Below are 144179 nucleotides of genomic sequence, written 5' to 3'. Positions count from 1 at the left end.
AAAGATGAGTTAAAGACTCAGTGACCCCACATTTGTGAACACACATTAAACATTCACTCATTTACTGCAGTCCATTCTCAAATGCACAAAATAATTGAAGCATCTAAACTTCCTTCTTCCTTATCACAGCAATATTACCCAGATGTCACATGTTTATTTTCTGGTAGATTTGCAGATGATATTTGTAAGACAGCCGTCCAGCTGCAGTTCCTCTGGTGGCCACTTGAGGCCGGCTTCAGCCATGAGTCAGTGCCTCCCATGCTAAAAGCCTGTGGACAGCTCGCTGTATTAGCATGAGCCGATAACGGAGGTCATCTAAACGGTCAAACCAGCTCTACAGACAAGTGTTGAGGCTTTAAAATGCAAATTTCAAACCATCAAAAGACGACGATTGCTCAAACACACACACAGAAATGATCACTGCACCGTTTCTATCAATGCGACATCCTGAAGACCTTCAGTGCACCAGCTGGATGTATACACACTGCTGTTTGCTGATGTTAAGTCACATGACCGGTTCCTTTATCACCCTCAAAGACCTTTAAAACTGTGATCTGACTGAACACCAAACATACGATGGAGCTTCATCACGGACATTAAGCACACAGCTAACCTAATAGCTGCCTTCAGGTGAACCAAGGAAACTAAGTTTGGACCAACATGCTTATATTTGCTGTGTGTCAAACCATTTTTACACGTTCTCTGAGTGAAGTGACCTGAGCCTGCAGCATGACCCTTGACCCTGAACCGAGTCTGCACAGCTCACAGTACCACCTGCTGCTCTGACACCATGACTGCTGATGTGCTTCACATATGTTTTCTTCTTTATTCTGTGCAACCCACTATTCATTTTCACACATTCATTCACAACTTTTAAAACTTTAATTTTCTGAAATTTTCTTGCAAACAGCTTTGCTCACACTGCTCTGCTGCTCAAACTAAAAATGCAGAAAACAGCAGGACTATTTGGAGTTTTAATTTGAGACTCAGAAGACTAATGAAACTGCTCAGCAGAGCTTTGACTGTCGGACAATCAGAAAAATCAATTTTCACTGAAAGTGAAGAGGAGAGATCTAAATGTGACATTTCTTGTAAACCTTTAGGAACTAATCTAACGAGGACAGATTTCTGAAACAAAGTTTTTTTTTTTATAAATGAATAAAGTTCTTTTTACCTGTTTGTGTTTCAGACCCTCGGCAGCGTCTTCATCCTCCGTCCTGCTGCCTCCTCTCTCTCGTCTCTAATGAAGCTCTCTGCTCCGGCTGCTCTCGCGCTCTCCCTCCCCCTCTGTGTTAGTCTATGTGGATCGCCCTCTTTCTTCGCACTGGCTCATCTGTTGGAGGAGAACAGAGAGAGGGAGGGGCCCGGTCAGCACACAGACTTTCCTTTTGTACGACTCCCCCACCCCACCCCTCCCCTTCCTCCCCTTCCATGACGTCTCCGCTTGAGTTTTTTTTCTTCCTGAAAACCAGACCCCGCTCCGTCCTCTGTTTATTTTGGTTTTCAGGAATGCTGACCAATTTTCTCCACGTTTTCTCTCTGTTTTCTCTGTGACATTTTTTTGTAACCGAGCAGCAGGCTGAGGTCATCACAGAGGAGCAATTTTAAGACCCTCAGCGTAATCCCAGAGATCTGGCCGCACATTCCCACAGCGGGACAACAAACCGAAGGGATGCCAGTGACAATTACAGTCCTTACTGATTAATATGACCATCACCTTCCCCCTCAGCTCCAACGATACTCAGACCCACAGACGCAGCACATAGAAAAATCATTACACAAGTCATGTTTGATTGGAGAGCTGCTGAGATCTTTGTGTTAACTCACAGCAAAAGTAGATCAAAGCCTGTTGTACAAAAACCAACCAGAGAATCAAAGTGTGATGTTTATATTTCCAAACATGTGAAAAAGACTGTTTTCCACAGGAGAGTATGCCTCTGCCCACTCAACAGACTCATCACGTGAGCATGATCCCCAAACTGCCCAGAGATGCATCGCTTCAGTCTGCATGACAAAAACACTGTGTGAATGAAACGAGCCAACAGTTTGGGATCTAACAGCCGGCCTGTGTGCAGTGAGGCAGCAACGAGCTACTAACATCTGTGAGCAGAGGAAAGCTTTTTCTGTTTGAGATTATTATTAATTATTATTCCAAGATTCGTTTTTCCTGTCGTGTTTGCTCTGATTTCCACTGCAGCTGCACTCGTCAGCAGTGTCTAAAACCCCCCAGAAAAGACGAAATCATTAATCGTCTTCTGCAGTGCGATAAAGAGTTCCCTGGACTTATTTCCTGAGTGAGCACGGGAAGGGTCAAAGGTCATGGTGGACTTGATTTTCAGTGTGTACAGACAGCTAGCTCGGGCAGGACGACACCCATCCTGTCCCACAGGTCAGGAGGAAGGACGGGGGACGAGAGAGGAGAGAAGATGACAACACAACGCATTGCTGGCTCCCAAACGCATCGCTGACCTTTGACCTTTATCCACTGAACCGAGACGGAAAGTGGTGAAGAGAAACCTCGACAGCTGACAGATGAAGAGGGGCGAGAGAAGTTTAATTAGAGAGAGAAGAAAGGATTTAAGGAACCTCCCACCAGGTGTCAGTGTCCTGGAGCTTCATGAGCAAACACTCCGTCCGTCAGTGCTCCCTGGGTTGAGTCTGAGGAGGTCAAGACCCGATCAGATCAGAAAAATCGGATCAATCCGGCCTTCAACCGCCAATTCTTAAAGGTACTACATCTCACAGCACATGAATCTTCAAAGGACTAATGTTTGTGCTCATCATGGCTTCTGTCCTTTAAAATGTTTGTTTTAATCTGAAACAATTCATTAAGGGAAACTTTAGCTAATCCATCCACACACTGAGGTCTGAGCATCTTTGCTAACCTTAAACCCAATGGCACGCTATGAGGAAACAAGAAGATGATAAGGTCACTGTTTAGGATCTAAGTTATGCACATTTCATTTAAAAATCACAATAATTTCATGTTTATGTGAAGCTAAAGTGAGCCTTCAGCCATCCAGGTGGGTTAAAGCATAAAACACCCTCCAACGCAGAGGAGGAGCGACTATAAAGTCTTCTCAGAGACATCCAGCATCCCAGACTCCGAAAGATCTTTCATGGCTCATTTTAAGGCATATAAAAAAGGACTGAAGATGTTTTCTGGTTGAGGACACTGACAGAGTTTAGGACACGGAATATTTCAGAGGAATGACTTCATGACACCCACGTATGATGATGGTGGGCCTTCACCCATCACTCCCTCCTCCCACCTCCCCCTCCAGCTGGTGCTGTTTTGTGTCTTGCTCTTCAGACGAGAAGCTCTGAAAGGAGAAAAGTCTGCCGGAGACTTTTGTCTGCTTGTCCCATCGGCCATCTGCCGGCTCACAGGACGCCCCGCCACGGGCAACCTCTCACATTCTTCCAAAACAAAGATCCCTCTGACACCCCACCCCCCACACACACCCTCACCCCTCCTCAGGCAGGCGCACGGCTGCCATATTGGAGGAATTCATCAGATGTGCATTGAAAAGAATCTGATTAAAGTGCAGATTGAATCTCCTCTGAGTCCGTTTGGAGGAATGCCACCTGTTCACCAAACGCAGGTCCAACAGTTTCTTTATCTGGTACTTGTGACGAGACACGCAGACCCCACCCCCATGTTTACAGCTGAGCTTTTCGACTTTTGTTTTTACGTTTTACAAATGTAATTTTACTTTATGTTCAGCGTTCACTGTGATGGAAGCCAAAATGCACTGTACACACTTTCCAACGGCCACAAAGACACAAAGAAATTCAGGGAAAATGTCTCCTGACTTCGTTGGAGTAGAAAGAGAGTGAGACCTGTGCGGGTTTGTAGGTAGTAAAAAAAAGTTCTGCTTCACCATCAGCTGAGGATAAGCTGCAACCAAAAACTGTACATGGCTGCTATGAAGCCTCCTGTTGGTTCATGAAGTTCGCTTGTGAAGCTTCATGCTGGGTGTTTTAGCCACTGTGGATCTGACACTGCATACGGTTACAACCTGTCAGTCTCAAGGCCTAAATCCTCCCTTGGTGTTTGAGTCTAATGTGACTTTCACTTCCAAAATTAACTTCACTGAATCCACAGCTGGCAGGAAGAAGGCTTGAACTCACTGACCAGCTGTCTGTTTCTCTGTTTGCCTCGCTGATGATTGTAAATTGGCTGCAGGTGTGAATGTGATGGACAGAGTCTACTTTGTCTCTCCCACTGTGACATTTGCAATAGGCTCCGCCCCATCACCACCCTGAAATTATTGATTGACCAAAGTGTTTTTGAGCTCAAAGATCAGATAAGCAGGAGGCTCATCTTCTCATAGACTTGTGAGAGGAGTCCCCTGCTGAACTTTACACAGAATGCAGCATCGATTGGCTACGCCCATCTTTACGTAAAGTTGATGCTGCTTTGCTGCACGTGCAGAAACCCCCCCCCTACCCCCAAAAAAACTTATGTCTGCATTACAATCTACGATCAGAAACAGGACAGACCATGACCGACCTCAGCTTCGGAGCTCCCCCACTGCCAGCTGCTGGTTTCCAGTTCTTCATATGTTCAGATCACTTTGGGTTTCTGGTGATTTTAACACGAGTCAGACATAAGTGAGTGAAACAAACAAAATGTCCTGCCAGTGCAAAAAGAGATCCTATGAAGGAGAATGACTCAGAGCGAGCGTTCCTGCGTTTAACATCACATGTTAGGCGTTTTCTTTTCCCCTCCTCAGTGCAGAGAAGCTTTTGTGTTGAGGCTAAGGGGACGCAGGAAACAGGAAGTCCAGATCAGCCGTAAATAGCAGGAAACTGAGACGGCTCCTGCAGCAGTGGATACACAAACACGCTGCAAACACTCAGCTTTTGTACTTGATATGCTGATCTTTGCTTTTATTAATCTTTAATGAAGTATAGTATGGACTTGATGAGAGCCGATAGATGAGCCTTTGTGTGGGAAAGATTAAAGAAAGGAAATGATTAATCAACTGATTATCTGTAGCAGTCAGTTTTTCTTCTTTCAGACACTCGGCGAGGCCATCGTGTTTATGAACCGACGGATGGGAAAACGAGCACCATCCATCAGGCCGCTGTTACAGCGCGCATCCCGTGAAGTGAAAACTCAATGGTGTAATTCAAACTTGAATGAAAAACTGCGCTCATATTTTAGTGTCATTTTACACACGTTTATTTTCCATGTACTTTTCAGTCCAGTGGTCTCAGCAAAGGCCTTAAAAATGTGCCGCAACTGGCAAAACACACTTTTTCTTGCCAGGAAAATGACGAGGCTCCGCTCTGTGACTGCTCCAATATGAATCTAAAGTTTCAGTTTAACACAAGAAGAGGTGGAAATGCAACAAAGTGAAAATACTTTCAAGATAAAAAAAACTGCTCTTCTCTCTGACAGGTTGTTTGAGGTCCCTCGGTGCTGCAGTGCCTCTGAGCAGGCACAACATCCAAGAAGACGTTGTGCGTTCTGCCGCTGTTGCCTGCCAGCTTGCTTCTCCACGTCCAGACTCCTTGCTGATGGGCCCAGACTATGTACTGGGAGAAAAATGCTGTTAATGGTGGTGTAAAGCCGCCCTGATGGCGTGTCCACAGCATTGGACCGAAGCCGCATAAGACCCTGAGGTCAGTGGGTGCACGCAACCAAACATGGAGCATTGATTAAATGAAGCCGGAGACTTTTTAAATATTAAAACTGAAAATTTAAAAATTTGTTTGCATTTCAAGAAGAACCTAAATATAAATGAGTGTGGTGCTACAGAGGAAACGTCCTGACATCATTCACATCTAAAGAATTCATCCTCAGGAGATGAAGTTAGATCAGACTTGTTTTAACACGTTACTGATGGTCCTGGAACCAGAAATGGCAAACATGACTCCAGCAAACGGGCTTCCAGGCAGATTATCTGTTCTTGATTTATTACTCAACCCTCAAAGACCCAACAGTGTCTGAACAGCACCAGAGAAAGAGCTGAGTTCACAGAAAACTACAGATTTGTGGCAGCTGCTGAATTGTCACTGCTGATTGTTTCAGTAAAACAGGAGGTGAAGCTTTTAACAGACTCAGTTCCACACTGCTCACCATACAACCAAACTTCATTCCCAGTTATGTTTTCAGAGAAACACATTTACTGTGACGTGGACAGGAGGATGACGGAGACACTGAAACTACTCATCTGGATCAGGACCAGTTTAGTTTAATACACCAAAGGTAACCACGCTTGGGTGGGTTTGTGACAGTGTTGTGGTCAAACAAAGGCTACAGGCGGTTAGCGGGACATCGTCTGCATGCTGTAGCTGTGCACTGTCACCAGGGAGCAGTGCCGGAAACAAGCGATCTGTGTGCTACTCTTACTTTCAGAAGAGCAAAGTGTTAAAAACAATGAGAAGAGTCACGGCAGTCACCGCCTGTGCTTCTCCTGTTCACGCGAGCTGTGCCGTTGGTTCTCCAGTTCACAGACTTTTGTGTTGGTTGCAGGCAAACATCTACACAACTGGACACAAACGTAGCACCACAGACCGGCCTTGCGACTGGGATGTAACTTAGGCTCAGCTGAGTGATTTATTGATTGATAAGATATAATAATATTAATAATAATTCATTTTTGTAACGCGTTACAGGAGAAATACCTCAAAGATAACAAAGAGGATGCAGTTTGGATATGCGGGAACATCAGTGCCTCCACATCGGCCTCGGGATTTACTCCACAATGGAAGTTAAACTGCTTTCCCTGAGCTGCAGACTCACAATTCTTCTTTTTCTTGCACTTTTTTGGGATTAATTGTTCAGCACAAATGGGGGGTTGGGGGGTGTTTGTGGAGGAAGTTGCCAAGGAGCAAAATGAGTGCTCCCCCCTCCCCATGGGAAAGCACAGAGTGAGAGTTCGATAAGGAGGAGGAGGGGGTTGGGCTGCAGCCACTTTCTGTGCATCAGGGGAAGTGTGCCTGGAAGGGAGGGGTGGGTTTTTGGGAGGGCGGTCTGTTTCCTGCCCTGGCTGACTGGGGTCCTTGTGTTGGCTCTGTGGGCAGACGGGCGGTGGCCCTGGACTCAGGTGGGGTTGAGTGTTGGGTTTGGTGTGGTCGCTGCAGCTGCTTCCTCCTCTGGAGATCCTCAAACCTCCAGCAGAGCTCTGCAGATGCAGGTCTGATGGATCCCACATGCCTGTCACAGCCTGAAGTCTGCTCCATGATTCAGCTTCATGCTCTGAAACCAGTGAGGAGCTGGTGGTACGATCGCATCGACGAAGAGCTGCAGTCACAGCACACCGACAGACCCCATCACTTCATTCATCAACAAACAAACAGCCAACGCAGTATGATCGGTGCAATCAACAAACAACAACACACACACACGCTCTGTCCACCCCCACTTCCCACCACCCACATTACCATCATGCCTGCAGCTGCTGTGATGGATTGATCGTCTGGCTAATGGTCGGTTAACTGGATGAAGCATTTGTTGGTGTCGGGGCAGCTCACAATACTCGGGCCATGCTGTAGAGCTAAACAGACAGTAATCAGGTTTGAGTCCAGATCAAATGCGGTTTCAGTTCAGCCGGCAGGAGGTTATCCGCAGGTCCTGAGTAAACGGCCAATAAATCAGAGTTAGCATGTCAGGCCTCACACCCCCATAGTCTTTCCTCCTCACAGAATTCAGCCAGTGTTTATCGAATACTTCTCCTTAAAAACATGAAGCTTAGTAGCACACTGCATGCTAACAATGAATGAGTTACAGAACAATATCTGTAACTCATTCATCAGACTGTAATCACTCTTTGTTCAGTATGTGGCTGCTCGAGCATCCAAGACTGACAGATTATCTGGACAGTGATCATTTTATTTTCTATCAGTAAGCTGTTTCTGCTTTGGACTGTCAACATAATTTTATTGATACCTGAACAGCAGGAAGAAGAAAAAAATTCCCACATGTGGGACTAACAAAGGTTTATCTTATCTTAAATCCCACAGTGATAAAATAAAACTTTGCTTTTTGGGACCAACATTTTATCCTCTCATTTTTTTCTTAAAAAAAAAAAGTGCTGATCAAACATAAAAAGATGAAAGTCGAGAGTCTGACTTGCAAACTTCCTCAAACAAATGACATCTACAATAAAACAGGAAATAATAAACACAGAGGGAGAAAAGATGTATACGTTCATCTGGTTGGATGAGTTAAGGAAGCGTGCCGAGGGGCAGATGTGATTTCTTATTAGTAATTCATGGTATAAGATTATGTCTCTTCCTCCGGTTCAGTAATTAATTGTAACTGAGTCGTGGACATGTCATAAAAAAGCCAAACACAGGAACAGGAAGTGGACTTTTCATTGCTCAGGACCGTCGTCGTCTTGGCTCAAACACGATGATGCGCTAGGTTGGTCTCAGGCTGACCGGCTGAAGCTCTGGGTTTCTGGAAGATTGATACTTCTGACTGTAACTAATGACATAAATTTTCTTCTTTCATATTTCAACATTACTGCTGCTGAATTCAACAATGTTTTGGCAACTCAGGGCTTTCAAATCATATATCAGGGTGACTCCCGTGGCCCCCTGGGGACTTGCAGAGGCCCCCGGTTCACTTAAATGATCGAAATAATCCAAACATCAGTTGACTGGAAGCTGACAGCTGACGGCCTCTCCATGACCGTGTACTCAAGTGTGTGATGGGTGAACAGAAGATGTGTGTGCGGGCCTTTTAAACCTTTCTTCCTCCTACTTTGTCTTTCAGCGGGTGAACTCAGAGGCAAAGGGGGGATGGAACGGAGACGAGTGTCCACAGCTCGTCCTTTCAGCCGCCAGATGCTGCTGCTGCTGTGAAGGCCTTTTTCCACAAAACATCCATCAAAACACAGAAAAACAGAGATGAGAGTACAGAGCGACTACGTTAAACCTTATAGGACTTATCAGCGATTAGCGTAGCTGCACACAGTGTCCAGGAGGCTCATTCTAATCATTCAGCTTCAGACAAATTGAAGTAAAGAGTAAAAACACAGAGTTCAGCTCAGTGCTGTGGTGCTCAGCAAGTCAGAAAAGCTGCTGCTGGATTTTCTATTTTAAAAAGTTGAGTTGATGCTCAGCTTTCTTATCCTTCAATTCTATTTTCCTGCAGATTAAATGTGTCAGATTACTCTACGTGCAGCAGCAGCCACTGCCTGGATGGATCGTACCTGAAAGATGATACAAAAAACATCCTCATGCAGCACAACCTACAAAACCTCTGCGTGGTTAAATAAACCAATCAGCCGCAGGATGAAATCAGATGGTCTGATAATGTGCACACCCACGATAGGCAGCTAAAACCATCTCCAAACAGTCAGGTGTGCTTATGGGAGAAGGATCCTTGTGGTCCCGTAGGCTGTGGGGTGGCCTCCATGGATCCAGCTTAGAAGTACTCAATGAGACACTCATGCCGTAGTGTGTTTCGCACATTCAGACTGAAGCGATATTTTTAGATGCCATTTTCTGAGAGTTACTCAGAGAGCACGAGGACTTTAATAGAGTTTTATCACATCTGTTCATGTACATGGACATTTGATCGAGCCAATTTAAATGATTTGTCCTCCATTTTAAATTGCAGTGTATGCAACTTCTTTTGTTGTTCTGCAGCTAAATGAGTCCAGAGCAGAAAGGAGTTTACTTCCCTCCGGGGACTCTGAATGTAAAACCATCAGAAGCGTTACACACAGTCACGGTCCCGTTCGGGCGATTTGGACAAAAAGCCTTCATTTAAACAACACGTGCTGTTTCCCTCGGAGATAAAACTGCAATTAACTCCGACTGAAAGGAAGCAGTAGACTCAAAGGAGACGAAATGACACTGAATGATTACGTTGGTCACAAAACCCTCGCTGGGTAAAAGGAGCCATATGTTGGCAGCGGCACTCTGAGCCAAGAGTTTGCCAAGAGGCGGAGATGTGATGGAAACAGACCGTCGCCTAAGAGCAACAAATCAGAGTTCTGCTGATGGTCCCGTTTATCGGCTGCATCGTTCACCTTTAATTGGTCTGAGTCAGACTGCAGATTCTTCAGGTTCACATCAACCTGCAGACAGGTTTGTGCAACGGCAGGACACCTGGCCAGGAGCAAAATTACACCCCCACACACATCGACAAACAGAAATTAACAGGATTCAGCGGTTAGACCAAAGTTCGTGTCAACAGAGCCCGACCACAGAGTAAACAGAGGCTGAAGGAGCAAAACAGACGGCATCTGTTAAGCTTCAAATCTACATCTCGATCTGCATCTAAATATACAACCATGAGGGGCAGGTGCCAGTTTTTATTCCATTTAAGTAAAGGCACGTCATTAGGAAAAGTGAAAACATTCCAAAAACATTCCAAAAATCCAAACGCAGGAAAATTCCTGGATTCACATCAGAAACTAATCACTTCTTCTCTGGCTCAGAGGATGTTTTCCAGCAAATCTCACTGAAATCTGACCACGACAGAAACCTGATCCTCCCTGGTGGAAGCGATTTAGGCTGTTTAATCCAGACCTGCTGAAGGCTGATGGTTCATGTGGTGATGCTCTGCAGGCTCTGTGGTAAACAAGACCTCTTTATATCCACCGGGAAAAACCCGGCATACGGCTGCTGTTTCAGGGGGCATAGGACATGTACTAGTTTCTTTGGGGAATAACTTCAGAATCCATTTGTCATCCACTGGGATCTTATCTTGGCTGTTGATCCAAATTTACCCACAGGCTCATCAATTACCCTCCAATAGCTGCCTTCTCAGTAATTCGTGTATATGTTAAATGAATATCTCTCTGTGTGTAACACAGGAATGATTAGTTTCACATAAACATAGCAGTTCACACAATCAGGACATCTTCAGCTTCATTCATCTGTTATAAATAAGGATTTTACTCCTAATTATTCATTCTGTATATAGTTGTAACAAAATTGCAGATACAAATTTTGGTGTCTGTTAAGTTACGTAAAGAGATGCTGAACGCAAAACAAACAAAAACAGAGAATTTTACATTGCATTCACAGGGAGATGATGAAATGTTCATAATATATATGAAAAGAATTAGGACTTTATAAATCTTTTTACAAACATATAGATGTTAATAATCGCTGCACGTGTGACGATGTTCATGCAAACTTTATTCTGATGGCCGTCCTGTGAATGAGGGACTTCTGTGCACACTGAGATGTTTAACCTGAGCTCAATCATTTGAGTATGAATGTGAGTGCTCCTTCTGTGAGCTCTCCTCAGGGTTTTGCTTATAAAGACAGTTTTCCTCATTTTTCAGCTTTAATTTTTCTTAATTATTTTCGTTTAGCTTCTGATTTCATCTGCTTAGGCGGCACTGATGAAGGTGGACTTGCATTTATCATCTGTTTCTCTCTAAATGCGGTCCACACCCAAACCGACCATGACATTGTTTCATTGGTGCGATTACGTCAAACATCATATCTGATAGGAACAACTGCCAGAACACAATTAAGACTACAAAGGAAAAAAAATTTATTTTTCAAATCTCTGGCTGACACCTCCACCCTCAGCCTGCTCTCCACAATGTTTGTGACATTTAGATGTTTGGTGGAGGCCGTAGAAGGACAATGTTCTCCTTGTTGTCTGTGATTGAAGAGCTTGTGTACAGTTGTAAACAAGCACAGCGTCCTTTAAGTGCATCTAAGAGGAAAACCAGAGAAAGGAGTGTTTGTGTAAGAGCAGGTAAGGCTGTGATTTACGGCTCTCTGTGGTTTGTTTCAGCCGGGTTTGGTTCTTGGAGGTCGGAGCCTCTGAGCCTCAGAGGAATGTGAAAGCTTGTACAGTAAACTCACTGAGGTGAGCAAAGACAAACGCTGCAGCTGCGACTGCTGTGCGTTGTGTTTTCGGGCCTGTTTTGTGGGCAGAGTCATGGAAATGATCCTGATGTGACTGAGCAGCCAGACCGAAGCTGAGAAAACACCTCTGACACCGATGCAGACCAAAGACGAGCCGACACAAAGAGGACCGAGGGAATCTGCTGAGCTGACAGTTTGTAACGACGCTCTGAGGTCTGACCCAAAACCATCAAAGCATCACGGAAGGGGTTCATCACGAAGCGTGGACCATCCAGCTGATGTTTCTTGAAACACTTATGACGTTCATGGTGTAGCCCTCCAAGTCAGTCTGTGCGGAAGCCTCAATTCAATTCAGTTTTTTGTGCTGACTCGCTGATTTTTATACAGTGCCAAATTATAACAAAAGTCACCTCAAGATGCTTTACATTGTAAGGTAGAGCCTTCAATAATACATACAGAGAAAAACCCAACAATCATTTGACCCTCCTATGAGCAAGCACTTTGGCGACAGTGGGAAGGAAAAACTCCCTTTTAACAGGAAGAAACCTCCAGCAGAACCAGACTCAGGGAGGGGCGGGGCCATCTGCTGTGACCGGTTGGGGAGAGAGAAGGAAGACAGGATAAAAGAAATGCTGTAGAACAGAGACAGAGATTAATAACAAGTATGATTCAGTGCAGAGAGGTCTCTTAACACACAGTGAGTGAAGAAGAAACACCCAGTGCATCATGGGATTCCCCCAGCAGCCTACACCTATTGCAGCATAACTAAGGGAGGATTCTCTCTCAGTTTTATCTGAATTTAGAAGCAGAACATTAGAGGTCAAGAACTTAGCGACACTAGATCCAGACTTCAGGCTGACAGCTCTCCACATGGTTGACTTTGTGAAACATTAGCACTGCGTCGCTTTCTGTGGCTCATCACTGCAACAACTACCAATGGGAACAAAGAATACTGTCAGAATGTCATCTACGTCATCTACACAATTAGTTTGCACCATCCAGAAGCCAATCCTGTTACGAGTAGGGATGGGTATCGTTTAGGTTTTATCCGATACCGGTGCCAAACCGGTACTTTTGAAACGGTGCCAGTGCTTAAACGGTGCTCGAACCGGTGCTCAAACCGGTGCTTAAAGAATGGAGAACACAAAATTGGTCCAAAAACCTCTCATGTTCAGCTGTTTTTTTGTATAAAGATAACAATGTTAGCCTTTTCTGCAGCTATGGGGCATATATGGTATCACTCTTGGCTGGAAGCAGTGCTTAAACAATGGAAAAAACACAAACTTTGTCCAAAGACCTCTCATGTTTAGCTGTTTTCCACTTTTTCTTTGGTCATTTTAGCCTTTTTGGCCAGGGTGAAGGGAGTATCTGCCATCAAACAAGAAGACAACCGCATGTAGCTTTGATGATGTTTGCTAGTTCACCTTACATGCATTAATTTGATAACGTGGTTAGCCTACTCAACGTAAATTACACACAAACAACATTAAGCTACTCACGCTAGAAGAACGGCTGCTGCTACCATCATCATCTGTCATCATTTCTACTACACTGGCAGGGCTAGGGGCCAGGACTCTCCTCTTCGTGTTTTTGGGGGATGTTGCTAACTCCGGGTCCGATAACAGGCACCACACCTGCAGTTAGGGATGGGTATCGTTTAGGTTTTATCCAATACCGGTGCCAAACCGGTACTTCTGAAACGGTGCCGGTGCTCAAACCGGTGCTTAAAGAATGGAGAACACAAAATTGGTCCAAAAACCTCTCATGTTCAGCTGTTTTTTTGTAAAAAGATAACAATGTTAGCCTTTTCTGCAGCTATATGGGATTTATGGCATCACTCTTGGCTGGAAGCAGTGCTTAAACAATTGAAAAAACACAAACTTTGTCCAAAGACCTCTCATGTTTAACTGTTTTCCACTTTTTCTTTGGTCATTTTAGCCTTTTTGTCCAGGGTGAAGGGAGAATCTGCCATCAAACAAGAAGACAGATGCATGTAGCTATGATGATGTTTGCTAGTTCACCTTAGATGCATTAATTTAATAAGTGGCTAGCCTACTCAACGTAAATTACACACGAACAACATTACGCTACTCACGCAGAGAAGAACGGCTGCTGCTGCCATCATCATCCGTCATCATTTCTGCTACACTGGCAGGGCTAGGGGCCAGGACTCTCCTCTTCGTGTTTTTGGGGGATGTTGCTAACTCCGGGTCCGATAACAGGCAACCCACCCGCAGTAGATGTGCTCGGCGTGAGGTCTGGCAGCAAGCTATCAAATACGGCGCATTTCTCGGCTTTTAAAAAAAACGCTATGCGTCGCCAGGTGTTTCATCGGACTTGAGGTGTTACCTCCTTTGACAGTATCACAGTATCACCTTAAAGCACTTGTTGCAGGCTGCTGAGTTTGCATATTTTGCTGTGAAGTACAGCCAGACTTTTGACCGCTTCGCCTTGGGCTTTTTTAATCTGTAGCTCTGCTCTAAAAGAACGTACATACCTGGCCCCGCCTACTATCCTCGGAAACGTAAAATGATTGGCTAGAATCCAAAGTGTATCACAGCTCAGGAAAAAAAAGCACCGAAATAAAGCACCAAAATGTGCGCTGCTTTTCGGTCTGGTTACTACCGTTTATGTCAGAACCGGTACCCATCCCTAGTTACGAGTTCAAATGACATAAAACAACAACACAGCAAACTAGTGGAAATGGTTGACTAATGAAATGTAAGCTATTTCTCTGCAGGCAGCAGCATGAATGCATTTTAAATGGTTTCATTTCTTAAAGGCTAAAGAAATTTGTGCACTTGCTTTAACTAATTGTCCAGAAACAGTCATATGGCAGCCCAGAGGAAAATAAAAGGACCAGATATTCAAATAAATTCAAGGGCAGAGTCTAATTTGACTGACAAAACTTTAATTTGGGTACAGTCCTCGCAGTCAGACGGTAACTTCAAGGAGGACCTGCTCAGCTGTCTTATCAGAGGCTGACACTTTCTCACCTGTCTGAACCAAACTGGCACACAGAAACAGATTCAATCAGGCGGAACCACCTGTTCAGTTTTTTGAATTATCTGTTTTTTATTTGCACACACAGGTCTTGTGTCTCTGTCGTAGAAACGCTACCTGCACAGCTACAGCTTCGGGGACGTGAAGCAGCAGAAAGACAATAACAGCACAGCGATGAGGGAAGGTGGCGAAGGACAACAGTTTCCCGACACATACATCAACAGATCGGGTCACCTACACTCAGTCACAACAACATCACACAAACCCTTTTAAAACCTTCAGAAACACCACACAGGAACCAGAAACCTGTTACTATCATGTAATCTTCAGTAACTGAATCACTGCACTGTGAACACTAACGCTGAGGAGTTCAAGACAGTCGAACTCGTTAGACAACATTTCACAGCCAAGCCTGAGAAACAGGACAGTAGCTTTTCAATCCGGATGAGTGGATGTTCAGGTCGGCTCAGGATTGCCAGCTTCCTGCTAAACAGACCTGAAGACAAACTGCAGCAACATCTGGCTGCAGCTGCAGGAATTTCCTACCCTGCCTGTAAACATTGTGACATCAGAAATGCACTCAGACACGCACAACACAGGACATGCTGATTTCCTCTGAGCTGCACTTGATTCGAGCACCTCTGAAGGGTCAAACATCCCATCACATGCTTCCTGTCCTGATGTCACCATACGGACATGGCAACCTTGGTGAAAGAGAAAAATACACTGCTGGAACAAAGACTCGCCTGGACCATTATATTTGTGAAGTCACAGTCTCCGTTCCTGCTGATAATTTTCCAAGGATTATTCCTAAATGCTGATCAGTTTTAAGCCTGGTTTCCAAAATGGCTTGCAGATATGCAGCAACCACAGGCACTCAAAAGCAGCTCTATTATTGCAGCCTGTAGAAGATCTGCCAACAGGACACACAGGGCCAGATTTACTAAAGCAGCACAAACTGGACTTTGGCATAAAATCAAAAAAGGAACCGTCAGTATTTTCAAAGAGAACAATGTGATAAGTGGTGGGAATGAGAGCTGATTTACAAACCTTTATGACACACAGTTTAACACTAATCACTCAGATATTTAACACAGAAAAAGGTCTTTTACTGTGCTTGATATTGAAATGGACTGACTGTTTTAAATCACCTGTAAAACTAACTACGCCTACAAGCACTATTCACAAGTTTAGTTCATCTGGCTCATGAAAGAGAGTCAGCCAATCACGTGGGCTTGCACTGAGCTCAGCTGAGCATGACTCTGGGGTCTGTTCAGTCTCTGTCTGTCATCCTAAAGTCATTTTTTATCAAACATCATCAAATCTTTGAATCTTTTTCTCTTTTTGGATACATGGTGTACATGTTTTCAGCCAGGAGCCTCCAGGCTGAATGCTGGGAGAACATAAACGTCCCTCAGCTGGTAGACATGGTTGGCTTAAAGTTGGGAGCCACCCTGTCCAAACACTGTTGGAGGAACAAAAAGGTGTGACTCTGAGACTTTGTGTTATTTACTTAAATGGTGTCCAAAAGGTGATTCTGTTCATCTGGAAGTAGCGCCCACTGAAGGAACAATGGGCTCCCAGCCCATGTGGGCTGATTTCAGTCATTATGCAAATGCACTGTTTATAAGATTTGGGGAAACCTGCAGTCAGCTGAGACTGAAGAAGTCACTTGGATGAGTGACGAAACGTTTCTCCCACAAAACGCTACGTCCAGATGAACAGAATCAACTTTTGGAGATTTATTTTCCTGGATGATTGAGAATGCATCAAGACATACTTATATGATGGTTGTTGTACTCTTTGCTTACTGGAACTTATTTAACAGCCACCATAATTAAAAACACACCAAACATGTTAAATCCTGAGCAGAACCTGTTGTCTTACATAAGAGCTGCCCCGAGCCAGAGAATACCAAAAGGGCGAGAGTCACCAGAAACCACAGGCAGCCGAGTGCCGACTCGCTTTGCTTGTTACACAACAGTTGGAGGAGCCGGAGCTGGAAAACAATGAAACATGGAGAGAAACTGGAGGAGGAGAAAAGATGGAATAAACCGAGCAACAGTGAAAATATAACGGGAATATTACATAAATGAAATCACAGGCTTTAAAAATTTACACGGTTTCATGGTTCAGTGGTCGATAAAGCCTCCAGCCCTAATGATGTGAAACCTTCCCATGAATCCACCCTGCATTAAAGCTTTTATTTTGAAGGAAATCACTTATTATTTAGCTAACCTATTTAACTTATTATTTATTTATGGCTGCAGGCTGAAAAAGTGGCGTCTCACCACAAAGTAACTACCAGGAAAATCTGCTTCAGTGGTTTGATTTCTGTTTCCACACCAGGCCCAGTGAAAGTGTTTGACAAAAAAAACCTTCCTGTTCCTTCACAGTAAACTTCCTCAAGCTGCTTCGCAGTGCATGAACTTCTGCATCAGAGTGAAAGATCAGCCTTGTGTCTGAACTGGATTCACTGAAAATAGAAAATAAACTTTTACAGCTCTCATTAAAACAAACAGGAGCTTCTATCCTTACATATTTTAATATTTAGTCCAACTTTGGAGGCTGAAGAATGAAGCTACTAACTGTGGAGCTTTGCTGTGTGCAGCTTCTTTTCAGCAGCTTTTTTTTTCACAGCTGGGTGGTGATCAAGACCCGGATACATCTGGGAGCTTCACCAGTCAGTCAGTATACCGTCACTAACCAAAGTGAATTCAGAACCTGCTGAGCAACAACGGAAAACAGCCTGAACAGAGCCAGCAAGACAACGACACAATGCTCGAAAGCAGTGGAAACAAAAGCCACAACACATCAGGACTCGTTTTCCTGAAGAACCGAAGCTGGAAGGACGGATGGAAAGATGTGTCCAGGATATAGGAAAGAGGATAACTGGATATATGCTTTTCCAATCCGTACAAATCCTATATGAAGACAGAGGAGTTTAAAGAAGGGCCGGGGCTCTGCATGAGTCTTTTTATAAAAATGTAAGAGAGGAAAAAAAGGGACCTGGGACCTTGTGCACCTGGTGACCTGGTGCACAAAGAAATGAAAAACTAGAGTTCACCTGATGGGTCTTCCCAACAACAGTCACACTTCCTTAGAAAGTAACGAGGTACAAAAGAAAACAAAAAAAAGTTCATCATAAAACAACTGAAAACAAAAACAAAATACTCTGGAGTAAAACTTCATGGGTGCCATCACCATGTAATTTAGGGTAAAGCCACAAGTATCTGAACACTGAGTTTCTGTCCTGTCACAGCTAAATGTGACTGCGAGCGTTTTTACTTTCACACAGACGTTACTGACTTCACGCCAAGTCCACTTGTATGACTGTGGACGGGGAGGGCCAGCAAGGGCAGTTTATCATGATGTGGGAAAACACACACAGAGGAAGGGAGAGAGAGAGTATTATGTGAGTAATTGGAAGCAGCTGTGGAGGGAAACGCTGTTTGGTTGGAAGCTGTTCTGAGAACAGCAGCAGCAGGGTGATGTAACACAGTGACAGCCACACAATGCTAACACAAAGAGGTTATGGGGCTTTTATACAGGAGCTTTTTAAAATCTGATACCAAGCAAGCACTTTGGCGACAGTGGGAAGGAAAAACCCCCTTTTAACAGGAAGAAACCTCCAGCATAGTGGTATCCAAACCCAGGCCTTGAGGGCCAGTATCCTGCAGGTTTTCGATGAGTCCTTGATCCATTACAGCTGATTTAATTGGCTAAATGACCTCCTCAACATGTCTTGAAGTTCTTCAGAGGCCTGCTAAAAAAGTAATCATGTGATTCAGGTGTGTAGACCCAGGGTGAGATCTAAAACCTGCAGGACACCGGCCCTCGAGGCCTGGAGATTAATAACAAGTATGATTTAGTGCAGAGAGGTCACGGCAGATGGCCACCCCTTCCTGAGCCTGGTTCTGCTGGAGGTTTCTTCCTCTTAAAAGGGAGTTTTTCCTTCCTGCTCATAGGGCAGGGGTGGGCAACTCCAGGCCTCGAGGTCCAGTGTCCTGCAAGTTTTAGATATCACCCTGGGTCAACACACCTGAATCAAATGATTAGTTCATTACCAGGCTTCTGGAGAACTACAAGGCATGTTGAGGAGGTCATTTAGCCATTTGAATCAGCTGTGTTGGATCAAGGACACATCTAAAACCTGCAGGACACCGGCCCTTGAGGCCTGGAGTTGCCCACCCCTGTCATAGGGGGTCATATAATGGTACGTTTTTTCTCGGTGTGTATTATTGCAGGATCTTCCTTACAGTATAAAGCACCTTGAGGTGACTGTTGTTGTGATTTGGAGCTGTATGAAAATAACACTGAATTGAAAAATCCAATAACTGTGAAGTTTACCTGTTTAGAAATGGAGGATGAGTTCTCAGATAAATTGTAGTTGGCCTGGACGCAGAAACAAAGCTAACACCTCTTATATGTTTATATTATTATTATTGTTATATACATTATTAGAAGAAGCTGAAGCCTTTTGACTTTCATGGGTATCTTTGCAGCCATATTTGGAATTTCATTCATATTAGAGGATTCTGCTCCTCGTCATCAAGCCCACCACAGCGGTTCCCATTTCACGGTCATGTTGAGATTTTCCACTGCCGTCTTCACCCTCAGCAGGCCAACCAAAGCCTTTCAGACAGACGACTCCTGAAATTACAGCTGCAGGCACCCAACAAACCTCATTATCACGAGCTGTACTATTACAGTTTCCTCCATCCTCCAAGTAATCAAAGCATGATGAGTGTGTGTGTGTGTCTGTGTGCGTGTGTTCAGCGGCCCCTGATGTTTGTGTTTATTGTGTTTGGAGAGTGATGCTCTGTGATTCAGATGCTTGTTTGATTCTCAATTCAAAAATTTTCTCCAAACTGCGTCTCCTTTGTCTTTTGTTCAGAGACACTTTAAATCGTCTCTTTGCTCCGGTAAACTGGAGTCTGAGCTGTTTGCAGTCCACTCTGAATGGGTCTTTTCGTGAGCACTGCCCCACACTCAGCTGAGTCCACAGCACCGCAACCAAAGCCACAAAGTGGGAAAAAAAGAAGCAGCAGCGGTTTCTGCCAAGAACAGCCCCGGCCTTGTTAAATTCAGGTTGAGGTATGCTGGCTGACAGCTCCGTCCACTTTCTGTGTTGACGCTGAAGGCCACTGAGCTCGAACAGATTTAATTCAACAGCACGTGAGCCTTTATGACGTTCCTACTTCTTTGCTCTCCTCAGACTTGGAGCCAGCAGGAGGTGCTCGAGTTGGTAAGACTGTTCTAAAACTTTAGAAAATGAAGACAAACATAACTGAAAATGAAAGAAAGATTCAGATATACAGTGGGGCAAAAAAGTATTTAGTCAGCCAGCGATTGTGCAAGTTCCCCCACCTAAAATGATGACAGAGGTCAGTAATTTGCACCAGAGGTACACTTCAACTGTGAGAGACAGAATGTGAAAAAAAAAATCCATGAATCCACATGGTAGGATTTGTAAAGAATTTATTCGTAAATCAGGGTGGAAAATAAGTATTTGGTCAATAACAAAAATACAACTCAATACTTTGTAACATAACCTTTGTTGGCAATAACAGAGGTCAAACGTTTACTATAGGTCTTTACCAGGTTTGCACACACAGTAGCTGGTATTTTGGCCCATTCCTCCATGCAGATCTTCTCGAGAGCAGTGATGTTTTGGGGCTGTCGCCGAGCAACACGGACTTTCAACTCCCGCCACAGATTTTCTATGGGGTTGAGGTCTGGAGACTGGCTAGGCCACTCCAGGACTTTCAAATGCTTCTTACGGAGCCACTCCTTTGTTGCCCGGGCGGTGTGTTTTGGATCATTGTCATGTTGGAAGACCCAGCCTCGTTTCATCTACAAAGTTCTCACTGATGGAAGGAGGTTTTGACTCAAAATCTCACGATACATGGCCCCATTCATTCTGTCCTTAACACGGATCAGTCGTCCTGTCCCCTTGGCAGAAAAACAGCCCCATAGCATGATGTTTCCACCCCCATGCTTCACAGTAGGTATGGTGTTCTTGGGATGCAACTCAGTATTCTTCTTCCTCCAAACACGACGAGTTGAGTTTATACCAAAAAGTTCTACTTTGGTTTCATCTGACCACATGACATTCTCCCAATCCTCTGCTGTATCATCCATGTGCTCTCTGGCAAACTTCAGACGGGCCTGGACATGCACTGGCTTCAGCAGCGGAACACGTCTGGCACTGCGGGATTTGATTCCCTGCCGTTGTAGTGTGTTACTGATGGTGACCTTTGTTACTTTGGTCCCAGCTCTCTGCAGGTCATTCACCAGGTCCCCCCGTGTGGTTCTGGGATCTTTGCTCACCGTTCTCATGATCATTTTGACCCCACGGGATGAGATCTTGCGTGGAGCCCCAGATCGAGGGAGATTATCAGTGGTCTTGTATGTCTTCCATTTTCTGATGATTGCTCCCACAGTTGATTTTTTCACACCAAGCTGCTTGCCTATTGTAGATTCACTCTTCCCAGTCTGGTGCAGGTCTACAATACTTTTCCTGGTGTCCTTCGAAAGCTCTTTGGTCTTGACCATGGCGGAGTTTGGAGTCTGACTGTTTGAGGCTGTGGACAGCTGTCTTTTATACAGATGATGAGTTCAAACAGGTGCCATTCATACAGGTAACGAGTGGGGGACAGAAAAGCTTCTTACAGAAGACGTTACAGGTCTGTGAGAGCCAGAGATTTTCCTTGTTTGAGGTGACCAAATACTTATTTTCCACCCTGATTTACGAATAAATTCTTTACAAATCCTACCATGTGGATTCATGGATTTTTTTTTCACATTCTGTCTCTCACAGTTGAAGTGTACCTCTGGTGCAAATTACTGACCTCTGTCATCATTTTAAGTGGGGGAACTTGCACAATCGGTGGCTGACTAAATACTTTTTTGCCCCACTGTATATGTTTCATTAAAAAAAGAAGCATCTCGACTGCAGCCGCTGTGTCTCTGCACTCCAACGTCAGTGAGAAAACGGGCAGACATAAACCCACAGATAAATTTGGATGGGCCCTGCTCTAACTGGAAAGTGATCAACATCATGTTAGGATTCTTAACCATTGCCTCATAGAGTCATTTAACACCACAGCTTCACAAACAAAGCAACTGAAGCAACAATAAAGCAATAATGTTCTTAAAAAATGATAAACTATCAGGATCTACTCATTTAAGATGTTTTTGGGTAGTTGGAGCTGCACTTTGGTCTTTTGGCCTTTCAGTATTTTATTCTGGATTTTCTAAGCTCTCAGCTCTGACCTTCTTAAAAGGCTACTCATTTTTATATTTTTATCCAGTGTTGATTGCAGTCTTGTGCTCTCGGTGTAAAGAATCTCAAACATCCAGCTGAACCTCCTGCCCGTACCAGGACGACAATCATGGTGAATATGTGATCCAATTAGATTTATTATCCTGGAGCGGCTTCACTCTGTGGTCTAACGGAGTTCTGCTTGGCTGAGGCGGATCTTATCAGCTTGGTCTTGTGCCTCGTGTATGAACAAAACCTCTCAGTTGCTGGACACTGAAAACTAAACAGCTTAAAGAAAGAACAACAGAGCGGCTGAGCCTATCGCCTGTTTCCATCGAGCAGAAAGTGGTGGTCTTGCACGACAACGTGGAGGTTAATTAGGTGGAAAATCCACTGCACATTCCAGCTGAACACAGACACCTTTTTTCTTTGAATCATGCTTGGTGCAGCAGCAGTGATCACAGCAGCTCGTGACCTGAGCCACAGCCTGCTTAAAAACTGCAGAGAGAAGCAGCTTTAAAGTTCTACCAGGTGTTTTCAACTTTAACAAAAGCAGGAGTTATTGTGTGTTGCTCTGATGTTGCACATATATGACTAAAATCATGACTTAAGTGATAAATGTGGATTATTTTTGTCTGCTCTGGTTCCCACTTCAGTTTTTGAGATATAGAAAAACATGGAGATACACACTTCGGATGTATATTGAGGAAAAGAGCAGGAAATCCCTGCAACATCCTCCATCTGTCCCCCAAAATTAAATTCCATCGATCGTTGTTTACATGGAACGTCTGTTTTAAGTCAGACTGGAAGAAAAACAAATGAACTGCCTATAAACTGAGCAGCTATATTTACTGGAGGATTTCCCCATGGACCATTGTAGTGGAGGCTGCAGGTCATCTCAGTTTGATGGCCGGGTGTATCTACTGGACGTGGAGTTCACAGATGAGAAGTTTGTGGAGTTTGAGGCAGAAAGACAGCAGGACATCCTGCTACTGTGCTGCTCAGAATTGGACCTGCTGATGGAAGAGTCCTCACAGATCGGGGCCCTGTTTCAGGAAGCCGGTTTAGTGGAAAAACTGAGTAAGTATACCCTGAGTTAACGAAAACTCTGGGTTTTCGGTTTCACAAAGCGAGTTCAGCTGAAGCCTCAGTGAGTCACTATGACGACACACGCCGTGAAGCTAACCTGCCCCCTAGCAGGTTTACTACAACTAACCCTGACTGACCCCGCCTCTTTGTCGGAAACCTGACAGCAGGAAGTGTCAGACATGGCGTGTCCCTTCCTTGAAGAGCCAGTAGATCTTGAAGCCCAAATTCTCCGCAGAGCACTCCGCCGGGAGAGAGTGATCAGAGCGCGTATGGACATCTTATCATTACCTGATGATTTCCTGTGCGAACGTTACCGTTTCTCAGCACAATCAATAAGTTATTTGGATAACATCCTCAGGCCATATATTGCGCATGTGACACATCGCGGACATGCGCTCAGTCCATTACATATTCTTTGTACCGCACTCCGTTTCTTTGCAAACGGGAGCTTTCTGTACAATATCGGTGACGCTGAGCACGTTTCCAAGGCTACCGTCTGTCGGGCAGTCAGGAATGTTACAGTAGCACTGAAACGTCTCCTGTACTCGTTTGTGGTGTTCCCCGGTCACAGACCCACAAGATTTATCAAAGAGGGATTCCACAAAATTGCAGGTATCAGGATGAACAAAACTCAATGCATGATGTGGTGATACGTGAACTACCACTCAAATGGTACATAAATTTCCAGGGTTCCCAGGCGTGATTGGCTGTATAGATGGCACCCACATCCCAATCATTGCACCCTCAGCAAATGAAGGAGACTATGTGAACAGGAAGTCCGTCCACAGCATCAATGTACAGGTACATAATTCCCTGTAGCATTTCACACCAACAAGTGATGGCATCATGGTAATGGATGCTAATATGTGTTCTCTGCACTGGGCAGATCATATGTGATGCTGCCAACATCATCACAAATGTGGAAGCCAAGTGGCCAGGCTCTGTACATGACTCACAAATATTCTGTGAATGTACACTGAGCACCAAATTTGGACATGGTGGGTCGAAGTAACTGTGAAATATACAGAGACCAATTGCCACAGGGACGTTTGCACTGACATGTATTCTTCTGTCCTAGGAGAGTTCACTGGCCACCTGCTTGGTGATAGGGGGTACCCATGTCTACCCTATTTGCTCACCCCTTACCCTGACCCTGAACCGGGCCCACAGCAGCGTTATAATCTGGCCCATTGCAGGACACGGGCCAGAGTTGAAATGACCATCGGAATGCTCAAGGCCCAGTTCCAGTGCCTTCGTGGACTCAGGGTCACCCCAGAAAGGGCATGTGACATCATTGTGGCATGTGTGATCCTACACAACATTGCCACGATTAGAGGTGAACAGTGTCCAGCTGAACCAGACAACAGCAGTGATCCACACGATGAACATCCTGACCCACCCACGAACGTACAGGATGGAAGAGCAGTCAGAGACACCATATGCCACAACCATTTCCTGTGACCCGTCAACCCAACATGTTACAAGACAAATACACAGATACTGTGGTCAACTGCCTTTATTGGTCACCCTGTATGTCCTGTACACAAAGAATAAATGCGCATATTAGTATGTTGTACAAACACTGACATGATTCGTCCATCTATGATCACTCCACCCACCCTTAACTGTTGTTCCAGCAGTACAATCTCCAGCTTCGACTTTTGGATCTGCAGCTGGAGGTGCACCATTTCCATGTCGCACTTCTGTATCTTCCTGGCCAGATATGTCTTATACAGCTGCTTCACAGGGAGCTATTGCAACAAGGGACATAGCATTGGCATCCATAGTACATGCCTACTTAGGTTGGTTGTAAATCAGTGCTGAACAACCCACTGTGGAAAGGTTCGTTGTAGGAGTGGCTGGACCCTCTTCCTCTTCATTTCCAGCATCACTCTGCCGGGGACATAGTAAGTCCATGGTGTCATCATAGTACCACATTGTCGTCAGTTGTTATATTTTCCACTGTACACTGTATACCTCATAGTGTGGCTCTGTTGCGGCCTCCTCTGTAGCAGCTGTCACTGTTTCGTCATCATGTGCCTGTGGTGGAGACATTTAACAACACTGCTGTTCTACTGTTGACACATGTAGTCTGTGGAGTATTACGAGTACTCACAACTGCATGTCGGTCTGGCTCAACAGGGGGCTGCACCAGATGCAGTACACCATCACCGTCAACTGGAAGAATATGGGGTTCATACAGGTCACTCATGACTTATGTGGGCGCAAATGGCAATTACCAGACATACCAATCACCATACACCTCATTGTCAGTATGCTCTCAGAGACAACCGACACTGAGGGAAGGCAAAATCAGTAGGTGTCAGGGTGGAAACGCTTTTATGAGCTTTATGTTGCATTGAGGTATATGTTCATATGTTACACTTATTGGGAAAGGTACGGAATGTACTACTCGCTCTGTCTCTGGGAAGTGTCTCAGTGTTGTTTATTCACCTAACTGTTTGATGACTGTCATTCTCTGTCAGTAGGACAGTAACTTCACTACGACATAGTTCATTTTGGTCAAGGTGACTGTGCAGAATGGATGTATGCACGCCATGTATTGTTTTGGATTTACCCCTTATGTAGGCACTTGTGTCTTGTGGGGTTGTTGCCACAGAGGATGTCCCCGCAGAGATGCCTTCAGCCACAGGGCGCCTACTGTTTTGGCTGAGGGCCAACTGCTCAGCCTCTGTGGGTGGTGGTGGTGGAGGACCCCCACCTGTTTTTCGGGCCTCCGCTTTTTTTCTGTTGGCTGTGACGGCACACATTTGGGCATACAGAGTAGGCAAATGTGTACTTGTGATGTGCTCAGATAATTTCAATATGTGCTTACAGGTGGTATATTACTGTAGCCTCTAACTGCAATTGATTTACATAGGACACACAGACCAAGCACTATGGCTCATAATACAATTACACCTTACCTGTTTGGACTATATTTTTAGATTTCATTTTTACTTGCTGCCAGGAACGTTTGGGGCCTGTTGGGTTGCACCTGCGCTCACATCACATCACAAAATAAAATGTATAACATAATAAATAGAATGACATATGATAAAATAACGTGTTATATGGGTGGAAATCCCTAGATCAATGTTTAAATTAACACTCACGCATTGACTCTGTCGGCTATGTTTTGCCATGCATCCTCCCTTTCCTTTGCAGCTGCGGCTGTGTTACTTTTTTTCTGCATGATGTGCATGCTGTCGGCATATGCTGCCATCAGAATTTCCGCCTCGAGCGCTGTGAAATACGTCGACCGCGCCTTCTTTCCCTCCGTCTCCATGGTGACTCGCTTAATCTGTGCTCCACTGATCGGGGCTTTATGTATCCTCGTGCGCGCGCTTAACTTGGGGTTGTAGCAACTCCGCGTTGACTGAACTAATTGTTATCAGCCTTTCTGAAACCGAATATTCCGAGTTGGACAGTTCGGGGTTACTCAACCCTGCGTATCGTTTTTCACTCTGAGTTTTCTAAACCGGCTTCCTGAAACAGGGCCCTGGAACTAAAACTGCAGCTCTGATTAACATGTCTGTCACTGTAATGGTGATGTACGTCCCCATAGTCAGCCAGGAAAGGCCCATCAGTGAAAGCCAGAAAAAAAAGTTTGCTCTTGTCCGGGATGTGTAGTCTGATACGACCTCTGCAGTTAACATGTCGATCTTTGAATATTACACAAACACTGAGTGGAGGTGTTTGTGTGGAGCACCCACCCAAAAACCTGATGTGTTTGTTCAGTCTCCAACATCTGAAATGATTCATGCACTCTGATACATGCTGTTTTGTGCAACTCATCTCCCAACAGACACAAATTAGCCTGACAAAAAGCAACGCAGAGACATATTAATGGACAATGAAGCAGCTGAAACTGAATCATCAAAACAAACAAACAAAAAAAAAAACAGGCATAAAAACACAAAGAAATCTTGAATCTCTCAGGTTTTTACAGTTTTCTCCAGGTTTCGAGGAGCAGGCGTCCGTATCTGTGTTTAGAATGCAAACAGGAACAAATACGTATAAAAACAAACTCCAAAGGTGCATCTGTGAAGTGTGATGTGAAGTTTTTTCTTTCATGACTGAAGTTGACAAAGACATAATTCTGATCCACATAATTCTGGGACACTGACTCTCTCCATCAACGGACCTAAATCATTATCACACCGAGAATCTTGCCATCTTTCACTGACTATACACTGACTCTCATTAGCACACAGCAGAGCCTAATGATGCTACTCTGTATTCATTAACATGCTGTTTAGATGTCATGTGACATACTGACAGCCAAGACCAAACACTCGACTGACAGAGCATCGAGCTCAGTAAAATCAGGTTCTATTGTTGGTCAGAGACCTAGGCTGATCTCTGGCCTCCCACATGTCACGCTGATCACTGAGGTGTTTCAGTTATTGATCTCTGAGGCCTCCATAGGGGATCAGTGTGGCTTTTATTCTTACTCATGCTGAACAAAACATCCTCCTTCTAGCTTTGGACTGACCTCCTTCTTTCCTCACTCACAGAAGCTGTTTTTATTTTACTGGTAGAATCTGTTTGCAAAGAAATCCTGAAATCTGTCTACTATTCAAGTCATCCATCGGTTTGTAGAGACTTTTAGAAATGTTATTTGCAGGGTAGGGAGGGAACGTTCCTGGCGTGATGGCACCACATTCGTAGCAATAAAAACGTGAGCTTTGGTTTCCTCCAAATATATTTTGGTTCTGGCCCAAAACGCTGTGAAAATATTGGTGTGTGTATACAGCATGTTCATTTTGGCATGACTTTGGGCCTGCAGCTTCCACAGTGGTTTTCTGGACAGAGCGCTGCAGTGTTAGACCCGCTGGGGCGTTTCCCCGCCACCGCGCTGCCACCTGAGCCGCTCGTCTTACAACACAAACAACCACAAACCAGGTCAGCGACAGCGCAGGAAACTCACCAGCAGCCATTCCGTCAGGAGGGCAGAGAAGCACGCAGCGCCAGGGTTTGTTTACAGCTTCATCTGCTTCACACTCCTACAAGAAGTGTGTAAACTCACTGATGTGTGAAACTAATCACGTCTGGCTTGACCGACTGCAGACGTGCGGGGTGCATCATGCCAAAAACTTCTCAACACTCCATTTTAAAGTTTGGGCTCATCTTAATGCTAGAACTTGTGATAATATACATGTCTGCATACCTGTGGCCACTGGATGTCATCACTAAACCCAAGTGTGTGTGTGTGTAACTGTGACTGAGGATGAATCTGAGCTAACACCATGTCTGAGTCGAAGTTTAACTGAGTCGAAGCTTTGGTGCTGCTGATGGGGAAGACCCATCATTTATGATCACAGCTGTGACATTCATGTTATACACCAACATGTGTTCAGAAACTTTACAACACTACACCAACAAACCAAAGCCTTCATGCGTACCTGCTTCAGAATAAAAATACCAATTTAGTTTCCTGACAAGAACACCTGCTGAGCTTTGAACTCCTCACAAACACACAGGTGCTCACCTGTGCAGGACCACATGCAAGACTCTACTGTGAATACCTGAGCTTGCTGAAATGTGTGCACCTGAGGTCTTATGTTGATGCTGCTGCTTTTAAAAAAACAAAAGACATCACAATTTCATTGTTTAACAATGACTATATTGAAGATCAGTGAATAACAGCACAGGTAAATGTGCCTTTTAGTTTAAGAAGATGCAGTTCAGCCAAAGTATGTTGTAAATAAAGTTTTCTACAGAGATTTTATTCAAATGTTTTTGAGAGATGCTCTGTTTAATATGCTGCTGATAGTCTGCTGCTGTTTCAGAAAGAGAGATCACAATGGAGACCCAGCATGTCCGTCTGCAGCCGTAAACGCATGATGTGCGAGCGATCCAAGCAGCTTTTGGATTCAGAGTTTAGGTTTACAAGCAGGATGGGCCCCAGAAATCCATTATACTGATGAGGGGCCTCAAAAAGACAAAAGCATGAATATGCGTGTGTGTGTGTGTGTGTGTGTGTGTGTGTGTGCGTGTGTGCGTGTGTGTGTGTGTGTGCGCGCGCGGTGGGTTTTCAGGTCCTGAACTCTCCTCTCTGGAGGTTTTGGGGGCACTACAGGTCGCTACTTACCCTTTAATGAGCCTGCTCTTTAGTTTGTGCCTCACACACACACACGCATCTGGTTTGCTATCCTCGTGGGGACATCCCATTGTCATAATGCTTTCCCTAGCCCTTAACCCTTACCCTAAACCTAACCATAACCTAATTGTAAGCCTGACACTAAAACCACATTTTGAGTGTGAAAATTGCTTTCAACCCCGAGGGGACCTGGATTGTGGTCCCCACTGAAAGTCCCCACCAGTATAGTAAATGTCAGATTTTGGTCCCCACCAGGATAGTACGCACGCACGCACGCACGCACGCACACACACACACACACACACACACACACACACACACACACACACACACACACACACACACACACACACACACACACACACACACACACACACACACACACAAAGCCACCACAGGGGCCTGCTGGGGTTTATTTAACAGGGTTTCCCCTAATAGATAGATAGACAGCTGTTGGATTTCACGCTCCCTGCTGTGAAATTCGGGGAAACAACAAGTGAAGAAAGGCTGTGGATCATCAGGAATTTAATGAAGAAGAGTTTGTGCAATATGTTTTAGGCCACATGAAGAAGATGGTAATTTTATGACATATAAAATAAGTGTAATAAGTCTTTCTTAATGCGCCACAGCGGCTTTGATGTTAATTACGGCCCCGACATGGACACAAAGGACATTTGACTCAGACCGCAGTGATACATCAGTCCAACGATGTGAAGAATGCAAATATGTGGCATTCTGTGCTTCTGTATCTGAAAAGTAAAGACCATCTGCCTGCATTGTTTTTAATGGCCTACAGGGGGCAACTTCCCTGGTTATAAAAACTATTCAGACTATACTGAGTTTTTGCACATGAAGCGATCACTAACCACATGTTATGTTGTTTGATATTTTTGACATGTGGCAATCTAGGATCAAGTGAAAAAGGCTCCAGTCATATGAGCCTAAAGACTGATCTGCAACCAGCTGCCAACAACCCAGTCACCAGGGAAAAATTAGTATTTCCTATAAAATATATCCATCCATCCATCCATCCATCTTCTTACGTCTATCTGGAGCCAAGTCGCGGGGGCAGCAGCCTAAGGAGAGAAGCCCAGACCTCCCTCTCCCCTGCCACCTCATTCAGCTTGTCGGGGGAACACCAAGGCATTCCCAGGCCAGCCGAGAGATATAATCCCTCCAGCGTGACCTCCTTCCAGTGAGGCATGCCTAAAACACCTCACCCAGGAGGCATCTTTGTCAGATGCCACAACACCTCAACTGGCTCCTTTCGATATGGAGGAGCAGCGGCTCTGCTCTGATGGCTGAACTCCTCACCCTATCTCCAAGGGAGAAGCCAGACACCCTTTGGAGGAAGCTCATTTCCACTGCTTGTATCTGCGATCTCGTTCTTTCTGTCACTATCCACAGCTCGTGAGCATAGGTGAGGGTAGGGATGTAGATCGACCGGTAAATTATTATAATAATATTATATTATTAGTAGGGATGGGTATCGTTTAGGTTTTATCCGATACCAGTACCAAACCGGTACTTTTGAAATGGTGCCGGTGCTCAAACGGTGCTCGAACCGGTGCTCGAACCGGTGCTTAAAGAATGGAGAACACAAAATTGGTCCAAAAACCTCTCATGTTCAGCTGTTTTTTTTGTAAAAAGATATCAATGGTAGACTTTTCTGCAGCTATAGGGCATATATGGCATCACTCTTGGCTGGAAGCAGTGCTTAAACAATGGAAAAAACACAAACTTTGTCCTAAACCTCTCATGTTTAGCTGTTTCCCACTTTTTCTTTGGTCATTTTAGCCTTTTTTGCCAGGGTGAAAGGAGTATCTGCCATCAAACAAGAAGACAGATGCATGTAACTACGACGGTGTTTGCTAGTTCACCTTACATGCATTAATTTAATAACGTGGTTAGCCTCCTCAACGTAAATTACACACAAACAACATTAAGCTACTCAAGCAGAGAAGAACGGCTGCTGCTGCCATCATCATCCGTCATCATCTCTGCTACACTGGCAGGGCTAGGGGCCAGGACTCTACTCTTCGGGTTCTTGGGGGATGTTGCTAACTCAGGGTCCGATAACAGGCACCACACCCGCAGTAGATGTGCTCGGTGTGAGGTCTTGCAGCAAGCTATCAAATGCGGTGCATTTCTCGGCTTTTAAAAAACCGTTATGCATCGCCAGGTGTTTCATCAGATTCGAGGTGTTACCTCCTTTGCACAGTATCACAGTATCAGCTTAAAGCACTTGTTGCTGCTGAGTTTGCATATTTTGCTGTGAAGTACAGCCAGACTTTTGACCGCTTCGCCTTGGGCATTTTTAATCTGTAGCTCTGTTCTAAAAGAACGTATGTACCTGGGCCCGCCTACTATCCTTGGAAACGTAAAACGATTGGCTAGAATCTAAAGTGTATCACAGCTCAGGAAAAAAAAGCACCGAAATAAAGCACCGAAATGTGCACTGCTTTACGGTCTGGTTACTACCGTTTATGTCAGAACCAATACCGGTACCCATCCATAATTATTAGTATATGAAACTAAGTAGTTCCTGGAGGTTGATAACTGATGATGGTTGATGGGATAACAAAGGTTAGTCACACAGGCCAACACCTTGGTCAGTGACTCTCTGGCACCACCGGTAGCTAAAAACCACCACAACCTCATGTGACTGCTAACAAATGAACTTCAAATACCAACCAGCTGCTCTTCAATCTGTAGATAAACTGAAAACAACGCAAACCATAGTTTCTTTAAAGTAGAAGTTGCACCTTTTGAAACTGAGGCACGTCTTTTACTTTGAAGGCGAAGTTTCTTTATGTCCAGTCTGTGTTATAGTTTTATAAGTTTCACTGCTGTTCAGCTGGTAGTTAGTATTTGCAAACACTTTCCTGATTAGTCGCTAGTTTCAAACTTCAAACAGTACAAGATGATGTTGATTTTTTTCATTGTTGATTGCACCATGACACATTCCTTGTTTGTGTAAATATGATTGTGATACACATGGTATCTGTGAACTGCCACCAGGGGGCATTGTCCACCGGAGGCCCTGTCTGAGTGGCTAATGCTGCTTTTTGATTTGTAGTTTAGTTTTGTGCATTTTCCTCATTGTGAGGATCTCTGCTGTCACTCATCACCCAGTTAAAGCCAAATTTTCAACCAATCAGAAATCTACATACAGTGTCACAGCTGCTTTAGTCAGATCTCCATCTTTTATATACAGACTGTAGTAATAGTGAGCATGCTGTGGAGGACAGAGGAGGTTAGCAGAGGCCCCAAACACATTTTACTCCACAGGCTCACTGGAGAATAATGATCACTAATTATAAGTTATTTAATATTTCAAAGATCCCAAACCACAAGCAGAGAAGAATGCTCTGATGATGCATTTTCCTGCCATCAGTATACCTCAGAGCTGATGGTCACATGTCTGTAAAGTTTCAGTCCAAAGAGGAAACATCTGCTTACAGCTGCTGCTGGAGGAGGACATGCCATGTCTACTCACGTTATGTAACCAGTTTCAGTCTGCAGACACACACACCAACCTCCAGGACCTGCTGCGCACTGTTAGCACTCTGCTCACATTACACAAGCACAAGTCATCTTCTTTAAGGACTGTCCGAGAGAACAGCACACAAAACCTGCAGCTTCTGCTCAAAAGCACCACAAAACACTCACTCCTACAGACTCACTGCTGTGGGAGAACACTCCCACACAAACATCAGTAGAGAAAAGACAAAAACTCACCCAAAGTAAAGTCCTGGAATAAAAAGAATTATGTCCGAGGAACGATCCTGGACTTTTCCTCCGCTCTGCTCACATGTTGTGTTTCCGTCCTGACAGCAGGAGGGCGGGGTCCTGCAGCTGGACCACGACCAGCCACACGAAGAGGAGGAAGATGATGTGCTGTAACCAGGCCACCCCTCTCAGACTCAAGTAGATTTCTTAAAGTCAGTTCCACGGTGAGCTCTGTGTCCTCTCACCGTCCACACAGCGGGGTGAAGGCTGTTCCCCGAATGTTGTCTTTAAGACAGAAGAAATTAAACTGCAACAAGTCTGACGAGCCTTTGGGACACTCGGAGCTTCATAACTCACACGATCACAAATATGAATGCAACACGTGAGAGTCATTTAAAACATTCTAAAGCTGCAAAAACAAAGCTGAGAGAGAGGAACATGGATTTCTTACTGATGACGTATTTATTTATTTACAGCTGATTGAACTTTTTTATAAACTCGATCAATGCGATCAGAACCAGTTCATTATTAAATGTAATCAGCTCGAAACACGAGATGAAGTGAATACACATTAGGTGTAGTATACTGCCCCCTGCCTGCTGTACCTGTGTATTACTACAAGCAGAAAGCAGCAGGAGCTAGTGGCTCATGCTGACCTGAGACTCCAGACAAAAACAAAATGTGTGGTAAAATAAAAAAGCCGAAGCACAGAACATAAATTCACATTTATTTTTATTATGAAGTTTTTCTTTTTGAACCATTAATATTATGACCATTTGTTAAGTATTTATTTTTATTGGAAATGCTTATGGTATGTTCTAGATTCTAGTTGATGCCACTAAAAACTCCTTTATTATTACTTCTGATTTTCAGCTGTGCACTTCAGGAAATTTTAAAGGGAGGAACAGAGTATTGGGACTTTCTGCTGCTCAACACTTTTGTTGGAGCTTTTTTTTTTCCTCATGAATGAAAACAGGAAGTGATTCACAACTTTAAAGTAAAACTTTATTGGTCCAAGTATATTTGAGGTATTTGTGAGATGAAGAAGTAAACATTTATACATTAAAAACACAAAGCAAAGGACAGAAAGACAAACAGTGAAATACAGGCACTGTGCATCAGACTGAGCTCAGCAGGTTAAAGCCGTTTCATTGGTCCAGATGAAAACTGTTTTTTTCCCTTTTCTGTGCTCAGACTGTTTCCTCTGGTAGGAGGAGCTTGCTGCTGTCATGTCGTCACAGCATCAAGCATGAGTTAAAGTGAGCCACCGTCAGCAGGTACTTCCTCATGTTCTCCCTGTGTGCATTTATCAGACACATGCAGCAACACGCCGGCACCCCTGGAGGTCAGCTGGTGTTCATGGGCTCTCCAGGTCAGTGAGTGACCCTGAAAACAGCAAACACAGAATAACTTCAGAAATGAGACCAGAGACAAGCTGCCAGGTGACACACCCCCCCGTCCCAAATGAGCCAATCAACAGGATTGCAGAGTCATTTTCACTGCAGCTTCAAAGTAACTGGCTGATAGCTGTGTGACGTCTTCATTTTGAGGGACACTGAAGTGAAGATGTTAGTATCTCCATAACAAACACACCAGGAAAAGAAGGCAGGATTCACAGCGACCTCACGTGCTCGCGGTTGGCACTGATGCCAAATAAAGATGGCACGATACCACTTTTTTATGTCCGATACCGATACCGATATCATAAATTTGGATATCTGCCGATACTGATATGAATCCGATATAGTGTTTTTTAATCAACAAAACTGTTTTTTAAAATATCTTGCTGCATTTTGTATAAGTTCATACTCAAGTTTAAAACAACAACTACACTAAAGCTATTCTGTTATACCTGTATGCAAAAAAAAAAAAATTTCATAGTTCAGCAATACTGATCAATCTAATAAACTTAAACCTACACCATCCTCCCTATTCTGGTATTTTAAAGAGTACTTAGCATAAATATTAAGCAACCTAACTAATAGGGTTCCAACTCCCAGCAACAACAAAAATAAATAAATAAAAAATAGGGAACCACCCCTCACGCTCCACCTCATGATGCTTAATCGACGTAATCAACCTTAATTTGATGCAGTGTGGAAAAAAAAATGCACAGAAATCAATTCTTTTTCAAGAAATATTAAATAGATTCAACATCTTTCTTCAACAAAATTGCAGACTGCACAGATGGTACCTTCCCAAAGGAAAAAGTACTATAGCTTACTAGGGTATATATATTAGACTTAATAGTTAATATATAAAGTAATTGACTTCTATTCATTTTACATCAAATTAAAACTTTGGGTGTCAGATAATTATTTATTAAAAGCTAGACATTTTAAATGAGAATAAGAAAGAAAAGTATGTCTTTGTGCCCCCTTCTCCCTGTTAGTGCCCTATCAGCCCCCCTGGCTAAACTTTGCTAGATCCGCCCCTGCACAGTTACCAGCGTCAGCTACGTAGAAAAAGATCCTGGAGTAGAAAGTAATATTAAATAAATTCTAACAATAGCTGATCAAGCTTAAACGTGCTGCTGTTGTTCAGCCGCTGGTTTCCTCTTTCTGGTGCAAAGTGGGCCAAAAACAAACAAGAGAGACGGACTCACAACAGAAAAGCCGATCAGCTGATCGTTAAGCAGTTTCATGATTGAAGTAGCAGCAGGAGAGGCAGTCGCTTGTTAAGCTTAACGCAGGAATGCTTTACAAACATTCAGAGATGGACTTACACACTTGCTTTACTTCTCTCGGGATAACTTTGTCGGAGATGAAATGCCAGGTTGCTAGCGAAGCTCCAAATGCTATCCAGACCACCGACAGGTCCAGCATGCCACAGCCGCTCTATCACGTGATGCATACTGCTCCGACGTGCTAACGTTCTGAGGTGAGTTACGGCGTGTTGCAAGTTTTGTGAGGTGCTTTCGTGATATTTAATGGATCGGATTACATTTTTTATTTTTCTCCGATATCCGATCCAGTAATTTAGGTCAGTATCGGACCGATACCGATACGTAATATCGGATCGGTCCATCTCTAATGCCAAATGGCCGATTGCTGTTTGTTCGCACGGCAGACAAAAAAAAGTTCTGGACAGATGTGCATGGAAACTTTAACCAGAGGTGGCTGGGGTTTAGTCATTAACCTTTAGAGGTGATTTGGAATTTTTTGACAGATTCTTTTTCAACATCGGAGCCAAAAGAAAAAGCAAGGGTTTCTTTTCATACTTTCGTGCAGCTCCGTTGTCCTGATGCGGCTCTCGTTCAGAGTTAAAAATGAGGTAATCCTCTGCATGGGGTCAGAGGTCACAGCATTGTCAGAGCCAACCTCACAGGTCATCACCAAGATGGGACCTTTCACTGCCTTCAGCCAGAGTTGAACGCTGTCCTAAAGAAACACAGACACACTTATAAATGACTGAGGCAGCAGAGACGTGGCCGTCTGAACTCTGCATCACCTCTGTGGGAGCAGGAACGTCCAGCTTAGTGTCCTCGGGAGCTTTGACAATGATGGCCGTCTGATCCCGGTACACTCCAAGTCGACTGATGTCCTCGAACGTCACATAGGCAAGCGTAAAAAAGGGTTAAAGAAAACTTCTCACTTTAAAGAAAAGAGCAAAAATCTGTAGACTTAAGGCACTTTTATATACCTGATGCTGAGCAATGTGACTGATTCTCAGACTTATTATAGATTTTTCCTGCAGTTTCACTGAACCCAGGATCTCTGCATTATTATTTTCATATTTCTGGAGATGACTCTTTCAGCTAACAAGAAAGAAATCGAGAATGCTAATCCTACTACTTTCTTAAAATACCATAATAATCCAGGAAAATGGGCTCAACAGGAGACCCTGGGCCGGACTCGGCACATGTTTGGAGCTCGCATGAGGAGCTGGAGGACAGTGGCCTGTCGAAAGGCTGACGGCCTCTGAGAGGGGTGACCTCTGACCTCAGTCCCACATGGAAGGATATGAAGAGTTTTCCACGTTGTCCGTAAGGCTGAAAAGCTGCTGGGCACAGCTTCTGATGAAGCCGTCCAGCGCTTCCTCCACCAGCTTCAGCTTCTGAATCTCTCTATGGAACTTCTGCTGGTTCCTCCACAGGAAGCTGGAGATGGAGCTCCAACCTCTGCACACAGAGAAGGTTCATGCTAAAAGAGGAACTACCGACTCCTAACCCGAACTGGAAAAAACATCTTCAGCTGCTCTCACAGTCTCCTTGCAGGCTGCGTTTAACCTGCAATTTAACCTGAAGATGATTAACTTCCCTCCAAACCTGCTGTTTATCAGTGAGAGGCACTCAAACAAAAACTGCACTGCAGAACAAACCTGCACAAATTTGACTGGAGGAAAATTAGAATCACATAAAAACTTAATTTATGGAAAAAGATAGTGAGGCAGATCCTAACACATCCATCATGCTCTCGTTCAGGACTCACATCCACTTGATCTTGTGGGCCGACTCTCTCTGGATGAGGCTGATGCCGTCCAGGACCCTGGCGATGGCGTGCACTTGCTGCACGGAGGTCTGCAGGTTCGCTGCCACCTGCCTGATGTCCAGGGAGCCGTCAGGAGCTGCCAGCAGCAGCTCCAGGAAACCGCGAGTCAACGAGCCCAGAGGTTTGCCTGAACACAACGGAGCCGTTTGCTTCACAGTGCCGAGCTTTCACCAAAACTGTGTCTGATTCAGTAACAATCATTCAAAGGTACTGCAGTAGAGTCCAGGATTAGAAATGAGTAGAATACTAAGACTCACCGCGCTTGATGCTCTGCTGGAGGGAAGCACTGCAGAAGAAAAGAAGACTGCATTTGAGACTGTGCTGAACTAACAAGCTGCGAGAGGCAGTTAGAACTTTTTAATTAACAGACAACACAAAACACAGAGACGTAAGTTACCTGATATTGTCGTCCCAATCCCAGCCCGGACCCTGGAAAACAGAAACTATAAAATGAATCAATCGAATCACATTAGAGTCAAGATCAGGGCCAATGTTTCTCACTAGGGCAGCTTTGCATGACTGACATGTTCATCCTCTGCAGCAGCTTTTTTTTTTTAGCTCCTATCGCTTTAAAGCTGCACTACTGTACTACTTTTCATTGATTAGCCATCCTCTGGAAGCCTACTGAGGGGCAGTTTATTTATGTGTAAAAGATGATGGCTGAGCAAGAAAAAAATGGAAACCAGATGGTTGATGAATGAGCCTCGGCTTTTAATGCTTGACTCATGTTGATGACTTTGAATTTGGCTGGAATAATGGCACCAGTGTGACAGGGCTGCTCATGTGTCGCTCTGCTTTTGTGACCCATGTCATTCATGAAACCAAGTCTCTGTGTCATCGCTGCCACTGTAAATGAAATGGTCAGTGAAGCTGAAGTTTCACCAAGGAATTTTTCTCCTGTTTTCCGAACAGCGCACGGATTGTTCCTAAGAATTTTGTGTCTGTCTGAGCGACCCCTGGATCCTGTTGATGCCTGCTTGGTGCCCGTGCACTAATGCTCTTTAACTGCATGCTTCTGGCATGTGATTCTGGTAACCACATTGTTCTGGTCTTGCTTCACCTAACAGCTGCCTTTGACACAGTAGACTACAATAGTCTACTATCTTGATTAAATGATCTAGTGGGCATTGGTGGCACTGCACTTAATTCGTTTAGGTCACACTTAGCAAACAGAACTTTCTCCACCATCCTTCTCGGTTCTGAATTGTCTTCTGCTTCTCTGTCATTAGGCGTCCCACAGGGCTCAATTTTAGGGCCACTTCTGTTTTTGCTGTATTTACTTTAGTTTTTCTTTTAGTTAATTGACCTTTCTAATTTGGTGATTGAGTTGAACCAGATTTATGAAAGAACAGCAGTAAATCTCATTAGAGAGTTTCCGACATACTTTTTATTTCACAGCTTTAAAGATGATTCATTTTCTTAAAATATTAGCTAATTATTATCAGAGAAATGTTTCAGCACACGTCAACACGCTGCTCATTCCTCTTCATGTCCAACTAACAGTGAAGCTGCTGTCATTTTTCTGCACATGTGCTGCGTGTGTGCAGTTTGTCCAAAGCACGCAGCTATCCACAGAGACCTTCAGTTCAACCTCAGCAGTTTCTGAAAAATCACAACTAACCAAATCAGAACAGACTCCCACCTGTTGCTGTGGATTCGGTGCAGTTGGACGTTCCTCTCTAAATTCATCTTCCTCTCTGTCGTTACTGCAGCCTCCGGCGTGCCACTGCTCGTCTTCCTCAGAGGAATCGACCTCCCAGGCACTGAGCAGACCCAGCTGCCCATCCAGGCAAGGGGGCATGAGCGGAATGGCATCACTGGTGACTCCCTTTCTGCAGATATCCTCCGGCAGGAAGTGGTCTTCACAGATTAAAAGGTCCTCTCCAGTGTCCTGCCTGTGCGTCTCCCTCAGGGCGGCCAGCCAAACCTGAGCATAGCCGCCAGAGTTACTGCAGGTCAGTTGGACCTGATCACCCCACATGAGGCACTGCAGGGGAAACTGCACCACACCTCAACACAGTGATTTCATGACCTACACCAAAGTTCTAACGCCTATTTCATCTTTTATTCCATCTGCCTGCTGCCGCACGCCCTCAGAATCACAATAACTCATCTCTAATGAAATTAAAAACCAGCATTATTAGTTCATGGTTTGGTCCATGAACTAATTTGGCAAATTTGGCAAATTTGATCACGCCGCCATCTTCCTCGTGCCAAAATACAAACAAAGGCTGAAACAGGAAGTTCCGGTTCAGAGGAAGGTCGCGCGCTGGACGGATCGATCGGTGGCCGCTTTACAGGACGCACTCGATGACGCAGACTGGGGCATGTTCAGAAACAGCTCCGATAATGATGTCAACGTGTTTACGGAAGCGGTTGTGGGATTCATCGGGAAACTAGCGGATGATACCGTGGAGACAAAGACTGTCACAACGTTTCCCAACCAGAAGCCGTGGGTAGATAAAACCATCCGCGACGCTCTGAGATCCCGCACCGCTGCCTACAACACGGGACTCACGACGAGGGACATGGACCCGTACAAAGCCGCGTCATATAACGTGCGGAGGGCGGTGAAAGAGGCGAAGCAGCGCTACGGGAGGAAACTAGAGTCACAACTGCAACAGAGTGACTCTAGGAGCCTGTGGCAGGGACTAAGGACAATAACGGACTATAAAGCACCAACAACCGGTATGACGAACGCAGCCGTGACTCTGGCAGATGAGCTGAACACTTTCTATGCTCGCTTCGAGGCTGCAGCTAAGGACTCCAACAATGCTAGTGCTAGCAGCGCTAACGGCTGCAGACAGGAAGATACTGCCAGCACCGGAAACGTGCTCGTCATCTCCGAGCATGAAGTAAGGAGAGCCTTCAAAAGAGTGAACACCAGGAAAGCAGCAGGACCAGACGGCATCCTAGGTCGTATCCTAAGAGACTGCGCATACCAGCTAGCTCCTGTGTTCACTGAGATATTCAACATCTCTTTATCTCAGTCAGTGATCCCCACATGCTTCAAAGAGTCCATCATTGTTCCTGTCCCGAAGAAACCCCACCCTGCTTCTCTCAATGACTATCGCCCTGTAGCCCTCACCTCAGTAGTGATGAAGTGCTTTGAACGCCTGGTCAGAGACTTCATCATTTCTTCACTACCAGACACACTGGACCCACTACAGTTCGCTTACCGTCCAAATCGTTCCACAGACGATGCCATCGCTCATCTCCTCCACACATCACTCACTCACTCACTTGGACACTAGAAGGGGGAATTATGTTAAAATGCTCTTCATAGACTACAGCTCTGCATTTAACACCATAATTCCCTCCACACTCACCACCAAGCTGGAGCATCTGGGACTCAGCTCATCTATGTGTCAGTGGATCTCCAACTTCCTAACTGGCAGACCACAGGCAGTAAGGATGGCGGACATGTCTCAGCCTCCACCACTCTCAGCACTGGAGCCCCCCAGGGGTGTGTTCTGAGCCCCCTGCTGTACTCTTTGTACACATATGACTGTGTGGCCACTACCAGCTCCACCACCATCATCAAGTTTGCTGACGACACCGTCGTGGTGGGCCTGATCTCTGATAACAACGAGACGGCCTACCTGAAGAAGATTAGGAATCTGGAGAACTGGTGCCAGAGGAACAACCTCCTTCTAAACGTCAGTAAGACAAAGGAGCTGATAGTGGACTTCAGCACTAAGCAGGAGAGGAACTACCAGACCCCCGTCATCAACGAGTGCCCAGTGGAGAGAGTGGACAGCTTCAAATACCTCGGAGTTCACATCACGCAGGACCTGTCATGGTCCTGTCACATCAACACCGTGGTGAAAAAGGCCCGTCAGCGTCTCTACCACCTCAGACGCTTGAGAGACTTCCAACTGCCCTCCAAGGTTCTCAGGAACTTTTACTCCTGCACCATAGAGAGCATCCTGACGGGAAACATCTTAACCTGGTTCGGGAACAGCACCATGCAGGACAGACGAGCTCTACAGAGGGTTGTGCGATCAGCTGAGCGCACCATCCGCTCCGAGCTCCCTGACTTGCACTCAATCTACAGCAGGCGGTGCTGGACCAAGGCCAGGAAGATCGTGAAGGACCTCAGCCATCCCAACAACACTGTTCTCTCTGCTGAGGTCAGGAAAGCGATTCCGCTCCCTGAAGACCAACACAGAGAGACTGAGGAGGAGCTTCTTCCCGCAGGCGATACGGTTTCTCAATCACACCACCACACAGTACTGACCCACACATACAGTTCTTACACACACACTGGACATTCTGGACATTGTTTTCACTTCATCACTTAAATCACTTTAAGCATATCTGCACTGTACAAGACATAATGTGGATTGCACAACACTGGACATTATATTCTTCATTTCCAGTTAATACTTGTACAGCTGCTGTTATTGTGTATATATTTATTTATATTTCTTCATACATTCTTATATAGTTCTATATTGTGTATTTTGTTGTACAGTTATTTTATTTTCAACTTTAATTTATATATTTTATCTTATTCTTTCCCAGTTAAATTTACCCTTCATTCTAATTTGTGTTGTACAGTTATTTCATTTTTAACCTTAATTTATATTTTATTCCTTCCTAGTTAAATTTACCCTTTTTAATTCTTCATATTAATTTCCTATCTTATGATTTTGCCTTTTCCTTTTTTGTTTTCTTTAGGTCACGAGCAGTTGTCCAAGCATTTCACTACATATCGTACTGTGTATGACTGTGTACGTGACAAATAAAATTTGAATTTGAATTTTTAATCAGTGTTTCATGAGAGCAAACAGCAACGGTTGCTTTTTGGTTGATTTTTTTATGTTTTAGCTTATGTGAAGCACTTTGTGATTTTTATCTTGAAAGGTGCTATATAAATAAAATTTTACTCACTTACTTACTTTTACTTGCTGACGTCACTCAGTTTGGTTTTCATGTGTTTTTAAAAAAAGTTTCCAAACCATTTCTTTACTTTAAAACTAAAAACAAAGACGTAATAACGTGAGCCTGGGAATGTTTGCAAACTGAGTTTGAAAACTCAGTCAGTCAGTCTGCCCCAGGGCAGCTGTGGCCACAGCTGTAGCTTGCGTCCACCAGTGTGTGAATGTGAGAGTGAATGAATAGTGGAATTGTACAGCGCTTTGAGGTTCTAGAAAAGCGCTATATACATGCAATCCATTAAAACATTTTCATGGTTTAGACGGAAAGGTTTGGAAAAGTCTTTGAATGTTTTGGAAATTTTTTCAGGATAATAAAATACTTTTTTCAAAGTAAACCTCCTTCATACAAAGCCAGCGGACACACAGCGGAGCTCGTACCTGGACCCGAGTCGGGTCTTTGGGGAAGCTGAAGAACCTCTTGGGGGGTGGCTGGAAGGCCCCCCGGGTGTAGTGAGCTACGCGGTTCGGACACCCAGAAACCACACACTTCACCATGCTAACCGCCTCTCCAACTGCATCCGGGATCTGTTTGTTACCGGTAAGACTCACAATCCGGACTTAACCCACGTACACCCGCCGCGTGCCGTTTGTTTATGTCTCGTGTCACCGGAAAAACACGTGCATGACCCGGATGTATAAATGCGGAAGAAGGTAAAGTAAAGAGACACGCCCCCTCTTCCTGCGCAGATTATAAAGCAGAGATTATAAAGCAGAGATTTAGAGTTTAAGACCGACGGAGACAAACTCCCCAGAGGTCTCCGAGCACAGTGTACATGGCTTCAGTGCTGGATCAGTGGGACAAGTAGGTCCAGATCGCAAGAACAAAGTATGTTTCCTTCATAAAGTTAATGAGCCTGAACTTCAGAAGCCTAAATACTGAGGTTAGATTTGGATGTTTGGAGTTTTTACAGGGTGGGGTTGCTAGCCCTACGCCCAACCCTCCTCCTTTATCATCCGGGCTTGGGACCGGCAATGGCAGAGTTATGGAGATCACTAGCTGCCCGATGCGCCGCCCGGCATAGGAGGAACCAAGTGCTAAGATTTGGATGATCCTCCGTGTTTTCTGTGACAGTGAGACTGAAACTCTGGATCAGCCGAATCTTCTTGTGATTTTGGATTAATATTCAGTGCATTCCACAGTGACGGCTTCTGGCCGTGAAAATAGTCTGGAAGTTATGTGACCTAAATCTGAACAGTTTTATCTCCTAAAAAAATAAAGTTTCACATGACAGGAATCATAGGAAAGCCTTCAAGGTTAGTTTCTTTAGTTTTACATGAGTCTGAGATGAGCCCTTCTCCGAGGGACAGCTCATAATTGAGTTTGATTTTATTGCTCTATTTGTTTATACTTTAAAAATACATCTATACACACCTGTCAGCATCAGCTATTGTCCCTCTGACAGATCCATTTTAGAAAATGAGACATCTTCAGCATGGAGACCTATGGTTGATTCCTGGGTCACAGGCAGGAGACGGGGGAGAAGTCAAGGTACAGAGTAGGGAAAAAGAAAAGCCAGAGTCCATCCCACTAATGCTTTATTAATGTCTCACAGGCATAAAAGTGTCCAATATTTTTTAATGGAACTACTTTAAATTAAAACAACAGGCTGTGCATTTTTAAAATTTCACAGTGAGAAAGAATGAAGGGCAGATCACGTAAAATGACAAAAATAAAAATTCAATTTAATTCAGTTCACTTTTATTTATATAGCACCGAATCACAGCAACAGCTGCCCCAAGGTGCTTGATAATGTAAGGCAAAGACCCTACAACAATGCAGATAAAATGCCAACAATTTACGAGCAAGCACTTTGGCGGCAGTGGGAAGGAAATGCTTGCTTTTAACAGGAAGAAACAGGCTCGCAGAGGGGCGGCCATCTGCTGCAGCCAGTTGGGGGTGAGGAAAGAGAATAATGTATAAAAAATAAGGGACACTCTCATCATGGCCGGGGTTTGGCTGCTTCTTTTATGTGTTCAAGGTTAAAAACAATTATGCAAAGTGTACGTGTCCTTGATTATAGCTCCTCCTACAAGTGTCCTCTGTCGTCCTGAAACATTTTACGATTCACAGACTGGAGGACACAGGGACAGTGTCTATAACAGTAAAATTAACATAAAAAAACAATAAAGCACTTTTCAAAATCAGTCATAAATCACATAGAAGTGCATTTATTGCTGCAGGTCTCTAAGTAAAGACAACTCACAGAGTGGGAGTGGACCAACACAAAGGTATCTGCACTTTGATGCTTCCTTTACAAGAGGATACACTAATATACCTTTTGGAAAAGAAAACAAATCCCACAATTCAAAGTGTTAAGTGCTTATTTGGATTTTAACGAATGAATTCAACTTCAGTAATAGAAAAGCTGGATAGCGACAGATGTCACACTGTTACATCTCTGCAGCAAAGAGAAAAAAAATGAGAGTGAATAATATAAACATGATAAATTGGATACATCCTCCCTCTGTGTGATGGTTGCCATTATTGCAATGCTGTGTGGACTGTGTGGCAGCTGAAGGCTCTCACAACAACGGGTAGTGTAGAAACAATGGCAGACTTTAAAAAAGGCTCACATTTCTCTAACGGAAGCAGGTACCTCTAATAAGCATCTGTGCTGATGCACAAAAAAACCTGGTCTCACAGAAATAGATCTCCTAACACTGTTTTAATGTTACAATGTCAGAGCCACGTTAGAGTCAGTTGTGAAGTCTGTAGTAGTGCACACATGAATTATTTCATGTGAGCTAGCAGTATTGAATAATTATGTCTGTCAGTGATGAATCATTGATTTTTGATTTTTAAACTTTTTCAGTCAAAGGTAACTCTGATGCTTAACCCTCACCAAACCAAACAGACACTTAAACAGACATATCACTGATGTCATTGATGTGTCTGTTTAGGTGAAGAATTTGTTGTAGTTCAAGATTCATTCAGCTTTTTTGGTACGTCGTATGTAAGGTCATGGTATGTTGTCATCTATTATTATCTATTGCCTGCCTTTTATTATTGTTTTATTTTAAAATTTGTGTTTTGACTATTAGTTCCTGAAGATTAATACTTTTACAATGACCATCTTCTTTTTGATTGCTAGATGTTAGTAATGGTAAGACTACTTCTAGTAATTTCCTCTTATCTAAGATATGCAGTTAGTGTTGAGCTGGTCTTCCAGCGTCGATACGGAAGATGACAGAGCGCAAGTGGAAACCCAAGTGAACCATCATGCATCATCAACATTATCTGAAGCTGCGGTCATTTCCCACAGACTCTTACACAGAACACAGAGACACTGAGGAGTCATATGACCTAAGTCTAAACCCAGCGTACAGACTTTCAGTGAATGTGGTGCTGAAGGTGTGGAGGTGAATCAGAGTGTCAGAGGAGACTGTATAGAAAGACAGAGTGCCAGCAGGACAGTCCACATACACCCCTACTCTGCTCTTGATGAGGGAGGAGGAGATGGATGTTTCCCGGTTATTGTGCCACACAGAGTAACCACCATCAGAGCAGCTCAGACTCCAGGACTGATCATTCCAGCCAAACCTGCAGTCGGTCCTATCTGCTTTTCTACTGATTCCTCTGTAACTTACTGCTATAAAGACCCCCCCACTCCACTCGACCTCCCAGTAACAGCGACCAGTTAGAGCATTTCTACACAGCAGCTGAGAGCAGGTATCAAATCTGTCTGGATGATCAGGATACGACTGTTCCGCTCCCACTATCACCTTCCTGTTGTTGTTAGCAAGTTTGAGCTTCCTGTTTACTGAGTTTGTGTCCAGTTCAAGTTCAAAGAAATCTGATGGAAGAAGAGAGGAGACATAATAATAACTAACAAAAATATCATTTAAAGATAGGGTTTAAAGACAAACTGACAGGTGGCTTTTTTTCATCAGTCAAACTTACACTTCCTAACATCAGGTTTCAACCTGTGTGCTCCACCATGCTCCACCCTGGATGAAAGAAGAGTTGGGATGACCATCAGCACCATCATGAACATAAAGATTGATTTAACAGACATCTGTACCCTGACCTCAGTTTCCATTTTACATTTTTTTGAAACCTGCTTGTGTTGCTTATAACCGTATCATGATAATAATCCAGTGTATTTCACTGGATTATTGACAAAGTTCACAAAAGAATACTCTGCATTATAGATGCATGTTGCACATAATTATGACCATTAACCAATCTATTCAGAAGAAATATATTACACAAAAAATGTGAAAAGTATAAACTTCTTATGTGATGTAGATTCATTCTTCGGAAACCTCTGTGGTTCATCTGTGAAAAGAAATTTTAAGATCTTGTCATATTCCTGTACCTGAGAACATCAAGTCTCCAGTGTGAATCCTTTACTCCAGCCCATAGCTGTTCCACTCCTAAGTGTCCTGGATGATTGTAACTCAGATCCAGCTCTCTCAGGTGAGACGGGTTAGAACTAAGAGCTGAGGCCAGAGAAGCAAACCCTTCGTCTGTTACCAGACAACCTGATAGACTAGAGTTAGTAAAAACAAAATTCAAGCAGAAAGTAAAGAAAAACCTACACTTATTGACCATCTGCACCATTGGATGAACATTAAGATTGATTTAAGACAGTTGTATTCTGACCTCAGAGTTTCCATTTTACAGTGTGGACTTTTTAGTCCAGCGGAAAGCAGCTTGACTCCTAAATCCAGCAGATTGTTGTTGCTCAGGTCCAGATTTCGTAGATGAGAATGATTGGAGCTAATAGCTGAAGCTAAACAACCACAGCCTTCATTTGTGACCTGACAACCTGACAAACTGGATAAATAGAGGTCATGAAGTTAAAAACAAAGAATAAAACAAAACAAAAAAAAAAAACCAACCCAACAAAAACAACAAAAAACAGATGTTGGCCACCCATTTCAACATTTGGACATTTTCACACGAGCATTAGTTGGCTATATTCTGACCTCAGAGATTCAATTTTACAGTGAGGACTCTCAAGTGCCATCGAAAGCTGCTGTACTCCAAAATCTTTGAGATTGTTGTTGCTTAGCTCAAGCTTTCTCAAATGGGATGAGTTGGAACGAAGAGCTGAGGCCAAAGGAGCGCAACCTTTTTCTGTTACCAGACAACCTGACAGACTGAGATTGAATCATGATTAAATCACACAACATTAAAGAAAAACCTTTAAAATAAGTCAAAATCTAAACATTAATTAATTGTATCCTTACCGGAGTGTTTCTAGTTTGCAGTGAAGACTCTGCAGTCCATCAGATAGCGGCTTCAATCCGGAATCCTTCAGGTTGTTGTTACTTAGGTCCAACTCTCTGAGACCAGAAGGCTGAGAGCTAAAAACTGAAGATAGAGTTTCACAGCTTCTCTCTGAAAGGTTGCATCTGTTGAGCCTGGGGAACAATTGCCAATGAAGACAAAGTGATTTATTTAAGTCATACAAAATAAAAAATATCCAATTTCCTTGACCTATTCACAGATCCACCTACAGAGCTCTGTTGGAAGCTTTGATGACTGGCAGGAGATTTACAAGAGCCTCATCTGAAGCAGAGTATTTCTTCAGATCAAACACTTCAAGTTCTTTTTCAGAAGACAATAAGATGAAGACCAGAGCTGACCACTGAGAAGGAGACAATTTTTCTGTGGGGAGACGTCCTGAACTCAGGGACTTTTGGATCTCCTCCACTAGAGAATGATCATTCAGCTCATTGAGACAGTGGAACAGATTGATGCTTTTCTCTGCAGACAGATTCTCACTGATCTTCTTGATGTATTGGGCTGTTTCCTGATTGGTTTGTGAGCTACTTCCTGTCTGTCTCAGTAGACCCTGTAAAAGAGTCTGATTTGTTTGCAGGGAAAGACCCAGGAGGAAGCGCAGGAGCAAGTCCAGGTGACCTTTTGGACTCTTTAGGGCTTTGTCCACAGCACTCTCATGGAGATGTTTGAGTTTAGATTTGGGTCTTACTTTAGACAGCAGAGATGTTGTTTGTTGTTCTCTCAGCAGGTTGACTCCAGAGTTGATGAAGGTCAGATGGACATGAAGAGCAGCCAGAAACTCCTGAACACTCAGATGGATGAAGCAGAACACCTTGTCCTGGTACAGTCCTCTCTCCTCTTTAAAGATCTGTGTGAACACTCCTGAGTACACTGAGGCTGCCGTGATATTGATGCCACACTCTATCAGGTCTGATTCATAGAAGATCAGGTTTCCTTTCTGCAGCTGATCAAAAGCCATTTTCCCTAGAGACTTGATCATCTTCCGACTCTTTTTATTCCAGTGTGGATCTGTTTCAGCTCCTTCTTCATACTTCACATTATTCACTTTGGCCTGAACCACCAGGAAGTGGATGTACATCTCAGTCAGGGTCTTGGGTAGCTGTCCTCCCTCTCTGGTTTTTAGCACATCCTCAAGAACTGTAGCAGTGATCCAGCAGAAGACTGGGATGTGGCACATGATATGCAGGCTTCGTGATGTCTTGATGTGGGAGATGATCCTGTTTGATTTTTCTTCATCTCTGAATCTCTTCCTAAAGTACTCCTCCTTCTGTGGGTCAGTGAATCCTCTGACCTCTGTCACCATGTCAACACAGTCAGGAGGGATCTGACTGGCTGCTGCTGGTCTTGTGGTTATCCAGATGCGTGCAGAAGGAAGCAGGTTCCTCCTGATGAGGTTTATCAGCAGCACATCCACTGAGGTGGACTCTGTAACATCAGTCAGGGTCTCAGTTTTGTGGAAGTCCAGAGGAAGTCGACACTCATCCAGACCATCAAAGATGAACAAAACCTGGAAGTCTTCAAAGCTGCCGCTATCTTCTTCTTTGGATTCAGGAAAGAAGTGATGAACAAGTTCCACCAAGCTGAACTTTTTCTCTTTCAGCACATTCAGCTCTCTGAAAGTGAATGGAAACATGAACTGGATGTCCTGGTTGGATTTGTCTTCAGCCCAGTCCAAAGTGAACTTCTGTGTTAGGACTGTTTTCCCAATTCCAGCCACTCCACTTGTCAGCACTGTTCTGATTGGCTTATCTTTAACAGGTGAGATTTTAAAGATGTCTTCTTGTCTGATTGTTGTTTCTGGTCTGTCTGATTTCCTGGATGCTGTTTCGATCTGTCTGACCTCATGTTCATTATTAACCTGTGCAGTCCCTCCCTCTGTGATGTAGAGCTCTGTGTAGATCTGATTCAGAAGAGTTGCATTTCCTGCTTTAGCAATTCCCTCAAAAACACACTGGAACCTGTTCTTTAGGTTAGCCTTGACTTGACGCTGGCACTTTGCAGTCTGAATTCCTACAAAATAAAAACAATGACAAGTTAATAAAGCTTAATAAAAGGTCAACTTCTTTTTTTTTAAACACACTCCATTAAATCTATTCTGCCAGAAAACTTCATAGATGTGATGGAGATGCGTAGAATCTATACAAACAGTTTGAAATGTCAACTTTTTCTGTTGCTTCTTTTTCTGCTTTCCATTGTGTTAAAATTCTCTTACTGCACTGCAGACGATCAGCCAACTCTTGCTGCTTCATTCGCTTCAGGAAATCCACTGTAATTCTCAGAAATGACTCGCTGGTACTCTTCCTCTCCTCCTCGTCAGATTCCAACACCTCCTCATTTTCCTTCAGATTCTCTGCATTTTTGGGGTAACCTGGACTCAGAATGTTCTGGATCTTTTTCAGCTCATTCTTCACAAAACTGAAAATGTTTTCCTCCAACATCTGGAACCCAGAAAAAGGTTGTTTAACTTCAGTTGAGACTGACGAGAAATGTACGCCTTTGTAATAATACACTACAGTTAATGTGCCAGAATTTATTCATTGCTTCCATTCATCCTCCCTCTTCCGCTTATCTGAGTCACAGAGGAGCTGGAGCTGATTCCATGAGGTGAGAGGCAGTGTGCGCCTTGATCCAGGGCTAACTCAGAGAGACAGATAACATTCACACCTATTGGCAATTTAGAATCAAATTAACCTAACCCCAACAACTGCATGTCTTTGAACTGTGGGAGAAAGCCAGAGCACCTAGAGACAAACACAGGGAAAACTTTACACAGAAAGCCGCTGGCCAGATGGTGGAACAGTGCTACCACCACACTGAACTGCTGAAGTTATAATAAAAATAAAATCAAATAAATTATTTATATTTATATACAGGCATAACTAAACAATGTACCCAGTTGTCACGGCATGGGTCTAGGGGTCCAAGGCTCATGTGTTTATTGTGTTCTGCTATCTCTCTCCTGTTACTCAGTCTCTCTGTGTGTGTTTGTGTGTGTGTTATTTACATCCGCGTAAATAACATACACACGTTTTGGTTTGCTGGAGGAATTATTCCTGAGCTGGAGGCAGCCACACCTGCCGTTCGATATCCGTGGCCAGCTGATTACCGTTGTCAGGAGCACTGGCTTTAAGAGGGTGGCTGAGCTCCTGCCGGCGTCAAACACTTTAAGTACAGCCGTTGACTAATGTGTGTTAAAGACCTCGCTATAGTGGATTATTCTGCTGAGCTGTGTTTTTTTGTGTGCCACCACGAGTTGGGGGCGGAGTGCGTCTATTGTCATGGAGGGAAGTCACGGTTTGGAACTGGGGTTTTGGAACATAATAAAATAAAGTTTAATTACTTTACTTCTAGAAAACAATCTAGACTTCCACTCACCATAAATACGTAGTCCAGATGTGTTTGATGGTGCAGGACCTGCTGGTCAACACTGCAGAACACATTTAACTTTAGTATAAGTACAGTTTGTTTAAGGGGTTCCTTTCTATAATAAATTCTGATGGAAACAAAGTAAATACTTGTATGTGATCCCAAAAGCTTGATTCTGTTCATCTGGATGTTGTGTTTTCAGTGGGAGAAATGTTTCATCACTCATCCAAGTGACTTCTTCAGTCTCAGCTGACTGCAGGTTTCCCCAATCCCACTGAAAACGCTACATCCAGATAATCAAAATCAACTTTTGGGGACTTACTTATCTAAATGTTGGATATGATGTATTCAAGGAGGACGCAAAATGAAATTCTTATATTCTTACCTGTTATCAACAGACTGGGGTCCATCTTGTAAAAATATCTTCCATTCTATAGACCCACAGCTGGGTGCAAGCTGTGCGTCTGGACTTTCCTGAAGGACACTGTTAGAAGTACACAGATTTAACACACTCCACTGAAAAATTCAGCATAAAACATCTACTGAAAAAAAAAGTAGGGCATGTAAGGTAAAAACTTGGTGTGGAGGCAAAAAGTAAAAACATGCAATCAAACCAAAAAAAACTGGTACCACATGGGTCAAATGATTTCAGTACAAGGAGGCATACTGAAGGAGTCCTTAGGAAGGATCTCCAATGATGCACTGAGCACTCAATCTTCTCCTTTACTCTCTATACTTTTATATGACGCTATTGCATGTCACTATATTTGTTCCAGCTCTTTCTTGTAATCTGCAGTCACACAGATAATTGTACTTAGTGTTCTTGGAGCTGCTTTTTTCAGTGTGTAAAAAACTTCTGGTTTTATGGACAAAATTTCTTGGTGTAGCCAAGAAGAGGGTTTCCAGACAGATATTACCTTTTTCAGGATTATCTGACCATCATGAACTCTCCTTATGAGGCCATTGCTCTCAAAATGTGTGAATACAAATTTTTTTTTTTTGCAACATCATAACGAAACAAAACCAGTGGGCGCAAGAAACTATATCAAACACACATATGCAAATGCACGCACGTACACACACACACACACACACACACACACACACACACACACACACACACACACACAGTGAAGCTTACTAGTTTTTAGACAACTGCCAGCTCTGAAATTTGCTGCGTCTGTCTTTCGTCTGTTCGCTCTTCGCGGACTCGCAACTTGATTCAGGTCCAGTTTCTGTTACAGCAGAGTCCAAGCTGCTCTGTGTCTTTTTGCTTAAACACAACACACACACACAGACACACAGACACACACACACAAGTGAATACAGAAGAACAAGAAGACTCAGCACAAAACAAACTGTATCAAACTTTAGGATTGTTGAGTTATTTTTTGAAGGAGGAGAATTAGTAACATTGTTAACTTCACCATTGTAATCTCTGCCCCACATTTACTTTGTTCCCATCTCATCACCTAAAGCTTGGGGCTATTGTGCTGCATTGGCTGTGCACAACATGCAAATCACTACTAATCAGTAAAAGAACTTGAAATTTAACAGGCTGTGAGAGAAGAAGTTGATGACATAGAGCTACATTCCAGCTTCCGCTTGTTAACTGATGCTATAAACCACCGAGTTAAAGTGCTTTAAGAGCACAGGTGGAAGACGTGTTATGTTTTTAAGTGATGATGAGCTCCTCTTCTCCTCTTGCCTGGCAGCTACATATTCACATCCTCTGTCTCTGCTCTGCACATGTCCAAACTGTCTTTACTCATCTCTAATCTTTCTGAAAATCTGAACTCGGACTTGTCCCTTCTTTATAATAGTTTCTGTCTCCATATCTATTTTTTTTTTTTTTTGTGTGTCCCGTTTGGATCTTTAGCCATCAGAATTGTTGTCTTAAGGCCAAGAAAGATGCCAAGCGGATTTATTTTACCAAGTGGATCATCATGGCCTTGCCATATTGGTCCATTTGATTGACCTTTATTATAATTATGAATTTATTTTATTTTCAGTTGCTACAAACTGAAAATAAAATAAAGACATGACTGGGGGATAGGACAGGGAGAAAGAATGAAAAGAAAGAATGAAAGAAAGAGAGGGAGAGAAAGAAAACCAAAGGGGAGAAGAGACGGTGAGAAGGGGGGGAAGAAAGAGAAAAAAACAAACAAACAAAAAAACAAAACACCTGGGTCACCTGTATGGAGAAAAAAAACAGAAGAGAAAGCAAACAGCAAAGAGCAACATAATAAAAAAACAGCACCATCACAATAAACTAGCTAGCAGTAGATATCAGTAGATACTAAATAATAAACGATATTGTGCAGCACGCAAGATAGACAGCGCACAATGTGCTTTGAGGCAGCAGCCAAGAAAGCTGTAGTCCGCGTCTGTGAATACCCGTGTGTACACCTGTGTGCATACCTGTGTGGATCAGCATGCTTGCATTCCAAAGGTTTCTCCATGTAATGATCTGCTAGGGAGTGTGGGGAGCCACAGCCCCGTCCTCCAGGGTATGAAGCAGGTATGGAGGAGATCAAAACTCCAGACATCCAGAGGCCCCCAGAACACAAGAGACCAAGGAAGACCAACAGAGGGGCAGCCGCGCCACTGTCCCAGTAAGAGCTGAGGAGAGTCCCAGATGAGGGCTCACTCAGCAGCCGCGGAGCAGAAGCCAGGGGGAGTTGCAGTGACGCGCCCGTGAGCTCCGCCGGCAGCCAGCTGTGCCTGAGTGACCGAGCCCCAGGCCGAGAGGCCGGGGGCACCCCACCTCTGAAGTGGCCCGAGCGAGCCCCAGGCTCCAGGCCCCGATAAGCGGCCGCCAAGGAGTGAGCTGGTGTGTACCCGGACGCCCACCCCCAGACACAAAGAACCACCAACGCACCGACACCTGAGGGAGTCCGCCACTGGCAGGGGAAGTGGTGGTGGGTGGAGATAGGCCTCCAAACCTTGGAGGGCCTGAGATGTCCCCAGAGAGGTGGCGTCTGATACCCAACCTGACATATAGACACAGACATACAGCCACACACAGACACAAACATCCATTCCCACCCTCATGCTCTCATATGCACTTACTCCACACTCAACCAACGTGGAGACAGACATAAAGAGACGCTGTACACACGATCACACTCCCCAAGCGTACTCTACGAACCGGGTCTAGGTACCCTTGTATCTCCCCCTCCTGCAGAGAGTTCCTGGCACAGAGAGTTCCATATCTACTGACATTCCTTTTCTCTCTGGAGCACACCTCCACCACTCCACGCTCTCTGATCCACCCCACTGACCCCACACTGATTGTTATTAACTTTACAAATTATCACTTCTGTAGTTTGTTCTACATCACCTCAGAGATGTCCACTACATTCCTGCTTTATTGAAGTTTATGCAGGTGGATGCTTCTCTAGTGTCCTGGATTGTTGATTACCTGACAGGAAGACCACAATATGTACGTCTCCCACAGTGTGCGTCTGACAAGGTAATCAGCAACATAGGGGCACCCCTTCCTCTGCACCCTCTACACCACAGACTTCAGCCACTGCACAGAGACCTGCCATCTTCAGAAGTTTTCTGATGACTCTGCGGTGGTTGGATGCATCAGCAGGGATGATGAGACAGAGTACCGGGCTGTGGTCGACTCCTTTGTCACGTGGTGTGAGCAGAATCATCTGCAGCTCAACGTGGCAAAGACCAAGGAATTGATCGTGGACTTTAGGAAGACCAGGAAATACTTGACCCCTGTTTCAATCCAGGGGGTCAGAGTTGACATTGTGGAGGACTATAAATACCTTGAAGTACATATCGACAATAAACTGGACTGGGCTACAAACACCACAGCACTTTACAGAAAGGGCCAGAGTCGTCTCTATTTCTTGAGGTGACTGAGGTCCTTCAACATCTGCCAGAAAATGCTCAGGATTTTCTACGAGTCTGTTGTGGCCAGTGCGATCCTCTATGCTGTTGCATGCTGGGGGAGCAGGCTGAGGGTCGCAGATGCCAACAGACTCGATAAACTGATTCGTAAGGCCAGTAATGATGTGGGGATGGAGCTGGACTCCCTCAAGGTGGTGTCGGAGATAAAGACAATGTTGGATAACACCTCCTACCCACTCCATGACATGCTGGTCAGTCACAGGAGCACGTTCAGTGAGAGACTGAGATTACCGAAAAGCACCACTGAATGACACAGGAAATCATTGCTGCCTTTGGCCATCTCCCTGTACAACACATCCACTTAACACACTGTTTACTGCAACAGGCATTATCGAATTTCCCAGAGGAACCCACCCGAGGGATTAATAAAGTTCTATCTTATCTTATCTTATCTTAACAGCTACACCCTTCTTGCACATGTTCTTTTTCAGCTATTTATTAATAAGTGACTTTTATGTATATATATACCTGTATATATTGTGCTATTCTTAGTTAGAGTATTGTCTGTCTTTGTTAATGTTTGTTTATAATGGAGCACTGTAATAAAAAATAATTTCCCCTAGGGATCAATAAAGTATTCTGATTCTGATTATTAAATCTCATCACTGTGTCCTCTTGAGTCTGCATTTGGGTCCACCCCCAAACATCCGCCCTTAGGCCCCCTCAACACTGACCTTGTTGTTTTTGTAAAGTGCGCCGAGATTAACCTTGATTTGTATGAAGTGAACTTTAACCCTTTCTTGCATGAATTATGACAACCTCAACCAGGATTTTTTTCTTAAGTATTTTCATCCATCTTTAAACATGAAGATTTTTGAACTTCTTTTTTTTTTAAACATGTACTTTTCAAAGAGTTATTTTTTTTTAACCCATAACAAGGGTTAAGGCCGCAGGAGTAGAAGAGTAATTGGTTCACAGGGAACTGAGACATGTAATTTTGACATGTTTAGCTCTAAAATTTGCAGTAGCAATTTAACTCAGACTCAGTAACTTTAAAGCAAAGTGGTTAGCAGTGCAAAGAGTGGAGCTGTGCTTTATTTAACTCATTGGGTTTATATGGGACATGTTATCATTTTACACACATCGCTCTGGTCATAACATGCTAACTTCTGAATAATAACTGATTAATTATTTCTGTATAATAAACAGACTTACTGTTTTTTAAATAAGGGCTTCTTTTTCAGTCTGATATGATGTTTGCTGCTCGCTGACATGGGTTCAGGTTCAGATCCAGCAGAGTATGATTTGTACCACAGCTTTTTTCTTCTACATAAAACACACACACAGATTTGAGTGATGACATCACTGCCTCATCGGTCAGACATGAGCATCTCTGATCAGTTTGGACTCACAGAGGTTACAGCAGTGTAATGTGGAGACAAAGGCTGTATCCCAATTCAGGGTCTGCAGCCTGAAAGGCCGCATTTTAAGGCCGATTACGTCACAGCGACGTGACGAAGGCTGTCCCAATTCGAAGGCTGCTCGAAATGCGGCCCTGAAATGCGTCCTTCATTTCCCTGAATTTTAAGGACGTGGCGGTGTAGACTTCTTGGCCCAACATATCCCAGAATGCATAGCGCGGCGGTGGGTGTGGATAATTTTGCCGAAAAAAAAACGCGGATGAGGGTCGGCCGAAGAGTAAACTTTAAGTAAGTACTGAATATTATGTCACTTATTTATGTGCAAATGTTTAATAACAAAGAACATTAAACATTACTGTTGGCCACATGTCGGCAAAGTTATGTGACATTAGTGACGTTTGTACTAACTTGGTTTTAAAGCCTTTACTTTAAAATATACGCCATTCAATAGCTGACCTTAATCTTACAGAGAATGATCAAAGCTCATGTAGAAACAAACAAACAAATGAACAAAAGATTTTCTCTTTCATTTCTGTCAAACAAAGCTGTATGAAACGTTTCCAGCTGTTAGTATCATGGTTGCTAGGCAACCTGGGCAGCGCAACGGAGGCTAGACTGTCCCATTTCACAAGCCTCGCACTTCTGGCCTTAGCGGTCTTTAAGTACGCGGCCCTTGAGGATCGTTGAGGCTGTGTACTTTAAGGCTGCAGACCCTGAATTGGGATACAGCCATTGAGCAGTAGTGAAAAACAGGAAACCAGTGAGAAGGTTTACTGGGAAACAATCAGGATGTAATTTCTGTGTTCATGTTGCTTTCAGGCCCCTCTTCTGTGGAACCAGCTTCCAGTTTGGATTCAGGAGACAGACACTATCTCTACTTTCTCATAGGAGATTATGATTGTTGGGTCTAGATTACAGTATTAAGGGCCTGAGGTGACTGTTGTAATATCTTTATTCAGAACACTGAAGTTTCACTCTGTCAGTGTAAAATTTGTATCTCTCTGTTTAATCCAACCTCATGTTGGTGTAGTGCCCTGAGTCACTGTCCTCTGAAACATATACATGAAAACAAAAACTTACAGTACCTTTTAGAACTTTTTGAAGACCATTGTTCTTTATAATCAATCGGCTCGTCGAGGGACATGTCACTCTTTACAGACACAGAGCTGGGTTCATGTTCAGGTCCAGCAGAGTGTGATTTGAACCACAGCTTTGGTCTAACACAAACACAAACAGAGCTTTGAATGTGAATAATGATGGAGCAGTGATGTGAGTGCTGAGCTGTGACATGGAGAAGAGTCCTGATAGTCAGAGACGGTCCTCTCACCTCTGAGCTTTGGTCTGGCTCTCATGTTCCCCACACAGAGTGGCTGCAGAGGGAGGGACTCCCTCCTCTCTTTGCTCACACTGATCCATAGCAAAGCCCACACCTTCACACGGAAACAGCAAACTAATAGTTAACAGTGAAAGAAACATTGGTGAGACAAGCTGAGACAGGCTGGACAATTATGGACAAATGTATTAAACCCTCCAAAATAGGGCTAGCCAGCGTTGGGACCAGGAAGTAGAGTTGCAGTCTTACACGCCTCTCTGCAGCTTCTCTCCTCCTGTTACCCTCCCCAAAACCCATCTCCATAGAGACTATGTCAGCTCCCAAACAGACAAAAAACAAACATAAAAAACACAAAGAAAGAACAATACAGCATCCACATCTGAACTAAAGAGTAAAACAGTGAAATGTGGATTATTAAACATTAGGTCTCTCTCTTCCAAGTCTCTGTTGGTACATGTCTTAATAATTGATCAATAAATCGATGTCATATGCCATGGGAGTGTCTGGTCGGATGTGGTCCAGGTTCCTGCGGTGGAGTTGGCCAGCTCATCACCTGCTTCCAATTTCCGGGCCTCCATCTGGAGGGTTTTTAAGCCAGCGTTTCCTGCCACTCCTTGCCAATTCATCCTGCTACCACTAGTGGTAAACTTGGCCTCCGCTGTGTTTGGACTCCGTTTGCCTGGATCGTGGGTTGATCCTGTGTTCTCCAGATGCATCACCCGTCGTGCTCATCAGCAGCGCTGGTTCTGTTTCCACTCCGTTCTCCAGTCTGCCTAGAACCCTAGGACTCACCATCTCCTCGGCCTGCCCTCCAGCCCGTACTTCAACGGTGAATTCCTCTCCCCTGGACACCCTGGAACCTGGACCAGCTTCCCCGCATTCTCAGCCATCCCTGGGACGCTCCCACGGCAACCCCTCCTCTGCCTAATAGCCGGTGTTTTCAAGTAAGCACAAGACTCTCCACTAGTACCACTCTAATTGTTTTCCAGATCAGTAAAACCTCGTGTTCTCCTTGTGTTCCACGTCCGTTTCTCCATCCTCTGGTCTCCCTCAGTTCCTGCGTATAGTTTCTGTTAGAATCAGCCTTGTTTAAGTACTTTTTTCCTACAAATAAATTGTACATAGTTCGAGCAATTGAGTCTGCTCTTGAGTCCACAGCATCCTTGTTTGAGACAATCAATTTACTTTACCTTACAGAAACCTGGTTGCAGCAGGATGATTATGTTAGTTTAAATGAATCAACACCCCAGAGTCATTCTAACTACCAGAAACCTCGAGGGGGCGGCCTGTGCTTTACCTCGCCATGTATGACACTGGATAAGGCCTCAAATCAGATGTGCTTGACTCCCTGTTTCAAGGTACTGGGTCGTGTGACCCAGTGTTTGAGTTTTTATGTATCTTACCTTTTGTATTCATTTGTGTTCTAGTTTAGCTCATCTAGTTAATTTCTAGGTTACAGTTTAGTCCTTTGTTTCTTAGATGTTTCTGTCATCTCCCCCTCTACTGTCTCCTGGGCCATGCGTCTACCTGTCATGTTTCATGTCTGTGTGGTCCTTGTTTTGAAGTTTGTGTCATGTCTATGTCTCTGTGGCTGCCGTCAGCAGCAGTTATGCAATTTGAGACAATTTTATGGTTCAAGTTACAATGAATAAGTGAAATACTTTATTGTTAATATATGTGTGTGATGTAATGTATGTTGTTGGCTGGAACTACATTTACAAGGGTTACAGAATGTTTCTGGGGTGGAACCAATGTTTAGTCTGTTGTTTGGGGTGACAATATTTTCAGTTACACGCCACACTCGGTAGAGCGCAGCATGCTTTTCGTCTCTCTCTGGTGGTGGTAGAAACATGTAGACGCATGCAACGGAGTGTTCGACTATGGGAAAGAGTGACACTACAAGAAGCGTTTCATTTAACCCCTGCAAGTTAATGCGGCCAATGAGGTATGCAATTTGTATATGTTGTGATAGAAAATAAGATGTTTGTTTGTGATAGAGCGAGCGAGTTTATGGTAACCACGTGTATATGTTAGCATTTTGTGAAGGTAAATTGTAAGCATTTGTGTTGTTTAATGATGTACCTTATTGTTTATTCTCTATGAGAACAATGTACGGCGGAAATTGATTATTTTATGTTGTTGTACAGTTCTCACGGCATCGTTACGGCATCTCTGGTGGCATCGTTGGTGGCGCCCGTGTGCAATAAATGCCAGTAAATCAAGAACGCCTTGTGTTCGTTTTTCAACTTGGAGGGAGTTACAGTGAGAACTCAGTCTGCTCGGCATGAGGCGAGGAGACGAGTAGCGGTGTCGTCATCCACTGAGCAAGAAGAAATTCATCGCACGCTAGCATCAGACAGATAAGACTATGCATACGCCAGTTAACCTAAGCAGCAAACAGTTGAAGTTTACATGGACGATCCTTTAAGTGATGCATTTAAAACAAGTTAAATGTTAAGAAGTGGGTCAACTTTGACGACTGTTTAACGGAACACTGTAAGAACTGAAAGTAATCTGGTGCTCTGCATATCTCCTTTCTAAGTTCATGGTTCTGTCTAATAAGATTTTTTATAGGTGAAGTCATTTTACCTATTCGTGTTATTTGGATGCTAGAAGTGTTGTAGAATTAAGTGCTGCGTCGTATGTGTTGTTGGTTTAGGAACAAAGTTCACCATATTTATACGACTCAAGATGGTATTCATTCAGATATTTTATTAAGGTTTAAGGTGTTGTAAAATCTTGAAGGTATTATCCATTCTTGATGTTTTGGACAAGTTCACCTAAAGACAAGGTTAAGCTTGTAGCTATTAATATTTCAGGCAATTGAGCTGGTCTGTTGTTAAACCGCATGTCTGTTAAAGGTATAGCTAGAATTTATTTTGTGCCAAGTAATAAGTAAACATCGCAGAATGGATCAAACAACTGAATATGAAACTAAGAACGGCGACTTACTTGAGGATAGTAGTGCCACAAATGTACAGCAGTCATGTGAAGAAGAGCCACGAAGAAGTCAAAGACCTCGAAAGCTTACTGAAAAGGCTCAGCAACTGCATGATGATAAGTCAAAAAAACTTCAGCATCGTTTCACTACAACTTATGATAAATGGAAAGCAAACGCCAAGCAAGCTAAGAAAATGATAAAGGGAGCCCCCTCTGTTGAGGTTGTGAAGGATTTGATGTGTAAGTTAAGTTGTGCATCAGCAGATGTGAAACACGCATATGAAGATTTGCGCAAATGTGCTTCCCCAGACAGTGAGATCCGTCGTAGGGCAGACACCTGTGACGCGGTATCCAAAATAATCTTGGACAATGCAACCACTTACCTTCAGAATAAAGATAACGAAGACGTTCAGATAGAGGATTTAGTCTGGCCTGAGTCTAGTTCAGTGTTTTCATCTTCAGCTTCTCAAGGCACAAGTAAGGGCTCTCAAAGAAGTCTAAGCTCTGCAAGCAGTTCCAGCATAAAGTCACAAAAGTCAAGCCTTTCCTCCATTAAGAGACAAGAGGCCGTAGCAGAGCTAGCTGCTACACAAGCTGCACTAAAGGTCCTGCAAGAGATAGAATGTGAGCAACAAGAACTTGAAAGTCTTGAAGAAGAAAATCGAAAGAAGATTGCATTACAAGAGGAAGAAAATGTGGCAAGAAAGAAAGCACTGGAAGAGAAACGCAGACAAATAGAGCGCTTACAGACTGTTAAGGAGCTAAGTGCGGCTAAGGCACGACTCCAAGTTTATGAACAAGACATAAGCTCGGATGAGGAAATAACAGAGTTACTTCATAACCACGCAGCTCAACAACATAGATCTCCAGGAGTTGTAAGGAGTCCACGTGAGCATCCCGTGATACACCAAGCAGATAGTATCACAGTCCTCGCTGAAGCAATAGCAGAGTCTATTAATGTAAGCCGTCTCCCAACACCTGAACCATCTATCTTCATGGGTGATCCACTAAGGTATAGCGATTGGAAGATGTCATTTCAAACCCTGATAGGCAGGAAAAACATTCCAGTAGGGGAAAGAGTCTATTACCTTCGTAAATATGTTGGCGGACCTGCAAAAAAGGCCATTGAAAGCTACTTCCTATTAGGAACGGATACAGCTTACAACTCAGCATGGGACATCCTGGAAGAAAGGTTTGGAAGTTCATTTGTGATAGCTAAAGCTTTCAAGGATAAGCTTGCCGCATGGCCCAAAATCGGACCCAAAGACAGTGTTGAGCTGAGGGATTTTTCAGACTTCCTTAGAGGCTGCCAGGCTGCAATGTCCCAGATTAAGGGTCTGGAAGTATTGAACGACTGTGATGAAAATCAAAAACTTCTAACAAAACTGCCAGATTGGCTGGTGGCCAGTTGGAATAGGAAGGTGATTGAGATAGAAGAAACTTGTAATGTGTTTCCTACTTTCAGTCAGTTCGTGGAATTCATCACAAAGGAAGCAAAAATAGCTTGCAACCCAGTGACTTCTCTTCATGCCCTGAAGTTTAATGATGGTGAAAAGGTAAAGATAACAAAGGCACGAAACATTGGTGCAAAGGTGCTTGCGAGCAACTCTGAAGAGAATGCAGAACGTAAGAAATGCACTTTTTGTGAAAGATGCAATCATGGCATACAGACATGCTGGAAGTTCAGGGAAAGACCAGTTGAGGAACGCGTTAAGTTTGTTCAGACAAGGAAGTTGTGCTTTGGATGTTTACAACCAGGACATCTCTCAAGGACCTGCAAAAGAAGGAGTCTTTGTGAGACATGTAAGGAAAAACACCCAACATGTTTACATGAAGACCGTGAAAGAGCAACCAGAAGAGAGAAAGGCAGTGATGAGCATGGGGAGAGTGTAAAAAACTCGAAATATGCTAAGTCAACGGAAGGAACAGAGAGCAAACATACTCCTGAACCATCAAATGAAGCCACGTCAAACAGAGTAGTGCAAGGTATGGACAGCATGTACTCCTCTACGGTTGTCCCAGTTTGGCTATCTACATCAAGTAACCCAGAGAATGAAATTCTTGTATATGCACTACTTGACAACCAAAGCGATACCACATTCATTATGCAAGATAAGGCAGAAGCTCTGGAAATGAAAGGGGAGGCTGTGCAGTTAAAACTCTCCACACTTTCATCCAGAAATACAATCATCCCGAGTCAAAGGTTAGTTGGACTGCAGGTGAGAGGTTTCTATTCATCAAAGAAGATTTCTCTCCCTGTAACCTATTCAAGAGAGTTCATCCCTGCCAATCTAAGTCACATTCCTACACCAAGAACGGCAAGAGCTTGGACACACCTAGAGCATCTTGCAGAGGAGATTGCTCCATTGATTGAGTGCGATGTAGGGCTTCTCATAGGATACAACTGTCCACAGGCTTTGCTGCCCCGAGAGGTCGTCCCAGGTAAAGACAATGAGCCATTTGCTCAAAGGACAGATCTTGGATGGAGCATAGTCGGTTGTGTTAGCCCATGTGTCGACTATGGTGATGCTATAGGAAGCAGTCACAAGATTGTCATGAAGTCAGTGAAACCTCACCTCCAGACATCTAAGAAGCTCACAAACGAAGTGAAATATATATGTCGAACCCAAGTCAAGGAGTTCATTTCACCGCCAGATGTGCTGAGGATGCTTGAGTCTGACTTCAGTGAGAGAAGAGTAGAGGATGCTAATCTATCTCAGGAAGACTTGCGTTTCCTAACCATCATGGAAGAAGGAATCAAAATCAAGGCGGATGGTCACTGTGAAATGCCGCTCCCCTTCAAGAAAGATCGACCAAATCTCCCAGACAATAAGACGTGTGCAGTCCATAGGCTTCGATGTTTGAAAGGAAGATTTGAAAAGAACAAACAATATCAAAGGGACTACACGACCTTTATGAGTGAAATCATAACAAATGGGGATGCAGAAAAGGTCCCAAGAGGAGAAATTAACAACAGTCCTGTGTGGTACATTCCTCATCACGGGGTGTATCACCCACACAAGCCAGGAAAAATACGGGTTGTATTCGACTGCTCAGCAAGATTTGAAGGCGTGTCACTAAATGATCACCTTCTTACCGGACCAGAATTAACGAACAGCCTGATAGGTGTTCTCTGTCGCTTTCGCAAGGGACAAGTTGCCATAATGTGCGATATCGAGCGTATGTTCCATCAGTTTCACGTCAAAGCAGAGGACCAGGACTACTTGAGATTTCTCTGGTGGGACGATGGAAACTTCCAGGCTCAACCATCAGTCTATCGCATGCGAGTGCATCTATTTGGAGCTGCCTCTTCCCCTGGTTGTGCAAACTTTGGGTTGAAACATGTTGCTGCCCAAGGACATGGTCACTACAGTGAAACGACCATTCAGTTCATTGAACGAAACTTTTACGTGGACGATGGGCTCACAAGTGTCGCAACCAAGGATGAAGCCATTAAGTTAGTAAAGGAAGCAAGGCAACTCTGCAGTGCTGGCAAACTGCGAATTCACAAATTCATTTCTAACGATCATGAGGTACTTGCATCCATTCCAGAGAGTGAACGTGCAGATTCAGTACGAAACCGCAACTTGGTTCTTGGTGAGTCCCAAATTGAGAGAGCTCTGGGAATCAAATGGTGCATTGTTGCAGACCAGTTCCATTTCAGAGTGATTGTGGATGAACGCCCACTTTCCAGAAGAGGAGTCTTATCAACTGTGGCATCCATCTATGACCCTCTCGGCTTTGTGGCACCATTTGTTCTGGTTGGAAAGCAAATACTCCAACAGATGTGTCAAGACAAGGTTGGATGGGATGAACCACTGTCAGAAGAGCTCAAACCACGGTGGGAGTCTTGGCTATTGGATTTAAGGAACCTGGCTAATGAATTCTGGACCAGATGGAAAGGGGAATACTTGCTGAATCTTCAGCAGAGAGGAAAATGGTACAAGGCACGGAGAAATGCTAAGATCAACGACATTGTGGTGCTGATGGACAATAGTCTACCCAGAAATGAGTGGAAGTTGGCCAAGGTAACCAAGGTGTACCCTAGTGAGGATGGAATCATTAGGAAACTCGAGCTGCTAATCAGTGATGCGACATTGGATGACCAAGGAAAAAGAGTTAACAAGCCAGTGTATCTTGAAAGACCTATCCACAAAACAGTTACCCTACTTGAAGCTGAATAGTTCAGAATTCTTGTCTCTGTGATCTATGTGACTAAGGGACTGTATACACTTGCCTTTACAACGAGGTTCAGTTGAAAAATCATTAATGATTTGGTGGGAGTGTGGCTGCCGTCAGCAGCAGTTATGCAATTTGAGACAATTTTATGGTTCAAGTTACAATGAATAAGTGAAATACTTTATTGTTAATATATGTGTGTGATGTAATGTATGTTGTTGGCTGGAACTACATTTACAAGGGTTACAGAATGTTTCTGGGGTGGAACCAATGTTTAGTCTGTTGTTTGGGGTGACAATATTTTCAGTTACACGCCACACTCGGTAGAGCGCAGCATGCTTTTCGTCTCTCTCTGGTGGTGGTAGAAACATGTAGACGCATGCAACGGAGTGTTCGACTATGGGAAAGAGTGACACTACAAGAAGCGTTTCATTTAACCCCTGCAAGTTAATGCGGCCAATGAGGTATGCAATTTGTATATGTTGTGATAGAAAATAAGATGTTTGTTTGTGATAGAGCGAGCGAGTTTATGGTAACCACGTGTATATGTTAGCATTTTGTGAAGGTATATTGTAAGCATTTGTGTTGTTTAATGATGTACCTTATTGTTTATTCTCTATGAGAACAATGTACGGCGGAAATTGATTATTTTATGTTGTTGTACAGTTCTCACGGCATCGTTACGGCATCTCTGGTGGCATCGTTGGTGGCGCCCGTGTGCAATAAATGCCAGTAAATCAAGAACGCCTTGTGTTCGTTTTTCAACTTGGAGGGAGTTACAGTCTCAATGTTTCCTGTTTTATTTTGAAAGAGTCTGGTGTTCTTTGTTCATTGTATTTCGTTTTCACTTCCCCTATCCTGTCATTAGGTTCATGTGTGTCAGCTGTTCTTCCTCGTGTGTTTCCACTTCCCCTGATCATCCCTGTGGGTATTTAGTCTCTGTGTTTCATTCAGTCTGTGTTGCATTGTCTGTTATCATTCCTGTCACTCTAGCTACACGTCATGAGTCATAGTTTTTCGAACTCTGTTACTAGTCATGTTCATAGTAATCTGCTCCTGTCATGTTTTCATAGTCTTTCATGTACCAATCCAGAATTCTGTTCTTAGCTTTTTCATGTTGTGTTCATAGCTCATAGTTACAGTTCAAGTCAGAGTCTTAGTTTGTCTTAGTCTTTAGTTGTTTCCCAGTTTAGGCTCTTTGTTTAGGTCATTGCCTTAGTTTATTTTTGGCTATTTTTGCTTTAATGTTTACCGGCCCTAATAAAGGCTGGCTTTGAGTTTAGTAAAAGTTTTGCCTCCTTCGTCTGTGTCCGCACCTGGGTCCTCCAAACACCCTCCACATGGTCTGCCCCCGCTGACTGTGACATTCTGGTATAATTCTTAAACACGTAACCTAAAGCAGATAACTCGTAAGCTGGAGAGGAAATGGCGTGTCACACATTTAGAAGAGCATCATTTATCCTGGAGAAATAGTTTGCTGCTTTATAAGAAAGCCCTCCGTAAAGCTTACTATTCGTCACTGATTGAAGAAAATAAGAACAAACCCAGGTTTCTCTTCAGCACTGTAGCCAGGCTGACAAAAAAGTCAGAGCACTGTTGAGCCTATTCCTTTTCCTTTAACATTAACTAGTAATTCTTGAACTTTTTCACAAATAAAATTTTAATCATTAGAGAAAAAATTACCTATAATCATCTCACAGATGTAATATTATCTACAGCTACTTTTAGTACCATTGATATTCATTTAGGCTCTTTTTGTCCAACTGATCTTTCTGAGTTAACTTCAATAATTACTTCCTCCAAACCATCAACGTGTCTTTTAGATCCCATTCCTACAAAACTGCTCAAAGAAGTCCTGCCATTAATTAATTCTTCGATCTTAAATATGATCAACCTATCTCTAATAATCGGCTATGTACCACAGGCCTTCAAGCTGGCTTTAGTTAAACCTTTACTCAAAAAGCCATCTCTAGACCCAGCAGTCTTAGCTAATTATAGGCCAATCTCCAACCTTCCTTTCATATCAAAAATCCTTGAAAGAGTAGTTGTCAAACAGCTAACAGATCATCTGCAGAGGGATTGATTGATTGATTGATTGATTGAATCTTTATTTTGAACATGTTGAAAAAGTATAAAAAAAAATAGAATTAAAAGAGACAAATGAACAAAGCAAACAAAAGGAAAACGAGCAACCACAACTCCAAATAACGTCCATGTTCAAAAAGGAGCAGGAAGAAGCATAAGCTTATTTAATCCCACCCCTTTTCCACTATCTAGTATCAATAGACTACAGAAATACCTCCTTGCAATTACATTATATGTTATGTGTAATTTAAAAAAAAAAAAATATACACATATATGTTTCTATCTATCCATACATACGTATATACACACATACGCACATATACACATTTTCAATAACCCCATTAACACCTCAAGGATACACAACCTACAATTATATATATATATATATATATATATATATATATATATATATATATATATATATATATATATACCCATACCAACAAACCCGTGCATGCGCACACACATGAAAATATTAGACAAGAACACCCTATCAAATCTCTACCTTTTCCCTGTACCCTGTAAAAACCATATCCTTAAACCACTTTTTAAACTGCGCCATGCTTGGACATTGCTTCATATCTTTACTTAGTCTGTTCCACAGCTTCACTCCACACACAGAGAAAACTTTTTAATGTTGTACGGATACGAGGATGTTTTAAAATTTAATTCCCCCCTCAAATTGTATCCCCGTTCCCTTTTAGAAAACATTTTTAGAATATTGTCAGGAAGCAGGTTATTTATTGCTTTATATATAATTTGTGCTGTGAGAAAATGAACCAGATCTGTGAATTTTAGAATTTTTGATTTTAAGAATAGTGGATTTGTATGATCTCTGTAACCAGTTTTATGGATTATCCTTATGGCCCTTTTTTGCAATATAAAGATTGATGATAGCGAACATTTGTAAGTATTGCCCCAAACCTCTGCACAGTAATTCAAATACAGTGCAATCAGGGAACAATAGAGAATGTGGAGTGATTTGTGGTCCAGAATGTGTTTTACTTTACTCAAGATTGAGACACTTCTTGAAATTTTGTTATGTATATGATTTATATGAGACTTCCAGTTTAATTTATCATCTATAATCACACCAAGAAACTTATGTTCAAGTACTCTTTCAATTTCCACACCATCTACATGAATCTGCACTTGTGCATTTCTAAGGGAATTCCCAAATAAGATAATTTTAGTTTTACTTAGATTTAGCGATAGTTTGTTCCTGTTAAACCATTTTTTAATTTTGCACATTTCTGAAGTAATTGTATCCAGCAGCTCCTTTAGATTCCCCCCAGAACAAAAAATATTTGTGTCATCTGCAAATAATACTAATTTTAATATATCTGATGCCTTACAAATATCATTTATATAAATAATAAATAATTTTGGACCCAGTACAGAGCCTTGTGGAACACCACGAGCAATGTCCAAGCATGATGAGGAATGGACACCCATTTGGTTTATTTGAAGAGTTTCAGTCAGGTTTCAGAGCTCATCACAGCACAGAAACAGCTTTAGTGAAGGTTACAAATGATCTTCTTATGGCCTCTGACAGTGGACTCATCTCTGTGCTTGTCCTGCTAGACCTTAGTGCAGCATTCGATACTGTCGACCATAATATCCTATTAGAGCGATTAGAACATGCTGTAGATATTACAGGTACTGTACTGCAGTGGTTTGTGTCATATCTATCTAATAGACTCCAATTTGTGCATGTAAATGGAGAGTCCTCTTCACATGCTGAGATTAATTATGGAGTTCCACAGGGTTCAGTGCTAGGACCAATTCTGTTTACATTATATGTGCTTCCCTTAGGCAGTATCATCAGAAGACATAGCATACATTTACACTGCTATGCAGATGACACCCAGCTCTATTTGTCCATGAAGCCAGATAACACACCAATTAGTCAAACTGAAGGAATGTCTTAAAGACATAAAGACCTGGATGCCACTAACTTTCTGCTTCTTACTTCAGATAAAACTGAGGTTATTGTACTGTGCCCTGAAAATCTTTGAAATATGGTATCTAATGACCTTGTAGTACCATATCACCCCATTAGAGCACTTCACTTTCACACTGCAGGCTTACCTGTTGTTCCTAGAGTATTTAAAAGTAGAATGGGAGGCAGAGCCTTCAGTTTTCAGGCCCCTCTTCTGTGGAACCAGCTTCCAGTTTGGATCCGGGAGACAGGCACTATCTCTACTCTTAAGATTAGGCTTTAAACTTTCTTTTTTTGCTAAAGCATATAGTTAGGGCTGAATCTTCCCTTAGTTATGCTGCAATAGGCATTTTTACTGTGTAACTGGAGAAAGCGTCTTAGATTACTGTTTTCTCTCTAATAGAAACTGAGACTGTTGTTGAAAATCTATATGTTGGAACTTCAAAGTCCAAAAACTTCATAACCTGTATAAACTGTGGCAAAATCCACTCAGTATGTGTGACACCTAATAGGATGTTATGGATCAAATGCATACAGCTAGTGAATCATTATGTAATAATAATATTAATAATAACTTTTTATTATATTTTTACTATGATGTAACTAGTATATTATTTCACTTTGGTGTCCCAGAGCTTCAGGCGTCCACCCAGGGTGACTGATTTAAAAATGTCTCTTTATGCTGAGCTTAGACCGTAGACTGTTTAATCCACACCTTGTGAATTAAAATTGAACCTCAGCCAAGCTTATGTGGGCCGTTCAACCACTTCACACATTCTCTACATTTTTCCCTGCAGACTCAGGTTCAGATTACAATCAAACTGTAATTCACATTACCTGCTAATCACAACAAGAACACATGAAAATCACTGGAAAGTCATTGTTCTTTACCTCAGAGAGAAGACCTTTACAACATTTATACCCTAAAGCAGCAAACAGCCAATCAGCATGAAGAGACATCTCTCCTGTACAGCCGGTGATCCAGCTCACTGTGATCAGACTGATCCTGTTCGCACATTTACAGATTTCTCAGGTGGGATTCTTACCCGCTGATTTCACTTCACATCATCTTCCAGACACTTCCCAGCTTTCTGCGTGGAGGAACCATCTGGAGAGAAGTAGCTGCTCATTCAGCCCGTTTGTTAGTCCTGGTGTCTGTGAGCGTCTGATCTGATGACACTGACGTGTTATCGTAAGTTAACTTTAGAGTGACGTCAAAACCAGTTTAACCTGTAGAAACTGAGCAGCTAAGTGTAACCCTGGTAAGATTCACAGCAATCAGAAGTACAGGGTTCTTTAAATGCATCATAGTTTCCCATATTGTAGCTCTTGTCTGATAGTTTAATTTCTGATCTTGCCCTGAAGGCATTACCTGCAGCTTGGTGCGCGTGAAGGTGTGGTGCAGAGGAAAAAGGACGGCAAGGAAAAACTCCAGTTAAAAGGGAAAAAGAGGTTCCATTAACATTTGTGAGAGAGTTTCCGTTAGCGGTGAACCACAGACGGGTACCTACCTCAAAGGAGTCGGAGTGTTTCTTTGAACCTTTTGAACCATTCTGAATGTTTTTTTTTTTTGAGGGACAGTTCCATGTGTGCCGAGTGAAGAGCTGGTATTGTGGATCTAGGACACTGTTGCTGCTGTGGAGAGCTTCTGTGTGTCAGGACGCCGACACATTGATGCCTGCCGTACCAGGAGGGCGGTAGGAGAAAAAACAAAAGGAAGTCCACCTGAGAGATACCTTATCATTTTCTTTTGCTACTTTTTTCTTCGCCTGGGACTCAGGTTGTTTTTTGTTCTCAAACCCAAATAAACTGGTAACTAAATGAAACTGACATCATAAAAACTGACTGTTGACAACCAGTAAAAGTCCAGTGGTACCACATTTTCCATTCTTTTTCCTTTTCTTTGGGGTGTTGAAATATTGTTTTTTCTTTCTTGTCTTACATCTGTTTTGATTGTTTCAATTACTTTTGTGATGCATTTGAGATGGTTACTGCATTTGAAGGTATCCCTACATTGAGAATGAGCAAAGGGAACTGATACAAAGAAAATATATATAAAGCAAGGGCGTAGATTTGGCATGGACGGAAGGGACATGTCCCCACCAATATTCAGCGATTATTGAGTTGTCCCCACCAATAATTTGATCTATTCGAGTAAAGAAAATCAAACCCGATAGAAAGAAAAAAAAAACAAAAAACGATCTGTCAACGTCTCATTTACCCAGCGGTGAGTCCTACTGGAGTCCTACCTCATGTGACAAATATGGCCAATGTGAATGGCTGTGCCTTTCACGGAGCTCTTCAGGTTGTTTTGTTGCTATAATTAATTTATATTAACAATAATATAAAATTATGCACAAAAAAAGTGGTTTTATTTATATATGTTTATATATAAATATATGTGGTGGCCCCTAGAGACAAAACACGTACAAACTCCAAAACACATTTCTAGCATGAACTGAACTTCCAAAGCAGAGCTACTAGATCACTTAAATTACACAATTGAAAGCATGTGTGTATTGTTTGTGTATTTATACACAGGCACTCATATATATTCAAATAATTTAAAAAAAATGTTCATTTACCTGTTATTACCACACACCAAATCCAGTCGTTGGTACTTGCTGGTAACAAAAGCTCAACCCTAGCATCCTGGAGCACTTCTGTTGTCTTTTGTATGTGTTTTGAGTTTTTATGTGCTTCTGAGTTCTGAGTCAGCTTTTTCCTTTTACAAATTTAAAGTGAAACAACACAAAACACTGCAAACCACAACACAATTAAATATAAATTAAAATATGAAAACAAAAAGAACATGCACATTCTCTGTCATATGGACCTGCATGAATAAACTTTCTGAATCCTTTATCATCTGCAACTGAAAATAGTTGTGGATGATTACTATACCTTTCTAATGTGACGTTGTTGTCCCTGCCTCTCTTTCTCTCCCTCTGGCTCTGTTCCTGTGCTACTGAGTGTAACTACCGCCCCTCCCCCCTCTGCCCAGCGTAAAGCACAAGGCTGAGTGAAGCAGAAAAAAAGTGCGAGAGAGAGGCTGAGAGAAAGAAAAAAAAAAAACCCACGTGATGGCTTGCGATAAGGAGCCGGCTCGCGTCGTTCACGTCAAAGAGCTATTTCGTTCGCGAACGACCCATCACTGCTGTTTAGTTTTAGCAGCGGCAAACCTGCGCTGCGAGGAGGAGAGGAGGACGGCAGCAAAAAGGAAGAACCTGGATATAAGTATTTTTCAAAGAAACCTGCAAGTTACTTAAAGCCAAATTAACTCATAAAATGTGTCCGTCATAATAACGTTACAGGCTATGCTAGGCTTTGGCCCACATCAGTCTAAAATTGTATGTAAGTATGAATAACGTGTTTTGGAAACGAACTGCACAACATGCAGCACTATTAGTTATCTCAGTCTCCCACAGTAGCATTTCTAATTTTGATTGAAACTTTCAGAGAAAACGGCAGCTTTGAGCAAGCCAGGATATTAGTTTACGGAGGTTGTTAAAATTATATGTCTAACATTAAAATGTTGGTGACACAATAATTTCATCCTAATGGTACTGACATATTCATAGGGTTAATTTTTGAGACAAAATGTCATGAGGTAGTCATGATTTTGCAAATATCCACCTTGTAGTGCAGCACACAAATGATAGGTTTTATATTTGTATAAACATTTTCATAAACAGTGCAAAAAGCACATTAAAGTAATCCCACGACCCCTTTACAGGAAGTGTGTTTCGTGTAGGGGTGACGGGCAAAGGCTATTTCATGTCTTTTCATGTCTTCATTTTATGCTTTTTGACTTCAGTTAGATTTGTCTGTAACAAATCCTCACAAGAACATTTAGTTTAATCATAATCACTTTTAAAGCAGTCACAGGAATACTTGTCAATCCCAACCCTAACCCACAGATTAAAGTTTCCTCCAACTTTTCCGTACAATCCACTTTTTACTAAATCACTTTAAAAGTCAAAGTGTCGTGTGTGTGCTCTCATTCACTCTCATATCTGTCAAGGCCGTTTCTACCCAGGCTTTCAGTTAGACCAGAGTTAGACCTGTCTTGTCACAGTGACCGGATGGGACCTCAAGCGCAGACTGAAAATGACAGTTCAAACAGAGAGGGGAGGTCGCTTACTCTAGTGCTCCACAACACAGTTCCACACAAAAGGGAATCATCACTTAGCCACAACAGTAACTCCTGAGAGGCAGGGTTGTTCAGTCAGGGGAAACTGTTCTCAGGATAAGGGAAGTCAAAACTAGGAAACACCTCCTGAAGGTAAATCTTAGATCTTTTCACCAAGAGAGAATCCAACACTAACATGTCAAGCACAATCATCCAGCAATGAGAGAATCTGAGCCCCGGCTTTAAATGGCACAGGAACACAATAGCTGAGTGACTGGAGACAGGTGCGTGGGACAAAGGCAGAAGCCCGCAGTGAGCTCCGCCCAGGCAGAGTGATGAGAGAGAGCAGTATTACAATAAACAAATGTAGCATCACTGGGCTGGCCGGGAAGACACAGGGACCATGACATGTCTCTAGAATCATTATTATGTTTGCCAACATAAACATAATTATATTTAACTTATGATGTTCTGATCAGTATTAAACATAATTAACTATCAGAAAAGTCACATCTGAATCATAATCTTGTGTTTAACCTTTGCAACATTTAACTTTAAAAGTATAATGATGAGTTTGTAACAGAGTTCTTATCTTTAGTTACAGGCTGATAACACTCAGTCTTTATAGAGACTGGTGTCATAGACAGAGATGTTCCTCTCACCTCTGACTCTCATGTTCCCCACACAGAGTGGATGCAACTGTTTTTTCAGATTTACAGTTAAGTGGAAACTGATATTCAAGAGGAACAAAATGTAATACAACATCAACTTTAAATATAAACTAAATATGTTCAATATAGTTTTTGTGCCTAAGCTACTCATTTAAAAAAAATCTCTCTCTCTCTTTTTTGGGGCATTGCCACTTCTCCACACCCACCTTCCTTCTCTGTGCGTCATCAATTCTTACATTGGACCATTACTGCTCATGCTTTCTAATGATGGACCCTATAGTTTGGTAAAGCTCGCCTTCTCATCTTTCAATAACCGTTTGAAATATCTCTCTTGACCAAATGGTCGAGAAGTTACATTAGTGCAAGGCGCACATGGTAAAATCTAGGCGGAATTGAGTTTTCCTTCTGTGTTCAGATAGCAGTAGGTTGTGAATGTTTTGAGCTACCATAATACACCAAATATCGCTGTAAAGCGCAGCTTCACTTCTTTCTGAAACCATTCGCATTTTTGCTCTAGCGTGAACAATGACGAAGTTACAGTTGTTTAAAGAGCACTTGTAAAATGATCAATAAAGGTTCAAGGTTTATTTGTCACTTGCATAGTTATACAAGTATAACACACAGTGAAATGTAGCCTGACACGCTCCTCGACATGTGCAAAAAAATTGGGGGGGGGGGTTGAGAGGAAGAACATTATATATATATAGTATATACATTGGGTGATTGTGCAGTAGTAGCAGCAAGCAGGTGAATTCTGTACATTAATATGAATAGACATCTGACTATTTTACAGGATAGACAATATAAACATATTTAAAATTAAAGGAATTGAAATGTACATTGTGCCTTGGTTTAGTGTCTGGAAGAGTCCTGTCTCAGTCAATTATAGATGATGTGAGAGGGCGGGTGTGTGTGTTTAGGGCACGGATGGCTTGGGGATAGAAGCTCCTCTTGAGTCTCTCTGTCCTTGCCCGGATGATGCGGAACCTTCTACCAGATTGCAGAAGTTGGAACAGTTTGTTGCCAGGATGGGACGGGTCCTTCAGTATCTGCGCTGCTCTAGTCCGGCATCTCCTGGTGTAGGTGTCCTGAAGCGGGGGGAAAGCAATCCTGCAGCAGCGTTCTGCTGTACGGATCACTCTCTGGAGAGCTTTTTGGTCCTTCACACAGCTGTTCCCAAACCACGATGTCATGTTCTATGTGAGGATGCTCTCCACAGCGCCTGTATAGAAAATCCTGAGGATCTTTGGGGAGACCCTGAACTTCCTCAGTTGTCGTAGGTGATACAGGTGCTGCCTAGCCTTTTTGGTCTGGACCAAGATACTTGAAGGACTGCACCCTCTCCACTGGAGCTCCATTGATGATAATGGGCGTGTAGTCTCTGTGCTGACTCCTTCTGAAGTCCACCACCAGCTCCTTGGTCTTGCTGACGTTCAGCTGGAGGTGGTTGTCCTGGCACCATGATGCCAGATTCGTCACTTCATCCATGTAGGCCGTCTCATCGTTGTTGGAGATGGCACCCAACACCACTGTGTCGTCAGCAAACTTCACAATGGTGTTGGAGCCATGGGTGGCCACACAGTCTGAAGTGTAGAGGGAGTAGAGCAGTGGCGAGAGGACACATCCCTGAGGTGCTCCTGTGTTGATGGTGATGCTGTTGGAGAAGCACCTGCCCACCCTCACCACCTGAGTTCTGCCAGTGAGGAAGTCCAACACCCATGCACACAGACGGCTGTTAAGTCCCAGATCCCTCAGCTTTGTGAACAGTCTGCAGGGCACTATTGTGTTAAACGCTGAACTGTAATCAACAAACAGCATTCGCACATAGTTACCCTGTTTCTTGTCCACATGGCTGAGAGTGGTGTGTAGGACGTGGGCAATAAAGTGTTAATGGTTATTTTTAACATATTTTGAAAAGATTAGATCCCAAAGTCATCACGATCCCATAAACAAGGCACGCCCACCATTTTTATTTTACAAGGTAACTTTCCAGTTTTTAAAGTTGTGTGTTTGAAGCAGGACTGAAGATTTTACAGGACAAGAATTTTAAAACCCTAAAAGGTATTAGTTTCTCACTAAAAGCAGTAAAAATAGCATCTTATTATTATTATTGAAAAGATGTTCAACATGAGGAGGTTGCTGAGAGTTTGAGTGCTTCACTGCTTTCTCAGTCTGATCAGTCTGAGCTTCATGTGCTTAGTTTCCTCCTCCTCTCACACTTCATTCGTAGATGCACGCTTTCCACCACGTAAAGGTCCTTTAAAGGAATCCAGTCATTCAGGATGGAAAACCTGTTTAAGAGTTATTCTTGTTACAAATGTAATGTGGACGTTTTTTTTTATTTTTATGATTGTAACAGACATTTCCCTCTAAAGTACCGGGAGCTGAAGCAAAAACATATACAGTGTTCGTATGAGCCAGAATACACCTGACAACATACATTCCTTCATCACGCTCTTGCTTCTGTTACCAATAAGACTCAGATGAGTTCAGCATCAGTTCTGGCGTCACTGCTGCGTTTAATCCAAAGTGTCAGTCGAGCTGATCCAGGCTGTTTTACCAGTACACAGTCTCTTCACTTTTCACTGCTGACTCCAGATCACATTACAGCCAACCTACTGTTCACTTTAGTATCAATCACTTTGAAGAACTTAAAGGAACAGGAAATACATAAAAGTCACACAAGGACAAGATGCCAGATTTTTAAAAAGAAGTTAGTGTCTGTAACTCATAAACATGAAACACCATTCTTTAACTCGGAGAGAAACTGTTCACAGCTTCCAGAAACTGTACAGTCGGTGATTCAAAACAATAAGACCTTAGTCACAACAAGGAAGCAGCGGAGCAAAGTGCTCTGTCAAGGTAATAATGTATAACCTTAGATGTGAGGAGCAGGATGACGAGAAATATGTCCTCTCTATCTAGATCAAGCATTTTGGATCAACTGGAGTTTTTTTTTTTTTAATTAAATTTGAGAACTTTCTCATAACGGTGAGTTACTACATGTAGTGAAGTAGATTCTGGGGTAGGATTTTATATGATGTCCACAAACGCACCACTGACATCCACACATTCCCAGCCGATAATTAGCAGGCTTATAAGAAACAGCTGCGCTTCACTACCAGAAGGAGGCATTTGGCAGTCTTGTTCATCCAAGGTGGCTGAGAGGGGAACCTGTTTAGCAGGATTTGAGAAATTTTTTTTTTTTTTTGGGCGTCGTTCCAGACCGTACTCCATACCAGTTGGTGGCGGTAATGCACCTTTCACTTGTTTGCCAACCGCCAATATAACTGTAAGAAAGAAAGAAAGAAAGAAGGTGGCTGAGAGCATTAGGCAGTTAAGTGCTGCAGATCTCTCAAGGAAAGCTACTCAGTTTAGTATTGCCCTTTAGAGAGTGGTGAGTGGGACTCTTGTGTTCATCATAACGTGGCATACAGTAGGGTGGACTTTAACAACTGTTTCCCTCTTTTGTTGCAGGTTTGCACTATACTGCTGCTGTCTTGTCATATGCTGTTTTGTTTGTTATGTGATGCTTTTATAACGAACAGTACTTTGGGGTGTATTTGTTTCATGTAGATCTTTTATTAATGTGTGTAATGTTTTATTGCTTTAGTGGAGGTGCGGCCGCTTGCTGAGTGGCTAGGCACGTGAGGTGGAATCCCCTTCCCGATGCATGCGAGTGTACACACCGGGCATAGGTAGATTGCACCATTTAGAGTTTAGTGTGAGTGACAGTGAGGTCTGCAGTGAAGTTACAACGGTGAGTAATTGGTGGCACCCTTGGGCACTCCTCCCTGTCGGTTGCCTCCTCAAGTGGCCGGTCTCCGCTATTTTGTTTAGTTATTCTTTTACCATGCTGTGATTGTTTTAGGGTAGCATTGTGAGAGGGAGTCTGGTCATTTTAATCATCGTTTGTTAATAAAGTGTTTTTATTAACTATTTTGCCGTCCCCAACCCTGCTACCCTAGGTGCCTTCCTGTTTTTATACAAGGAGTGCAGAATTATTAGGCAAGTTGTATTTTTGAGGAATAATTTTATTATTGAACAACAACCATGTTCTCAATGAACCCAAAAAACTCTTTAATATCAAAGCTGAATGTTTTTGGAAGTAGTTTTTAGTTTGTTTTTAGTTTTAGCTATTTTAGGGGGATATCTGTGTGTGCAGGTGACTATTACTGTGCATAATTATTAGGCAACTTAACAAAAAACAAATATACCCATTTAAATAATTTATTTTTACCAGTGAAACCAATATAACATCTCCACATTCACAAATATACATTTCTGACATTCAAAAACAAAACAAAAACAAATCAGCGACCAATATAGCCACCTTTCTTTGCAAGGACACTCAAAAGCCTGCCATCCATGGATTCTGTCAGTGTTTTGATCTGTTCACCATCAACATTGCGTGCAGCAGCAACCACAGCCTCCCAGACACTGTTCAGAGAGGTGTACTGTTTTCCCTCCTTGTAAATCTCACATTTGATGATGGACCACAGGTTCTCAATGGGGTTCAGATCAGGTGAACAAGTAGGCCATGTCATTAGTTTTTCTTCTTTTATACCCTTTCTTGCCAGCCACGCTGTGGAGTACTTGGACGCGTGTGATGGAGCATTGTCCTGCATGAAACTCATGTTTTTCTTGAAGGATGCAGACTTCTTCCTGTACCACTGCTTGAAGAAGGTGCCTTCCAGAAACTGGCAGTAGGACTGGGAGTTGAGCTTGACTCCAACCTCAACCCGAAAAGGCCCCACAAGCTCATCTTTGATGATACCAGCCCAAACCAGTACTCCACCTCCACCTTGCTGGCGTCTGAGTCGGACTGGAGCTCTCTGCCCTTTACCAATCCAGCCACGGGCCCATCCATCTGGCCCATCAAGACTCACTCTCATTTCATCAGTCCATAAAACCTTAGAAAAATCAGTCTTGACATTTCAGCTTGTGTGTCTTGTTCAGTGGTGGTCGTCTTTCAGCCTTTCTTACCTTGGCCATGTCTCTGAGTATTGCACACCTTGTGCTTTTGGGCACTCCAGTGATGTTGCAGCTCTGAAATATGGCCAAACTGGTGGCAAGTGGCATCTTGGCAGCTGCACGCTTGACTTTTCTCAGCTCATGGGCAGTTATGTGGCGCCTTGGTTTTTCCACACGCTTCTTGCGACCCTGTTGACTATTTTGAATGAAACGCTTGATTGTTCGATGATCACGCTTCAGAAGCTTTGAAATTTTGAGACTGCTGCATCCCTCTGCAAGATATCTCACTATTTTTGACTTTTCTGAGCCTGTCAAGTCCTTCTTTTGACCCATTTTGCCAAAGGAAAGGAGGTTGCCTAATAATTATGCACACCTGATATAGGGTGTTGATGTCATTAGACCACACCTCTTCTCATTACAGAGATGCACATCACCTAATATGCTTAATTGGTAGTAGGCTTTCGAGCCTATACAGCTTGGAGTAAGACAACATGCATGAAGAGGATGATGTGGACAAAATACTCATTTGCCTAATAATTCTGCACTCCCTGTAGTTATATGTTTTTAGTAGTTCCTCTTAATAAATTTTGATTTGGTAACTTCCTTTGTCTCACCTCTGCCGTTAATAACGAGTCTGTGGGCTTTGGTAGCCAGTGCAACACGTACATTGGCTAGAGAAATCTTTCCTGGGGTGTAACGCCCTCCCCCAGGTGGCGTTGTCAATATCTTAGTTACCGTCCCCGGTTATTCCTCAGTCGCGACACCACATATAGTCCAGTGAAGAAGCAATATGAACCAGGAGGGATCTGGTCAGATGTGTAAATTAACTCACCTGACTCCTTTCAGGGTGGAGGAGTAGCAGCTGTACCCCGATTGAACCTCAACTCTAAGGGCTAGCCACTCTTCGGAGAACGCTGCCTATATTCGCAATCTCATTCTTTCACTCCGAGAGCAACTCGGGGTTAGTATGTTGCCCAAGGATATTTGCAGCCAACAACCAAACAGCTGATTACTACATGACCTGCTCTACCTACTAGGCTACAGCCACCCCTCAAGAAGGAAGGTGACTTTGTGAGCAGTGTTGGGGAGTAACCAGTGTTGGGAAGGTTACTTTTAAAATGTATTCCACTACAAATTACAGAATACATGCCCCAAAATGTATTTTGTAACGTATTCCATTACGTTACTCAATGAGAGTAACATATTCTGAATACTTTGGATTACTTAATATATTATCATGCTTTTTACAACTACATGAATGTACTATTGCTGTGTGATTTATTACTATTACTGAAGGTCCGCGGCTCCAAACCATAGTAAAGGGACCTCTGGCTAATACATCGGGTTCCGTGTCGGGGTCATAGCCAAAAAATAGCTTTACTTTGTTGTCTGGGAAAACTTTGCTTGCGAGAGACAGAGAGGCATTGAAAGGCTGCTCCAATGGAACTTATAGTTTTGGAGGAAAACACAAACACAATGTACAGTCGAGTCTTAATAGCTTACTTACAACTGGGCTCGTCAGGCACTCTTCTTGGCTGCAGTTGTTATTATTAGAGATGGCACGATACCACTTTTTTTTTATGTCTGATACCGATATCATAAATTTGGATATCTGCCGATACCAATATGAATCCGATATAGTGTTTTTTAATCAACAAAACTGTGAGAACGCTAAAGGGTGAAGTGTGTGCGTTGACTTTATCGCACATACCTGTATAAAAGAACAGGTGTGTGCGTTATGCAGGACATCGTTGTTTTAACAACCCTGAAAATGGCAAAGAGACACGCTTACAAAGCACAGTTTAAACTGAAGGCCATCAGCTACGCGGAGGAACATGGAAATCGAGCAGCGGTGAGAGAATTTAAGATTAACGAATCGATGGTTCACAAATGGAGGAAGCTAGAAAACAAGCTCCGGCAGGTCAAGAAAACGCAGCTGAGTTTCCGCGGACATAAGGCGAGGTGGCCCGAGTTGGAGGAAAGACTCGAGCGGTGGATCATCGAGCAAAGAACAAGCGGGAGAAGCGTTTCGACGGTCACCATTCGGCTAAAAGCAGTTTCACTTTCACTTTTTATGAAACGGTGCCATTTTTCCATCCGGACCAGGACTACGGTAGTGCAGCAACTTCCAGCGGATTATAAGGAAAAGCCGGCCATCTTCCGCTCCTACTGCAGCAAACACATCGGCGACAAACACATCCAGCGATGGATGACCGATGGAGACCACAGTTTCACCAAGAGTGGAAGGCAGCGCCCGGCGAGTTACGCCACAATTTGCCAATGGATTGTAGATGCTTGGGCTAACATGTCTGCTGGCACTGTTGTTCGAGCTTTCGCAAAAGCCGGCATCATTTCCGAGGAACCGCACGGCACGGAAAGTGACTCTGACAGTGAAGAAAGTGAACCTGGGCCCTATTTCAGGAAGCCGGTTTAGAAAACTCAGAGTGAAAAACGATACTCAGGGTTGAGTAACCCCGAACTGTCCAACTCGGAATATTCGGTTTCAGAAAGGCTGATAACAATTAGTTCAATCAACGCGGAGTTGCTTTAACCCCAAGTTAAGCGCGCGCACGAGGATACGTAAAGCCCTGATTAGTGGAGCACAGATTAAGCGAGTCACCATGGAGACGGAGGGAAAGAAGGCGCGGTCAATGTATTTTACAGCGCTTGAGGCCGAAATTCTGATGGCAGTATAGGGCTTTGGAGCGTGATGTCACGGGGGTGGGCGATAACATGCAAATTTTGCGGAAAAAAAGTAACACAGCCTCAGCTGCAAAAGAAAGGGAGCATGCATGGCAAAACATAGCCGACAGAGTCAATGCGTGAGTGTTAATTTAAACATTGATCTAGGGATTTCCACCCATTTAACACGTTATTTTATTATATTTTATTTTATTTTTTATTTCATACATTTTATTTTGTGATGTGATGTGAGCGCAGGTGCAACCCAACAGGCCCCAAACGTTCCTGGCAGCAAGTAAAAATGAAATATAAAAATATAGTCCAAACAGGTAAGGTGTAATTGTATTATGAGCCATAGTGCTTGGTCTGTTTGTCCGATGTAAATCGATTGCAGTTAGAGGCTACATTAATTTCCCCTCTGTAAGCACTTATTGAAATTATCTGAGCACATTACAAGTACATATTTGCTTACTCTGTATGCTCAAATGTGACCCGTTATAGCCAACAGGAAAAAAGTGGAGGCCTGAAAAACAGGTGGGGGTCCTCCACCACCACCACTCACAGAGGCTGAGCAGTTGGCTTCCACATTTGTGATAATGTTGGCAGCATCACATATGATCTTCACAGTGCAGAGAACACAAATTAGCATCCATTACTATAATGAAATAATCTGTTAGTTTGAAATGCTACAGGGAACTATGTACCTGTACATTAATGCTGTGGAAAGACTTCCTGTTCACATAGTCTCCTTCATTTACTGAAGGAGCAATGATTGGAATGTGAGTGCCATCTATACAGCCAATCACGCCTGGGAACCGTGAAAATAAATGTAAAATTTAAGTAGTAGTTCAAATATCACCACATCATGAATTAAGTTTTGTTCATCCTGATACCTGCAATTTTGTGGCATCCCTCTTTGATAAATCTTGTGGGTCTATGACCGGGGAACACCACAAACGAGTACAGGAGACGTTTCAGTGCAACTGTAACATTCCTGACTGCCCGACAGACGGTAGCCTTGGAAACGTGCTCAGCGTCACCAATATTATACAGAAAGCTCCCGTTTGCAAAAAACCGAAGTGCGATACAAATAATATTTACAGAACTGAGAAGATGTCCGCGATGTGTCACATGAGCAATATTAGTCCTGAGGATGTTATTCAAATAAATTATAGATTGTGCTGAAAAACGGTAACGTTCACACAGGAAATCATCAGGAAATGATAAAATGTCCGAACGCGCTCTAATCACTCTCTCCCGGCGGAGAGCTCTGCAGAGAATTTGGGCTTCAACATCTACTGGCTCTTCAAGGAAGGGGCACGCTATGTCTGACACTTCCTACAGTCAGGTTTCCGACAAAGAGGCGGAGAAAGTCAGGGTTAGTTGAAGTAAACCTGCTAGGGGGCAGGTTAGCTTCACGGAGTGTGTTGTCATAGTAACTCACTCAGAATTAATCTAAACTCGCTTTGTGAAACCGAAAACCCAGAGTTTTCGTTAACTCAGGGTATACTTACTCAGAGTTTGCTCTAAACCGGCTTCCTGAAATAGGGCCCTGGCATGTTTGATGGAGATTTAGCGCAGCTGTTCAATTCAGACACAGAGGATGAGGACTTCGATGGGTTTGATTGATGATAAAAATGTGAGTACCAAACTTTGTTTTGCTACTGCTTTATTTTTAAATACGCACACTTGTATGCTTGTGTGTTGTTGATGATGACGATTACTGGTAATAAAAATGTGAGTAAGGTACCGAACTCAGGTTTGCTCCCGCTTTATTTTTAAATACGCATACAGTACTTGTATGCGCCCTATGATCCAGTGCGCCTTATGTGTGTGTTAAATACAGTAATGGCACACATAACTGAGACTGCGCCTTTTAGCACAGTGCGTCTTATGGTCGTGAAAATACGGTAAGTTCATACTCAAGTTTAAAACAACAACTACACTAAAGCTATTCTGTTATACCCGTATGCCCAAAAAAAAAAAAAAAAAAAAATTTCATAGTTCAGCAACACTGATCAATCTAATAAACTTAAACCTACACCATCCTCCCTATTCTGGTATTTTAAAGAGTACTTAGCATAAATATTAAGCAACCTAACTAATAGGGTTCCAACTCCCAGCAACAACAAAAATGACTAAATAAAAAAATAGGGAACCACCCTCCACCTCATGATGCTTAATCGACGTAATCAACCTTAATTTGATGCAGTGTGGGAAAAAAAATGCACAGAAATCAATTATTTTTCAAGAAATATTAAATAGATTCAACATCTTTCTTCAACAAAATTGCAGACTGCACAGATGGTACCTTCCCAAAGGAAAAAGTACTATAGCTTACTAGGGTATATATATTAGACTTAATAGTTACTATATACAGTAATTGACTTCTATTCATTTTACATCAAATTAAAACTTTGGGTGTCAGATAATTATTTATTAAAAGCTAGACATTTTAAATGAGAATAAGAAAGAAAAGTATGTCTTTGTGCCCCCTTTTCCCTGTTAATGCCCTATCAACCCCCCTGGCTAAACTTTGCTAGATCCGCCCCTGCACAGTTACCAGCGTCAGCTACGTAGAAAAAGATCCTCGAGTAGAAAGTAATATTAAATACATTCTAACAACAGCTGATCAAGCTTAAACGTGCTGCTGTTGTTCAGCCACTGGTTTCCTCTTTCTGGTGCAAAGTGGGCCAAAAACAAACAAGAGAGACGGACTCGCGACAGAAAAGCCGATCAGCTGATCATTAAGCAGTTTCATGATTGAAGTAGCAGCAGGAGAGGCAGTCGCTTGTTAAGCTTAACGCAGGAATGCTTTACAAACATTCAGAGATGGACTTACACACTTGCTTTACTTCTCTCTGGGATAACTCTGTCGGAGATGAAATGCCGGGTTGCTAGCGAAGCTCCAAATGCTATCCAGACCACCGACAGGTCCCGCATGCCACAGCCGCTCTATCACGTGATGCAAACTGCTCCGACGTGCTAACATTCTGAGGTAAGTTACGGCGTGTTGCAAGTTTTGTGAGGTGCTTTTGTGATATTTAATGGATCGGATTACTTTTTTATTTTTCTCCGATATCCGATCCAGTAATTTAGGTCAGTATCGGACCGATACCGATACGTAATATCGGATCGGTCCATCTCTAATCTGTAGTGGAATACATTTTAAAAGTGGCCTTCCCAACACTGTTTGTGAGTTGTCACGCTCACAAGATTTTCACAAAACCTGACCGCTGACATGACTGTACTGAATCCTAAATCATTTCAAAACACAAATAAAATCTCAAAGACACTCAGTATTTGAACGCATCTCAGCATTTAGTAAAACTGAAGTAAATTTGCATATACATACTGTGCACAGTGGCTTTACCAATAACTCTGTATGACAGACAGTACAAAAGACAGGACAGACACACAAAAAGGATAGTAATCACAATAAACATTTAATATAAAATTTAATGGAAAAGAAAAAAGGGAATGCTCAGACATCCAGTCATCCTTTGATCTCAGATTATCAGAAACCCTATAAAAACATTTCTGGAAGAACCTGTTACAACATGTTATAGTTACACCAAAATCTCTGTGGGAGGAGAATACTATGAAAAACAATGTGCTGCCGATACTGCAGTACCATTATTTGATATGATAAGAGACTTTAAGGCATGTATGACACTTGACTTCGGTTACTATGACTGGTTATTCTGCCAACAGAAAAAAATACAGTTTGACCGTCCTTAATGCCTGGGCCACGTGATGACACGTTATCATTTATGAACATATGCATTATGCATTATTATCAACATACACACACACACACACACACACGCATTGACATGACATCATCAAATTTCAATGCTGTTCCATTCACTGATTTTCTATGTTGATAATTTCGTACATTAAAAACATTTCTGCCCTTTAAAATAAAATTTGAACAGTCAAATATCTCTACATGATTCTCTTAGCTGGTCTAAGCAGCTGCAGTCAGTCAGCAGTGGGAACATTTTTCCACTCATGCGGAAACGCTCCCTCCTACACAGAACACAGAGACACTGAAGACCCATACCACACTTCAAAACCAGGATAAAGAGGTTCGGTGAATGTGGTGTTGAAGGTGTGGAGGTGGACGAGTTTGTCAGAGGAGACTCTGTAGAAGGACAGAGTGCCAGCAGGACAGTCCACATACACTGCTACTCTGTTAGAGACGGAGGAGGGTAGGGCCAAATCTACGTCCTTCCTAAAGTTGTTGTGACAAGCACGGTAACCATCTTCACAACAGTTCAGACTCCAAGACTGATCGTTGGAGCCAAGCTTGCAGTCATCGCTGTCTCCTCTCCTTTGAATTTGTCCGTAAGTCACTGCGACGTCAATCACTCCTCTACACTCGATCTCCCAGTAACAGCGACCTGTAAGCTCATTTTTGCAGAGAAGCTGATTCCAGTAGTCAAATCTGCCTGGATGATCAGGATATGGCTGCACCGCTCTCACATGTGTCACCCTCCTGTTGTTGTCAGACAGTTTGAGGTTTCTGTGCGCTGTATTTGGGTCCAGTTCAAGTTCGCAGAAGTCTAACAGAGAAAGTACAATGTAAAAGCAAAGACATTACAATAGTAGTTTATAGATCTTAATTCTTGCACAGTCAAGCACGAATAGAAGATCAGTTCCACAATCGGTGCCCCTTCAGAGTGCCAGCAGAATGAAAACCTTTGAGAGTAAGCTGAATTATCTAATCAGCTTCTCACTTGCATCTTAAGTGATTTAGGAATTTGAATTTAATAAGAGATGAATAAAAAGTGCAAACTTACATTTTTGCAGTGCAAACCTTAACACCTGCTCTGTGCTGTGGTCCACTCTGTAGATAAGTATAGTGACAGCGACATACAAATTATCAAGCACAATACATTAGTCATGAATGCAAAGAATTCAAATTTCCTGATATGAGACACTGTTTTAGATCAAATTGCTATTTTACTGATGGGGGCGAACAAGTTACTTTTGTTGGTGATGTCAAATTGTAAACCACAAAAGTGTTTTAAGAATCTAAGAAGTGCAAAAGAATCTGACTTTGATTTAAAAAACAAAAACAAAAGTGCATAAAAATGTTGGTCTCAATAGTTTCATCCTATAAAATGTGAAAGCCAAAAAATAACCTTTGAAAATGCGTTCGAGTTCAATGTTTTTATGAGTCACTTGCTAACAAAAAGAATTAGCATAGTATGCTACTATACTGTATCATTAATGAAAACAGCAATTGGTTTAGAGTATAATTTAAAAATGTTAATTTATATTTCCATTTTCTACCTCTTTAGTTGTTTCGGATACTCCATACGTCTATCAACGTGCTGAGATTTATTAGTTTTCACCACTGGCAGCAGCCTCAGAAGAGCCTCCTCAGTAACTGAGTATTTCTTTGAGTCAAACACATCCTGATCTTCTTCTGATGACAGTAAGATGAAGACCAGAGCTGACCACTGAGAGGGAGACAGCTCATCTTTGGAGAGACTTCCTGAAATCAGGGACTGTTGGATCTCCTCCACCAGAGAACGATCATTCAGCTCGTTGAGACAGTGGAACAGATTAATACATTTCCCTGCAGACAGTTTCTTGCGGAGTTTCTTCTTGATGTACTGGACTGTTTCCTGATTGGTCTCTGAGCTACTTCCTGTCTGTGTCAGCAGGCCTTGTAAGAGACTCTGATTGGTCTGCAGGGAAAGACCCAGGAGAAACCGCAGGAACAAGTCCAGGTGTCCATTTGGACTCTTTAGGGCTTTGTCCACAGCACTCTCATGGAGATGTTTGAGTTTAGATTTGGGTCTTACTTTAGACAACAGAGATGATGTTTGTTCTTCTTCTAACAGATCAACTCCAGAGTTGATGAAGGTCAGATGGACATGAAGAGCAGCCAGAAACTCCTGAACATTCAGATGGATGAAGCAGAACACCTTGTCCTGGTACAGTCCTCTCTCCTCTTTAAAGATCTGTGTGAACACTCCTGAGTACACTGAGGCTGCTGTGATATTGATGCCACACTCTTTCAGGTCTGATTCATAGAAGATCAGGTTTCCTTTCTGCAGCTGATCAAAAGCCAGTTTTCCCAGAGACTTGATCAGCTTCCTGCTCTCTAGACTCCAGGATTGATTTGTCTTAGCTCCTCCATCATACTTGACCTTCTTCACTTTGGACTGAACCACCAGGAAGTGGATGTACATCTCAGTCAGGGTCTTGGGCAACTCACCTTCCTCACTGGTTTTCAGCACATCCTCAAGAACTGTAGCAGTGATCCAGCAGAAGACTGGGATGTGGCACATGATGTGGAGGCTTCGTGATGTCTTTATGTGGGAGATGATCATGCTGGATTTTTCTTCATCTCTGAATCTCTTCCTAAAGTACTCCTCCTTCTGTGGGTCAGTGAATCCTCTGACCTCTGTTACCATGTCAACACAGTCAGAAGGGATCTGATTGGCTGCTACAGGTCGTGTGGTTATCCAGAGGCAAGCAGAAGGAAGCAGTTTCCCCCTGATGAGGTTTATCAGCAGCACATCCACTGAGGTGGACTCTGTAACATCAGTCAAAATTGTAGTGTTGTGGAAGTCCAGAGGAAGTCGACACTCATCCAGACCATCAAAGATGAACACAACCTGGAAGTCTTCAAAGCTGCAGATTCCTGCTTCTTTGGTTTCAGTAAAGAAGTGATGAACAAGTTCCACCAAGCTGAACTTTTTCTCTTTCAGCACATTCAGCTCTCTGAAAGTGAATGGAAACATGAACTGGATGTCCTGGTTGGCTTTGTCTTCAGCCCAGTCCAGAGTGAACTTCTGTGTTAGGACTGTTTTCCCAATGCCAGCCACTCCCTTTGTCAGCACTGTTCTGATTGGCTTGTCTTTAACAGGTGAGGCTTTAAAGATGTCTTCTTGTCTGATTGTTGCTTCTGGTCTGTCTGGTTTCCTGGATGCTGTTTCAATCTGTCTGGCCTCATGTTCATCATTGACCTCTGAAGTCCCTCCCTCTGTGATGTAGAGCTCTGTGTAGATCTGATTACAAAAATTTGGGTTTCCTGCTTTAGTGATCCCTTCAAACATGCACTGGATGTTTTTCTGTAGATAAACTTTCAGTTTACGTTGGCACTCTGCAGCATGGGTTCCTAAAGGAACATACAAAAACTATGATTACTATCCAGGCAGTTCTACGGAAGCAAAACATGATCCGAAAAATGTAAGGAACGAGTGGAGCGGAACAAAAAAAATCACTAGGATAAAGGTGACAGACAATGAGTGGGCAGCCTGTAGACAACAAAAAGATAAATAATTTCAACAGGTTTATTTCGCGACTTTTATTTCTGAAGTCTTCTCCACCACACAACACCTTTCACACATTCGCACTACTAGTCTTCTGTCATCAAGGGAATCCTGACATCTGAGTGTGATGTAGTCAGACTCGAACGTCAAGGAAGGTGGTAAGGAAGCAGACTCAGCAGACATTTAGAGAATTTACAGTGAACTCCATCATATGTGAAACTTAATTAACTTAATTACCAAAACTCAAAAGTACATGAGTGCAATAACACAGCTCACCTCTCCTCCCTCATCTGAAGCTCCTCACACTTCTGATTAGCACATTTACACAACTAAACGGCTCTATTTACAAAAAACAAAACAAAAAAACAAATTCAAAAAACCCCTGCAGACCTAGAAAGAAGCAAAAGGAAGCATTTCTATGGTATAAGGATGCGTACACAAACAAACCCAGGATAGTCAGTGCAGCAAAGTTACTTTGACAAATAGCAAATCATAGCAAATAAATAGAGAGACAGAATAAGGTGCATAATATGCAAAAAAAAAAAAAAAAAAAAAGTCAACACATCTGGGACAAGTGGAGAGCATTACAACTGCTTATCCCTTTGTCACACTGAGAAACATCCCCTGCTGGACTGTGATGTCAGTTTTAAGGTCCTGAGGACTTGTGCTGCCCAGCTGTCACATTTACAGCTGGATTGACTCCAGTCCAGTAAAAGTCTCACTATGCTTGTCAAAAGCATAGTGAGACTCCAGTGTTAGTGAAAACAACACGCTTAGTTCCTTTAGCAAAGAAAATCACACTATCACCAGTGGAAGCTGGTGACACCAGCAGATTAAATAAACTGACCATGAAGGCTGGCTCTATAATAGGTTGCAAACTGGACCTCCTCTCCATCAGAGCTGGAGGTCACCGAACAAACTTTTATGGGTGGTGTATTTCTTATCTTATTTTAAATTATCTTACTGGTTTGTAGACAGTCGGCCAGCTCCTCCTGCTTCATTCTCCTCAGGAAGTGTTGTGTGATCTTTAGAAATGACTCTCTGCTGCTCTTCTGCTCTTCAGCTGTACCACCCAGGCCCTCATCTTCACTCTGATCAAGTCCACCGTCTCTGTAATCTGGATTTAGGACCTCCTGGAACCTCTTCAGCTCGGTCTTCACAAATCTCATAATGTTCTCCTCAAGTTGCTAGAAAGAAATGTTAGCTTCTGTTAAACACAACACCACATTTAGTATATCTAACTGTCTGTGAAGTGCTCAGTGCAGAAAAAGCACCAACTCAGTCACGGTCACTGTCTTTGAGATATTTTTGTCATTACTTGTACCATATAAGTAATGACAAACCTGGAAAGAGTACAACATTTCAAGCCCCAGCTGGCTCTGATGAAAACAGAAACATGAACTTTGGACTAAACTAAATTTAAGAGAGCAGAGAGCAGTGTTGTTCCCAAACAGCAGGAGCTGTGATGAAAAAGATTGTAGGTAGATTGATTGATAGTAGTATTAAGCAGAAACACTGCAGTATTTCTCCATGGTGATATGTGTTTTCTGTGCTTACATACCATAAATATGTCCTGCAGAGCTGTTTGGTGCCCACTATCAGGCTGGTGATGGGGAACCTTTAACTTCTGCTGCTGCTCGTCTCTGTGGAAATGTCAGAAAAAACAGGATACATTTCATACACCGTATATTCTAAAAATATCAAATGATAATCAAATTTTCATCCTTACGTTGAGCCTTTAAATTTAATTTCACGGTTGATGGAGCCACTGGATGTCACAGTCAGACATGTGGTTACACAAGGATCAAATGTCTGCTTTTTATTTGGTCTTGAAACATAAAATAGACACATTATAAGCAGAGGTTTATAGAAGCTTCTAGAAACGACAGAAAGAAATGTAGTTTTCAGTCAAAGCTCACGTTTTGTCAGAGAATGGCATCTGAGAGATGGGAGTGTAAATGTTCATGACCCGTTCTCTATTCAGGGATTCAGACACCCAACCCGGTTCAGGATCAGCTCCAGGTCCGGCAGAGTCTGGTCCAACCTGCTGCTTTACCCTTAAATGCAACACATATAGTGCTCAGAGCACGAATCGTGACGATGAAGATTCAGTTCCAACAGTTACTTCAAAGTGCTTAATGTTGTACAGGAAAGATGCTGGAATATTTTAAACAAACTCCAGCACTTATTGACAGTGAATCCAAGCTGGTTCATTAAGAAGCTGCAGCTCTGCTTCCTGGTCTCAATTAGGAAGCAGTTTGGGGGGTTTGATAAATTTGACCAGATTTCTAGAAATGAGAGCTGCTCCATCCAAAGTGGGATGGATGCCGTCTCTCCTAATAAGACCAGGTTTCCTTCAGAAAGTTTCCCAACTATCTAGACAGCCAGCAATTTAAGGAGAACATGCAGCTTCATATGTCACAGGGGACCAGAGAAAACTACAGAGTCCGACATTGTTCTGAGAAAGTTACACACTGATTCAATATTGATTTTGTGATGGGAGAGCTGAGCTGTGACCTAGAGAAGAGTCCTGACAGTTAGAGACGGTCCTCTCACCTCTGAGGTTTGATCTGGCTCTCATGTTCCCCACACAGAGTGGATGCAGAGTTAGGGACTCCCTCCTTTCTGTGCTCACACTGATCCACAGAAGAGAACACACCTTCACACAGACACAACAACACGCTCAGTCAGCACAACAACATTTATACTTCAGACTGTGTTGCTGTGTATACCAAGACTAGCTGCAGAAAATGGAAGTCATATGATATATCATTTCTTTCTTAAGAATGGTGTCTGCTCTCAGCAGACAAGTCAGCTGCACGACAGAATAAAGAAAATCCTCACCACCCAGATTCAGGTCCACGTCCATTACAGAGTTGTTCTATCTTCACCTTTAGAGGAAACACAGAGAGAAGCTGCTTTAACCCAAGGGCTCTGTTACATTCTCATAATCACCATCAGAGCCGGTCAGACTGCAGGTCAGTGAAACCTTCATACTACAAAGAGCAGAGCCCAGCTGCTTCAGTAGGAGCTTAATTTGTTCAAACAGTGATGTCATCATGGTTTAAGGTGCAGTAATACTAAAAGAAACATGTTTTTTTGTTTTTCCATCAGTGCATTTTGAATTATGAGGTTGTGTTCTTCATAACTTCTGTCAGGAAAAGAAAACATCCAAATAACATTTGTAGATGATTTTGTTGCTACAGTTTGTTTATGATGAGGATTTTCTAAAACAATTAAGTTTGCTGAAGATTTTTAGAGCGCAGTCTTCATGTATCATTCAGCCTGGTTTATAGAAGACATGGTGAAAACTAATGAATTTTCTCTCTTTATGGTATTTATGATTTAATAAAAATGCTAAAAAGATAACTTTATAAAAAGCGTTGATTCAAATTTATCATCAACATGAAACATGAAGCATTTCTCACATGGCAACAAGTCCATGGAAATGTTCAGAGTTTTATAAAACACTTCAGATATCTGCATAAAAACTTTATGAACCTGAACATGAACACATTTGATTAAACATTAAAATCCTTCCTGCTGAGATTAATCATTTTATATTCAATGGTCCTGTTTGATTCTTTTCTCCTGGCTGCAGGTGAGTCATGATTTGTTAATCAGTGATAAATGTTAACAATATTTTTGTAGCTCCATGTAAAGAACTTTGAACCTTGCTGTTTCTCAGTAACACCACCTGCCAGGTCAAAGTTAAAGTCTCCCAATTGTTAACAATAAACATCTCACTTTGTGTAACTTTGCTCAGTTTGGTGTTAAAATACTAAAAATGTTTGAACTGATCAAATGATCATAATGAACACCGAACAAAATAAGTCTGCAGGTTGATTTTGTTAGGTTTTGTGTTCAGAGTTAAAGTACGTTACCTTCTGATGGAGAAAATAATCTGCATGAAGCTTAAGTGAATCCACAGCTTCAACGGGAAACATGCAGAGAGCAGGAGATTCACACACAGTCTCAGCTCTCTGGATTTATCTACAAACTGAAGTCTTCCTTAAGGAAACCTGAAAACTGCACCATGACCCTTGGAATAAAGAGCAGAAGTCACACAAGTACACACAGCACGAGTCCTTATCAGCTGCATCATAAAGTTCTGATAACACAAAAAAAAAAAGAGCAAAGAAGGCTTTTATTAAGCAACACACACACACACACACACACACACACACACACACACACACACACACACACACACACACACACACCTCAGTCTGAAAACAACGCAGCATATACTGAAAACATTCACTAACCATCACATCATGAGTCCATAAACCCACTAGAAAAACCAGCCATTAGAACGATGTCAGGCTCAAGCCACTTCTGCAATACCTTCACTTGTTATGTGTTGAGCATGAACAAAATTACAATACGTCATGAGTCTCTGTGGTCTCAGTGTAGTTCTGGCTGCAGTCAGTAGATGGCACTGCTACACAACCTCTACACCATTACCTACAGGCAGCACTGCAGGACTAAACTCAAATAAAAGCAGTGAAACTGGAAACATTTCTTTATGAGACTGGAAACACAAACTGGCTACAAACCAGCTCATATCCACCCATCCATCCATCCATCCATATACCTATCATCTATCATCCATCCATCCATCCGTTCTACCACGCATTATCCATCCATAGACTGATCCATTGATTTGTTATTTGAAGTCATGGATGCAGCAGTCTGCACAGAGGTGCAAAGACTCCCACATCTCCCTGAAGCATTGAGGTATTGCCAAGGCAGCAGAGAAGAATACGCTTATCAGTCTCAGGCTGTCATGTCCCAAGTGAAAATGGCAGAAACGCTTTAGTTATGGGGGACTATGAAGACCTTTCATAGTCTCGTAGTTCTTTTATATTTAACTTCATGAAAATGTGAAACAAGTGTTCAGTAATCAGTACTTAAAAAGTCAGCGCTGGTGTTCACAGGTTGCTTTTAATTGTTGAAGTAGTTAAACATATCTACAAAGTAAATGTCCTTATTTGATGCTTTACATTATGAATGTTTGGCATTCATGACATCATAAAAACATTATTTCACAGACGGTTCTGTTCCAAGCTTCATGTTACAGAAACATTAATAACAGGATTAAATTTTATATGTTGTCTTGTGTCTGCCAAGACTGAGAGAAAATACCTGCTGCATTTTTGTATGATAAGAGCAGCGTAATGTGTTCTTAATTACGTGAGATCCATCTCTGTTTATCTCAGCAGGTGTAAGAAGGTCCTGTGTGAGTAATCAAAGATGTTTTACTGCCTCATTCGGGAGAAAAACACCTGAAACTGTTTCAGAATCAGAATCAGAATCAGAATACTTTATTGATCCCTGGGGGAAATTATTTTTTGTTACAGTGCTCCATTTTAAACCAACATTAAGACAAGACAGACAATACGCTAACTAAGAATAGTACAATATATACATATATATACATACATACATACATAAGTCACTTATAAATAAATAGTTGGAAAAGAAACATGTGTAGCTGTAGCAGCAAACAGTGTGTTAAGTGGATGCGTTGTACAGGGAGATGGCCACAGGCAGGAATGATTTCCTGTGTCGTTCAGTGGTGCTTTTCGGTAATCTCAGTCTCTCACTGAACGAGCTCCTGTGACTGACCAACATGTCATGGAGTGGGTGGGAGGTGTTATCCAACATTGTCTTTATCTTGGACAGCATCCGCCTCTCCGCATCATTCAACAGTTTGAGCTTAAGAAGAGCAGGCTTTCATTTTTACAGTGTTGAGAGAGTATAGCAGGAAAAAAGCTCAAACATCAATCATCATCAGAGAGTTAATGGCCTTTAAATAACCAAGGCTTCAGACAGGTGATTAAAACCTCCCTGTGATTGGTCAACCATCATGACATTCTAGTATCTCCTACCTGTCAGTCAAAGCACCCACACCCTGAATGCTAACTTAAGGTTGTTATGAAGGAGTAAGTTAGCTCTTAAAATGAACACTTAAAAATAGATTTTAATTCCACAAGAAATTCAATTGAATACTCTTTGAAAAGTCGTGTTGGTCAAACATTAACAGAAAAGCCAGAGAAACAGCGGCTCCTAGAGCTGCTTATTAATTACACGATTATGTGATTGGATTCTAACTTTTGGCTTTACTTACAGCCCCTTTAATGATCACTGGTTAATTAGCATACTCTGTACACAGACTCTGCAAAAGTCTTTATGCTTTAATAGCCCCAATTTAAACAAGAAGTTCTGGTTCTCCATTAAAACCTCCTCCACATGTTGCCTGGGACATTAAACACATGAACATAATCATAAACTGTAGTGAAGCAGCATGTGAGGCTGGGAAAGAATGTCTCGGACTCCCAGACCATCAGCACCGGCTCCCCTCAGGGCTGTGTTCTTTCTCCCCTGCTCGTCTCCCTGTATACTAACTGCTGCACCTCCACCCACCAGTCTGTCAAGCTAATCAAGTTTGCAGATGACACCACCGTTATTGGACTCATCTCGGACGGGGATGAGTCTGCCTACAGGAGGGAGGTTGAACGTCTGGTGTCCTGGTGCAGCCACAACAACCTGGTGCTGAATGCCCAGAAGACAGTGGAGATTATTGTGGACTTCAGGAAGCACACAGCTCCACTCCCCCCCATCATCCTGACTGACACCCCCATCACCTCTGTGGACTCATTCTGCTTCCTGGGTACCACCATCACCCAGGACCTGAAGTGGGAGCCCACCATCACCTCCGTCATAAAGAAAGCCCAGCAGAGGATGTACTTCCTGAGGCAGCTGAAGAAATTCAACCTGCCAACACGGACGATGATGCAATTCTACACTGCAATCATCGAGTCCATCCTCACCTCCTCCATCACCGTGTGGTACGCTGGAGCCACTATCAGGGACAAACAGAGACTGCAGCGTGTTGTGCGCTCTGCTGAGAAGGTGATTGGCTGCAGACTCCCATCTCTGCAGGACCTGTACACCTCCAGGACACTGCGGCGTGCAGCTCGGATCTCAGCTGACCCTTCTCACCCTGGACACAATCTGTTTGACCTGCTCCCCTCAGGCAGGAGGCTCCGGTCCATTCGCACCAGAACCTCTCGCCATAAGAACAGTTTCTTCCCCTCTTCTGTTGGACACATGAACAATAACCGTATGACTGTTCCCACCACTAACACATGACCCTACGCTGTGTTCACTGCATCATTCCATGTTTGGCACTGATCACCACCTGCACTCATGTATATATCATGTATATATCTATCTATCTACTTAGCACTTTTAATTCTTATTCTCATTTTTATTTTCCTGTCCATTTAAGCTTAATTTATAACAGTATTTATAACAGTATGTTTGCACTGAAGCACCGCAGCAATCTCCTAATGTTGTAAACCCGCTCAACATTTGGTAATAAAACCCTTTCTGATTCTGATTCTGATTCTGATTCTGAAAGTATACATGTGGTTGGAAAAGGTTTAACACAATGTGCTGTAGATGAAAAATGTTGTTAATCAGCCACATTTTTATGTCCAACACCAACATTTTTTATATTCTCCACCTGGCTGCTTCACCCGCTTAAAGTCAGAGGTTAGAGAAGGATTGCAGGTAATGAAAGATGAGTGAAGGGGAAGATGTATACATGGCCTACACCCACATCCATCACCTCAGCCTCCACACATTCACATTCCCCTGGACTCATACTACAAGGTTCACTTCCTGCTGCACTGACAGTAAAGAGACAGACTAATAACTCCTGTAAGATAAGATACAACAAGACCTGCTTTATTGCTCCTGAGAGGAAATTTGTCAGAAACGCACGAATAACAAACTGTTTCATACCTAATAAACTGATAAAAAGTACCTTAATAAACTTCTCATTGTTGCCTGTCAACATAAAATTCCTGGATTTAACTTTTAATATAAAATGATTGTTGTATTTTTATTGTATTAACAGCAGATTCAATATGATTTTATTTATATGGTGTCAAATCAAATCAAAGAACTTTATGTTGTAAGCTAAAGACCCTTCAATCATATTACCCGCCCTCCATGAGAAAGTGTTTTGCAACAGTGGGAAGGAAAAACTCCCTTTTAACAGGAAAAAACCTCTGGGTTTTTAGGGGTGAGGGGAGGAAGACGGGACAAAGACACGCTATGGAAGAGAGCCACAGATGACTAATGATTTAAATGCAGAGAAGTGTATTATCACACAGTGAGCGAAGAAAGAGCAGGAGAGCAGAATTATCATAATGTCCTATAGTTCTGACATGAAAGATTTTTCTCTAATTTCATAACACTATTTAAAACCACTCACTTTGTCTCAGCAGTGAACCGTAAAGTTTAGTAAACTGAAAACAAAACAAAATTATGACTCTATGTTTCTGTCTCACCCCAACCAGTCGCGGTGGATGGCCCCGCCCCTCCCTGAGCCTGGTTCTGCTGGAGGTTTCTTCCTGTTAAAAGGGAGTTTTTCCTTCCCACTGTTGCCAAAGTGCTTGCTTATGGGGGTCATATGATTGTTGGATTTTTCTCTGTACCGTATATATTATTGTAGGTTCTATAATGATATATACAGTCGCCTTGAAGCGACTGTTGTTGTGATTTGGCACTATATAAATAAAACTGAAATGAATTGCTAAATAATCTTGCTTGTTTTTGTTTTATATGGTGAGGAACTTTGTCACATGGAGTCACACAAACCACCTGCAACTCAACACTTCAAAGACCAAGGAACTGGTTGTGGATTTCGGGAGGTCCAGACCAGGTCCACTGCCAGTTCAGATAGAGGGAGAGGAGGTGGAGGTGGTCAACACATACAAGTACCTCGGGCTGTTGGTGGACAACAAACTGGACTGGTCATGCAACACGCAGAACCTGTATAAAAAAGGCCAAAGCCGACTGTACTTCCTCAGGAGGCTGAGGTCTTTCAACATCTGCAGGAAGCTCCTGAGGATGTTTTACCAGTCAGTGGTCGCAGGAGTCCTTTTCTATGGCGTGGTGTGCTGGGGGAGCAGCACAGCAAAGAGGGACTCACCCAGACTGGAGAAACTAATCAGGAAGGCTGGCTCTGTGGTCGGCATGAAGCTGGACACTCTGGTGACAGTGGCAGAGAAGAGGACCTTAAAGAAACTGATGGACATTATGAACAATGCCAGGTATCCTCTGCACACGGTCGTAAACAATCAGAGGAGCCTATTCAGCGACAGGCTGCTTCTCCCAAAGTCAAAAACCAACAGACTTAAAAACTCCTTTGTCCCACACGCCATCACACTGTTTAACTCCTCACTGGAGGGGAGAAGGAGGAGAAACAGGGGGACAAGGGACGGCAGGAACAACTGAGCTGTAGGTGCTTTTCTTCACTGTGCAATATTTGCAATATTTGTTTTTTGTTTTTTGTTTTGTCTTTTTTCTTGTATTTGACTGTGCAATAATCACTGTGCAATATACTCACTCAGCCAGGGGTTTCCGCACCCGCTGGCCCTACAGCTGTGGCTCCGTCACCCCCCGCTCCCGTGCCGTCGCCTGGTCCAGCTTCAGCCTCAGCTTCTGCTTCGCCTGGTCCTGCAGCTGCTCCTCAGCCACCGCCGGCTCCCATGCCGGCTCCCATGCCGCCTCCCATGCCGCCTCCCATGCCGCCTCCTGCAGCTGCTCCTCAGCCACCGCCGGCTCTCACGCCGCCTCCTGCAGCTGCTCCTCAGCCACCTTCTCCTCGTCGCCAGCGTGGTCGACCACCGGACCGGCTCAGTGGCCGCCGCCGTCCTCCTCGCGGCCGCCCGCCGGACCTGTCCCATCTCGGCCACCGGCCACAGGGCCGCCCGCCAGACCAGTCTTTGTTTTGGACTCCGTCCCTCCGTCCTGGGCCCCCTCCGCCCGCCCTGTTCTGGTTTTTCTTTTCTTTTGGCCGTCGGGTGCCGGCCTTTGAAGGGGGGGGGGGGGGGGGGGGGGTACTGTCAGGGTTTCTGGGTCGTTGACCCAGTATTTTCAGTTCACGTTCACTGTTTATCTACTGCCTGTTCCACTTCCTGTTTTATTGTGTTAGCCTTGGCCTGTGTGCATTATGTTCAGTCCTCTTCCCATTTATCATTAGTTCATTAGGTTCAGCTGTTCACTCACCTGTCTCCAATCGTTGCATTGTTAGTCGTGTATTTAAGCCCTCTGTCTGTGAAGGTTCTCAGTCATCCAGGTCATCGTAGTCAAAGGAGCTTGCAAAGAAAAGCGTCTGGACTTCTTTAAGTTGCTTGAAGACGTTTCACCTCTCATCCAAGAAGCTTCTTCAGTTCTAAGGTCAAATGGTGGAGAGTCCCAGATATAAACCTAGTGGGAGTATCCCCCCACAGAGGGACAAAAGGACCCCCTGATGATCCTCTAATCGCCTGAGCCAAGGTGTGAAACTGGGTGTGGGTCCCAATCAGCCAGAGTTTCGGGTGTGTTCATTGTGAAACCTGGCCCCACCTTATCATGCGAATTCCTGAGGTCAGATGGCCCAGGATGTGAGTGGGCGTTAAGGCGTCTGGGAAGGGATCTCAAAACTGGATTATAGATGGCAGAGAGTTGGTGTCGTAAACCCCCGCCTCTGTTCAAAGATGGTCGCTCACAGTGGACATAGATGGCTTCTTTCACTCCTCTTTCAAACCATCTGTCCTCTCTGTCCAAAATGTGAACATTGGCATCCTCGAAAGAGTGTCCTTTATCCTTAAGATGCAGATGGACAGCTGAGTCTTGTCCTGTGGAGGTGGCTCTTCTGTGCTGTGCCATGCGCTTGTGAAGTGGCTGTTTGGTCTCTCCAATGTAGAGGTCTGAGCATTCCTCGCTGCACTGTACAGCATACACCACATTGTTAAGTTTGTGTTTTGGCGTTTTGTCTTTCGGGTGAACCAGTTTTTGTCTGAGCGTGTTGCTGGGTCTGAAATGCACCGGGATGTCATGCTTGGAGAAAACTCTCCTGAGTTTCTCTGATACACCGGCTACATAGGGGATGACAATGTTGTTGCGTCTGTCCTTCTTATCCTCCCTCGCTGGTGTCTGGACTTCTTTTCTGTGCCTCTTTGCTGACTTTAAGAACGCCCATTTAGGATAGCCGCACGTTTTGAGTGCTTCCTTTACATGTGTGTGTTCCTTCTTTTTTCCTTCAGGCTTAGAGGGAACATGTTCTGCCCGGTGGTGTAGGGTCCTAATTACTCCAAGCTTGTGTTCCAGAGGGTGATGGGAGTCAAAGAGGAGGTACTGGTCCGTGTGTGTGGGCTTCCGGTAAACTTCGATGTTGAGGTTGCTGTTCTCTTCAATGTGCACGACGCAGTCCAGGAAAGGCAAACAGTTGTCCTTTGTGTCTTCCCTGGTGAACTTGATGTTTTTATCCACCGCGTTAATGTGCGCAGTGAAGGATTCCACTTCTTGTGTCTTGATTTTGACCCAGGTGTCGTCCACATATCTGTACCAGTGGCTGGGTACTCTTCCTTTGAAAGAGCCAAGAGCCTTCCTTTCCACTTCCTCCATGTAAAGGTTGGCTACAATAGGTGACACGGGGGAGCCCATGGCACAGCCATGTTTTTGTCTGTAAAAGCCTTCGTTGTACTTGAAATATGTAGTGGTGAGGCAGAGGTCTAACAGTGTGCAGATCTGATCGGGTGTGAAGTTGGTCCTGTCCTCCAAGGAGCTGTCTTCTTGTAGTCGTTTTCTGACAGTCTCCATGGCCTCCATGGTGGGTATGCAAGTGAAGAGAGAGACTACATCAAAGGACACCATGGTTTCATCTGGATCCAGGGTAAGTTTCTGGACCTTGTCGGTGAAGTCGGTGGAGTTCTTGATGTGGTGTGGGGTGTTCCCCACAAGAGGAGCAAGGATGGTAGCAAGGTGTTTAGCAATGTTATAAGTGGCTGAGTTTATGCTACTGACTATGGGTCTGAGTGGGACAGCTTCCTTGTGGATATTAGGAAGTCCATAGGTGCAGGGTATGGTATCCCCTGGGTAAAGGCGGTGATACGTAAGGCGGTCAATAATTTTGTCCTTTTCAAAGTCTTGAAGGCAAGCTATAACTTTCTTTTTGTAGTTGCTTGTGGGGTCTCGCTTTAGGGCTTCGTAGGTATTGTTGTCACTGAGGAGAGTAGTGATCTTTGTATGGTAATCTGTAGTGTTTAGGACCACGGTGCATCTTCCCTTATCAGCTGGTAAAACAGTGATGTTGTGGTCTTTGCTCAGGGAAGCGACAGCCTTCTTTTCCTGTATTGTGAGGTTGGATGGAGGGACTTTGGCACTGGAGAGCGTGGCTGAGACTTTCATCCTGATTTGCTCTGCTTCTGTCTGTGATAATTTATTAATCCGTATGGCAGATTCTGTGGCTGTGATGAGGTCCACTATGGGCAACTGTTGTGGAGAAATGGCAAAATTGAGTCCTTTGGCTAATACTCTCTTTTCAGGTTCAGTGAGAATCCTGTCTGAAAAGTTCTTAACCCATTTCTCCTGACTGACTTCAGGTGTGTTTTCTTCTCTGGGTTGTGTAGGTTCAGGATGAGGAGTGTGTGTTTTTGAAAGCAAGGTGTGAAATTTCCTGCGTTGTCTTTCTTTTCCTTTAGAGTGTTGGGCCCGCTGAGCCTTGTCCACAAACTTGTAAACCTCTTCTAAGATTGGAGAGGGTAGAAGGATTTCCAGTTCCTGCAGGGTCTGGCTGATCTTGATCTGGAGGGCATCTATGGTGAAATGGACCTGTCTTATCCTTTTACTTAAAAGGTGATTTTGTGCTCTCTGTAGAATCAAGTCTGTTCTGTATCCCCTGACAGTGGATCCAAGGCGCAGGCTCTTAGGAACAACTCTGCTTTGTCTACATCTTAGGTTGAAACGGAGATGGTTCCTATAATCCGCTAGTTTCCTTGATTCCCTTTCATACTCCCGCACCAGTTGAAGGGTGTTCCTCCCAAAATGTACAGCAATATGTCTGTGAAGGTTCTCAGTCATCCAGGTCATCCGGTGGTCGACCACGCTGGCGACGAGGAGAAGGTGGCTGAGGAGCAGCTGCAGGACCAGACCTCTGCCTCACCACTACATATTTCAAGTACAACGAAGGCTTTTACAGACAAAAACATGGCTGTGCCATGGGCTCCCCCGTGTCACCTATTGTAGCCAACCTTTACATGGAGGAAGTGGAAAGGAAGGCTCTTGGCTCTTTCAAAGGAAGAGTACCCAGCCACTGGTACAGATATGTGGACGACACCTGGGTCAAAATCAAGACACAAGAAGTGGAATCCTTCACTGCGCACATTAACGCGGTGGATAAAAACATCAAGTTCACCAGGGAAGACACAAAGGACAACTGTTTGCCTTTCCTGGACTGCGTCGTGCACATTGAAGAGAACAGCAACCTCAACATCGAAGTTTACCGGAAGCCCACACACACGGACCAGTACCTCCTCTTTGACTCCCATCACCCTCTGGAACACAAGCTTGGAGTAATTAGGACCCTACACCACCGGGCAGAACATGTTCCCTCTAAGCCTGAAGGAAAAAAGAAGGAACACACACATGTAAAGGAAGCACTCAAAACGTGCGGCTATCCTAAATGGGCGTTCTTAAAGTCAGCAAAGAGGCACAGAAAAGAAGTCCAGACACCAGCGAGGGAGGATAAGAAGGACAGACGCAACAACATTGTCATCCCTGTGAAGTAGCATAATGCAAGTGACAAATGGCAAATGAATTCTGTCCTAGCCACTTTGTCACAATCCCCTATGTAGCCGGTGTATCAGAGAAACTCAGGAGAGTTTTCTCCAAGCATGACATCCCGGTGCATTTCAGACCCAGCAACACGCTCAGACAAAAACTGGTTCACCCGAAAGACAAAACGCCAAAACACAAACTTAACAATGTGGTGTATGCTGTACAGTGCAGCGAGGAATGCTCAGACCTCTACATTGGAGAGACCAAACAGCCACTTCACAAGCGCATGGCACAGCACAGAAGAGCCACCTCCACAGGACAAGACTCAGCTGTCCATCTGCATCTTAAGGATAAAGGACACTCTTTCGAGGATGCCAATGTTCACATTTTGGACAGAGAGGACAGATGGTTTGAAAGAGGAGTGAAAGAAGCCATCTATGTCCACTGTGAGCGACCATCTTTGAACAGAGGCGGGAGTTTACGACACCAACTCTCTGCCATCTATAATCCAGTTTTGAGATCCCTTCCCAGACGCCTTAACGCCCACTCACATCCTGGGCCATCTGACCTCAGGAATTCGCATGATAAGGTGGGGCCAGGTTTCACAATGAACACACCCGAAACTCTGGCTGATTGGGACCCACACCCAGTTTCACACCTTGGCTCAGGCGATTAGAGGATCATCAGGGGGTCCTTTTGTCCCTCTGTGGGGGGTCACTCCCACTAGGTTTATATCTGGGACTCTCCGCCATTTGACCTTAGAACTGAAGAAGCTTCTTGGATGAGAGGTGAAACGTCTTCAAGCAACTTAAAGAAGTCCAGACGCTTTTCTTTGCAAGCTCCTTTGACATTTAAGCCCTCTCTTCCCTTCAGCCCTTGTCGTGTCATTGATGTTATGTTGTCGTTTCCCCCTGCGTTCAGCCAGCCAGCCATTGAGTCTTTCAGTCAGTCGTCCAGCCAGCCAGCCATTTTCTACCTCTGTTCTGTTCACCCACTCCTTATAATAAACCTTCACCAGTCTTCACCTACCTGCGAGTCCTGCGTTTGGGTTCCTTCTTCCTCGCCTCCACACAACGCCTGACAAACCTGACCATTAGCTGAACTCACAGGTCCTCAGGTGTATGACAGGTCACTGCCTGTCATACACAGCTGCAGCTTACAGAGACATGTGTGTTTAAATGATTATTCATTGTTCTTCATGTGTATAGAAGAGCATCATAAAGGGTAAACATTTCTCTTTTACAGCCAAATGTGTTTGCATCACTTCTCAGGTTTTCTTTAACATGATGGAGGAATAAGTACTGCAGTGTGGTTTCATGCAATCACATGAAATAAAGGACAAAGAGAGTCTACAAAAGTATAAAGATATAGGTTATTATTCACATTCAGGCATCCATATCGAAAACTCTAACATTTCAACTCGAGTGAGTCCACCACTGTGCAATATCACTACAATATGTTACAATATGCATGTTTCTATGTACTGAGTATTTACTGCCATGAATTTTCAAATACTTGATAGGTGTAGGTACCATGAAGTATCTACTGTTTTTGTATTTTAAAATCACAGGCATTACAGCCTCAGAGAGAGCCAACAGTGAGCAGCACTTTCTGAGAGTGGAGAGAAGAAACTTCCTTAAACAGGAAGTGACCTCTGGGAGAACCAGGCTGCATCATTCCCTCACCCAAACAGGCTGTGGTGATTTCATTTGGGGTGCCGCTGCCACGACCAACCACAAAAACGGGAGTGAAGTAAAAGATGTTGGCAGATTATATTCATATTTGAATCTCTGTGGGTCGACCAGAACACCTGCCCAGCCTGAATCCCCACAGTGAAGAACAACGGTGCAAGTCAATGAGTCAAACTCCCAACGTTAGTTTGTTAGACCTGGGCAAGTATGATGACCTTTGCTCTATTTTAAGAAAAAATAGAGTAACACAAGAACACAGACACTCAGTTGAATGGAAATGGTGGTGACTTCCATTTAGAGGACTGAATCTGTCCCACATCCTCCACGTACACAGATTTCATTTATTTATTTATTTTTTTGCTTTCACAGTTGGCCTCGCTGCAAACGTGGAAATAATCATATGATGTTTCTCATTCTGTACATTCACCTTTATTTTAAAGGTGAATGTACAGAATGTTAATAATAAATATATAATAATAATGTTTGTAATCTGAACAGTCTATCATTGTTTTCGCACCTGCTCAGCTTCACTTTTATTACCTGATAGAGCACGGCAGTGACCTCACTCTATACCAAAATCTCACAACTCCAAAATATTAAAGAAAAACTGTTCATTTTATACTTTATAACCACATTACACAAAAAGAAAAACAGAGCTGTTCGCATATTTAACTGATTAGAAAGCAGACTCTACAGCTGAAGTTCAAAGCTTCAAAGTCAGACACATTGTTTCCTGTTAGAACAAACTGGCCACTCTGTGTGCTGAACTAAAATTATAATAATACATGAAAACACTTCACATTTTACACTTCATGATGTTCATAACAGCTCATTCGTAATCAGAGAGAAACTCCGAGAACAACACGAGGCCACGAGGAAGACTCCGACAAATCCAGGAGCTCAGGATTAAAGCTAAAATATGCTGCTTTGTTTTAAGATAAAAGTCTGAATATTATAAAGTGATGCTAAGTTGTGACATATTTAAGAATAAGTTAGCATTTTTACAAGAAGAGTCAAAGCATTTTACTGTTTTGCTGAAGTTCTGACATATTTCAAGAATAAAATTGTAATTTTATATCTGAGTCTTTATATTTTTAGATTAAAAATTTGTAGATTAAATAAAGTTTATACAGATTAAAACATTTGACTTTTTGATTAAACCACTGAAGCTGTAACTCAGAGTCATAACACTGTGAATATGGTGTTTTTGTCCGAAAGCTTTTAATCCACAGCTATTGTTCAAGCTGAAAGCTGCAAAAACAGGAACTGCTAACACAGACGTCTTGTGGTTGTACGAGTAACTGCAAGTAGTTTAGAATTTATCACCATTGTATCCATGGAAACAAGCTCATGAACTCATTTTTTGCGTCGTGGATTGCTGAGGTCGACACACTCACGGTTGATCAGATTTGTTGTGCTCATCAAGTCTTTCTCTAAATAATAAAAATTCACCACTTAGTTCAGTTTGATCGAATGAAATGACGACTTTGTTCTGACGTGATTTCATTGTGTTAAAATTGACCTGAAATTGAAGTTATCTCTTCTACTGGCCTCGGGGTTTTGCTTCATCGTTTTCTCAGATTGACCCAGCCTGAAACCCTCGTGAGATTTTATGATCGTATTTGACTGTTAAAAAAACCAACCAAATGAATCTACTTTAGATGACCCATAACCTCCTTCACAGAGGTAGCAACCCTATGTAGCTTCTGTGGACGACATATTTGAAACTCATTTGGAAAAACTCTAAACTTTGGACGATTTCAGAGATGTGAGGTTTACACACACTGGCCGGTCTGGAGCGGTTTCTGGTCCAGCCTGGATGGAGATGTGCTCCATCTTTCTGTGCTATAAATAAGCTGTAATCATCAGGTAACAGAAAAGTCAACTCCCTCAGCTCTAAAGAATCTGAGCAGGGCAGGATGCCAGCTAAATGTTAGAAAGATGAGCTTGTAAGTGATCAGCACTCCTGTCCTAACGCTTCACTGTTGTTACATTTACACAAACACACACTGTACATGTCCATGCCGAGTCTATTTGTTCTCATTCATAAATCAAGGACTTTCATCCAGAGGGGCTGGTGTCACTGGTTGGCCTCCTCTTCCTCAGGTCTGTCTGAGTGCAGGTCTGCTCCTCTTTTCCCAGAATGCAGTCTTGTATCCTCTCAGCTGTTTGTCCTTCTTCCTCTTCACAGGAGCGTTCTCAGCTCTGAGGACAAAGAAAGGACACGTCTCTGAGTGTTCTCAGTCCACAATGTGTCTTCAATAGTGTGTGTGTCACATGTGCTTACTTTGGTTTCTCCTGGACGCTGCAGAACTTCATGCACTCAGCATCCTCTGAATCCGTGCAGCGGCAGCGGCTCAACTCCCTCCTCACTCGCACCGATCCGAACCCGTAAGGCACCAGCTGGCTGGAAGAGTCAGATATTCACTGTCAGATATGATGGAGGCACTGCAAACATGCATTAAACACACTCGCAGTTCTCCTGTCCGTCATCAGATATGTGCAGAGTCTGTGCAGCGGAGCATGATCACGCCAGCAGCCACACTGGCTTCAAGTTAAATCACTGCCTGATGGCATTTCTGACATATTTTGGTGTTTTCTGTTCAGAGGGAGGAACTGATGATGTGCCCACAATCTTCCAATAAGACTGAGTAAACAAACTCCTAAAAGTTCTGGTTCCATATACATCTGCACCTTCAAATGTGCAACAGATAGGTCTGACACAGGAGGCAAGTTCTGCTGTCCTGCAGGAAGGACCTGCTTACAGATTTCCTTGTTTAGATTTAAGGGAATTTTTAGAAGAGAGGTTGAACAGGGTTTCATGCACTGGTGCTTGTAATAAATCCCAGTCTGTAGGCAGAGTAGTTAAAGCTAATCAGAGCCTTTGGATGACCGCAGTAATAAACATGCCGTTTACACTGCTCTCCAGGCAGCACGGCAGAAATCCACAGGCGACAATGTTCAGTCAGACTTTCATGGAACTTATCAGCATTTTGATTTTGAGCCGAATCAAATCCAAATAAATGTCACACTGAAGAACACATATAGTATAGACTGGACACTGAAAGCTCCAAGTCTGTATAGTCACATGGATTCTGCTTTGCGTTTTGGACTGCTGGTATGTTTGTAGAGAATATCACAGCCATTATAACAAATCCATCCTGGTATGGCCTCTTGAAGAGATGGCAGTTGTTAAGCTTTAGCATCACAACCAAAGTAAGACTGTGTTTCCAAATCTTACCGATACTTAGCGTCAGTTTGTTTTGATTTGAAGTGTGTAAGAGTATTTTTACTGTTGCAGCTGTTGCAGGTGAAGCTAAACTGAGTTAGAGAGTTTGTCCACACTAGTGACAGGTATCAAGCTCAACAAATTATGATATTCACTTAGTTCACCACTAAACTAACATGATGACTGAGGACGGTGATGATGGTGGCTGACATTTCCAGATGTGTTGGGAGCAGATCATCCTGTGCGGTCGTTGAGCAAGGTCACAGGTGAGAAGAGTAAGAAAGAGGTCATCCGTCGTCTTTGGTGAGCGATCTCAGTCGGTGACTCCAGCTTTCTCAGTGTATTATTTACTCTCTGTTATTTAAGAAAGGTTATTATTGTTATCATTGTCATTTTTGGGCACTTTTCTGATTGCAGCTATATTTATCTGTGAGCATGGTGCTGATATATAAGAGCCATAGTGCTTTCACACTTTGGCTTAAAGGATGCTGCCCTTTAGTTCTGTTTGTTTGCACTGATGTGTCTTCAGATTATTTACTGTTCGTCTCAAACCTTTGCTCTTACTGGCATGTGGCATGTGAGTGTGAACTCTGTGCATACATGACAGTGAGCACACCTCTGTCAGTTTTTTCTTTCAATAAACATGAACATTAGACATAATTGTACAAAATCTCTGGAAGTCGCACCTTTTATATCACTTTTATAATGAACATTATGCTATGACACGCTCTCTGTCAATACTGTCGGCATTTCACAGTAGTTTCAAAACTTCTGATGATGCCCTTCCAAGCGGTCGGAGGATAAATCTGCAAGGTAATGTGATAAATGAAGTCGTGGAAGGCAGACATGAATGTGATGCTGTGGGTGTTCTGACCTCGTGCTAAAAGTAGCTCAATTTTATAGTTTCGTGGATTAAGACCTCACTCTTCCAGGTGAAAGCTGGCTGTGTGGCTCGGCTTAATTTTTTTTGCACTTGTTACCTTACTCAGGCCCTGAAAAAATGACTCTCACTCCCTCTGTGGAACACATGCAGACAGCTGTTGGTACACTGCTTCAGCTGTTCATAATTATCTATCACTGAAACAAACATCAAGCATCTGCACCACATTTATGGCCAAAGACACAACAATGCTGCTTTTTTTTAAATACGCATTGAAACTGATATATCTCTCCACAACCCTGAAATCCGATCAAATATGTGCGCATGTAACTTCCTTAAAAACTTGTTTCAGCCATTGTTTTTACTGTGCAACTGCTAACTCGTGTACAATAAAGGAATTAAGCAAAAACCACAAACAGTTAAATAAATAAGTCAGCAGTTTTTATACAGATGTACCATTAACTCGTGTGCTAATATTTTAAAGGTGAGCAATTTGATCAAATGTAATAACATATTCAAGTGTCAGTCACTCAGACAGTAGCGGACACGGCGGTTGCCCGGGGCGGCAGCGTGGTGGGGGGCGGCATCACGGGAAAAAAAAAAAAGAAAAATTACTCGTACTCATGCCGCTCCGACGTCATGCCAGCGCATATTGGGAATGGCATAGACACCGATCGGTTTTCTATCGCCCATTTGCTGTGAGTAAGGGCGCCCTCCGTTTGCGAGGTGCGCCTGCTGCTTGCGGCACAGGGAGGAGAGGGCGGGGCGGCGGGGGATTCTCTGGCTGGCTGGAGCAGCATCTAATAACCAACCCGCAAAATAAAACAAACAAACAAAAAAACAACAAACACGAAAACACCAGACATTATGATACAGACATATAATTTGCACCGATGGTTTTTCGAAATTCTATATAGTGAGCGCTAGAGCCCTCGGTGCGCCTGCTCGCTGCTGAAATCAAAGTAAACTTTATTGTCATCTCCGCTACATACAGAGAGACGAGACGACGAGGCTCCAGTTACAGCAGTGCAAGTAAACAAACAATGTATATAAGAAGAGTAAGAAAATAATATACACTTAAGACTAGGGGTAAAGGCATAGCCAGAGGAAGTGTTCGGCCAGGGCGCCAAACAGGCTAGGACGGCCACTGCGCTCAGATATGTGTTTGCTTGTGTGGAGTTTTATTCTGCAGCTCAGACAAAGAAGAAGATGACCTATGCTACACTAATAAGGCACACAGGTGAGATCATCACATACAGAGGCTGCAGAGCACAATGGTAATGATTCTCAACACAGCACACTGAGTTTATATCTGAAACTCAATACAACATTATAAAACTAAACCACGTACAAGTGGGCAAGCCCAACCTAGCCCTGCTTTCCTTTTGTCAGATTTTCTAATGCCCACCTGGCCTGGTCTGAAACGACCTGTGATTGGCCAGAATCTCACATCACAGGGTGCTCCCCCTGCTGGTCTAAAATCAGGGCTGGGAGGGGGAGCGAGAGTGTAGTCCCCTCTGAGACTGCTTCATTTACAATTTGCTGAAACACTACTGAGGATTTTGTCTGTCGAGAGATGCCAGAAATATGTCTGCTAGAAAAATGAAGAATGAAGAAACACAATTTCGCTGAAGAAATTTATGTTTGGTGTTTAGATTTGGGCCAGACTTTTTGCGAAACAGTGTATATTTTTAACTTTCTGGATCAAAATAAAATGGCACACGGAGTTAAGAGAGATATATCTCCTTTGTGGAACTAACAACAACCCACAGACGTCGGAAAGATGACAAACTCCCCTTCTAGTTCAGCCAAGAGTATGAATAGCTATCTTAATCTTTAACAGTTCAATCCTTTTTGAGGTTAAGCTATCAGGCAACGTTCACAGACCATCAGCCAGAGCTTCATGTAAGCAACCTGTAGAGATCAGTAACCACTGATAAATAATTCAAACAGATAAACCAGGGAGCATTCGGCTACAGCAGTGGTTCCCAAACTTTTTTTGCTGGGCCCCCCTTCGTTTTACACAAAAAACGTTTGCACATTAACACATCCTCCAACCACACACACCCATATTTTGCTCCATTGCGGTTTATTTCACACCTCAAACATTTAGTAAACAATTAAGTAAATACAAGTAAACTGGTAAACTGCAATAAATGACAGGTAGTAATAAAATAAACTACTAACTCTTTTACGCTGTCCGCACCTACACGGGTATTTTTGAAAACGCAGCCGTTTCATCCACACGTAAACGGCGTTTCGAATCACCGAAAATGGAGGATTTTTAAAACTCCTTTTTTGCGGATGAGGAATACAGGGTTTGTCTGGCAACGTCAAAGGTATGTGCCTCTTTTCACGTCAGGCTGTGCGCCATGTTATTGTTTACATGAGATGAATTGCAGAATGGCAGATGGAATTCTGTTAATCTGACTGTCTTCAGGTTTTACAAGCAGTTACTGTCCCTCCATTTACAAAGGCAGAAGCTTCTTATTTTACATGTAGTTGTTTTTTTTTTCTTCTGTGTAATAATTTTCAACATTGCTATCAATACATTTTTCAAAAAAATGCCTCTCTGTGCAAAATGGGTTTAAACAGCTGTGGGATACTGTTTGTCCATGATTTGAACAGGGAACAAATTGTGGCAGGATCAGCCTGATATTATTTTTATCTCGCTGTAACTTTACTGTATAAAGAACTAACGTCTCCAAAATGTCAGGAGTAGTTAGTCATTACAACAAGTGTTTGTGAACTAAAAATCAAGAATGTGGGATCCTGTTTGTCCGTGATTTGAACAGCCCAGCGCTGCTCTCAAGAAGGGAAAACCAATTCTGCAGGGGAGACCTACCTCGGCACTTGTGCAGGTGAAACCAAAGGGCAGATATGCTTCACCATATTTTCTAGTCTTTGGCTTAGAATGAAGTTGGTTTGGAAACATATTCAGCTATGCTTCATCTCCTGCTTTGCGTTTCTGTGGGCGCCCGTGTAGCGTCCAAGCGTTTTGTTTTTTTCCTTTTCATACTGCGCCCCCCCTGCCATGGCTCTGCGCCCTCCCTAGGGGACGGGCCCCGCACTTTGGGAAGGTCTGGGCTACAGCATGCACATTGATGCTCTGCGGTCAGAAGTGAGTCCCTGCTTCAGACCCGCAATCAAAATCCTCGTCTCTGCTGCTAGTTTGCTATTCGTTAGTATTCCCTGGGCATGTTAAACGTTTGGAACATATTTCCCAGCAATCCATCAGTTACTTCCAAAAATGTACTCTCAACCAGAGTTTCATTTAACTGACTTTCAGACCTGTATTACAGCCAGACCACAAACATGACTTCGAATGACTGAGGGCGTTTATTTTCCAATTATGTCCATGTTAGTGCCCCTTATTATGTTCCACGCATCTTGCTATTTAAGTAGCGTCTCTGCAAACAGCCGCAGGAGTTAGTTTTCCTGCAGTGATTCAGCCCGCTGCTCATTCGTCTGGTGCCAGCGAGACCGCCAAGACGGACTTCGGCTAGGCAGCAGGTTTGAGGAGGCTCTGCTGCTGGATTAGTGGCAGAATTAACTAGACCACTGGAGGAACAGCAAGCAGATGCCGGTGGCTCACCAGCAAAACACTTATCTCAAAACAAGCGGGCGCATCCGAAAATAAACCTTCACTGATGGTAAAAAACATTCTCTGTGTCTTAATATTACAAAGATTTGGATTTACATTTCAGTCTGAATTATCCTGACTGGAGACCTGAATGGCTTCCCCTTTTTCCTTTTCCTTAATTAAATGGCGACACATCTGGCTCTCGTTGCTCTATGTTACCCTTTCATCTCCCAGCTTTCCACTGCTCCTCGCCTCCTCCATGAGCACTCCTGTCTACTCATTTCTAAAATATCATTGACTTTCCTCTTTACTGCTTATTGACCTTCATGTTGTTTTTATGAGTCCGTTGGCTGCATTTGCTCATTTTTTTCTTTCCTTATGTGTCAAAGGGTTACTGAGCTCCTTTCTTAAGTTACAAGGATGAATAAATCTGAGTGACCTGAACTGTTGAACTGCTGCGATATGAGTTATGGCTCCACTGTTCTGCATACCTGCTGAACTCTTCTTTTCTACTTAAGGCTGTATTTATTCCTGGCTATCGATCATATAGATTCCCTATTGGCAGATAATGTAGTGCAGGTCGAAGGTTTTCTTATATAACTCTTATATAATAGTATATGTATTTTTTGATATTAGTAGTAGGGTCCAAACACTGAAAAACCTGCAATAACGCAACACTTCACTCTTGATTGCAGTGTTTGCTCACAGAGCATTCCTGAGTGTTTGGCTTATTTCTGCTGCTCCATTTCCCACAGCATGTCTTTGTCTTGTCTTTCTCCCCTCACACGTAACCAGTCATGGCAGATGGCCACCCCTCCCTGAGTCTGGTTCTGCTGGAGGTTTCTTCCTGTTAGAAGGGAGTTTTCCTTTCCTACTGTCGCCAAAGTTCTTGCTCATAGGGAGTCATGTGATTATTGGGGTTTTGTGTGTGGCATTGTAGGCTCTTTACCTTTCAATATAAAGCCCCTTGAGGCTGTGATATGATGCTATATGAATAAATCGAATTGAAAAGTGAATTAAGCGATTTAACTGTAATTTCTGTCATCATGTCTCTAAAACAAGCACCCAGTCTCCATACCCAACCTCTAATCCTCTCACTCCTACTTTGTTATTGTGACTTTCTTTATTTCTCTTTCAGACTTTCCCTCATGCACAGCATCTTCACCTTACTCCTGACTTTCAGACAGTCTCAGCCACGTTTCCATCTTCCATCTTCTGCATCATCACCAGCTGTCTCTGCCCTACATCACTTCAGCTTGGAGTCTAACCACCAAATACTTTATTACTCAATCTCTGAACAATTTCAGTTAACCTGTGCTTAAAACTGATTTAATGAAATTGTTAGACTTTCAGGTGTTTAAAAAACATCAATGATAACTGTTTAACTTACTTAGTTTAGTACAAACGTATGGAGGGAAAAGAATCAAGATTAAAACAATAGAAAGTTTCATTGCACTTTTATTTATTTGCATATCGCAGGCTCTGCTTCTGTGGCTGTCATTTGTTACAGAAGATACTTTTTCTTGAACAGACACCAAACAGCTTCTTGTCTGATGACTAATTCTTCCTGCATTATAAATCTGGAGGACATTTAGAGTTGGCGGAACAACATGTGCTTACATATGAAGTTTGTATTTCCAGATCTCATCACAAAAAGATGATCAAAAAAGTTAATTTTCTCAGTTTCAACGTTTGATTTAAAAAAAACATTATTTTTTTTTACTGTTCTTATTAAACACAGGTTTTAAATAATTTACAAATTAGTGCATTTTTTTGTACATTGAACACATGGGCTCAGTGTTTTGGTACATGAATTAATCTGTCTGGAGTCTTTTATTGTTAAGAAAACCAGATTTTACTTTCTTGTAATACTTAATGAGGTTTAGAAAGCCTCTGACTCTCCAGAAGTCCGTGAGTCCCAATTATCTACAATCTTTTTGTTCTCCAACTACTGGGAGTAAACGTTACGTCCAGATGGACAGAATCAACTTTTGGAGATTTACTTACCTGGATGATCAAGCATGGATCAAGACATCTGTAAGTGAAGCATAGAGCTATAAGTGAAGCAGAGCTATAAGTGAAGCATAGATCTATAAGGGAAGGTATTTGTTTTTACCCTGTTCAATTCATCGTGTGCAATAAGCAGCAATGATGGATGAACCAGAGAGACTGTCTTTGTTATGTTTCCCTCTGTTTTAGTTCCAATCACTCACATGTGTGGAACTGAAATAACAAGTCAGCCCTAAAATATGAGGAGTGGAAAGAGATGTTTGTCTTCAGGCGTAGGAAGTAAAATGCAGATTGGCTGAAATCTGTTGAGACACACAGCATCAGCGTTTCATGGCCCATCTGCAATGAAAGTGTTTGGTGTGTTTTGGTCTTCTCTTCATTATTAAATATCTTCTGATTTTCACCTTTCTGTATTCCAATAGTGTTTCAGTCTGGTGTGTTTAATGTGTTCCTGTTCCACTTCCTGTTTTATTTTGGTACAGTTCTGTCTTGTGTATATTGCGTTCAGTCTTTATTGGTCCCCTGCCTCACTGCTTCGTCTACACTTGTGTTGATTTGCTCTTCATCTTTGCTGTGACGTCTGTTATCCGTCTTCCTGTTTTCATCCCGTGTTACTTATTTATATTTATGAACTTTGCTTTCTGCTGTCTTCTTGGACTGGTGCTATGTCTCAATAAAGATTTGCTTTGTTTGAAAAAAAAAAATTACTGTGTCCTCAGCAGAGATGGGCAGTAACGCGTTACTTGTAACGCGTTACTGTAATCTGATTACTTTTTCAAGTAACGAGTAAAGTAAGGGATTACTATTGCAAAAACGGTAATTAGATTACCGTTACTTTCCCGTAGGAACGCTGCATTACTGCATTACTAAAACCGTGATTTTTTTGCTAGAATGTCTCATGACAGTGACGTAAGCGAGTGTGACGTTCGTGACAACAGCTGCGTGCAGATCAACAATGGATCATATATCGAGTGCGGAAGAGAGTATGAGCGTGCAGCGTTTAAAGCGTGGAAGTACTGACCTTACTTTAAGTTTGATTCCATAAAAAGTGACAAAAACATTAGTGTCCGTTGTGCGTGGGAAGAAAACTTCTTTTTACAGTGAAAAAAAACCCCTAAACTTCCAAGCAAGCACCGAGTGCGCTACGACGTAATGGGAAATTCACAGAGAAACTCGCGGATTCTTCCACTGACCGCCGCGGCACACCTGCACCAGGGTAAACCTCCGCTTACCCTACTCCTTCTTTACAGGTGAAAATAGAGCAAAAGGACCGCTAGTGTTAGGTTTTGTATTGTTGATTGTCATTTATGCTTAGAAATATTTAACCATATATGCTTAGAGGTGTATAATCAATTGTGTAGTGATAGGATGTGTGATCTGCAAAGGCTTGGTGTGCATTCCAGGAATGCACACCTACATCCTGGGAGCATGGGAAGAGGTCGTACCTTGTTTTATTGGTTTACGGTAGGATTAACGTAGCTATGTCAGTTTTAGACTAAGTGCTTTTTTACATATAGATGAACTGTTGGATTTTCCAGACCAGCAGGTTAAGGGAAGTTGTCTATGGGGCCACGCTCTGACCCCCCCCCCCACACACACACACACACACACAGGCAAGGTACTCTTTGTTTGTATGTAGACGTCATATGTTAATGAACCTATGCATATTCATGTAACCTGGGGTCAAGCGAAGGAACGGCTTTTGTCCTGTTCTCTCCCGTGCACGAGAAACATGAAGAACTTTGCCTACTTCGTGTCTTGCTTGCTGTGTAATTAAATTGTCTTCAACGTTCCAGCGAATAGGTTCAAGCTACAAACCTATCAGCTAGTCTTTGACTTTATTTATTTTCTGCTGTGTTTTACTTGCATCTATTTGAAAGAGTGAGTGTAAACACACACAAAAAAAAATATTTTATGTGCTGGAATGTGCAGAAAATAGGTTTAAATATTAAACAAATTTCTTCCAGTTAGAGAATGTTGCATATAATTAAATTTTTTGCTTGATGCATAAAGTTAAAAGATTAAAACTAATAAAACAAGTTTTAAAAAGAGACTTTTCCATTTGATTACATTTTGTATGATGGATTATGTAGAAAAAGTAGAATTGGGCTGAAAGATCTATCTGTCAGGGTCCTGGGTCTCCTGACCCAGCGTTTTAGTTCTTTGTGATTTTTGTATTATTGTACTTGGTGTGAGTTATTCTATGGTTTCTAGTTTCGATCCCTTGCCCTTCTCGTTTCTCTATGTCCCCTCTGTTCTGTAAGTCTGTGTCTGCATGTTTGAGTTCCCCTCTGTGTCTCTCGGTTCTTAGAGTCCTCTGCCTTATGGTTTATGTCTCTGTGTTTCTTAGTTGCTGTCTCCACTGTGTCAAGTTCGCGTCTCTGTGTGATCCTTCCTGTTTTACTTTGAAGGTCCGTGTCTTATGTGAATGTGTCCTGCTTTGCTTGTCTCGTCAGTTCTAATTTCCCCCAGCTGTGCTCTCCTTCTGTGTCTCATTCTCCTCGTTACTTCCCAGTGTATTTAGACCCTGTGTTTCTCTGAGTCAGTGTTGCGTCGTACCCTCAACAAGCTGTGTGTGTTTTGCCTCCGTGTTACCAGTGTTTTGTTTCCAGCTCTAGCTCCAGTTCAGTATTTCTGCTTCAGTGTTTTAGTCCACCAGCGTTTTTGTTTGTCTTTTGGTGAGTTTAGTTTAGTAAGAGGTTTTCCCAGCAATAAAGCTGTGCTTTAAGTTGAACTTCTGTGTCTGAGTCCTGCATTTTGGATCCACCACTCCTGCTTGCCCGCCTGCCACACAGCCAACCATGACAGAACGACGCAACCATCAAATGGATCCTGCGGACTCACGGTCTCAGTATCTCGCGCAGTTGTGGAATTACTGCCGGGGCGTAATCCACGCTGAGGACACCCCCAAGAGACTCATTCAGGTGGTCTTTTTTTGACAACTTTTTGTCGTCCACCCTCTGCACAGCTGGTTTTTTGGACATTAACAGATTAAAACAACTAATAACAGCTCTTAGGGCTAGGATTTGCTTCGAACTGTTTGGCATGGGCGGTCCAGGCAAGGAAGGGTCAGCTGCCCTCCTGGAAGCCCTCGCTGCCTGGTATTCTCAGCATCAGCATCCTTTCCCATCAAGATTGATCACTAAATCATTCGATCCTCCCTTAAGAGAGAAACTGCATCCTCGCTGCATCCTCCCCAGTACACCAGTGTCACCTGTGTCTCCAGTAGCTCCAGTGCCCCCGCTACCCGTAGCTCTGGCTCCAGTAATAGCGGTCTCACACATTCACTTTTTGCAGGGAGAAAATTTAAGGTCCAGTCAGGGAGTTTCTCGCGCTTTAGCTGCTTCAGGCACTGTTCTGCACTCCAGGGCTTCCCCAGAGGCTAGGTCTCGGTCCCCAGCTGATTCTGGACCCCTGAAGATTGAGCAGCCCTCAGAGAACAACTCCGTGTCAGTGCTGTCTGAGCAGGGCCAGTGCTCAGCACAGCACCCATTGCCTTCGTGTCTGCCAGAGGACTCCATGCCTGCTGGCTTTGTGATGGCTTCTGCTGGAGGGTCCAAGGGGCCCGTCCAGCCTTCATCTCGTGTCTCCGCTGGAGGGTCCGAGGGACCGCTCCGGCCTTCGTCTTCTGTTTCCGCTGGAGGGTCCGAGGGGCCGCTCCGGCCTTCGCCTCGTGTCTCCGCTGGAGGGTCCGAGGGACCGCTCCGGCCTTTGTTTCCTGCCTCGTCGGCTGGGGGGCCCGAGGAGCCCGTCCAGTTTCCTGCCTCGTCGGCTGGGGGGCCCGAGGAGCCCGTCCAGCTTCCTGCCTCGTCGGCTGGGGGGCCCGAGGAGCCCGTCCAGCTTCCTGCCTCGTCGGCTGGGGGGCCCGAGGAGCCCGTCCAGCCGCCTGCTGCAGCTCCATCATCATCCTCGCCTGCTGCAGCTCCATCATCATCCTCGCCTGGCCCAGCCTCCGTGTCTTCAGCCTCGCCTGGCCCAGCCTCCGTGTCTTCAGCCCCGCCATCGCCTGGTCCGGCCCCGCCATCGCCTGGTCCGGCCCCGTCTGGTCCTGTGCCCACCGGGCCTCAGCCAGTACGCTTGACATTGGAGCGCCACCGCTGCCTTCCGCGCGGCCGGCCCCCTGAACTGTTTGGCCTCCTGTGCTGTCGGCCCCCTGAACTGTTCTTTTTTGGACTCGTGTTTTGTTTTGGGGCTTTCTTGTGCTTCGGTGTTTTTGTTTCGCTTTATCACCTATTCAGGTTGTAAATCGTGTGTTTGTTTGTTTTTTTTTTTTTTTTAAAGTAACTAAGTAATTAATTAATTTTGAAAATAAGTAATCAGTAAAGTAATGGGATTACTTTTTGGGGCAAGTAATTAGTTACTGATTACCTTTTTCAAGTAACTTGACCAACACTGGTCCTCAGTCTGCGTTTGGGTCCAGGCATTAAGATGGGCCAAGACTGTCCTGGCCTTTTGCCAAACTGTTTCCAAGTTCAGTCTCATAGATGCATCTGAAGAACGATCAGATTCATGACGAGCACGTTTTCTACAGCCAAATGTGAAGCTAGGAAATGACCAGTGTTGGGTAAGTTACCTTAAATTAGTAACTTAGTTACATTACTAGTTACTTCTATCAAAAGTAACTCAGTTACTTCAAGTTACTCGTTACTTTCAGAGTAACTAGTTACTAGGGAAAGTAACTTTGGTTTTACTCAGAATTCTCTTAATGTGTTGCTTCCGTAACTAGATACCCAGCAAGATTGCTAGTCTTCTAGCTTGCTTACTTGCCACAGTGCACTGTGCCACCTACCAATTAAAGGAAAAGATAATGTGCACATTTCCACGAGAGAAATCCCACGCCTGATTCTATCCTAGCCTGCTTTTTACATCCAACACAAACTGCAGTCGTGGTGCTTTCGATTGTACTCAGAACTCGGAAATTCTGCCTTCTGAATAGGAAGATGTAGGTAACACCAGACTGCAGATGAGCTGCATACAGGGCTGGACTGGGACAAAAAAATCGTCCCGGGCATTTTGACTAGAGACTGGCCCACCATTATAGGAAAAATCATAAAGCCTTTGAATGAAAATAAACACTGTTGTGACAGTGATGTACACTGTTCTGATGGTATATATGCATTAATCTATCAATTGTTTGTTGTAAGATAATTATTTTTTAAAAAGTGAGACATTTTAAATGAGAATAAGAAAGTATTTCCTTGTGCCCCCCTTTCCCTTTTAATGCCCTACATGGACCCCTGGCAACACTTTGCTAGACCCGCCCCTGCACAGTTACCAGCTGTCAGCTACTTAGAAAAGGATCCTGGTGTTATTTGTCTCTCAGAAACAGTTCATAACTTCCCTTCAACTCATTCATGTTAACTAAAAGGTAAACATGTTTCTCCATCACAGCTCTGGTGATTCAGTAAGGACATCTCCTGGTTTCATCTTCATGTTTCCCTCTCACCAGATAACCAAACAGACATCATGACCAGCAGCTTTACAGCTGTGGCTCCAGCCAACATCAGCTGATACTAGAAATTAATATTAAATAAATTCTAACAACAGCTGATCAAGCTTAAAAGTGCTGCCATTGTTTACCGCGACATCGGCTGGTTTCCTCTTTCTGGCGCAAAGTGGGTGATAAATAAACAAGAGAGAAAAGCCAATCAGCTGATCATTGATCAGTTTCATGATTGAAGTAGAAACAGGAGAGGGAGGGTGAGAGGATGAGAGGAGAAGAGGCAGCTGTGCAGCAGAGACACAGAATAACTTCAGCTTTGTGTCCGGGACAAACTGTTCCTTTTCACCTCAATAAGAAACGCGTAATATTTTCTCTGAATACGAGACAATTCTGTTTTTTACGGAATGGTTGGCAACTCTAATAATTAACCTTATGAACAAAATAAAGTTCAACATCAGTAACATAGCACCCACCCAGCTGTATAGAAACTCCGTCATGCTAGCTAGCACCCAGTACGAAAAAGTCAGCATAACGAAAATAAACTCCACCTAAACTTGGTTCATATCTGACCCAGATGGACTGCAGGTTATAACTTCTTGTGTTCAGTTCACCTGACACTCGGACCAGCGGCCGCTTCGGGTCTTTCCTCTTGCCTCCCTTTTCCTTCATCCACCTGCTGGCCTCCACCACTTGTTAATGTTATTGAATCTGTGGAAGCTCCGCGATAGCCACCACACGAAGTAACAGATAACGAGCCTATCTAAATCCCAGTAACGAGTAACGCGTTCCCGGTTTTGGCATAATAACTAGTTACCGTGCTCGTTACCACAATAATAACGTAGTTACTGTAACGCGTTACTTAATAACGCGTTAGTCCCAACACTGGAAATGACTGAGAGTGAACCTTTACTTTCTTCTTGTCTACACGAAGCTACACGACCAGAGTTCTTGCAGCATTAGACCTGGAGGAAGATAAATCCTTTATGATACTGGAGGTACTGAGAGTGATTTAACAGGAAGAAATATAAAAACAAATATCCTCTCATTCAGATGTTGTGCATCTGGCCTGTTGTGTTGTGCAGAGATCACGACAGAAGCAAAGAAGGATATAATGTGATGTTCGAGTGGATAGGAGGCTGGTGTGGACAAAACTTTGGGCTTCAAACTGTCACGGTCCTGGGTCGGTGACCCAGTGTTTTGTGTTATTGTTAATCTTTGATTTCATCATGATTTATCACTGCTAGTTTGTTGGTTTCTGTTTCAGTATTTATAGCTCCCTCAGTTCTTTAGGATTTGTACAGCTGACAATAAAGGCTCATTTTTTGTTATCATTCCACCCTTATTTCCATTTGCCTGCACTTGGGTCCCCAGTCTCCCCACGCCTCACCGTCTGCCTCGCCAGATGTGACACAAACATCAATCCCTGAAACTTTCACCAAACGATTATGTTTTACTCATTTGGTGTCTACATCAAACCAAATCATTCCCATAGCACAATTTTCTGTTTTCTCCGCGGTATATGCCTACAGGTCACGCGTGTGGAGGGGCGGCTGATAACACGTTACATTTGGACTTTTTTAAAACTTTTGATTAAAGTCTATTCAGCAGCACAACTCATATCTCACACTGTGTCCTCCCATTAAAATATGACCACGCCATCCCTGACAGCATGTCATGCCGGCAGGCACTGAGTTTGACAGTTAATTATTGGCTCATATTGTCAGTGACAGTGCCAAAATAATAATATGTTTTCTGTTGTCTTGCTGTCAAATAAATGAGTCCAAAAATGAGCAGATGTTAAATAAATTGCGTTTGTTTGAGTTCACTGAAGGTGGTTCTGATCCTGGCGTCTCTCTCTTTAGTTTGGATCACTGCCTTTTTGGATGATCAGACACATCCATCTGTAACTGAGAGGGAAACTCCTCACTGACTTCACTGTTTGTTTGAACACTTGCGAAGGTGAAAATCGGACTTTAAAAACAGCCTTTGTGCTTCAAGTACTCCGAGATTTCTGTTTTCTTCTGGTGTAAAATAGCAGGGAGCCAAAGGATGTCCTTTAAAGGTTACACTGGTGTTACTCGATATTTTCTCTTTAAACAATACAACACGAGTAGAAAAAAACCCAACATTATTTCAGCTTGTTCTGATCTTCTGTCTGTTGCTCTCCTACCGACAGTGTGAACCTTCAAGCGCTGTTCTCAAATGGATAATTTTGTTTAGGTCTACAGATGTGGTTATTTGCAAGAATAAAACATGTTGTTTACTCTGTCGCGTACATGTTAGCAAGGTTACATATTTTAAATGACGCTGTGTGTGAAGAAAAAGGAAATGCACTCGGGACTCCCCAACGCTCTTTAGTGGCATCATTAGTGACAGCGGGTGCTGGCAGTGCTCTTTAAAGCGTCTTTATAGTGAAAGCAGGAAGATTGCATTTTACCACATGGCTATATTTAGAGTGAGCTAACAGTCTGAGACGGTCCCACCACCACTGGAGCCGTTTTTGGCTAACCTCTGGAAGCTATTTTGGTGACTTGTCTTTTTCTACACCAATTAATTTGGAGTGTGACTTACTGGCATGACATGAAACAGCTTACAGTGCAGTAACCAATTCAGGGAAACACTGAACAGCATAATTGCACTTTATCAAAAGGGATGATGCTGTAAATACATATAGTAAAGCTCAAACCAGACTACTTTTTCCATTTTATTATTATTTTATTCTAAGATTTCTACACTATCTTCCACATTTTTACCTTTAAATCTTTTCATCTCATTATTTTGAACAGGGGTAAATTGAGTTATTATTATTATAACTGCGTCTCATTTCTAGAAACAGTTGAGGATGAAATGTCAACACACAAACGGGAGCAGGCTGTGAGGAGTTAAGCAGCTGTGGGCAGATAAAGGTCCGACCATGATTTCAGACTCTCTGTTGAGTTGGTGTTAAAGGGTTAAAAAAAGCTCTTTTGAAACACGGAGAGGAAACTGAGCAGAAACAACCCTTCTTTAGGAAAGGTGTGCTTTCTCATTAGCTCCACCACATCTAAGCGGTTACTCGTTGCTTGTGCATACTGAACTAAAATGAAGTTAATTGCTACCAATTGTGAAGGGAGCTGCACGCCTACTTCTTATTTGAGGCCAGCCATTTTAAAAAATATGAACAACTGGACTAGAAAAGACATTCAAGTCAACCCGACATGGCTGTTTCAGGGAACCTTTGTTACTCACTTGTCTCTTAACAGAGTTAAAGAAATGTAGTATTAGTATTAAAGCTCAAATAATCAGGCCCCATTTTATCTTAATGACCTTGTAGTACCATCACACTTGTTGTTTCTAGAGAATTTAAAAGTAGAATGGGAGGGAGAGCCTTCAGTTTTCAGGCCCCTCTTCTGTGGAACCAGCTTCCAGTTTGTATTCAGGACACAGACACTATCTCTACTTTCAAGATTAGGCTTCAAACTTTCCTTTTTGCTGAATCATTAGGGCTGGACCAGGTGACCCTGAATCCTCCCTTAGTTATGCTGCAATACGTGTAGGCTGCCGGGGGATTCCAATGATACACTGTGTGTTTTTTCTTCTCTCACTATGTGTTAATAGACGTCTATGCACTGAATCATACTGTTATTAATCTCTAGCTCTCTTCCACAGTATGTCTTTTATTCTGTCTTCCTTCTCTCACAGCAACTAGTCGCGGCAGATGGCTGCCGCTCCCAGAGCCTGGTTCTGCTGGAATTTTCTTCCTGTTTAAAGGGAGTTTTTCCTTACCACTGTTGCCAAAGTGCTTGCTCATAGGGGGTCATATGATTGTTGAGTTTTTCTCTGTACGTATTTTTGTAGGGTCTACCTTACAATATAAAGTGTCTTGTGTGTTGTTGTGATTTTGGCGCTGTATAAATAAAACTGAATTGAATTGAATTGAATTGAATTGAAAGGTGAACCAGGCATTAATTAAAGACTTGTTGCAGTGGATGTGACTAAGGCTGAGGAGCTGTTCTGGGGGAACTCTGCCTTTTGCTCTGACCACCTCACATGACCCTGATGTGGATAAGTGGTTGAGTGTACACATGTATGCTCAGTAGGACGGGTGCTGCAGAGTCTGACTCTCTTAAGGAGAAATATGGAAATGAAATGAGAAATGTAGAGAAAATTTCTAGCCTCACCAACCATTCAAGTCTCTGAATGGTTGGTGAATGGTTGCTCCATGTCACCACTTTATCTGCTTCAGACTCAGCAGTGAAGCTAATGTGCTACTGTGCATGTCTTTGGTCTGAGGCAGAATAAGGGGAAAATCACTGAAAATTCAGAAAATCACTGCCTTGACAAAACAGTGAAAGTTAATCTTATTCATGGACTGAAGCTGCTGCAGAAGCCTCCCACCCACGGCCCTGCTAAAGCTGCACGCACAGAGCTTTGTTCATCCTTTGGACAGATTATAGACAACTTCTTTTCTCGGTTTTGTTTTGTCATCACATTTACGGCAGTAAACTTTATCGCAACACTCCAATGTTTCATTACAGAGGAAACAAAGCCATAAAATGTTTAACCCTTGTATGGTGTTTGGGTCTGTGAGACCCGTGTTCAGTTTTTTTCAAAAGAAAAATTAAACAATTAATTATTTTTTCACGTGTAAATGTGTTGTGTCTTTCCACTCACTCCACTTGATTATAACTGATTTATTTATAACATTTTATATAAAAGAAAAACGAGAAGCACATTAATTCATAAATGTGATCTAACAAAGGTAAAGGGAAAAAATTAACCATGTTTGCTGTTCATATGTCTTGTAATTGGGATGAAGTAAACATCTGTTGAGTAATTTAACATAAAATTGTTTGATAGTGTTAATTTGGAAAGCCAAAACTCTAGCGGGTCCACCAGACCCATGAACACTGGCTGTGTAACAAAAATACGAACACCACACAAGGGTTAATTTTGTTCTCTCGCAGACTCACCTCGGGGTGTTGATCCAGACGATGCCAATGTGACAGAAAAAAATGCACTCTTTGTCTTTCTGGTTCTCGCAGGAGCAGCGTTTCTCTCGCCGGTGAGCCATATGGGGGAGCTGCACTGGGGGGCTATCCTCCAGCACAGAGCTCGAAACAGAGAGGGCTGGAACACACAGGCAGGGCAGGGTTATCGGCTATTAATGATCATCTACTCAAGTATGCAGCGATTCTGCTGCTTTGTCATGAGTGGATGAATGAGAGATGTTTGCATTAACTTGAGATTTGAGTTCAGAATTCAAATTTTTACTGCCAATTCTGTTTAGATCAATATTAATGAAGAAGCCGTGTGAAGCAGTTCTCATCTAAAGCTGGTGTTGAGGAGAGAAGCAATCATATTTTATCCACATGTCAGTCTCTTTGTCTCTTTTCTTTACATTTTTGCTGATGATGATCTGTTGTACCTCGAGGTGGAAACATACATTAAAAACTGCCTACACAGCACGTGAATTCCTACAGGTATGTACGTGTTTCAAATGCAAAGAGACGTGAAGCATCAACAGGAAGAGTGGGAATACTGTGGGATCCTTACACTGTGAGCTTGCATGTGCAATTGCCACTGATAATTTGCAAATGCCTAAAAACAATAGACTGTATATAAAATCTGTAGTCATTTTAACAGGACCCATTGGGCAGGTCCAGTGCAAAAAAGCATACGCCCCCTAGTCTGAAATACGAGCATGTATTAAATAAGCATGGCCACTGGGACACGTCAGGAAAGTGTTTACTGGGGCCGTGTATCAACTGAGCAGTAGGGTCAGTTTCTCATAGACCTAAAGAAAAAATGGACATTGCATCCAACTTTCATTCCTATATACTTCCAGTTATTATATCCAGAAACTATAACGCCAGGGTTTGCTCACATCACCAGCCCTGGGGCAGATTGGAAAACTGGTAAAACATGAGACTGAAAATATTGGTTTTAAGATCTAGACTGGGTACAGATATTAATGTTTAAATTTGTATGGTGGTTTATTATTCATTTTATTTTCATTTGCTGCTAATAAGAAATGTCAACATAAATCAACAGGATACAAACGATGGATGGTGAAGACGGTAAACATTAAGAAAGTTCAGATACCCACCATGAGCAGCTTCAAGAGCGGCTTGCATGGCGGTAGAGCCGACTGCAGGATTATAAGTTAATGCATCAACAAAGAGATCCAGCCTGTTGGGGCCATGAATGCCTTTTAGAAATTTCATGGCAATCAATCCAGTACCTGTAGAAATAGCTACTCTTAACCTAACTAGTTCATTCACTCACAGGTTTTCCTTGGGTGCACAACAAAGGAAAGTCTGTGTGCAGCTTTTACTTTGTTAAAGTCGGAAATTACTTTATTCAATTTTATAGTCTCAAGGTCTTCATCAACACCCCAGAAAAGCACATTCACAGCTACAGTCACATGACACCATGCCCTCCAACGGGCCTGGTGTGTTTCCGATAAGAGAGCCAGAGCCGTCATTGCCTTTGTTTTTGTCACCGGAGCGTCGGAACAACTCCCTGTTCCTTCCCACTTAACTTAACACAACTCCCTTAGCATGAATGACATGTAATATTGTACCTGAACATAGACTTACAAACACAAAGACACATGTTTAAAAGCACACGTACACACAGAGAGCCCATAAAGCAGGCAGAACCCACAGACGGCCTTTGATCTTGTTCTCGATGCGCATGGGAGAACGTTTAGGCGTCCAAGAGGGATTTACACGATTTACATGTGGGAGCAAAATAACACCTTTTCTCACAATAAACTTAGGTGTTGCTCTGTTCTTCACCCGGCTGTGTCCCAGAGAATCACATTAGGTTTTTATTCATGCACATTTTTCAAAGAAAGTTCATAAAGGTTCACATTTCAACTAGAGATGGCACGATACCACTTTTTTATGTCCGATACCGATTCCGATATCATAAATTTGGATATCTGCCGATACCGATATGAATCCGATATAGTGTTTTTTAATCAACAAAACTGTTTTTTAATATCTTGCTGCATTTTGTATATGTTCATACTCAAGTTTAAAACAACAACTACACTAAAGCTATTCTGTTATACCTGTATGCAAAAAAAAATATTTCATAGTTCAGCAATACTGATCAATCTAATAAACTTAAACCTACACCATCCTCCCTATTCTGGTATTTTAAAGAGTACTTAGCGTAAATATTAAGCAACCTAACTAATAGGGTTCCAACTCCCAGCAACAACAAAAATAAATAAATAAAAAATAGGGAACCACCCCTCACGCTCCACCTCATGATGCTTAATCGACGTAATCAACCTCAATTTGATGCAGTGTGAAAAAAAATGCACAGAAATCAATTATTTCTCAAGAAATATTAAATAGATTCAACATCTTTCTTCAACAAAATTGCAGACTGCACAGATGGTACCTTCCCAAAGGAAAAAGTACTATAGCTTACTAGGGTATATATATTAGACTTAATAGTTACTATATAGGCAAGGCAAGGCAAGTTTATTTGTATAGCACAATTCAACAACAAGGTGATTCAAAGTGCTTTACAGAGACATTAGAAACAAGAACAAATAAAAAGCATGATTTAAAATTGATTAAAACAAGCAAATAAACTAACTAACTAATTAACAAACAAACAAACAAACAAACAAACAATCAAAACAGTATATATCGGGGGCATCTGCTGTGGCAAATGGGTGCAAGCCTTTGACCACAAACTTAGACACTGCTCGGTGACATTAGTCTATCCTGGCCTGAAAGGAGACGCTACCGGTAGACTGCAGCGAGAACTGCCAGCGAGCGCCAGCCAGACTCTGTCTGTCTCTCTCATCATGGTCACCTACATGTACAGTAATGGCAGGTCTTGTAATAAGGCAGATTGCGCTAACATAATATGCACTGTTAGTTGATTATTTACCTGCCGCATTAACGGGAGAGGACGTGCAAACGTTAGCGCTGCTGCTGGGTTGAGAGTCACGAGTCCGGAGCGGAATTAAAAACGCGTGTCATCGCGTGTTTTGTGAGCAAATGCTTTTGCATATTCGTAGTGTTTCCTCCCTTAAATGAAATATCTACTTTGCAAGTTGCCCTGTTGTCATCGGTTCTCGTAAAGTATAATCAAACTTTTGAGCGTTTGAGCCGCTTAGGCGCCATGTTTCCTGCCAGGTAAATGACGCTCCGCAACGTGGTGACGTCATTCGGGGCGACTGGAATCGATAAGGGAATCGTTTGCAAAAATGGCAAACGATTCCAAGGAATTGAAACAGTGGGAACCGGTTCTCAACAAGAACCGGTTTTCGATACCCATCCCTAGTCCTGAATCATTTCAATGTAAGCAGCTATCTCCTGGAAGTTTTCAGTCTTTTGAATATGTGGCTTTACAGCTGAAGGCCCCATCCAAAGTTGTGTTTCTTAATGTTTACAGGCCTCCCAAATACTGCACAGACTTTTTTAATGACCTCAGTGAACTGCTGTCTGTGATCTGTGTTGATTTTGACTGTGTAATTATTGCTGGGGATTTTAACATTCATGTGGACAACCCTCAGGACAAAGGGACTAAAGACCTGAGTAACACTCTGGGCAACTTTGGGCTGACTCAGCATGTAACAGAGGCCACACATAATAGAGGACACACTCTTGACCTACTGATCTCCAAAGGCCTGAGCATTTCAAAGGTTACTGTGTCTGATGTGGGCCTGTCTGATCATTACTGTGTTTTCTTTGAAAGTAAAATCTCAGCCCACACAAATATATCAACAACAGTGATCACAAAACGGTGTATAACTGAACACAGTAGTGCAATTTTTAACCAGGTCTTCCCATTAACACCTGACCTGTCCAGAGGGTCAGTCAATGAGCTCGTCAATAGCTTCAATGCTAACATGTTAAATGTAATGGACACTATTGCTCCCATTAAGGTGAAGGTTATCTCTGGAAGGAAAAAGTCTCCATGGAGAAACTCCACAAAGGTGAAAAATGAAAAAAGAGAGTGTAGGAAAGCTGAGCGCAAATGGAGAAAAACAAACCTCCAGGTTCATTATGACATTTATAAAGAGAAACTTCACAATTATAATTTACAACTGAGGAATGCAAGGAGGTCCTACTTCGCTGACATCATCACCAAAAACAGCCATAATGCTCGGGTCTTATTTTCTACAGTTGACAGGCTAACAAACCCCCCTGTGTCAGTGGCAGCTGAACTTCATTCGACCATGGTCTGCAATGACTTTGCCAAATTCTTCACTGAAAAAATCCAAAAAATTAGACAAGCAATTGGTACATCAACAGCAGATCCAGGATATGTACTGTGTCCACCAAAAAACTGTTTAAACACCATGAAACAGTTTCACCCGATTAACAGCAAAGACCTGGAGGACATCTTAGGTCAACTGAACTCCTCCTCTTGCTGTTTAGATGTCCTGCCAACAAGTTTTTTCAAAAAGGTCTCAAAGACTTTAGAGTCAGACCTGTTACAGATCGTCAACTTTTCTTTATTATCAGGTGTGTTTCCAGAATCACTAAAAACTGCTGTAATCAAACCTATACTGAAAAAGGACAATCTTGACAAGACACAAATGAACAACTACAGGCCGATCTCAAATCTCCCGTTTTTAAGTAAGATCATTGAAAAAGCAGTTTCTCAACAACTCAGTTACTTCTTAAAACAGAATAATTGCTACGATGCCTTCCAGTCAGGTTTTAGACAGAACCACAGCACTGAAACCGCTCTGACCAAAGTGTTTAATGACATATGTCTGAATACAGACAGTGGAAAAATGTCAGTCCTAGTTTTACTGGATCTCAGTGCAGCATTTGATACAGTTGACCACAACATATTACTCAAACGACTGGAGAACTGGACAGGTCTTTCAGGAACTGTACTAAACTGGTTCAAAACATACGTAGAAAACAGGAAATACTTTGTATCAATAGGTAACTTCACATCTGAGCAGACAAGTATCACATGTGGAGTTCCCCAAGGTTCCATCTTGGGACCCCTTCTGTTTAACATCTACATGCTCCCACTGGCACAGATTATAAACAACAACAAAATAAACTATCACAGCTATGTAGATGACACACAAATATATATCACAATGTCACCAGGAGACCGAGGCACTGTACAGGCTCTTGGTAAATGCATTGAGGAAATCAATGACTGGTTGTGCCACAATTTTCTTCAGCTAAACAAAAACAAAACTGAGGTAATAGCCTTTGGCGCCAAAGAAAAACGATTACAGGTCACCAGAGAACTTCAATCTATACATCTAAAAACCACAAACCAGGCGAGAAATTTGGGTGTAGTGATGGATGCAGACCTAAACTTAGAAAAACACATTAAGACAATAACAAAGTCAGCTTACTATCACCTCAAGAATATATCAAGGATAAAAGATCTGATGTCTCAACAGGACCTGGAAAAACTAGTCCATGCATTCATCTTTAGTAGGCTTGATTACTGTAACAGCATCTTTACAGGTCTACCTAAAAAATCAGTCAGACAACTACAGCTCATTCAGAACTCTGCTGCTCGAGTCCTCACTAAAATACTATATACAGTAATGGACTTCTATTCCTTTTACATCAAATTAAAACTTATAATTATTAATAAAAGCTCGACATTTTAAATGAAAATAAGAAAGAAAAGTATGTCTTTGTGCCCCCTTTTCCCTGTTCATGCCCTATCGGCCCCCCTAGCTAAACTTTGCTAGATCTGCCCCTGCACAGTTACCAGCGTCAGCTACGTAGAAAAAGATCCTGGTGTAAAAATTAATATTAAATAAATTCTAACAACAGCTTATCAAGCTTAAACGTGCTGCTGTTGTTCAGCCACTGGTTTCCTCTTTCTGGTGCAAAGTGGGCCAAAAACAAACAAGAGAGACGGACTCGCGACAGAAAAGCCGATCAGCTGATCATTAAGCCGTTTCATGATTGAAGTAGCAGCAAGAAGAGGCAGTCGCTTGTTAAGCTTAACGCAGGAATGCTTTACATTCAGAGATGGACTTACACACTTGCTTTACTTCTCTCGGGGATAACTTTGTCGGAGATGAAATGCCGGGTTGCTAGCGAAGCTCCACATGCTATCCAGACCACCGACAGGTCCCGCATGCCACAGCCGCTCTATCACGTGATGCATACTGCTCCGACGTGCTAACGTTCTGAGGTGAGTTACGGCGTGTTGCAAGTTTTGTGAGGTGCTTTCGTGATATTTAATGGATCGGATTGCATTTTTTATTTTTCTCCGATATCCGATCCAGTAATTTAGGTCAGTATCGGACCGATACCGATACGTAACATCGGATCGGTCCATCTCTAATTTCAACTAACCCCAGCCGTCATCAGCAGGATGAGCATTCTCAGACACACCAGTCAGTGGAGGCCCTTTTACTACAATAAGCATCCCAGTAAAACACTTCTCAAGCAACATTTTCAAAATACTTTTGGGGGATGCTGAGATTTATAATCTCTCCAGGATTTTCTGGGACTACCCGGAGGTAAACCAGCACGGAAAACCTCCAATAAAAGGCAACATTAAATGGCTCTTTTTAAGTGGCAGATTCCAGATGCCAAAACTTCTTGCTCTGTATCTGAGACTGAGCCTAGCCCGCCTACGCTCAAATCTAATTTTGCGTCACATTTTTAACACATATGCATGCACTTTGCACTGATACAGAGCATTTTGTATATTCTGGGCAGCAGGGTGCTGTCATGGAGGAGTGAGGAGGTTTTATTTAGGCAAGTACAGACCGGGAACCACACAAAGCTACCTGCTGCTGTTTGCAACGTCATGTCGAAGTTATGTGTGTGTTTTTGCACACCTGAATGCTTCAGTGCCAGACGGACACATCTGTCAGCACAGCAGCTTTCTGCCAGACATCATTACGATATCAGACACAACACGATGAAGAGGATAATGGATCTCCTGTTCTGCTTTACTTCACAGTGCTCGGATCTTATTTTTAACCCACGGTCTTTGTGGTAATGCCAAAGTATATTCTGAAAAGGATCTGTGATAACTTTCTTTAAGAGGAAACCTTCGGACTGATTGAAACACTGAATGTGAATAAAATGCCTTGACAAGAAAACTCTACAAAATGTAAAATGATTTTAATCCCAGCTTAGCTTCAACTTCCTAATAGCACTTCAGGCTTGATCCAGACTTCCTGACCTCACAGTGGGGTCGACACCACAGATGTTTCACATCACCTTACTGGTTGGTAGAAACTGAGCTGAGGCGTGATCAGCGGAGTTTCAGTCAAAGCAAGAATGTCAAATAAAAAACTGAATCTTTGTTTAAAGATAAAAACAACTGTTAATCTGACAGAAGAAAAATGACCTGTAAAGTGTCCTTCCTCTTTATGTAACTGAAGCTGGTGCAAGTACACCAGGAATTATATTTATTATTAGTTATTAGTCAAGGTAAAATAAAAAATCAGTTCTGCTTCGGTTAAAAGTTTTTGGGAAACTTCACGTCTCAGTGTTTCTGCATCTGGAGTTTTGCAGCAGGAAGGCACATTAAACAAACACATTTTCCAAACTGGTTTGCACAGTTACTTCTCGGGCAGCCAAGTCCAACTCACCTGAACTGAGGGACTTTCTCGATACTGAGGCTTGAATCCATTTGGCATGGAGATTTCACACTTTTTATCCATGGTCCTCACATTTCCTCCTAAAAACACACATGCTTGAGTGTGACCTTTACGTACTGTACATAGACGAGGTTAGACAAGCAGCTTAGAGGTTTCAATCCTGGCCTGCATGAGGAAACAGTCAAATAATGCTGTCTCTCAGATGACTTCAGAGATTTGTCAGGTTAAATCTCTGTCATCAAAACTAAATTCCTCAATAAAGACTTTCAACTGCTTGAAAGGCCACTCATTTGCATCGAAAGCTAAAAAGACAATATGACACTAACCAGTTTCACATTTTGTGATATTGAATTATCATGTTCCTATTTAGTCATTATTATTCATCTTTTCCGAGGCTGTGCCAGAGGATGACTGAGTGAGTGTTGCTTCCAAAATGTCACTTTGGAGCACTGATGTCGAGTCCAAAGGCCAGAAATATGCCAGAAAAAAAACAAACTGGCATCAACGTCGACCTTGCCTCTCTCAGTTTGAACACGTGGCACCCAGCTGTGCGGTGGCTCGAGTTTCTCCATCATTGCTTTTATATTCTTTAACAGAATATATAATACACATGTTTTATGTGTATGTACAGCATCAAAGATTGATGTACAGATGCAACCAGCCTCGCTGGTTTGCATCTTTTGAACAGGGAGATGTCTCCATCGCTCATTTGTCCTGTAAACCTGAAGACAAAAGAAGCAGCTTGTTGTAATTACTGCAAAATCGGAGACATGGACACTGATTGAGCGGTCTGCAGAAAGGATAGAATAATACTAATAATGACAGAGTGCAGCGTGCAGATGTTTGCAGCACTGAGCGTATCGCGAATCCTCAAGTTTGTCGGGGGAAAAAAAGGTGAACTTTTCAGTGCCACCACCTGTCGGTGCCTTTCGCTTCATCCTCACTAACGTTTTGATTTCAGGGCTGAGATCTGTCAAGAAGAAAATTGAAATATCATTTATCATTTTTATTTTATCATCGCAGCCTTCTTTGAACTTATCACCTTATTTAATTAAATACTCCTTTTTGTATGACAAAGGCCAAGATTTTATGACTATATCATAAAGACAAAATGACCTCTGCTGAATGAGGTAAGGACAACCTCCTGGGGCAATTTTAGGCCACCTAAGGGTTATAGTTAGGGGTCTGATATTGACTGATGGTAGACACTCAATGGATCACTCACACTCACACTGGGTTGGTGCACAGTCCCAAAGACGTTTGTGTTAATTACAATGCTCACAAACCTGCAGAGACAGAGGAAATACAGGGACTGCTAAGTCTGCTTAGGCTGAGCATCTTTAGTTGATTCCAGATGTTTTTCAAGCCTTCAAGTTTCAGGTTTTGTTTGTCTTGGGCAGAAGCCAATGAGAGCTAAGCATCTAACTGTGCCAGAAATAAACGAACAAAAACTGGGTGGGCATCAGAGCTTCTCGTGTTAATTCAGTCACAAGCAGAAAATATCTAAGAGGAACGTGTCATAGAGAACAAAAGTAAAATGAAAAGACAATTTAATTCACGAGCTGGGTAAGAAGTCACATCATGTATCACAAAAGTCACGCCACACCACTTTGAGTTTATTCTTCCTGCAGAGCTCACTGTGTGGAACAAGGTGCCAAAATGTTCAGTCAGCACCTTGGGTTCGGTTCTTGTCTGGTTAGTGTCATTTCCAGAACCTGAGTTGCAAACTGATGCTTTCTGCCACTAAAACATCATAATGTGAGCTTTGAGAATCTTAATATCAGTCTTAGTAAACATTTGAATCGATAATTCAGATCCATCAGTCGTTTGCATATCAGGGAACATTTCAAAGCAGCTGTGACAGATAAAAGTAACACAAATACAATACAAAAGAGACCATGAACGTGATGCTCTTAATGAATGCCAGAACAATACTACTACTACTAGTTATAATAATAATGATAATAATACTAATAATAATAAGAAGAACAACAACATATCAGACTGATCTTGAGCTCGGCATAATAAATTTTACACACACTATGGGGGAAGCACTGTCCCTGAAATCTTACTTGGATATTTGCCAGTCTTGTTCTCTATAGGAGCATGAGTGATATCAGACTTCAAGCTGAAAGTTGGTTCTTTATTGTTTCCTTGCCACAGGCAGTGAATTACACTTTATGGATGTAAACATTTAAACTTTTCCTGGACCTTATGATTTCGTCTCTCTATTTGGCACCCTTTCAGTCCTTTAAGCAGCTCTCAGTGTGATGCACATTTCCTTTCCCATAATTTGCATTTAGTATTTTGTGATCCTTTAGCACAGGTATCCACATGCCTGTGCATATGAACCTGCATACTTTACATACATGTGCAAGTATTCATGCAAGCTCGTGTGCTATTTTGCATCTTTGGCTTAAGAACAAAAATAAAATCATGGGAAATACCAAGAGGCAAACCCCCTGTTCAGGGTCCTGCATCGTGTGCGGACTGCTGAGCCAAAGTTTAATTTCTTGCCCCTGTTATGAGAGGGTCTGGTAGGCTCCGCGGGGTTTGACAATATTTGACAATATACACATGGATCAGCTGCTAATCCACGAGCTGGTTGTTTGGACTGGCAGAAGTCAGTGCACAGGTACAAACCTCTCAGCCAGGAAAAGACTGTAACATTCAGTCCTTTGAATTCTTCAGCATTCATAAACACTTGAAAAGAAACAGAAGGTATGCAGTGGTTTTGTGTAAGAAGTAAAACACTGTATTTAGTTTGAGCGCACTCTTGGGCATTGTCTCTGAACATTCTACCCTTGGCGGGCACAACGTTCGGAGATTATAAAAATGTACTGAGGCCAACATTAAAGCCAGAGTAAACTCCCAGCCTAATTTGGGGCCGTTGAAGCCCCAGTGTCTCCAGTTTTATGTCATGAAAGGCAGAATAAAATTACACTTGAGAGTTTAAAAACAAAATACACTTTCCATCAACCATCCCTGATGAAACTCTGACGTCCACCCTGGACATGTTGCTTTGTCAGAGACCTTCTGACCTCCCGACTGAGCACAGGTGAGCACAGAGCGAAGAACGGCGAGCATCAAGTTAGTGATTATGATGACACCTGAGCTCCAGAAGGTAGCCTGACTTTATCCTTGTGTTGACGCACAGGTTGCAGTTTGATGGAGAAATTAACCCTTTCATGTTATTTGCCAAAACATTAGAGATTTGTGACTTTTTGAAGATTGTCTTTGTAGATTTTTAAGCTTTTTACCAAACAGCTGTTTGACAGCTGATGGCTTGTTTCATTCCAAAATATTTGGGATAGGAAATGTAAACGAGGGTTACATAGTGGCATGAAGATTGTGTTCAAGGATTAGTAAAATGAATAAAATAAATGAAAAAATAAATTTTTTAAAAATTCCCAAATATTTTAGTAAAGTGTTGTGCCCTTGCTACCAGAACAGTTGATCTGCTCTTAGCTACTGACTGTCCAAATCTGCTGATCTCTGTTGGAGACACCAACACCATTCTTCCAAATTCTTTTACTTCATTTGTTTCATTCTAAAGTCAGCTGGCCTGAAATCCGGTGAGTGCCCAGGGTACAAGTCCAAACATTTCTTCCTAATCTAATCATTTAGTGGACTGGGGCATCATTATCCCAGGAGAGAAAGGTGATATGAGTTATTACTTTGCATTGATTTGCAGTGACCAGTCTCACTATAAGGAAAAATGGACAGGAACAGAAAAGTAGGGCTCAAACTGTAAGGGTCAGGGTTGTAGTTTTTCTTTCAAATTACCACCCATCTGCACATTTTCAACCAGCTCAGGCTGTTTCTGTTGTTATACAGGCTGTTAGGTTTTATTTAGTGTCCTCAGTGCTCGAAGACAAAGGCTGTGGTGTTGTCTTGTGATTTCAAAGTGCTGCTTTCTCCAGCAATCCCTAATAAGGCTCAGATGTCTGGCTGTGATAGACAAATACAAAACACGCAGCACAGATTAAGACCAATGGGAAGGTGGAGATAGAGGAGACAGAAAAATGGCAAGAAAAACGGTAGACAGTTTGGTAAGTGGAAAAAAAGACAGCGGCAGCCAGAAAAGTAGAGAAAGAGTAGGGACAACATGTTGACAGAAAGGTGCTTTAAAAATTCTCTGAGGTCCTCACGCTAACAAAGACTCTACCCAAACTATATTTGTTTAAGATGATGGAGGTAGCATGTACCCAGTAATTCAGTATGCTAAATATTTCATGGAAAAGGCAGCTCCTCGCCTCACCTCAGTCATAAGTAGTACCCTGTGACAGTAATGAGCATGCACACTGCTGAACAAGAGGAAATGAGTAGATTGAGTGTTGGTCAGGACACCCGAAACCACAAGTACTATTTCATAATGACGATTTCAACTGATGTAGAAACAGGAAGAACGCTGGTGTTTCTCAGAATGTGCTCACACTTTATGACAAACCTCAGTAATTCTTGTTTCATAGAGAAGATGTTCAGCCAACTTCCATTTATATTTTCCTTTTAACTGCACACTGCTCGAAATGATTACAACGGTTAGCTCTAGCTTGTGGTGTGTAAATGTAAAAGAAAACTTGCAACTGCAAGTAGCCACCCCGTCCCTTAACCTTTAAGATCTACCTGAGGATGTGGGTTTTCATTCAGCAACACCAAGAGGGTCATACTGTAATGCTGCACCAAATCCTGTTCTTACCAGGATTACACATAAATGTGCCCAGCTGTACTTCAGCTGGCTGGCCTGTGGCATGCTAAATTAGACTTGGTGTCAGGCTTCTTTGACACGTACTGTACATGTGACAACATTTTTATTATCACAAATATAAATTCATCATGCAAGAATGAGCATAAAGTATGATTTAAATTTGTTATGTTTGTAAATTCTTTTGAGAAGATCGGCTCTGTAAGCCATTGTAAGCACTGCGTGTGGTTCAAGCCAACAAACCTAAAGACCAAACCAGGAATGTTATCTTTGAGAACAGAGGGGTCACTGGTCTGCTGCTACCTAGACTGGTTATTCCACTTTATGTCTTTGGTGTTTCAAAAGTTTAAATGAGTTCAAATCACAAATAACTCTTTAAAACACCCGATAATGTGTTTGTCCTTCATCGCCTGCACCATGAAATGAGTCTGTTTGACAAACCATGATTTTTTTGCCAGTGTTTCAATTCAATATTTGTATATTAAAATAATTAATGAATTTTTATTCACTTTGTAGGCACCTTTATCAAGCCTACAAAGCTTTCTTTGTAAATGACTCTTCTATAATAGAAAGCCTGGTTTAGACTTGTGCAGGAAATTTAGGAGTATGAAAACACAACACAGCCCTGGTTTTAGAAATGAAAGATCCACAATCCAGTTCTGCAGGTAGACCTATTCAAAAAGTTAAATATCCCAGCCTGCTTCGATTTTTAAAGTTCCTGGCAGGCTTAAACTATACCTCGGGCTAATGTGAAATAATGTCCTTTTGTATTTTTTAAAATTACTTCTTCCTTCTGTGAGGGCCTTACCATCAAGGTTTCTGAAAACATTTTATTAGCTGCTTCACAAAGATATCTGGGGATTGAATGTGCTAACAGTCTGAAGAACACCTAAACCAGGCATTGTTACCCAAACTCAGCTAAAGACCAGATTATACCAGCTTTCATTAAATCCACAGTTTTACTTGACTCATCAGTCATTTGAAAAAGAATTAATTTTCAATGAAAAGGGTTTTACCGCACAGTCCTTAGCATGTACAGCTGTAAGACTTATTTCCTCAGCAGCCCTCAGGTATGTTAGCTGGAGGCTACAAGAGGTCGTTTTGTGTTCATGGTTGGATTTCTGTGTGGCTCAAACTCAGCTTCACAGACTAAATCGTCCCATCTTACCCGTCTATGGTGATTTTTCATTTTTATGGGCCAATGATTTTTTTATTTTTTTTGGTAACGGTATAAACAATGAAAGGTGGTGGATTGGCCAGATGCTGGCCGGTGTGTAAAAATAACTCAGTTGTTTGGTGGTGGCTATCGCGGAGCTTCCACAGATTCAGTAACATTAGCAAGTGGTGGAGGACAGCAGGAGGATGAGAGAAAGGGGAGGCAGGAGGAGGAGAGACCCGAGGCGGCCGCCGGTCCGAGTGTCAGGTGAACTGAACTTCAGGTAAGAAGTAATGACCTGCAGTCTATCTGGGTCAGATATAAACCAAGTTTAGGTGGAGTTTATTTTCGTTGTGCTGACTTTTTACAGTCAGTTACAATAACTCTTACTGCGTACTAGCTAGCATGACGGAGTTTCTATACAGCTGGGTGGGTGCTATGATGTTACTGATAGTGAACTTTATTTTATTCATAAGGTTAGTTATTAGAGTTGCCAACCGTCCTGTAAAAACTGGAATCGTCCGGTATTCAGAGAAAATATTACGCGTTTTGTATTGAGCTGAAAAGGAACACAGTTTGTCCCGGACTTCAGCTAGGATGGAAAAAGACACAAAGCTGGAGTTATTCTGTCTTTACGCTGCACAGCTGCCTCTTCTTCGCTCATTCTTTGCCCTCCCTCTCCTGTTTCTACTTCAATGAACATGATCATGAAACTGATCAATGATCAGCTGATCGGCTTTTCTCTCTCGTTTGTTTATTGCCCACTTTGCGCCAGAAAGAGGAAACCAGCGGATGTCGCGTTAAACAACAGCTGCACATTTAAGCTTGATCAGCTGTTGTTAGAATTTATTTAATATTGGTGTCTTATACAGCACTCCTCTACTCAGAGCACTTTATATGGCTTGCCTCATTCACACGAAAACATCTTCTATGTATTCCCTAACTACGTGCTATCTATCTGTCTGTCTACCTATCTATCATTCAAACTCCAGTGCAGGAAACCTGGGGTTATTACTAGGGATGGGTACCGGTTCTGACATAAACGGTAGTAACCAGACCGAAAAGCAGCGCACATTTCGGTGCTTTATTTCGGTGCTTTTTTTTCCTGAGCTGTGATACACTTTAGATTCTAGCCAATCATTTTACGTTTCCGAGGATAGTAGGCGGGGCCAGGTACGTACGTTCTGTTAGAGCAGAGCTACAGATTAAAAATGTCCAAGGCGAAGCGGTCAAAAGTCTGGCTGTACTTCATAGCAAAATATGCAAACTCAGCAGCAACAAGTGCTTTAAGCTGATACTGTGATATTGTCAAAGGAGGTAACACCTCAAATCCGATGAAACACCTGGCGACGCATAGCGTTTTTTTTAAAAGCCCAGAAATGCGCCGTATTTGATAGCTTGCTGCGAGACCTCACACCGAGCACATCTACTGCGGGTGGGTTGCCTGTTATGCAACATCCCCCAAAAACACGAAGAGGAGAGTCCTGGCCCCTAGCCCTGCCAGTGTAGCAGAAATGATGACGGATGATGGTGGCAGCAGCCGTTCTTCTCTGCGTGAGTAGCTAATTTACGTTGAGTAGGCTAACCACGTTATTACATTAATGCATGTAAGGTGAACTAGCAAACATCATCATAGCTACATGCGGCTGTCCTCTTGTTTGATGGCAGATACTCCCTTCACCCTGGCTAAAAAGGCTAAAATGACCAAAGAAAAAGTGGAAAACAGTTAAACATGAGAGGTTTAGGACAAAGTTTGTGTTTTTTCCATTGTTTAAGCACTGCTTCCATCCAAGAGTGATACCATATATGCCCCATAGCTGCAGAAAAGGCTAACATTGTTATATTTTTACAAAAAACAGCTGAACATGAGAGGTTTTTGGACCAATTTTGTGTTCTCCATTCTTTAAGCACCGGTTTGAGCACCGTTTGAGCACCGGCACCGTTTCAAAAGTACCGATTTGGCACCGGTATCGGATAAAACCTAAACGATACCCATCCCTAGTTATTACCCAAAGATATTTGGCATGCAGACTCGAGCAGACAGGGATCGAACCACTAACCTTCCAATTAGAGGGTGATCTGAGCTACAGCCACCTCCAAGTGAACAGCTCTCTGAACTGAGAAAGAGTGAACAGGTATGGCTTATTGATAAGGGTTCCCAGGAGAAAGCCTCTTCTGTAAAAGAAAGTACTTTGCTTGGAGAGCACTAACTGTGAAGCATGGTGGTAGAAGGGTGACAGTTTGATCTTGATTTGCAGCAACAGGCACTTTGCAGTCATTGAATCCACTGTGAACTTACCTACATAGCAATGTATTCTAGAGTCAGTGTGAGGCCTAAAGTTTGGACTAAAGCTTGGCCTAAAACAGACAGTGATCCCAAGCACAGCAGCAAATCTCCAACAGAATGTCTGAAAAAGAAAAGTACTGAGGTAATGCAATGACCCAAGGTCTGCAATGATCCAAAGTCCAGACCGCAACCTGACTCTAATGCTGTGGTGGGTCCTTAAGAGTGCTGTGCATGAATGAAAGCCCGGCAACTTCAAAGACCTGAAGCAAGTCGACAATATGCAAAGAAAGGTGAAACCATCGTGATGCTGCTCACTGGGGTTTCGTATTTTGAACCTACAGTTTATTCCAGTATTATTCTCATTGGTGTTTTGGTCCCAGAAAAGATCACATTTGGCGGTGTTTTACTATAACCAGACCAGCCGTTTTAAAACACAAAGCAATCCTGTGTTGGAAGATGGTGACGTTGGAAAGTTACTTTTAGTTCCAGTTTCATCAACATTGAAGAGTGAGAGAAGTATAAATGCACTTTTGACATTTTTAGCCTGAATTAGACATATTCTTTTTAAATTTGACCTCTATCATGTTTGAAGTGTGAGGCGGCCTTCCACAGCTATCTGTTCGTAGGACCTTCAACACAGGAATTTGCTGAAAGAGCAAGGGTATGATTATATACAGGTTACAGGGTGCCGTGACACTGACACTGTAAAACTTCATCATCCAAGAGCTAGAAAGCGACAACAGAGGGAGTCCTTACACGCTACGTGACCTCTGATTGCTTTTTGAATAATAAAATGTCACGATGAGCTCGACTGTGGAAACCAGAGAGCAGAGCGCCTAGCTGCAGATCTCATTATACAGCCTCACAGTCCTGATGTTGTTTCTGCTTTCAATTAAAATATGAATAATGTGAACATTAAAATATTGAGGTTGCAGTGCTTTCATGTCATGAAAAATAACGTGTAGTGCTGTGGATTTTTCCTTCATGAAAATGAATAAATTCATAATTTATTGACATCTCAAACACTGTTTAAATATTCCTAATCGATTTTTGATACTTGATTTGCAGAAGCTGTGACGGTATTAAAAATGAGCAGTATTTATGTAAGAGATACAGAAAAAGGTCATTATTTTTTATTTAACCACTTTTGTTTATTATTTTTGTAAGCTTGATAACTCTTTTCTACCTTTTATTAATTTCAGGGCTCCAAAATTAACAAGTTGCCATGGTAGTCCACAAACCTGTTTATTAACTCACTGGCTAATAAAATCAAACTGAGTCCTGAAAGGGGAATAAAAATTAATCAGCGTCTGGAGAAATACTTAGATCTCAAAGAATAACATATTCCTTAATTTGCTTAGTGATGCATTGTCTTTTAAGAGGATCATGTAAATTATACCATGTAAACAGAGTCCTTACATCCCACCCATCTAGTAACAAACATCTAATTGGACAGATATAAAAACGGGTTTACCTTCGCTGTGCTGGATCAACATTAGAGCCGTGAAGAGGAGACAAATGTAGGTGAGGTCCATCCTGTTGATCTCCTCAGCATCCAGGTGAGAAATCAAAGGAGCAAAAGCACCTTGGCTCCTCGTAAAGTTCCTCGCAGCAGCTGGAGGAGCTGAAGCAGCAGAGCAGAGGCTCCTGCTGAATCAAAACCTAACCTAAGTGTTTCCAGTGAGCACCTAAGAAGACGAAGAATGGGCTCCGAGGGTTTGTTTCAAATGTCCAGTCAGGTAACGCGCTGTGTACAGCTGCCTCCCAGGTGCAGCACTGAGAGGAGTGTGGTGCTGGGTTTAATCCCAAGGCTGCTGCGGTTTCCAGACGGAGGGAGGATAATGTGACGATCTGTTATGAGCTGCATCAAAACAGATGGAGAGAAGTGACTGCGAGAGGAGGAGGAGGATACAACGGGGAGGCTGGCTCTGCACTGAGACACCTTCACAGCTTGAATGTCATTAATCACAGCCTCCTCCTCCTGTGGTTCAGCCATGTCATGCTCTCATGCTTGCCGCGTCCCTCACTAGTCTCTTTCATCTTCTCGCCTCTTTTTTTCTTTGTGTAAGCTCGCCTCCCTGGGATCTCCTCACAGAGTGCTCTACATGTGTGGAACAGCCCAGCTTGCTATTTTAGGCACACACGTCTTTATCTGTGTGGGGCAACACGTGCATACATGTATAGTTGTCATCCTGCCCCTTTTGCAATATTCCTTCACCCTCACTGAATTATTATCCCACCAGCAGCTGGAGTAAAACCTGCCTGGAGACACTGAGTGAAAACTGTAGACCTGAACTTTTAAGTGTTTAAGTCTTGGTTGAAAAAGAGCTAATCTGCCACAATGACAGTTCATCTGATGGCAATAAAATATTACAGACACAGGGGTTCATTTCCTTGTTTGCTGTAGCTGTCCTCTGTTCTCTATGTAGTGAAGAGTTAACATATTTGCCAGTTTCTGAGGCGTCTGTCACACAGAAGCATTTAAAAGTTTTAGGCTGCAGACACGATGACAGCCTGTTAGTCAGTGCCCACTCAGCTAATGATGCACAAAGTCACAGACTATAAAAAAGACAGATGTAGCCACGGTGACCTGCAGCGATCATTTGAAACCAGGAACACAAAAGGAAACTGTTCACTGAGGTCATAAATTAAGCGAGTAGTGGGGTGAATTCTCAACTCTGGCTTCCACCCCCTGAACTTTTTTTAAACCAGATGCCGAACATGACTGAGAAACAACATGTCACACTCTATGTTGTTACTCATCAATCAGACGGGCAAGCCTGACCCAGAGAGCGTCCTGCTTTCCCCTCATTTTAATTAGCATGGGAACTTTAAACTCGTTTTTTATTCCTCACACAGTCCAGAGACAATCAGTGGGGTAAGGTCAACCAATGATTCAAAATTGTCCATAGGTGTGAATGTGAGTGTGACCAGCTGTCTGTCAGTTTTTTTTTACCCTGATAAGGATTAGCAGAAGAGAATGGATGGATAGATTCAAACTAGCAACTTTAAACTTATCAGGAAAATGTTTATTGAGTTCTTAGATCTACTGAGCAGTAAGGCCATTTTCTCACACCTCACCCACTGTAGGCCCTCAGAAACAAAGCTTACGGTACTTGCACATTAGCTTAATTTCCCCAGAAGGACACGTGTGATGAAAGAAGCAGGATTAAAAATCTTACTGCAGAGTCTGCTAAGCAGCAACCAGACAAGCATGTTCTGATCCAGACCCGGGCAGGGTCCTGCTTTGTGCTACTAGGATACTCGAGCTCCATTATTCATAGGAGGCATAGCAGGGGTACCAAGCGGCTCTGCATATCTGTGTGAGCAGATTATTATGGTGTATGATCTTCCTAAAACAACAAGGGACTTGTGTCTCCTCCAGTTTCATGTTATGGCGGGCTCATTCAGGGCCAAAGAAGGGAGATCCACACAACAACAGTTTGTCAGAAAATTTACTAGGAAATAAAAACTACATGCTATCAGGATGTGACTTCAGTTACAGATGACTATAACACAATCAAACCAAAGTAGGAATAAAACAAAGCTGGGTGCCTGAGACATCGTGAGAGAAAACCTGCCTATACAGGCTGCCCAGCAGGTGAAGTCTTCCCTTCATTACACGGGAGGACCCTTTAATTAAGACCACCACCCAATACTGACAAGGCTGTCTGTCTCTCACATGTAAACCACTATCAGTATGAGCCACTCCATAGTAGTGCTAAAAATGTTTAATTCTCAGGTGTTTCACTTCCTGGTGAAATAAAGATTATATCAAACTCCATTATTCCCCTGAAATGTGTTCAGAATTTGTAAATTGATAAGTTATGGCACGCTACTCTCCCCCAATTAGCTGCCTGAATAACTTAAAATTATTGGTACTGATATCAGCAATAGTGGCCCTGTATTTACTTGGTATTGGATCAATACTAAAATTTGTAGTGCGGCACAGCACTACTGTGAATGAGGGTAAGTGTGAATGTTGAATGTTTTTGTTGAAATGTCCAGGCAAATATATGCATGTTAAATGACAAGATATACGTGTTCAAACAGCGTCAATTAACAATTCAGGTTTTTTATTTCTATATGATAATTCTTCAATATTAAACAGTACGAACAAGTAGTCTGATGTCCTGTAATCATTCTGAAGCTGTAATTTGAAATACAATAACACATTAAGGTTTTGTACAAAGTATCGGTATTGGAGCAGTATTGTTGATACCACCCTGAATTTTACTTGGTATCAGATTGGAAAGGAAATCAGTGGTACTTGGTACATCACTATACATCACGTCTTCCTCGGTGACTGCTTTGAATATATTATCTCCCCCTGCTGGTACCACAACTGAAACATGTCTATTTGAAGCTTTGGAGAGGCAAAGTGTGAAACTGACACCATGGACTGGTGTTTCTATTACATGCTTTGCT

The 144179-nt window shown here is 42.8% G+C and overlaps 6 protein-coding genes, 3 long non-coding RNA genes and 1 pseudogene across 12 annotated transcripts in view; 3 read left to right on the top strand and 7 right to left on the bottom strand.

Moving 5' to 3' along the window:
- Positions 1-1312, bottom strand: part of tiam2b (TIAM Rac1 associated GEF 2b) — a 20809-nt gene extending 19497 nt beyond the window's left edge. For both annotated transcript variants that reach the window (XM_026142674.2, XM_026142676.2), the window contains exon 1: positions 1175-1312. The gene's annotated coding sequence lies outside the window, so the exon portion shown is untranslated. The remainder of the gene's footprint in view (positions 1-1174) is intronic.
- A 23372-nt stretch (positions 1313-24684) lies between these two features.
- Positions 24685-27692, bottom strand: LOC145420330 (uncharacterized). Its single transcript, XM_080289472.1, has 5 exons — positions 25740-27692; positions 25278-25339; positions 25139-25201; positions 24995-25054; positions 24685-24912 (listed from the first exon to the last, which is right to left on the bottom strand). The coding sequence occupies exons 1-5, from the start codon at positions 25930-25932 to the stop codon at positions 24685-24687; spliced, it is 606 nt and encodes a 201-aa protein (XP_080145598.1). The 5' UTR covers positions 25933-27692.
- Positions 27693-33982: 6290 nt separating this feature from the next.
- On the bottom strand, positions 33983-43083 carry LOC113006618 (transcription factor E2F6-like). Of its 2 annotated transcripts, XM_080289470.1 has the most exons (9): positions 42811-43083; positions 39132-39416; positions 37887-37918; positions 37747-37775; positions 37430-37616; positions 36965-37119; positions 36450-36565; positions 36220-36379; positions 33983-34385 (listed from the first exon to the last, which is right to left on the bottom strand). In XM_080289470.1, the coding sequence occupies exons 1-9, from the start codon at positions 42925-42927 to the stop codon at positions 34357-34359; spliced, it is 1110 nt and encodes a 369-aa protein (XP_080145596.1). In that variant the 5' UTR covers positions 42928-43083; the 3' UTR covers positions 33983-34356. The 2 variants fall into 2 exon arrangements, with proteins under 2 accessions (XP_080145596.1, XP_080145597.1); XM_080289471.1 differs by lacking the exon at positions 39132-39416 and having other exon boundaries at positions 42811-43057.
- An 8-nt stretch (positions 43084-43091) lies between these two features.
- On the top strand, positions 43092-43672 carry LOC145420334 (uncharacterized). Its single transcript, XR_013901633.1, has 2 exons — positions 43092-43258; positions 43335-43672. It is a non-coding gene; the product is annotated as an uncharacterized LOC145420334 (long non-coding RNA).
- Positions 43673-44581: 909 nt separating this feature from the next.
- LOC113006608 (uncharacterized) lies at positions 44582-59251 on the bottom strand (annotated as a pseudogene). The gene is made up of 14 exons (XR_013901627.1): positions 57671-59251; positions 57429-57560; positions 56138-56248; positions 52194-52325; positions 51438-51536; positions 51062-51113; positions 49899-50124; positions 47899-49696; positions 47629-47802; positions 47365-47538; positions 47039-47212; positions 46752-46925; positions 46334-46380; positions 44582-46226 (listed from the first exon to the last, which is right to left on the bottom strand). The product of XR_013901627.1 is annotated as an uncharacterized LOC113006608 (transcript).
- A 123-nt stretch (positions 59252-59374) lies between these two features.
- LOC145420331 (uncharacterized) lies at positions 59375-59898 on the top strand. The gene is made up of 2 exons (XR_013901629.1): positions 59375-59621; positions 59824-59898. It is a non-coding gene; the product is annotated as an uncharacterized LOC145420331 (long non-coding RNA).
- A 3088-nt stretch (positions 59899-62986) lies between these two features.
- LOC145420329 (uncharacterized) lies at positions 62987-65536 on the top strand. Its single transcript, XM_080289468.1, has 2 exons — positions 62987-65259; positions 65462-65536. The coding sequence occupies exon 1, from the start codon at positions 63172-63174 to the stop codon at positions 64798-64800; it is 1629 nt and encodes a 542-aa protein (XP_080145594.1). The 5' UTR covers positions 62987-63171; the 3' UTR covers positions 64801-65259; positions 65462-65536.
- A 19172-nt stretch (positions 65537-84708) lies between these two features.
- Positions 84709-89867, bottom strand: LOC113006778 (NLR family CARD domain-containing protein 3-like). The gene is made up of 4 exons (XM_026142950.2): positions 89541-89867; positions 86583-88422; positions 86087-86133; positions 84709-85849 (listed from the first exon to the last, which is right to left on the bottom strand). Exons 1-4 carry the CDS (start codon positions 89743-89745, stop codon positions 85314-85316), a joined length of 2628 nt encoding a protein of 875 aa, XP_025998735.2. The 5' UTR covers positions 89746-89867; the 3' UTR covers positions 84709-85313.
- Positions 89868-103549: 13682 nt separating this feature from the next.
- LOC113006448 (endothelin-2) lies at positions 103550-141805 on the bottom strand. The gene is made up of 4 exons (XM_026142428.2): positions 141226-141805; positions 123985-124141; positions 106175-106294; positions 103550-106092 (listed from the first exon to the last, which is right to left on the bottom strand). Exons 1-4 carry the CDS (start codon positions 141284-141286, stop codon positions 105990-105992), a joined length of 441 nt encoding a protein of 146 aa, XP_025998213.2. The 5' UTR covers positions 141287-141805; the 3' UTR covers positions 103550-105989.
- LOC145420648 (uncharacterized) lies at positions 126498-128392 on the bottom strand. Its single transcript, XR_013901965.1, has 2 exons — positions 126932-128392; positions 126498-126853 (listed from the first exon to the last, which is right to left on the bottom strand). It is a non-coding gene; the product is annotated as an uncharacterized LOC145420648 (long non-coding RNA).
- Positions 141806-144179: the final 2374 nt, after the last annotated feature.

The sequence above is a fragment of the Astatotilapia calliptera genome, chromosome 15 (assembly GCF_964374335.1).
Source record: "Astatotilapia calliptera chromosome 15, fAstCal68.1, whole genome shotgun sequence".
NCBI lineage: Eukaryota > Metazoa > Chordata > Actinopteri > Cichliformes > Cichlidae > Astatotilapia > Astatotilapia calliptera.
The sequence above is the reverse complement of the archived record's forward strand: the minus strand, read 5'-3'. Positions and strand labels throughout refer to the sequence as shown.

Bases quoted from the DNA above. Each gene is read 5' to 3' on its own strand.
- LOC113006448 (XM_026142428.2), bottom strand. From the start codon at position 141,286: ATGGACCTCACCTACATTTGTCTCCTCTTCACGGCTCTAATGTTGATC. The intron at 124,142-141,225 runs GTAAACCCGTTT...TGTGTGTTCCAG, and splicing joins GTTGATCCAGCACAGCGAAG to CCCTCTCTGTTTCGAGCTCT. The intron at 106,093-106,174 runs GTAAGCACATGT...CTTTGTCCTCAG, and splicing joins AGCGTCCAGGAGAAACCAAA to AGCTGAGAACGCTCCTGTGA.
- LOC113006778 (XM_026142950.2), bottom strand. From the start codon at position 89,745: ATGAGATTTGTGAAGACCGAGCTGAAGAGGTTCCAGGAGGTCCTAAAT. The intron at 86,134-86,582 runs GTAGAAAATGGA...ACTTATCTACAG, and splicing joins TATCCGAAACAACTAAAGAG to AGTGGACCACAGCACAGAGC. The intron at 85,850-86,086 runs GTAAGTTTGCAC...TTTCTCTGTTAG, and splicing joins AAGGTTTGCACTGCAAAAAT to ACTTCTGCGAACTTGAACTG.
- LOC145420329 (XM_080289468.1), top strand. From the start codon at position 63,172: ATGAAGTCAGTGAAACCTCACCTCCAGACATCTAAGAAGCTCACAAAC.
- LOC113006618 (XM_080289470.1), bottom strand. From the start codon at position 42,927: ATGGTGAAGTGTGTGGTTTCTGGGTGTCCGAACCGCGTAGCTCACTAC. The intron at 39,417-42,810 runs GTACGAGCTCCG...GGCTATGCTCAG, and splicing joins AAGACCCGACTCGGGTCCAG to GTTTGGCTGGCCGCCCTGAG. The intron at 37,617-37,746 runs GTGAGTCTTAGT...CGTTGTGTTCAG, and splicing joins CCAGCAGAGCATCAAGCGCG to GCAAACCTCTGGGCTCGTTG.
- LOC145420330 (XM_080289472.1), bottom strand. From the start codon at position 25,932: ATGTGTGCCGTCACAGCCAACAGAAAAAAAGCGGAGGCCCGAAAAACA. The intron at 25,202-25,277 runs GTGAGTACTCGT...TCTCCACCACAG, and splicing joins AGCCAGACCGACATGCAGTT to GCACATGATGACGAAACAGT. The intron at 24,913-24,994 runs GTGGGTTGTTCA...TTGTTGCAATAG, and splicing joins CTACAACGAACCTTTCCACA to CTCCCTGTGAAGCAGCTGTA.